Here is a 144179-nt window from a genome sequence, read left to right on the forward strand (position 1 = left end):
ACCACATCCACTGGCTCTCCCTTATCCATTCGACTTGTTACATCCTCAAAACATTTCAGATTAGTTATGCATGATTTCCCCTTCATAAATCCATGCTGACTTTGACCGATCCTGTCATTGCTTTCCAAACGCACTGCTATAACATCTTTAATAATCGACTCAAGCATCTTCCCCACTACCGATGTAAGGCTAACTGATCTATAAATCCCCATTTTCTCTCTGCCTCCTTTCTTAAAAAGTGAAGTTACATTGGCTATCCTCCAGTCCACAGGAACTGATCCAGTCGAGAGAACTTTGGAAAATGATCACCAATGCATCCACGATTTCTAGGGCCACCTCCTTGAGAACTCTGGGATGCAAGCCATCAGAACCTGGGGATTTATCTGCCTTCAGTCCCAACAGTTTACCTAACACCATTTCTTGACCAATGTGGATTCCCTTCAGTTCCTCCCTCCCACTAGATCCTCGGTCCCCTAATATTTCTGGGAGATTGTGTCTTTCTTAGTGAAGACAGAATCTAAGTATTCGTTCAGTTTGTTTTTCCGGAGCAGTATTAAAAAGTGCAGTCTCTGCTGTGACTTTTTAACTACCGCTGTTGTATTTGCAGTCCAGGAGAGGTCCTGGGAGATGGTGGTTCCCAGGAACTTGAAGGTGGAGACCCTCTCCACTTCCTCCCCATTTATAAGAAGTGGGGTAGGAACTGCTCTATGTCTTCTAAAGTCCAGTATCATTTCTTTTGTCTTACTGTTCAGTGCTAGGTTGTTTGCCTCGCACCATTACTTTCTGATAAATTTGATCCAAAATGGAATAAGTCCTTTAATTCTTTTCCGGATGGTTCTCAATTGATAGAAAATAATTATTGTATTTTTGTGCTCATCTGCAATGTACTATATTGGCCTGCAATGTAAGATTCTGCTGCAGGTCACAAAGCATACTGTTTCTGCTGCACTTTACAAAATAATCTTGATGCTCTCTGATCAGCTCAGCTATTTAAGTATCTGGTCAATATCATAGAAGTATTCCACATCTTGCCTCCTCCTAAAACAATGGAGGAGCATTTTGCAATTTTCTATTTAAAATGTTCATAATCTGGAAAAGTTTGAGAATTATGTGTAATATATCTTCTCTTTTGTTTGTAGAGGAAACCATCTGATCTAGGGATTTGACTAACTTAGATACGTTGATTCTTTTTTTAATTGAAGAAATGTACTGTTTCCTTGTACTGCCGCCATTTTGTCTTATTACTCCAATGAGAAGTAAAATGCTTTTTTGAGGTCATTACAATTCATTCTGGTTTTGGTTGCATTTTACACGATCCAAACCTTTTCAATGATTGGATTTAGCTGATGTTTTGTAACTGGGGAAAAAAAATTAAAAATCTCCTCCAATATTCTGTGGTGCTTTTTCTTGTTTGGACAAAGGTGAATATAAAATTACATTTTACAAGTATATGACTGGTTGGATGTGATGGTATCTGCACAAGTTACCTCTTTTGCCTTGAATGTTGTTGCAGATTACATTAGCAGGTATCAAATGATTTCAAGACGCTTGTCCAGACTACACCTCGCGCAATTCCTCCTATTGCTTTCCAGTCTCGTCCACCCTCTTACAGAATCAATGGAGAGTAACATAGTTGTGGCAAAGACATTACATGGGTCAACAATTACCTGATGTGACCCAACTTGTGAAAACTGAGAAAAGTTATAGAAATGCCATATGTTGAGGGCTCACTTGCAGTGAGCCAGTGAATATGTTCATCACTGCACCTCCAATAACTTCATAAATCACTGAATATTTTGAAATAATTCGGTGTTCAGATATTTGTGGATTCAACCAGAGTTCGCAACCCTATTTACCCATTGTCTTTTGTATTATCTATATACTAAAATTCTCGTTTGTTATCTTGTTTGTGATCGAACTACAGCCAAAACAAGTGCGACAATTTTAGGCCCACCTTACTCACCGTTGTCGCTTTAATGGTAAAGCAAGTAGTTTTATTGAAATCGGTGTTATATTTTTAAAGTTATTCACTTTTTAAAGTTTAAATCTATCTGGGAGGGAGGAGGAGGGTGGATAAGGGGGGTTGAGGGGAAGGGGAAGTGGGGAGGGGGTAGGAAAGTTTAAAAGGAGTGGATGGGGAGGGGAGGGGGGGAGAAGGGAGGGTGCTGCACCAATGCAGGAGAGGTTTGGGCCCAACGGGTCCACTTTGTCTAGTTTAGTTTTAAAAGCCTTTGCACCTTCAGATGAATGCGTCAGAAATACGCATTTATCTGGACATTTTCAGAACCTGGTTTCCAGCCAATTCTGGGCAATGTACTGGTGCATGATAGGAATCTCCTCAGGATGGACCAACACCATTAGAACCACTCTTAAGAGGAGAGGTGGCAATACATTTAAAAAATATTCCCAGCTGACCTTTTAGTTTCACAATAATAGTTGTATGAAAAGACATCTTTTGTTTGTTTGTTGCAAGATCCCCTCCATGAGATTGTTCGGGCCCCTGTGTTGTCATATACAAAGTCTACAGGATAAATAACATCAAGAAACTTTGACAGAAACAAAAAAAACTCAACATTTCAAATTACAGAGCAATACAGAAATGTGTTGCATTAGAAAAGCAATGTGGGTGTGCATTATAAGTATTAGGAATTTCTCAGTTTTATGTTATTCTCTCAACTTTAAGTGCTAAATAGGGTAGATCGAAGTAATGATGACCTGAGTGTGGTGGAGAAAAATAGCTGCAAATAAAGTCTTAGACAATAGACAATAGGTGCAGGAGTAGGCCATTCGGCCCTTCGAGCAAGCACCACCATTCACTGTGATCATGGCTGATCATTCTCAATCAGTACCCCGTTCCTGCCTTCTCCCCATACCCCCTGACTCCGTTATCCTCAAGAGCTCTGTCTAGCTCTCTCTTGAATGCATTCAGAGAATTGGCCTTCAATTCCACAGATTTACAACTTTCTGACCAAAAATGTTTTTCCTCATCTCCGTTCTAAATGGCCTACCCCTTATTCTTAAACTGTGGCCCCTGGTTCTGGACTCCCCCAACATTGGGAACATGTTTCCTGCCTCTAACATGTCCAACCCCTTAATAATCTTATATGTTTCGATAAGATCCCCTCTCATCCTTCTAAATTTCAGTGTATACAAGCTTAGCCACTCCAGTCCTTCAACATATGACAGTCCCGCCATTCCGGGAATTAACCTAGTAAACCTACGCTGCACGCCCTCAATAGCAAGAATATCCTTCCTCAAATTTGGAGACCAAAACTGCACACAGTACTCCAGGTGCGGTCTCACTAGGGCTCTATACAACTGCAGAAGGACCTCTTTGCTCCTATACTCAACTCCTCTTGTTATGATGGCCAACATTCCATTGGCTTTCTTCACTGCCTGCTGTACCTGCATGCTTCCTTTCAGTGACTGATGCACTAGGACACCCAGATCTCATTGTACTTCCCCTTTTCCTAACTTGACACCATTCAGATAATAATCTGCCTTCTTATTCTTACCACCAAAGTGGATAACCTCATCCGCCCACTCACACAACCTGTCCAAGTCACCCTGCAACCTCATAGCCACTTCCTCACAGCTCACACTACCACCCAGCTTTGTAGCATCTGCAAATTTCATGTCTTCATGTTACATTGTATGGAAGAGGTTGGGAGAAGGGGGTAAACTGATGTATTGAAGGGATCCAGAGTCTGTCTCCTTCAAAGTGCTAAAAGAATACTTGCTAAATGAAATCCTAACTTTGAAAAAGAGGCAACGCAGTGATTACCACAAATCTGGATGCAGCTGTGGTGTCAAAGGAATAGGAAATTGCTATTGTGGTATCATGTTCAGAAAATCAAATGATTAAACTAAATGCAGAACATCCAGGCTTTCATTGGAGGTGGACAATTCAGAGGTTGATAATTCAGAGAGACAGCACATCAGCATTTAGTTAGTTGGAGATCAAAGGTTAATCTGCATAGATTTGTTAGGGTGAAGACTTGTCTGACAAACATTGCTGAATCTAATCATGAGGTTGCAAAGAAGATTGGAGGATACCACATTTGATGTGGTCTAGTGGATTTTTTGAAAGGGATTGGTAATGGATAGTGACATTTTGTGAATGGAAGGCTTCATGCTGTGGATTTCACAGGGATCAGTACCAGGTGCCTTTTTCTTTGAAATATATAGGATGTGAACTTGGATGTATAACCCAGAAATTATACATGCCCAGCATATCAACGTTAGCAGTGAGGAAAATATTTCAATTTTTCTGGAAAATTTCAGTATCCTGATTAAGTGGTTACAAAAATATAAACATGACTTAAATCGAGAGAAGTTTAAAATCATCCATTTGGAGAGGGCAAACAAACTGAGTTTATATGAGATTGTCTAGAAAACACTGGGACCTTTGTCTGCATTGTACAGCTGGCTTAAGTTTAAAAACACAGACTAGGTCAAAAGGGAAACCAGATATTTACAATTATTAACAAATGCATATTTAACAATATTTAACTTGTCGGTCATGCTAAAACTGAGTAAAACACTTCTTATCTCTGCTCAAGTAAAGTGCACAGTTGCCAACTAAATGGAGGGAGGATGTGACAACCGTGTAGAGGGTGCAGATACTATTTATGATGACTCATTTGGCTGAGAAGTATAATTATTAGAGCAGGGCTTGTGACAAATAAGATGTTTGTTGATAATTTCACAATGACTAATTTTTTTGCAACTCTGTTTAAATGAACTAGAGTATATCCGCATGAAGGCTCAGACAACTATCAGGTATGGATGCTAAGCAGTAAGTTACATTCATGCCAACCCTAATTAGAAAATATTATTGGCTGGCACCAGAAAAGGTGAAACCACCTATCCATGATATCCAATGGTAGACATTGTCTATTTGGACCTCAGGAGGGCCTTTGACAACATTTTGCACAGTAGGCTCTGGATGGAGATCCATATAGTCAATGTCTACGAACCACCCTCGACTTTTTAGTCACATCTTCAATAAATTCAACCAGCCTTTGGTCAATAATGACACCAAGAGAATCTGCTATGGCAATTCCCTTCAATAGGTATATCCTTCTAGATACTTTGGGGGGGGGGGGGGGGGGGGGGATGAGGACAGCATCCGTCAAATCTGTAACATCAAGCTTGACTCTGAGGCATAGCAGGCAAGGGTGAAGTCAGGCAAAGTGATAGTCATAGGAGACTCATTAGTTACAAAATTGGCTTAATGATAAGATTCAGAGGGTGGTGGTAGAGGGTTGTTTTTCGGACCAAAGACTTGTAACAAGGGATGTGCCCGAGGGATCGGTGCTGGGTCCACTGTTGTTCATTCTTTATATGAACGATTTGGATGTGAATGTAGGTGACATGGTTAGTTTATTTTGTGGATAGAATCATAAAGCATGGAAACAGACCCTTCAGTCCAACTTGCCGATGGCAACCAAGATGCCCCATCTATGCTCATCTCACCTGTGCACATTTTGCCCATATCCCTCTAATCTTTCCTGTACATGTATTCATCCAAATGTCTTTTAAATGTTATCATATCATATATATACAGCCGGAAACAGGCCTTTTCGGCCCACCAAGTCCGTGCCGCCCAGCGATCCCCGTACATTAACACTATCCTACACCCACTAGGGACAATTTTTTTTTTACATATACCCAGCCAATTAACCTACATACCTGTACGTCTTTGGAGTGTGGGAGGAAACCGAAGATCTCGGAGAAAACCCACGCAGGTCACGGGGAGAACGTGCAAACTCCTTACAGTGCAGCATCCGTAGTCAGGATCGAACCCGAGTCTCCGGCGCTGCATTCGCTGTAAAGCAGCAACTCTACCGCTGCGCCACCGTGCTATAGTACTTTCCTCAAAGACCTCCTCTAAGTATGGAGGAGGGGAGGGGGGGGGGGGGGGGGGGAGCCTGTTTAGGGCTTTGTATGTGAATAGGAGGAGCATGAAGTTGATTCAGTACTGTACTGGGAGCCAGTGGAGAGAGGCCAGAATCTCCCAGCAATTTATCAACAGAATAGCCCAGACTTGTGACTTTCACAGTGCAGGGACAAGGGAGCAGGCCAATGACAATGCCATTGCCTTCAAATCCATTCTAAGTTGCACATTATTCAGAATTGAAAATATGCCGCTGCTGCTTCAATGTCACTAGATCTCAATCTTACTTAACAAGGGAAGTCACTTCACCATGCTCATTGTTGCATTTAATTCCTCGACATAGGGTGCAAGTTGAATCAGGAGCTAAAATTGGCATGTCGCAAATGTAATGCTACGGTGGTTATGGGAGATTTCAACATGCAGGTAGACTGGGAAATCAGGTTGGTAATGGACCCCAGGAAAGAGAGTTTGTGGATTCTTAGAACAGCTTGTACTGGAACCTACCAGGGAGAAGGCAATTCTGGATTTAGTGTTGTGTAATGAACCTGATCTGATAAGGGGACTCGAGGTAAAAGAGCTGTAGGAGCCATTTATGCTTAATTCAGTTATTGTCATTGTGTTATGGCTATGTTTTAATATTTCTAGTTTATGTCTTTTTTGCCTGCTTGTGGGTGTGACTTAATGCGTAATTGGGAGTGTCTAGATGGGAGGAGGCTAGCGTGTCGACAGAGGTTGTGGGTCAGTTTAGACTCGGAGGATGGTGAGCATACAGCTCTTTACCACACACGTGCTCGTACCAGCTATATTTGTAAGAACTGTACGGTAATAACTGCAAGAATTCTGAGATATTGTTAGAAGAAGAAACAGTTGATAAAGTACGGAAGGTGATGAATTACTCTTTGATTTGTGCTATTTTAATAAAACCAATTAATTAAGAAAGGACGTTTGGAAGATTCGTTTTGTCATATCAGGGTGCGACGTGTGCGTAAGCTATAACTACATTTCATCTCCGAGAAGTAATGGCTATCGAAGTGGAATTTCGAGATGGTATAGAAACTGCCATTACAAGAGCCATTAGGATGCAGTGATCACAATATGATAAGTTTTACTCTACAAATTGAGAGGGAGAAGGGAAAATCGGAAGTGTCAGTATTACAGTATAGCAAAGGGGATTACAGAGGCATGAGATGGCCAGAATTGACTGGAAGGAGGCCCTAGCAGGGAAGATGGTGGAACAGCATTGGCAGGTATTCCTGGGAATAATGCAGAAGTTGCAGGATCAATTTATCCCAAATAGGAGGAAAGATTCCAAGGGGAGTAAGAGGCACCCGTGGCTGACAAGGGAAGTCAAGGACAGCATAAAAATAAAAGAGAAGTACCACAAAGCAAAGAAGAGTGGGAAGCCAGAGGATTGGGACTCTTTTAAAGAGCAACAGAAGATGACTAAGAAGGCAATACCGGGGAAAAAAGATGAGGTACGAGGGTAAACTAGCCAATAATATAAAGGAGGATAGTAAAAGGTTTTTTAGGTATGTAAAGAGGAAAAAAATAGTCAAGGCAAATGTGGGTCCCTTGAAGACAGAAGCGGGGGAATTTATTATGGGGAACAAGGAAATGGCAGACAAGTTGAACCGGTACTTTGGATCTGTCTTCACTAAGGAAGATACAAGCAATCTCCCAGATGTTCTAGTGGCCAGAGATCCTAGGGTGACGGAGGAACTGAAGGAAATCCACATTAGGCAGGAAATGGTGTCGGGTAGACTGATGGGACTGAAGGCTGATAAATCTCCAGGGCCTGATGGTTTGCATCCCAGAGTACTTAAGGAGGTGGTGCTAGAAATTGTGGACGCATTGGTGATCATTTTCCAATGTTCTGTAGATTCAGGATCAGTTCCTGTGGATTGGAGGGTAGCTAATGTTGTCCCACTTTTTAAGAAAGGAGGGAGAGAAAACGGGAAATTATAGACCAGTTAGTCTGACATCAGTGGTGGGGAAGATGCTGGAGTCAATTATAAAAGACGAAATTGCGGAGCATTTGGATAGTAGTAACAGGATCGTTCCGAGTCAGCATGGATTTACGAAGGGGAAATCATGCTTGGCTAATCTTCTGGAATTCTTTGAGGATGTAACCAGGAAAATTGACAGGGGAGAGCCGGTGGATGTGGTGTACCTTGACTTTCAGAAAGCCTTTGACAAGGTTCCACATAGGAGATTAGTGGGCAAAATTAGAGCACATGGTATTGGAGGTAGGGTACTGACATGGATAGAAAATTGGTTGACAGACAGAAAGCAAAGAGTGGGGATAAATGGGTCCCTTTCAGAATGGCAGGCAGTAACTAGTGGGGTACCGCAAGGCTCGGTGCTGGGACCGCAGCTATTTACAATATATATTAATGACTTGGATGAAGGGATTAAAAGTACCATTAGCAAATTTGCAGATACAAAGCTGGGTGGTAGTGTGAATTGTGAGGAAGATGCTATGAGGTTGCAGGGTGACTTGGACAGGGTGTGTGACTGGGCGGATGCATGGCAGATAGTTTAATGTGGATAAGTGTGAGGTTATCCACTTTGGTGGTAAGAATAGGAAGGCAGAGTATTATCTGAATGGTGTCAAGTTAGGAACAGGAGACGTACAACGAGATCTGGGTGTCCTAGTGCATCAGTCACTGAAAGGAAGCATGCAGGTACAGCAGGCAGTGAAGAAAGCCAATGGAATGTTGGCCTTCATAACAAGAGGAGTTGAGTATGGGAGCAAAGAGGTCCTTCTGCAGTTGTACAGGGCCCTAGTGAGACCGCACCTGGAGTACTGTGTGCAGTTTTGGTCTCCATATTTGAGGAAGGATATTCTTGCTATTGAGGGCGTGCAGCGTAGGTTTACTAGGTTAATTCCCGGAATGGCGGGACTGTCATATGTTGAAAGACTGGAGCGACTAGGCTTGTACACTGGAATTTAGAAGGATGAGAGGAGATCTTATCGAAACGTATAAGATTATTAAGGGGTTGGACACGTTAGAGGCAGGAAACATGTTCCCAATGTTGGGGGAGTCCAGAACAAGGGGCCACAGTTTAAGAATAAGGGGTAGGCCATTTAGAACTGAGACGAGAAAAAACGTTTTCAGTCAGAGAGTTGTGAATCTGTGGAATTCTCTGCCTCAGAAGGCAGTGGAGGCCAATTCTCTGAATGCATTCAAGAGAGAACTAGATAGAGCTCTTAAGGATAGCAGAGTCAGGGGGTATGGGGAGAAGGCAGGAACGGGGTACTGATTGAGAATGATCAGCCATGATCACATTGAATGGTGGCTCGAAGGGCCGAATGGCCTCCTCCTGCACCTATTGTCTATTGTAATTGAAACGGAGTCACCACCACCTCCTCAATGACAATCTGGAAGGGTAATAAACATGAGCCTTTCCAGTAAAGTCCACATCCCAATACAGTACAATAATTTCAAAAAATCTTATATTTCTCCAATTCTTATGGTTTTAATTTTAGTCAACGACTTTAGGGCAATCTTCAACCAAAAAATATAACTCTTGAATTCCTGCAAAGGAAAACTAATGATTGCTGGAAAAGAAAAGTAGAAATATAACGGGCGTTTTTTGCTTAGAGCTGTCTGGTCAAAAATACTTGGATTTACCAAAAGGAAAATAAAACCAACTTTATTGACTTACTACTAAAGGGCGCTTTTAAAAAAATTGGAGGAGGGGATCAGGTTTTGCTTTTTAATATACATAAAGTAATAAAAAATCTAAAAGAGGTTAAGATCGATAATCATTATTGTTGAATGTTGGGAATCGCCCACAGTAACACTTCCGTGACAGCACCACCAGCATTAATTATGTTTACAGCTGAGTGCTGCCAGCATTATGTTTACAATTGGGTTGCGTGGAAACACCAGGGACTAGAGAAAGCAAACTTTTTTCGCTGGGTTGACTGGATGCAGCCACATTGAGGATAGAAATCCCGAAACTCGTCGAGAATGAGTAAGAAAACAGATGTTGTCATTCTGAATGTTGGAGGGACAAAATACTCCACTTTTGTCGGCACACTCAAGCGGTACCAAGATTCAAAGTTAGCACGGGCGTTGGAAGGAGGTGATCCTAACTTCGGAATAGTCAACGGGCAGATTTTCGTTGACAGGGATGGCGGTCTTTTTCGGTATATTCTGGACTTCTTGAGAACTCGCCAGCTCGACCTTCCTGCTGCATTCTCCGATTACGACCGACTGGCGAGGGAGGCAGAATTCTACAATTTGCCTTTCTTGGTTGAACTTCTGGGCCGGGATCGGCTGAAGCAAAGGCTCGAGATCCTGGAGGTGAGATACTCCCTGCAGGAAACCTACTCCTTCTTTAGAGTTTTCTGTTCCTGTAACAACACCATTGAAACGTTAGCTGGACGTATTATGGTGTTTTCAGAGCAGCCTGGCCAGAACTGGAATAATTCTTCCTCACATCAGAGACCTTTGGTTCCAATTCCATTGCAGAGGCCTTCTCATCACGATCTCGTCTTTCAATGTGGAACGGACTATTCAGCTGGAGATGAATTCTCCACAAGGTAAATAGCCTGATTCCCAGTACCCCGAGGCGATATGCAGTGTGTGGTTAAGCTCATTCTTGACTTCCACCCCGTACACTGGAGCTCGGAATTCACGAGCCATCTGGCTCATTTAACTTCCTTCGGCTCAGCTCTGAACAGTTACTGAGCATCGGGGAACTAGATGAAGTCTCCATCGGATCTATCAATATTTTGGAATACTTAGTGAAATCTGAGATTTAACCAAGGACCCCACTTATCGAAAAAATGTGGCTGATCTTAAACGCAGATAAGATATCTTAATTGCGACATGCTGCATTTATTTCTAGTGTTTGAATATGATTGTAAATAAATGTAACTTATCTTTTTAAAGTTATATTCAAATCAATTTAAACTGTTTTTACATGCTCCTTTATCAAAGGCAGGTGGACCCCTGATTTATCAACTCAGATTAATTTTCTGTATTTTACTGTTACTCGTAGCTACATGAAATTCTTTTACATGATGCAATGACTTCACTTTTATGGCTTTCGAGGCATTTTATTGAACATGCGTTATAAAGCTGGCAAATAATTAATAACCAGAATTAATAATGAAATATATTGTCTGTAGGACAATAGTGTCCTAATATTTCACAGAACATTTCCTCTGATCTTAATGGATAGATTCGATTAAGAAGTGTGTATTCCATTAACAGTGATTATTAAATGATGTATTTCAGATATGTGTCCATTCAACCAGATGAAAGAAAACTTATCAATGGTTCTAATGTCCTTGGATTACTCATAGACACTTTACTGAGAGAAGGATTTTGTCTTGTAAGCACCAGAACAGTCTCCCCCAATGAGAAAATTGAATGCTATACATTCGAACGAAACAGGAGAACTGAGCATCTCAGCATATCCATTGGTCAGGAAGGATTAAGCACCCCTGGAGTGCATTTTCAAGGTGAAAAGTCACAGACCAGGAGGTAACTCATTTAAGAATTAATAATGAATTGAAAGATCGGATTTCAGCAGAAGACATTCTTCTTGGTCGTGATAAAATAAACTTATTTTGGCTGAGGTGGTGTACAGGAAGTCAATATTAATATGAAGAACTGTAAATGCTGGAAATCTGAAATAAGAAGAAAATGTTGGAGATACTCTGGAAGACAAGTAGACAATAGGTGCAGGAGTAGGCCATTCGGCCCTTCGAGCCAGCACCACCATTCAATGTGATCATGGCTGATCATTCTCAATCAGTACCCCGTTCCTGCCTTCTCCCCATACCCCCTGACTCCGCTATCCTTAAGAGCTCTATTTAGCTCTCTCTTGAATGCATTCATGCCTCCACTGCCTTCTGAGGCAGAGAACTCCACAGATTTACAACTCTGACTGAAAAAGTTTTTCCTCATCTCCGTTCTAAATGGCCTACCCCTTATTCCTAAGTAGAATATATCAAGAAACAGGTAATCCATCAGATTGATGAAAATCTTAGTCCTTGGCAGACACTGAGCATTTTTTAATTTCATATATTGAATTCGGCTATCACCAAGAAGCGTTAGAAATCTGGAAAATCGTGGCTTAATTAGACTACAAGAGTCTCATTGGCATGGAAGAAATAGATGGTCATATATTTCACTTTTGGCATCTCTGCACAATTCCTCCTTGCTGCATGGAAAGCAAAAAAAGAACACAATTTTGCTTGAATAATTAAATACTAAAAATCACAAATCAGTAATTTAATGGATTGTAGTATTAACGACAAAGCACTTTTTTTCATCTGTGAATACAGTATATTGAAATCAAACACGGAGTGTGTGCAAATCACACAATTTCTCTTGCACCATGCCAGAAGAAATTGAAACTACTGGCCTAAATATTGAATTATAGAAGGCCGTGAGGTTATATTTTGATGCTCACATATTCACTGTGTGAATTTTGGACCATGGGAAATCAATGACACTGCATTGCATACAAAGGCAGTGCTTCTGAGAGAAGGGGTCCAAAGAACTTGACTTTCCCCGGTGCAAAAAATGGATGTTATTAAATGGCTTACTCCTGGACATCTTACATAGAAAATAAGTGCAGGAGTAGGCCATTCGGCCCTTTGAGCCAGCACCGCCATTCAATATGATCTTGGATGATCATCCAAAATCAGTACCCCGTTCCTGCTTTTTCCTCATATCCCATAATTCCTTTAGCCCTAATAGCTAAATCTAACTCTCTCTTGAAACTATCTGTGTTTCAGAGCAGATTACCTATCAATAATATAGAGGGTCCTTATAATCATAATTACTGTGTCTGGGCCGAGCTATTTTTTACAATTCGCTGGATTGTATCTTACGTCACATGGAATTTGCCAGGAATAACATTGATAGCTGGGTTTGTCAAACTGTCCCCCTTTGTAAACTGAAAAGAAAAGCACAATAGCGTGGCACTGCTTTGGCAAGCACTCTACTATGCCAGAGAGTTTCACACTGAGAACTGTCAGGAAAATTAATATCAGAATATGTTGACCAATTATATTTTTATTGCGGAAAATCGGGCAACTCTCAGGATAACAGCCATACAGAGAAAAATACATTTGTCTTATGAATTAACAAGTCAGACCCTTTCTCTTTGAGCTGGTGGGAAGGGGGTTCAAGGTATGCTGCCAGTTTCCGTTGTATCTTGTAGGTATTAATTAAATGGAAGGTTAGCTTTTATTTTGTCATATTATTTTAGTTAGTGATATTCAAACAGCGTGTTTTATCTTCCGGCACCCTTTATTTTGGGTTTTCTCTCTTCTGTTGAAGGCAAGGGTACCTGCTGGGCTGATCTTTCCTGGGTTCCTCAACTGTCCCTTCCCTTGAGATTTCAATAATGGCGTGCATAAACAAATAGATTAGAGGGAAGGTGAACAGACTTAATTTTTAACTGTGTAGGAAGGAACTGCAGATGCAGGTTTAAACCAAAGATAGACACAACATGCTGGAGTGACTCAGCGGGACAGGCACATCTCTGGAGAGAAGGAATGGGTGACGTTTCAGCTTCAGCCATTATTGAAATCTGTGTTCCAAATGCAGGGAGCACAGGGATCTTGATGTTGTTCACATCATTAAATTTTAAAGGTTCAAAGATAGAAGCAGTAAAGGTCAATCCATGAATATTTACAAAAATAGTAGAGCGACAACGAGGGCGTGGCCGTATTGTGAATAACCAAACAAACATGGAAAATGTCGAGGGATGGAGGCATGTCTGAAGGCCGCATTCTGTGCAAACACGGAGAATCGCTGATGGGATCGGAGATGTCAGCATATTGTTAGACACACAACTGCTTTAAGTTTCAGATGGCTAGTGGAACCACATTGGGACTGGACATTCAGTGGACTGAAAATCCCCATATGGCTCAGACTAATACGAACACCCAGATTACAAGTGTGTCTTTGGTTGTCAGCTCACAGCTCTCAGAAAACGCAGTCTGCTCCCGGCCGACATCATGCCCGAGCTCCAACTAGAATTGCTTGAATACGAGAGCATAGGATTTTTGATGGCCTCCATGGAAGCAGAAACCTGTGCATAACTAATTACAACATGTGAACGGCTATGCTGGTCAGCACTGGGCTACAATAGTGGGAAGAATGGCTCTGTGAAAGCCTCCTGGGCCCTACTCATGCTCTTTCACAGCTCTTGCATGCAGTGAGGCAAGCATTTCCTCATGTATCTGAATTGGCCTTGTTTTTAACATTTCCCAACTGCATTCCATGGTGCAGAACCCATTATGACAAATCCTGGAAGATTGAGTTTCATACCCAAATTGCAATAGATCATTTATGTAATTTGACAGCTCTCCAAAAGATGGACACACAGCCATCCAGTATTTAGCTGAACTTACCAATTGCTAACTAGGTATTGCCACATTGCCAATACATGTTTAGGGTGGATGGAGGGGACAGTTCTGATGGGGAGAGGGATGCTCTTTCCACCCTCCCTCCCCCCTCCCGGTTACAATGGAAACCCTACGGGGACGGGCCCCCTCCCTCCCCCCTTCCCTCCCTCCCCCTCCCCTCCTCCCTCCACACCTCCCTCCCTCCCCCTTCCCTCCCTCCCGTCCTCCCGGTTACAAAGGAAACCCTACTAGGACAGGCCCAACGGGGAAAGAGGGGTACTGGGAAAAGGGGAGGTCCCCCTCCCTCCCCCCACACCTCCCTCCTCCATTCCTTCCCTCCCTCCCCTCCTCCCGGTTACAATGGAAACCATACGAGGACGGGCCCAACGGGGAAAGAGGGGTACTGGGAAAAGGGGAGGTCCCCCTCCCTCCCCTCCTACCTACCCCCTCCCTCACCCCTCTTCCCCCCTCCCCTCCCCCCTCCCTCCACGTCCTCTCCTCCCTCCACACCTCCCTCCCTCCCCCTTCCCTCCCTCCCCTCCTCCCGGTGACAAAGGAAACCCTACGAGGACGGGCCCAACGGGGAAAGAGGGGTACTGGGAAAAGGGGAGGTCCCCCTCCTCCCCCCTTCCCCCCTCCCTACCCCTCTCCATCCTCTCTTCCCCCTCCCCTCCCCCTCCCCTCCCCCCTCTCTCCCCCCCCCTCCCCTCCTCCCTCCCTCCCCCTTCCCTCCCTCCCGTCCTCCCGGTGACAAAGGAAACCCTACGAGGACGGGCCCAACGGGGAAAGAGGGGTACTGGGAAAAGGGGAGGTCCCCCTCCCTCCCCCCCTACCCACCTCCCTCCCCTCTCCCTCCCCCCTTCCCCCCTCCTCTCCCCCCCTCCCTCCACCTCCCCTCCTCCCTCCACACCTCCCTCCACCCCTCCCTCCACCCTTCCTCCCAATTCCCTCCCTCCCCTCCTCCCGGTTACAATGGAAACCCTACGAGGACGGGCCCAACGGGGAAAGAGGGGTACTGGGAAAAGGGGAGGTCCCCCTCCTTCCCCCCTCTCCCCCCCTCCCTCCCCGTCCTCTCCTCCCTCCACACCTCCCTCCCTCCCCCTTCCCTCCCTCCCTCCCTCCCCTCCTCCCGGTTACAATGGAAACCCTATGAGGACGGGCCCAACGGGGAAAGAGGGGTACTGGGAAAAGGGGAGGTCCCCCTCCCTCCCTCCCCCCTCCCCCTACTCCTCTCCCTCCCCTCTCTCTCCCTCCCCTCTCTCCCTCCCCTCCCCCTCCCCCTCCCTCCCCCCTTCCCTCCCCCTCCCCTCCACACCTCCCTCCACACCTCCCTCCCTCCCCCTTCCCTCCCGGTTACAATGGAAACCCTACGAGGACGGGCCCAACGGGCACACTTGTGCTAGTATATATATATATATGTGTGTGTGTGTATATATGTGTGTATATACATGGAGCAGGATGGGAATCATTATTTTGCTCTCACCTAATCCTTTTAATTTATCAATTGATCTGTTCTTCTCCATGTCCATCTCTACCACCATAGGTTTTTCTCCCTCTTTTCTGTCTTTCTTTCTCTACATCTGGTCTCCCAACACAGTCATTTACCCAGCATTCACTCCCTTTACATCTCAAACATTTTATTTCACCTTTGCATTCTTTTGCTCAATAATTTGCTCTATATCTCACGTATGCATAAATTCTCTCAATCGCCCTCTTGCGTTTTGCCAAATTTCTTTCTCTTCTTGCGTCTGCGTGCACAACTTTCCGAATTTCTAATTTCTTGTTTTTCTGCTTGCAATTCTATTTCCCTCTCTGCCCTGCCCTTATCCAAGTGAATGTGTATGAAATTATGTTTCCACGCAGTATCTTTCTCCATCTTTCTTTTTGAATGAGCTCAGTCACTATCGTTGTTTCTTTGTTTTTCTCTCTTCCCTTTTTCTTCACATCTTCCCGCCTTTAATAACCTTAATACCCTTCTCCTTCACGGTCCCATACTTTTTACTGCCCTCTCCCCACCCCGACTGCTTTTCTCCCTCAACACCTTTGCTCATCTCTTCCCTTTCCTCTCTCCTTCCTTCTTCCAAACAACCCCCCTCCCTCGCGATCCAACTTTCTAGCTTCATCATCTCACTCCAGAATTCCATGTGTCTCGCTACCACTCCCTCTATTCAGTGCTTCGACTACCTGTACAAACGCTGTCAAATACTTAAATACACAATTCATAATTAAAGTACATTATTTTGGGATGATACACCATGGGGCACATAGTGCAACCATGTATAACATGTAAAAAGCTAGATTGCAGAGACATGGTAGGAGACAGAGACGGCAGGAAAAGTATTATTGTTAAGACTGGCCGTATTTTGAACATGTACGATGGGCCAGAACTGACGGAGAGAAAATAGAGAATAAGATTTAAAAACCTCATGTAAAATGTAGGCATTAACAATATAAATGAGGAACTTGATGAAATTAAGGTTCTTGAAGCATAAAAAAACATAACGAATGAGGTAAAAAATTGATACATCTACTGGATTCGACAGTATCTTCATTGCCTCAGGTGTTGTAACGAAGATTGGAGCATAAGCAAATGTCAATTGTAGGTTTTCGATAACTTGCCAACCAAGAGGTACTAATTCAAAAGTTGGACCTTGGTTGGGACAGAGCATTATATTGACATATATTGAGGATTAAATAATCAATAGTAGACAGTGTGGAATAAAAGAGAATTTTAGATGTTCCTTAAGGAAATTTGATGATTTGCTTGTTACAATTAAAATAGAAACTAGACATGTTTTTTCTTTCAATATTGGAGTAAACATGTAGCATCCAATTACTTTTGGTTAGAATAAACCATGTTTCAAAAGTGATTGCAGCAGTGATTCCATCTGTCAATTTGTCACTGCCCCTCAAAAAAAATGCAGGGTACCATTTGCTTGGATGAAAATTCTCCAAATAACTAGCTTCATGGGTTCTTGGTTGAAATCAATTTAATAAATCCAAAAGATCAAAGACCTGCAGCAAATATCTGCAACCAGTTTGCCATTAAAAAGATCTGACTTAAACATGTAACTGGTTGGTTTACACTAGCAATGGAACCATGCCACACTGATGTTATAGAGGCAAAGCAAGCTTCTTTGGGATTTAACTGTAAACTAATACCATGGTGCCCAAAATCCAATGCAATCTAACATGAACGCTGATGTCAACATTTATAAAAACATCAAACATGCACGTTGTTTCTTTCATACCACACAAATAGAAAATGGCTTCATTACATATTAGTGCATAGAAGTGACATTTGTAATCTCCTCATTGCAATCTAATAGAGAATTCATGGCTATGAAAATAACTTATTTTCATTAAAGGTCTGAGATCAGGTGCCTAACAGGTTTCCTTTGCAAATTTCAGGTATTAATAGAAGATGTGCTTAATGAAGCCAGAGAGTTTTACAATTGTTTATTCATGGATAAAGCCATGCTTCTTATTGTTCTACACTTGTGATAATATTTCAAACATCATAAAATGAAAACATAAAATCACATTCTTTAAAGGTGGATGTTCAGGTTTGTTTTTGTGAAATATTGGGTTCTTTTCTTTAGTCAAGGTATATGAAAGTAGAAAGGTTCTGCTTCAATTGCATGGAACATGATGCATTTTGGAAAGTAAAACCAGACCACATGGCAGGATCCTGGGGAGTGTTGTCAAACAGAGACACTCAGGAATTCAAGTATATAACTTATATAACTATATGCAAGTATATAGTTCCCTGAAGGGGATGACACAAGGTGGTGAAGGCAGCATGTTACAGTTGCACATATTGGTTAGACCACACTTGGAACATTAAACACATTTCTGGATACCATGCCATAGGAAGGATATGTTAAGCTAGAGATAGGGCAGAAAAGTTTAAGGATGTTGCCTGGACTCTAGGGTTTGTATTAGACTCCTACAGCATGGAAACAGGCCCTTCGGCCTGACTTGTCCATGCTGACCAAGATGCCCTAACTAGGCTAGTTGCATTTGCCCCATATCTTTTTAAACCTTTCCTACACATGTGCCTGTTCAAATGTCTTTTAAATATTGTTATTGTAACTGGCTTTTCAACTTCCCCTGGCGGATCATTCCATATACCACTGCCCTTTGAGTGAAAGTCATCCCTCAGTTCCTATTAAATATATTCCCTCACCTTAAACATATGCCCCATAGTTCTTGATACCACTTCCCTGGGAAAACTACTGTGCATTCACCCTATTCCCATCAGAATTTTATACACCTCTATAAAATCACCCCTCAGTTTCCTACGCTCCAAGAAATCAAGTCCTACCTTGCCCAATCTCTACCAGTAGCTCAGGCGCTTGACACCTGGCAACATCTCTTCAAATCTTCTCTGCATTCTTTCCAGCTTAATGGCATATTTCCTCTAGCAGAGTGACAAAAACTGAACACTCCAAGTGCAGCCTCTCCAGTGTCTTGTCCAACTGCAACATAATCTCCCAACTTCTATACTCAATTCTATAACTGATGAAAGCCAAAATGTCAAAAGCCATCTTCACCATTCTACCTACTTCCAATGCCACTTTTAGGGAACTATGAATTTTTACTTCTAGATCCCTCTGCTCTACAACACTCCTCAGGGGTCTCCTGTTCATTGTGTCCTGCTCACACTAATCCAAATTAAACTGCATTTGCCATTCCTCAGCCCACTTGCCCATCTGATCAAGATTCAGCTAATTCTTGATAACCATCTTCACATCTACGATACCACCTATTTTAGGTGTCACCTGCAATCTTAGATCATGCCATGCACATTTTCATCCACATCATTCATATAGATGACAAACAGCAATGGGCCCAGCACCAATTGCTGAGGCACACCACTCGTCACAGGTTGAGCAAAACAAAATTTTAGAGTAACTTAGCAGGTCAGGCAGAATGGATAGGCGTCTTTTGGATCGGGACACTTCTTTAGATGAAATGCAGTGGATGGGAAGAAAGCTGGAAAAGAAGTGGGGATGGGGCAAAGCATGGCATGTAGTGGGTGGTTGCACGTGAGGGGGTTTGATTGGCAGATACGTGGAGTAAGTAACAAATGGTAGAGATGGAAAGGAGACTAAATGGTGTCAGATAAGGCGAAGGTGACAGAGGGGGTGGATTCAGGAAGAGGGGGGGGGGGGTATTCTTGAGTACACTACTCACTCCTCTACATTTCTCTAGGATACACTTGATCCCAACGGCATATACCTGACCCATGCCTCCAATTTCCTGACAGGAGCTTCAATTTCTCTTGTCATCCAGGGTTTCTTACTTCCACCTTGCCCTTCACACCAACAGGAACCTGCATACCTTGAACTCTCACTATGACCTTTTTGAAAGCATCCCACTTTGCAGACATCCGTTTGCGTGCACACAAGATACTCTAATCAGCTTTTGACAGGTTCCTGTCTATTATTAAAGTTGGCCTGCCCAATTTGGAACTTTAACTTGAGCACCATCCATGTCCTAATTCATAACCATTTTAAAGCTAATGGAAATGTGGTTGTTGGCCCCAAGGCTCATCCACCGACACTTAAATCACTGGGGGCTGTATTGGGAAAGTTAAAATCCCTTACTATAACAACTTTACTAGTCTTGCAGCTGTCTGCAATCTCCCATCATATTTGTTCCTCCAATTCCTGTTTAGTTTAACTTGGCATCATGTTCTGTACAGACATTGTGGGCCAATGGATATGTTCCCATACTGTACTGTACTGTTCTATGACTATTTGGGGTCTTACAATATAATCTCAAGAAGGTAATCATCATCCTTATATTTATTAGATCCCCACAAAGAACCTCAATGGATGATCCTTCCGTAATGTCGTCCCAAACTACTGCCGTGATGTTCGCCATAATAAAGCAACTCCTCCTCCCATTTCACTCCCACCTCTATCGTGCATGTACCAGAGAACATTAAACTGGCAGTTCTGGCCCTCCCTTAGCCAAGTTTTTGTCATGGCCACAACGTCCTAGTCAGGCCTCTAGCATTGAAATAAATGCAATTTAATCTAACCAGCTTTCCTCATTCCTTACCATGCTCCAGTCTATGAGGAGTTATAGGAGAGATTGGTGGTACTGTTTCCCCCTGGATCAAAGGAGACATAGGGATGACTAAAGGTTATTAAAAAATCATGAGGGGCAGATAGGGTGAGAGTCACAATCTTTTCCCCCAGGGCAGGGAGTCTAAAACTGGAAAGCATATGTTTAATACCAGAAGGGTAAGCTTTAAAAGAGATCTGATTTTTTCTCTTTTTTTTTTCTCTTTTTCTCTTTTAAAAAATATAATTATAGATAAAAGGTTAAAAGAGAACTTATATATATATAAGTTCTCTTTTAACCTTTTATCTATAATTACATAGAGACTGGGAGGTCTATACCTTATATGTATTTTGAAACTGGATTTATATTAAGGCTACATTTGTTGTTAATGTTATCCTGATCCCTATGTATCAATATCACTGTTATGCTTATCATTTTTTTTGAAATTTAATAAAAAGATTTGAAAGGAAAAAAAAAAAAGATCTGATTAGAAACATAGAAAATAGGTGCAGGAGTAGGCCATTCAGCCCTTCGAGCCTGCACCGCCATTCAATATGATCATGGCTGATCATCCAGTTCAGTAGCCTGTACCTGCCTTCTCTCCATACCCCCTGATCCCTTTAGCAAAAAGGGCCACATCTAACTCCCTCTTAAATATAGCCAATGAACTGGCCTCAACTACCTTCTGTGGCAGAGAATTCTACAGACTCACCACTCTCTGTGTGAAGAAATGTTTTCTCATCTCGGTCCTAAAAGACTTCCCCCTTATCCTTAAGCTGTGACCCCTGGTTCTGGACTCCCCCAACATCGGGAACAATCTTCCCGCATCTAGCCTCTCTAACCCCTTAAGAATTTTATATGTTTCTATAAGATCCCCCCTCAGTCTTCTAAATTCCAGCGAGTACAAGCCCAGTCTATCCAATCTTTCCTCATATGAAAGTCCCGCCATCCCAGGGATCAATCTGGTGAACCTTCTCTGTACTCCCTCTAAGGCAAGAACGTCTTTCCTCAGGTTAGGAGACCAAAACTGCACACAATACTCCAGGTGCGGTCTCACCAAGGCCCTGTACAACTGCAGCAGAACCTCCCTGCTCCTAAACTCAAATCCTCTTGCTATGAATGCCAACATACCATTCGCTTTCTTCACTGCCTGCTGCACCTGCATGCTTGCTTTCAATGACTGGTGCACCATGACACCCAGGTCACGTTGCATCTCCCCTTCTCCCAATCGGTCACCATTCAGGTAATACTCTGCTTTCCTGTTCTTGCCGCCAAAGTGGATAACCTCACATTTATCCACATTATATTGCATCTGCCATGCATGATGTTTATTCACACAGAGAGTGATGCACATATAGAATGAGGTGCCAGAGGAAGTGATAAAGGCAAGTGCAACAACAAAGGTTAAAAGTCATTTGGACAGGTATATCAATCAATAGGGAAGGTTAAAAGGGATACGGCCAAACACAGGCACATAACTAGATAGGCATCTTGGTCAAACTATTGAGTTGGGCAGAAGAGTGCTGTAGAGCTGTAATATCTGGACAAACATGTAGCACGGCATATAGTTCTGTTTGCATTTCAGCAAAATAGTAGCGGTCAGAAAAGAGATTTAAGAGGTGACCAAAATTATAGCTATATGGTTGGATAAACAAAAATGGCTCTCTTTGGAACAGAGAGGAGGCATATTAAATGATGAAAATCCTAGGTAGAGCAATTAGAAAGGTCCCATTTCCCTTTGCTTTATATTGAAAAAGAGGTTGGTGGGAAAAACAGAGATCTAAAGTAATTAAAAAACATCTTAAAGGGAGCGGAGGAGAAAATATATAACTCAGAGGGTGGTAGATATGCTAGGATAGGAAAAGTGAAACCCTTAAAAAGGAATTAAGGATAGGATGATGTGGATTTGAAAAGCAGTGGCCTGCAGTGGTGCAGACAATGCAAGAATAGTAACAGGAGGAGAGTGGGCAGAAATATTTTGCCCAGCAGACACCATTGGCTAAATAGCTGCCTTTGTGTCTAATTTACTGATTCTATTAAGTTACGTATTCTACTGAGTACTGATAATTGAGTTAAATGCAAGGAAATATTCTTGTAAGAGAAAAATATAAATGAACTGATTATTATATCTGTTTGGCAAACTGTCTGCCATGTTTGTCAAGTATCAAAGTGAGTATACTGTACTTAAAAAGTACTTATTGACAAGGAAATTTTGGATGTTTCACAGACATTAAAAAGCTTTAAGTAAAAACATAAACAGGAGCATAAAAAACAGCTTTGTAGAAGCGGATGAGTACACATCAAAATTTGCATATAGTAAATATTTTAATGGCATCTTATGAAAAATGTCACAATTACACAGAGCTATTTTGGGCACTGCAGCAGGTTTAGTGCACGACAAACAAACTTTTGTTCAATAACATGTTCAAAAGCATCCTAATATTGAAACCACGTGGTAAAACATGTTTATCATCACCAAAATTATAAAGGATCTAATATAAGTAACAAACTCTCTTTTCAAATAGGGCAAGGACAATTGATTATGGCAATTATTTAAGTTATGTGGATTCAGAAATTTGCATTTTATAGTGTTACCACATGTTATCCACCACATCCTGTTTAAGAGTTTTGGAAAATTGGCAAATAGGTTACATTTCTCTTCATTAGATTTCTGAAACATGAAGGTAGAATTATAATGCAAGCCTTCCTGTTCAATACATCCAAAATTCAAAAGCTCACATATTTAGTGTTCCCATCCAAAATGGGTCATGGGTTTCTGGAGGTCTCTGGTTTTATGTGCTATGAAATCCAGCAGTTTAAATGCATAAAATGAGCATGCAAAAAGCTGTTAAATATTGACAAATATCCATCTAATACATATATACTTGTTCTTAAAATATGGCTTGATCCAAAGAATTCAGAATAGAAATTTTGCAGAGTAGTAATATTAAGCAGCTTTAATATGTATTAGTTTAGAGATACAGAGCGGAAACAGGCCCTTTCGGCCCACTGGTTCCGCGCCGACCAGCGATCCCCACTCATTAACACTATCCTATACCCACTAGGGACATTTAAAAAAAAACATTTACTGTAGATCAGTGCATGTTCCTTTAACATAATGACCTCACCACTACTAACCACTCCCCATTGTCTCTGGTATAATTGTAGCTTCCCCACCTCCAGCTCGCTCTCTAGTTCCAGTGATGACCACGGACAGCTAGGGCATAACTTGTGTAGTGAAATTAATAAACAATATCCAGTAAAAGACTCTGTGTGCAAAGGACGTCTCTTTACATGGTGTCAGAGCGGTAGACTTGCGTCTCCTGTTTATCGGGTTTTTATTTTTAGCGTTTGTTCGTCCCAGTTGTGTCCCATCCTTCCACTTTGCCATGGCTCCCTCGTGTCGTCGTACGGACACGCTTGTTTTTGATGAGGACATAGTGCGCCGCTGGACTGTCTTCCAGCGGGACTACGAGCACTATATAGCGATTGCCCATCCTGATGCAACTGCTGCGATAAAAGCTCACCTGCTCCTCAACCTGGCTGGTCCGGAGGCAATGGAACGCCATGCGTCGTTCGAATTCGTCCCTCCGGAGGACCGCAACGACCCGGTATGTCTCATGGCTAAGTTCACTGCCCTCTGCGATATACCCACCAATAACATTATCGAACGTTTCAACTTTTTCTCGCGGCGTCAGACTCCAGGGGAGCATGTTGACGCCTTCATTGCATCTTTAAGACATATGGCTCGGCGGTGCCGCCTTCAAACGATTACACCCGACGAGATGATCAGGGACGTCCTGGTCAACGGTCTCCTAAACTCTAAGCTGCGGGATGAGCTCCTGATGAAGCCTGACCTGTCGCTAACGGACGCCATACATGCCGCACGCATGGCCTCTGCTGTTGGCTCGGTATCTCGGCCGGCGCCCCAGGACATAAATTTCACCGGCCGCCGGCGATTGAATGACCCGCAGACCAGGGTCACCCCCTCCGCGCCCACTATGGTCACCCCTCGCAGATGCCCAAACTGCAACTTCTCGTCACACAGGTATAACGTTTGCCCAGCGCAGGGCAAAACTTGTAATTCCTGCGGGAGGCAGAACCATTTTTCTGCAGCTTGTCGTTCTCGTGGGAGACCTGTCCCTGCTCCTAGAGGGAGTCTAAACAACCTTGCGACCGATGATAGCGCAACCGGTTCCCGGTACCAACATGAGGAACTCCATGGCTCAGATACGACTTCCTCCCATGGAGACTCTATGCTGTTTTCGCTTTTGGGTGCACCTGCATTGATAACGGATCCATCCGTGCATGTTACAGTCAATGGACACTCCTTCCCTGCCAAGGTCGATACTGGGGCTTTTGCAAATGTTATGTCTGTGGGCCTCTTCGAGCAGATAAGCTCGGGGGAGAGGGTTACTCCTGACAACTCCCGCCTCCATGCCTATGGGGGAGGCGTTCTGATTGCCGTGGGAAAGGCAACGGTTATCTGTACTGTTCTGGAGACCTCTCGGCCCCTCACGTTCCTCCTGCTAGCATCTGACAACGTCACCCTGCTGGGCGCCCGTGCATGCCAGGACTTTGGTTTGGTCTCATTCCACCGCGACATCCACCTGGTGCAGGCCCCCATGGACCCCCTGATCGAGTACCCTGACCGATTTGATGACGTCCTGGGGAAGCTGCCCTGTGCCTACAAGATCGTTGTGGACCCGGGGGTCGACCCAGTGGTCAGACCGGCCCACCGTGTGTCTTTTGCCATGAAGGGCCGCGTGGAGTCCACACTACGTGGCATGGTGGACATGGGCATCCTCAAGGAGGTGAGTGCCCCCACCCAGTGGGTCTCCACCATGGTGGTCGCTGCCAAGAAGGACGCGAGCGAGATCAGGATCTGCATCAACCCCAAGGACCTGAACCTGGCTATTAAACGCCCGCACTACCCCATGCGGACGGTGGAGGACGTCGCGGCACAGGTCGGTCCAGCCACAGTTTTCTCGGTCCTGGATGCCAAGAGCTCCTTTTGGCAGATCCCGCTGGATGCACGTTCCTCCTTCCTGACCACCTTCAGCACACCGTTCGGCAGGTTCCGTTTCCTCCGCATGCCGTTTGGGATCAACTCGGCAAGCGAGGTTTTTCAGCGTACGATGGAGCAGCTGTTTGCTGGGTTGCCGTGCGCCATCATTGTGGATGACAGCCTGGTGTACGGGAGGGACGTCGCTGAGCATGACCGACACCTCCGCCAAGTCCTGGACAAGGCTCGTGAGATCAATCTCAAGCTTAATCGAAGGAAGTGTCGGTTCCGCGTTGAGGAAGTCACCTACGTCGGCCACGTTTTCACGGCGGGGGGCCTGAAGCCAGACCCCGAGAAGACGGCGGCGATCACCGAAATGCCCGCTCCCACTGACGTGCCCGGCCTGCAGCGCTTCCTGGGCATGGTCAACTACTTGGGTAAGTTCATACCCGACCTCAGCGAACTGAGTGCCCCCCTGAGGGAGCTGACCAAGAAGGACAATGCCTGGGTCTGGCTCCCGCACCACCAATCGGCCTTCGTGGCCCTGAGGTCCAGACTCGCACGGACCCCCACTTTGCAGTTCTTCGACCTGAACAGGCCAATCGTCCTCACCTGCGATGCATCTCGGTTCGGCCTTGGTGCTGCCTGCCTGCAGCTCTACGACGACCGACAGCTGCCCGTCTCCTATGCCTCTCGCACAATGACCCCTGGTGAACAGCGCTACGCACAGATTGAAAAGGAGCTCCTTGCCGTGGTGTTCGCGTGCTCCAAATTCAGAGACTACGTTCTGGGAAAAACTTTCACCATCGAAACTGACCACCAGCCGCTGGTCTCTATTTTAAACAAGCCCATCCACGCAGCCTCGTCCCGCTTGCAGCGAATGATGCTGCAGCTGCAGCGTTTTACATTCGAAATCGTGTACCGCAAAGGCAAGGAGATGTTCGTGGCAGACACTTTGTCCCGTGCCCCACTACCTTCCATTTCCCGCCATCCGTACGAATCGGCTGACCTGATGGTGTTGAACGTCAACATCGTTCCATCTTGGCAGATGCAGTCCCTGGTCACACACACTGCCGCTGATCCGAACCTTCAACAGCTTGCGGGCGTCATCCGCCGTGGCTGGCCTGAACGACGGTCTTCCCTGCCGGCTGGTGCCGTGCCCTACTTCCTGGTTCGGGATGAACTGGTGCTGCACGCGGGCGTGGTGGTGAAGGGTCACAAGGTTGTGGTGCCGGCTGCGCTGCGAGATCACTACTTCCAGACTGCCCACAACGGACACCCAGGGGTGGAGGCCACGTTATCCCAGGCCCAAGCACAGTTTTACTGGCCTGGCATGGTCAAGGACATCCGGGACAGGGTCTCCGCCTGCGCTGCCTGCAACAGCCTATTACCTCATCAGCAGCGCCAGCCTCTCCTGCAGCAGCCGGCTCCCGAGTTGCCGTGGATGGCTGTTGCCGCCGATATTTTCGAGTGGCGTGGCAAACACTACCTGGTCCTGGTGGACTCCTACTCCAGCTGGTTCGAGGTGGACCTGCTGCCGTCCCTCACGTCTGCTGCCGTCATCGGGAAGCTTCGCCGCCACTTCTCTACCTTTGGTTCCCCGGCATCCCTCCAGTCCGACAACGGCAGCCAGTTTACCAGCGCGGAGTTTGCTGCTTTCGCCACCCGGTGGAACTTTCGCCACATCACCAGCAGCCCCGAGTACCCGCAAAGCAATGGACTTGCAGAGCGCGCTGTCCGCAGCGCTAAGGAACTGATGGAACGTTGCCGGCTTGACAGTTCGGACTTGTACCTTGCCCTCCTCAACCTCCGCAACATCTCCCGGGACCCCGCGCTCGGTTCCCCTGCCCAGCGCCTCATGTCCCGCACCACTAGACCCCCTATCCCCGTCTCCCAGCAATCCCTGCAACCCACGGCTCGGAGCCCTGCCGCTGTCAGGGAGCGCTTCACTGAAAAGCAGCTCATTCAGAAGCGCTCCTTTGACAAATCGTCCCGTCCCCTTCCACCTCTGTTCGCTGGCCAGGTTGTCCGGATGGAGTCCACCTCCGGTCACCACCGGCTGGCCGTGGTCGTCGGCAATGCTGACTCTCCACGGTCGTACCTGGTCAACTACGAGGGCACCGTGTACCGTCGTACCCGCCAGCACCTGATGCTGGTAAACGAGCCTGCACCGCCTCCCGCGGTCCCGTATTCACCTCCCGTCCAGTCCCCGGTGCCTGATGTGCCTCCTGCTCCGGTACATCCGCAGTCGCCCCAGCCCCCTTCCCCTCCCTCGCCTGCGCGTGTATCGCTTCCCAGTCCTCCTCCTTCCCCTGGTTCCCCAGCCTCTGTACCCGCACCCGTCCATGCTGTTCCTTCGACCGGAGGGGATGGTGGGTTGCGCACCCGCTCTGGGAGAGTGGTCAGGCCGCCTGTCCGGTACGGTGTGTACGAGTAGTCTGTGTTGTGCTGCATTCTATCTGCTCCCTGCTTGTAGTTTGAGCCTAGCGCATGAGCCGTGGTCACTTTTGTTTCCAAGAGGAAGGATGTAGATCAGTGCATGTTCCTTTAACATAATGACCTCACCACTACTAACCACTCCCCATTGTCTCTGGTATAATTGTAGCTTCCCCACCTCCAGCTCGCTCTCTAGTTCCAGTGATGACCACGGACAGCTAGGGCATAACTTGTGTAGTGAAATTAATAAACAATATCCAGTAAAAGACTCTGTGTGCAAAGGACGTCTCTTTACATTTACCAAGCCAATTAACCTACATACCTGTATGTCTTTGGAGTGTGGGAGGAAACCAAAGATCTCGGAGAAAACCCACGAAGGTCACGGGGAGAACATACAAACTCCGTACAAACAGCACCCGCAGACAGGATCAAACCCGGGTCTCCGGCGCTGCATTCACTGTAAGGCAGCAACTCTACCACTGCGTCGCCCAAAATTTATATCAGAATTAAATTTATGAACAGTATTTGAAATGTAGATAACTTATCCAAAGTACTGACAGATTTAAGCTTGAACAGACTACTTCACAATTAAATAACTATTACCTTTCCTATTGGATGAGAACATCAATGTTTCCTTTGGAATGTATGGCACCAGTAGAAGCAATCAGCCTTGCTCCAGCAGCACAATTAATATTGGGGACCGTCACAAGAATTGAACTCCAATATTTACATGCTGCTAAGGCATTACTGACATCAGAAAGTTGTGTTCCATTTCAATGAACAGTGCATGAAGGAATCCAAAGATGATATTTTAGTGAACTCAATAGATTATTCTCCCATGTTCATGCGGCAGCACAATATGGCCTGCATCTCCGTACAACTCACAAACCATTATGTGCTGCTAGATCATCACAGGATCCCCACAAAAACTAAACAAAATAAATCTTATTTTATACTCTATTACATAGAGTTGGAAATGGGATCTATTAAAACATTGTACAATATTACAAATTTAAAGTGAGTAAACTATCTCAATAGATCATAAATATCCAGTCCAATTATAAAAACAAGTTAAATTTTTTTTTCCACATATGTAATGCTCAATACATTTTTTAGTGAAGCTAAATTACTTCACTCATGAGGCCCACATCCATTAATTTGCAAAATTTTACATGCAATGTGTCACTTTAGATTAAATATTGTTTAACTTAATAAAAAAGAGGACAAAATATCTTAACTGGATACATTTACATAAGGGAAATATGCTGAATATCCAAGGCAGTTAATATCAGAAAAAAACAGATTAACCTGCCCTAACAGAAATCATCTGCTCTTTTCTGGGATTTAGTTTTATTACAAATTGTTTTGCCCCTTTCTTGAAAAAACCCCAGCATAGAACTGAAAGCAAACGACCAGGTGCTTAAGGTGGTTGCTAAGAGCATAGCCACTGCCATCAGTAGCAGCAAACACCACCATGCCCCGAAGAAATCAATCACCTTTGTCAAAGCTGGAGAGAAGCCTCGACCACAACCAAAAACAAGGGCGGGCCTCCTCTACACGGCCACTGACTGGCAGCTGCACGTCGATCTGGGCAAACAGCTGAAATTTCTGCAGCACATCACAGCAACATCACTCCGGCCAGACATGATCATCACCTCTGAAGTGACAAAACAGCTGGAGCTGACAATGCCCTGGGAAGAGCGTATGGAAGAAGCAAATGAGAGGAAACGCGCAAAGTACCAGGAGCTGGTGGTGATGTGCCGGCACAGAGGCTGGAAGACATGCTATGAACCCATAGAGGTGGGCTGCAGAGGCTTTGCAGGACGCTCACTCTGCAAAGTCCTCAACCAATTGGGCATTACGGGGCTGGCAAAGAAGAGGGCCATTCAATCCGCAAGCGAAGCCGCAGAGAAAGCCACTAGATGGCTTTGGATTAAGAGGGCTGATCCGTGGGCAGTTGCTGCTGGGACGCAAGTCAGGGCCTGATCAACCACGGCAGGGTCGCCTGGGCGAGGGTGTCTGATGTTGTGAGACCTGAAACACCCGATGACCCCAGTTCACATCACTGAGGATGCGTCCCAGTCCATCCAGAAGATGTATCTTGCACATCGAAAAAACCCCAGTATAGAACTGAAAGCAAAGGAACCCAGTTTAAATACAAAGTATCTTTACATTCAAAACAATAAAGCAGTGTGATACAATGTAATATCTATACTTTAAAATAAGAGACTGATTTAATCCAAACGTACATTGTTTGCTATTTCACGTTTAGAAAGACGCAACCCAAATTTATGTGGACATAATCTGGAGAAATATTCAAATTAGTACAAAGTTGGTAAATCTACTCACAGACCAAAACAAAACATTGCACTCTCGTGAACCTATCATTTCGCAAAGCAATGTTAAGCTGTGTAAATGCATATATAAGAGGGATAGAAAGAGGGGCCACATTATGTGTCTTTCAGCTCAGTCCCATTTTCCTGCACTAACTCCACATCCCTTGATTCTCCTCATATCAATAGTTACTGATCTATCTTGAATACACTGAGCAACTGAGCCTCTAAAGCCATCTTGACTATTGAATTTCAAAAATTTACTACCAACTGGTGAAGATAATTTTTCCATAATTTCAAAAAACAGTGTAATTTCAATAACATGAATAGACAATAGGTGCAGGAGGAGGCCATTCGGCCCTTCGAGCCAGCACCGCAATTCAAAGTGATCATGGCTGATCATTCTCAATCAGTACCCCGTTCCTGCCTTCTCCCCATACCCCCTGACTCCGCTATCCTTAAGAGCTCTATCCAGCTCTCTCTTGAATGCATTCAGAGAATTAGCCTCCACTGCCTTCTGAGGCAGAGAATTCCACAGATTCACAACTCTCTGACTGAAAAAGTTTTTCCTCATCTCAGGTTCTAAATGGCCTACCCCTTATTCTTAAACTGTGGCCCCTAGTTCTGGACTCCCCCAACATTGGGAACATATTTCCTGCCTCTAACGTGTCCAACCCCTTAATAATCTTATACGTTTCGATAAGATCTCCTCTCATCCTTCTAAATTCCAGTGTATACAAGCCTAGTCGCTCCAGTCTTTCAACATATGACAGTCCCGCCATTCCGGGAATTAACCTAGTAAACCTACGCTGCACGCCCTCAATAGCAAGAATATCCTTCCCCAAATTTGGAGACCAAAACTGCACACAGTACTCCAGGTGCGGTCTCACTAAGGCCCTGTACAACTGCAGAAGGACCTCTTTGCTCCTATACTCAACTCCTCTTGTTATGAAGGCCAACATTCCATTGGCTTTCTTCACTGCCTGCTGTACCTGCATGCATCCTTTCAGTGACTGATGCACTAGGACACCCAGATCTCGTTGTACGTCCCCTGTTCCTAACTTGACACCATTCAGATAATACTCTGCCTTCCTATTCTTACCACCAAAGTGGATAACCTCACACTTATCCACATTAAACTGCATCTGCCATGCATCCGCCCACTCACACACCCTGTCCAAGTCACCCTGCAACCTCATAGCATCTTCCTCACAGTTCACACTACCACCCAGCTTTGTATCATCTGCAAATTTGCTAATGGTACTTTTAATCCCTTCATCCAAGTCATTAATGTATATTGTAAATAGCTGCGGTCCCAGCACCTAGCCTTGCGGTACCCCACTAGTTACTGCCTGCCATTCTGAAAGGGACCCATTTATCCCCACTCTTTGCTTTCTGTCTGTCAACCAATTTTCTATCCATGTCAGTACCCTACCTCCAATACCATGTGCTCTAATTTTGCCCACTAATCTCCTATGTGGAACCTTGTCAAAGTATTTCTGAAAGTCAAGGTACACCACATCCACCGGCTCTCCCCTGTCAATTTTCCTGGTTACATCCTCAAAGAATTCCAGAAGATTAGTCAAGCATGATTTCCCCATCGTAAACCCATGCTGACTCGGAACGATCCTGTTACTGCTATCCAAATGCTCCGCAATTTCGTCTTTTATGATTGACTCCAGCATCTTCCCCACCACTGATGTCAGACTAACTGGTCTATAATTTCCCGTTTTCTCTCCCTCCTTTCTTAAAAAGTGGGACAACATTAGCTACCCTCCAATCCACAGGAACTGATCCTGAATCTATAGAACATTGGAAAATGATCACCAATGCGTCCACAATTTCTAGCGCCACCTCCTTAAGTACTCTGGGATGCAGACCATCAGGCCCTGGGGATTTATCAGCCTTCAATCTCATCAGTCTACCCAACACCATTTCCTGCCTAATGTGGATTTCCTTAAGTTCCTCCGTCACCCTCGGGTCTCTGGCCACTAGAACATCTTGGAGATTGCTTGTATCTTCCTTAGTGAAGACAGATCCAAAGTACCGGTTCAACTCGTCTGCCATTTCCTTGTTTCCCATAATAAATTCCCCCGCTTCTGTCTTCAAGGGACCCACATTTGCCTTGACTATTTTTTTCCTCTTTACATACCTAAAAAAACTCTTACTATCCTCCTTTATATTATTGGCTAGTTTACCCTCGTACCTCATCTTTTCTCCCCGTATTGCCTTCTTCGTCATCTTCTGTTGCTCTTTAAGAGTCCCAATCCTCTGGCTTCCCACTCTTCTTTGTTTTGTTGTACTTCTGCTCTTTTATTTTTATGCTGTCCTTGACTTCCCTTGTCAGCCACGGGTGTCTCTTACTCCCCTTGGAATCTTTCCTCCTCTTTGGGATAAATTGATCCTGCAACTTCTGCATTATTCCCAGGAATACCTGCCATTGCTGTTCCACCGTCTTCCCTGCGAGGGTCTCATTCCAGTCAATTCTGGCCAGCTCCTGCCTCTGTAATCCCCTTTGCTATACTGTAATACTGACACTTCCGATTTTCCCATCTCCCTCTCAATTTGTAGAGTAAAACTTATCATATTGTGATCACTGCATCCTAATGGCTCTTTTACCTCGAGTCCCCTTATCAGATCAGGTTCATTACACAACACTAAATCCAGAATTGCCTTCTCCCTAGTAGGCTCCAGTACAAGCTGTTCTAAGAATCCATCTCGGAGACACTCCACAAACTCTCTTTCCTGGGGTCCATTACCAACCTGATTTTCCCAGTCTACCTGCATGTTGAAATCTCCCATAACCACCGTAGCATTACATTTGCGACATGCCAATTTTAGCTCCTCATTCAACTTGCACCCTATGTCGAGGCTACTGTTTGGGGGCCTGTAGATAACTCCCATTAGGGTCTTTTTACCCTTACAATTCCTCATTTCTACCCATGCTGATTCTACATCTCCTGATTCTATGTCACCCATTGCAAGGGAGTGAATATCATTCCTCACCAACAGAGCGACCCCACCCCCTCTGCCCACCTGTCTGTCTTTTCTATATGTTGTGTATCCCTGAATATTCAGTTCCCAGCCCTGGTCCTCTTGTAGCCATGTCTCAGTGATTCCTACAACATCATACTTGCCAATGTCTAACTGAGCCTCAAGCTCATCCACTTTATTTCTTATACTTCGTGCATTTAAATACAACACTTTAATTTCCGTATTCACCTCCCCTCTCACACCGGTCACAATTGGCCCTGACCTTACTCTCTTATCCCGTCTAGGGAACTCTCATTCTAAACTCCAGAACAAAAAGATCCAGTTTGCTTAACCTACATGTTTCAATCTCTCATCATTTAAAACGTAATCTGCCTTTATATATTCTTTATCAAACAGACACCATCACATTATATTCCATCTGAAAATATTCAGTTCAAAGGTACTCTTGTATTAGCAGTGGAAGGGCATTTTATTTAAAGTTCATTTTACACCATATTATAAAACTGGTCTTTACTGATAAATGTTAATGATGGACAGATGTTTAAGTGGAAGAGAATCTCAGTGAATCAGTGTACCAGGAAGCCAAAATGATGGTTTGTAGTACAGGTTCAACACAAGGGGAGCGGCTTTGTCAGTTGATGCCCAGGTGCAAAGACAAAGATGCAGTTGTACTGATGCATGAACACATGGCCTGGGAGAAAGCCCGCCTGTGCAACGCTTTATCCAGCTGATTCTGCAATGATAATTTTCACATTTTATTAAATGATGTGGCCATACTGCAGACTTATTCCTTACTTCTGGCCCCTAGTCCGACTTGCAACTGTAGTCATATTGCAGCCGTGATGAGAGAGTTCTTACTTCCAACTGTGCTGGGCCCATTCTTTACATGATGTGGCTTCCCCGCAAACTAAAATCAGAATAAAGAAATTCAGTGTTAACTAAAGTGGGAAATGAATATTTTCAAAGAGAAGAACATTCATACTTCATTAACTCTGCCTATCATGGTCATTGCAAACACATTGCCTTAAAGGTATTTCTGCATTTCTCCAAGAATCCCAAAACTGAAACATCTATGCATTACAAAAGACTTTCCAGAGAGGGGGGGGGGGAGAGAGAGGGGAGGGGAGGAGAGATGGGGGGGGGAGAGAGAGGGGGGGGGGAGAGAGGGGGGGGGGGGAGAGAGGGGGGGGGGGAGAGAGAGGGGGGGGGGGAGAGGGGGGGGGAGAGAGAGGGGGGGGGAGAGAGGGGGGGGGAGAGAGGGGGGGGAGAGAGGGGGGGGGAGAGAGGGGGGGGGAGAGAGGGGGGGGAGAGAGGGGGGGGGAGAGAGGGGGGGGGAGAGAGGGGGGGGGAGAGAGGGGGGGGGAGAGAGGGGGGGGGAGAGAGAGGGGGGGAGAGAGAGGGGGGGAGAGAGAGGGGGGGGAGAGAGGGGGGGGGAGAGAGGGGGGGGGAGAGAGGGGGGGGAAGAGAGGGGGGGGGAGAGAGAGGGGGGGGAGAGAGAGGGGGGGGAGAGGGGGGGGGAGAGAGGGGGGGGGAGAGAGGGGGGGGAGAGAGAGGGGGGGAGAGAGGGGGGGGGAGAGGGGGGGGAGAGAGGGGGGGAGAGAGGGGGGGAGAGAGGGGGGGGAGAGAGGGGGGGGAGAGAGGGGGGGGGGAGAGAGGGGGGGGGGAGAGAGGGGGGGGGGGAGAGAGGGGGGGGAGAGAGGGGGAGGGGGGGGGGGAGGGAGAGAGGGGGGGGGGGGGGAGAGAAAGAAAGAGAAAAAGAGAGGAGAAAAGGAGAAAGAAAATTTCTACCTCCACAGATAAGTAGAAAAACTGTCAGCAGAATTAACCAAAGATTTAAAGCAAAAACCAACAATGGCAGAAACATCGTCTAAATTATAAACATTTGCAACATAGTAAGACAGAACATGACCTAATTTGTATGAACCAAGAACTACTGGATTGTAAAAAGGTTTACAAAGGAGGGCCTTTCATTCCCCTGACGGATAAACTCAGGGTCTAGTGCAATCTCACCCTCGGATGAGGGGAAAATCTTATTGACCCAAAAATTCAGTAAGAAATGGGGAAAAGTACTGGTCAATACAAAATAATCTAAACAAGTTATTAATGGTTTAGTTTAGTTTGGAGATACAGTGTGGAAACAGACCTTTCGACCCCTCCAAATCCATGCTGGCCAGTGATCACCTGTGCACTAGTTCTATGCTGCACAATTGGGACAATTTACAAAAGCCAATTAATCTGCAAACCTGCACGTCTTTGGAATGTAGCAGGAAACCAGAGAACCCGGAAAAAACCCCACGCAGATCAAATGGAGATCATACAAACTCCGTACGGACAGCACCCTTGGTCAGAGTTGACCCCAGGTCTCTGGTGCTGTCAGGCAGCAAATCCACACTTCTAGGCCATTGAGTGACCTTAAAAATTAAATTACAATGACAAATACCGTGCCTATATTTACATTAAGGAGCGTCTTATTTGCTTGATTGGGATTCCCATGCTACAAAGATGATCCATTCTCAACAGCAGAAGATTCTATGAATCCAACATGAAATTATTTATATTGGAGAAAATATTGCCAAGTGATTGAATACTGTATTGTTACAGTACTTTATTTCTGCCACTAGAGGTTCTAACTAACCGACATAAGCCATTAGCAGGATAACTAACATGCAACTAAAACAAACTTGTAACACAACCACAGATTAAAACCCACAGTATATCATGTGAACCAAATATTCAAGTTTAAACAAGAAAAATATTTGTAAAAATCACCAGTAAAATTAGAGCTTTATCAATCAAGCTAATTATTTGAAATTTGGCTAAGGGAGGATTTTGCTCAGATCAATTGTTAGGGGTGACACAGTAGTGTAACTAAGAGAGTTGCTGTCTCATAGCGCCAGTGACCCAGGTTCGATCCCAATCCTGTCCGTGTGAAGTTTGCATGTTCTCTGTGACCGCATGGATTTCCTCAGGGTGCTCCAGTTTCCTCTTACAACCCCAAAATGTGGGTTTGTAGTTAATTGGCCTTTAAATTTCCACTAGTACGTAGAGAGTGGGATAACATAGAACTAGTGTGAATGGCTGATTGATGGTTGGCATGGACTCAGTGTGCTGAAAGCCTTTTTCCATGCTTTACCTTTCTTGTGTTTAATTGTCATGAGCACTGGGAAAAGAACAATAAAGTTCTTACTTGCTGCAGCATTACAAGGCTATTAACACAACAACAAATATACAATAATACAATAGATTAACAGTAATACTCGGCAACTAGATCGTAACAGTGCAAACTGAAGTTCGTGGAGAAAATTAAAGGTGCATAGTAGATTGTTGCCAAGGTAGAGTTATGGTTAGAGTTACGTAGTGTGGTTCAAGAGCCTGATGGTAATAGTTTTGCACTGGGTGGCCACAATTCCCAGGCTCCAATACCATCCCGATGGTGGCAGCGAGATGATAGCACAGCCAGAGTAATGTTAGTCTTTTGATGATGTCAGTTGGCTGTTCGAGGCAGCAACTGCATTTGATGATGGGTAGATGTGAACGATTGGGCAACATACACCACTTTGTCCAGCCTCCTCATTCTTTTGGGTTCAATTGAAGTCAATATGCTTTCCTACACCTGGAAAGTCAAGTCAAGTCAAGTTTATTTGTCCACATACACATACAAGATGTGCAGTGAAATGAAAGGTCACCCACAGTCCAGCAATAGAGCAATAAAAATAAGCAATTTCACACACAATCACAACCAACACAAAAAAAAAAAAAAGAAACATCCATCACAGTGAGTCTCCTCCAGTCACCTCCCCACTGTGATGGAAGGCCAGAATGTCTTTTCTCTTCCCCTGCCGTCTTCTCCCGCGGTCAGATGTTGAAGTTGCTACGTTCCAGGCTGCGCCGGACGGTGAAAGGTCCGCAGCGGGCCAATAGACAATAGGTGCAGGAGGAGGCCATTCGGCCCTTCGAGCCAGCACCGCCATTCAATGTGATCATGGCTGATCATTCTCAATCAGTACCCCGTTCCTGCCTTCTCCCCATACCCCCTGACTCTGCTATCCTTAAGAGTTCTATCTAGCTCTCTCTTGAATGTATTCAGAGAATTGGCCTCCACTGTCTTCTGAGGCAGAGAATTCCACAGATTCACAACTCTCTGACTGAAAAAGTTTTTCCTCATCTCAGTTCTAAATGGCCTACCCCTTATTCTTCAACTGTGGCCCTTTGTTCTGGACTCCCCCAACATTGGGAACATGTTTCCTGCCTCTAACGTGTCCAACCCCTTAATAATCTTATACGTTTCGATAAGATCTCCTCCCATCCTTCTAAATTCCAGTGTATACAAGCCTAGTCGCTCCAGTCTTTCAACATATGATAGTTCCGGCATTCCGGGAATTAACCTAGTAAACCTACGCTGCACGCCCTCAATAGCAAGAATATCCTTCCTCAAATTTGGAGACCAAAACTGCACACAGTACTCCAGGTGCGGTCTCACTAGGGCCCTGTACAACTGCAGAAGGACCTCTTTGCTCCTATACTCCTATGCTTCTATACAGGGCCGAAGGACCTCTTTGCTCCTATACTCCTATACAGGGCCAACCCAAGCCCTGCGATCCAGGGCGGGCGAAGTTGCTGCCGCTGCACGTCGGTTCGGTCGTGGCTGTAGAAGTTCGATAATTCAGCGACGTGCCGAAGCTGCTTAAACTTCTAAGGAAGTAAAGGCGTTGATGAGCTTTGTGATTGTATTAATGGGCTGGAACCAGAATAGATTTCCAGAGATTTGCAAGCCCAGGAACTCGAAGCCATCAACTCTCTCCACCCCAGTCCCATCGATGAAGACAGGTTCACGCTACTCGACTTTCTCTTTGAGGTCACAATCAGCTCCTTGGTCTTGCTAATGTTGAGAGTAAGACTGTTATTCTGGCACCATTAAATCAGATAACCGATGTCTCTCCTGTATTCTGACTCATCGTTACCCATTATTCATCTAAAAATCATGTTATTGTTTGCAAATTTAAATGAGGCATTGGAGATGCATCTGGCCAGATAATCATGGGTATGGAAAGAGTAGAGCTGGGGACTGAACACACAACCTTGGAGGTACCCATGTGCTAATGGTCATCAAGGAGGAACAGCGATGTTAATTCATTCTGGGTTGAGGTCAGCCGATGAGAACGTTGGGGATCCAATTGCACAGGGCTGAGCAGGCACCGGTTCCCAGAGTTAAACAATAGGTTTAGAGGGGATGATGGTGTTGAATGTTCAATTGTAATCAATAAATTGCTGCTTAGATTAGAAATTGTATACTCCCAGTTATTTTCAGAAGGCAGACATATTGAGCCAAAGCCAACAGAACTGTTGGATAGGGTTCTCCATAGTTTTCCATAATGACAATGAAGGATATATTTAGACGTAGGGTGAGAAATATGCAAATAGAAGTGTTCTTATTGAAGAAAAAGTTAATGGTTGTTGAAGGCTGACCATCCAAGTTCTGGGATATGGCTACAAAAGTGCCTCAGTAGTCCTGGACCGAGACACCACAGCTGCTTTATAACAGTGTTTGATTATTTCTTCCTACTGGCAAAGGCAGTTATAATACCAATGACTGTTATTTACCAGTAAAAGCGTGCCATGCAATTAGTCACCAAACTGATATATCTTTATAGATACCTGGAAAGACTCAGGAGCAGAATGCAATTTCTTCTCCAGCTTCCCAGTGTTCTTCAATATGTCTGATCATGCCCAGGAGATTTATCTACCTTCATAAGTCTTGGGGTATTCTGCACAGCCTCGACTGTAATACAGACTGTCCTTAAGATAGCTTCATTTACTTTTCCAAAGTTCCCTAGTCTTCATGTCATTCTCCATGGTTTAAAAAAAGGGAGAAATATTCATTGAGTCATTTAACTGGAGACAAGCTCAGCACTCCCAAGTGAAGGTAGAAGTCTTATGTTTGGCTAATCATTGGTAATCGCACTATTAGTCTCATGGAGTTTACTGGAGAAGACAAGTTTCCATAAATTATGCTTGCTGGTCCTTAGTTTTAATAGGCTCATCGATTTCACTGGAAAGTAAGGGTAGGCCAAATCCAAAGCATTGCAGGTTAAAGTCCGTTTAAAAAGAACGCCAAAGGGACGCTAGCAGTCAGTCAGTAAAGGCCGGGAGAGCAGGAGCAAGAAAGAAAGGCTAGAAAGAAAGCAAGGCTTAAAGAAAGTAAGTGTTAATTGCAGGTTAAAGTCAGTTTAAAAAGAGCGCCAAAGGGACGCTAGCAGGCAATAGGTGAAGCGCATACCTCCAAGCTCGTCAGAGGAAGGCAGGATAGGCGTACGTGGATTGGCCGATCAATTAAATTAGAAGTTTGGTAAATTGGCCGATATAAACAAGGCTTGCAAAAAAGTGCCCCGTGAGAGAGGACAGTGCCCTGTGAGTAAAGTGCCCCGTGAGAAAAGTGCGAGTCTTTGGCTGTGAATCTTCAGGGAGGAGGCTGAGGTGAGGAGGATATGCTTCTTTTTAAGCCTGATTTGATTTTAGACACTAAAGCAATGGCAGATAAGTTGGTGCAGTGTGTTTCCTGCAGGATGTGGGAAGGTAGGGACACTGCTAGAGCTTCTTGGAGATACACCTGCAAGAATTGTGTCCAGGTGCAGCTCCTGATTGGACGTGTGGTGGAGTTGGAAAAGCAGCTGGATGACCTCAGGGCCATCCGGGAATGCGAGAGTTTCCTGGACAGGACCTACTGTGAGGCTGTCACGCCAAGGGTCCAAGGCGAGCGAAGGTGGGAGACCGTTTCAAAAGGGAGTGAACGTGGACTACAGAACACCCCTGTGGCTGTGCCTATTGCAAACAGGTACACTCTCTTGGGAGCTGTCGGGGTAGAAGACACTTCCAGTCCGAGCAGCGGACAGGTTGGTGGCTCTAATCCATGCAAGGAGACTCGACCGGGGAGACCGAAGTCAGGAAGAGCCATGGTAGTGGGTGACTCCATTGTCCGAGGTACGGACAGTAGATTTCTGTGGCGGCAGGCGGGACTTGAGGATGGTTTGTCCCTCCCTGGTGCCAGGTTTCAAGACATATCGGACCGGCTTCAGAACATCCTAGCGAGGGAAGGCAATCAACCGGAAGTAGTTGTGCACGTGGGCATGGACGACGTCGGGAGGAAGAGGAAGGAGATACTGCAACGCGAGTTTAGAGTTAGGAAGAAGACTGAGAAGTTGGTCGTCGAGGGTGGTTATCTCTGGACTGCTGCCTGTACCTCGTGCTGGTGAGGGCAGGAACAGAGAGATCGGGGATATGAATGTATGGCTGAGGGGCTGATGCAGGGAGCAGGGATTTAGATTTCTTGACCACTGGGATCTCTTCTGGGGTAGGGGTGACCTGTACAAAAGGGACGGGTTACACCTTAACAGCAGGGGGACCAACATTCTGGCAGGCAGGTTTGCTAGTGCTACATGTGAGGGTTTAAACTAAGTAGTGGGGGGGAGGGGTTGACAAATTGGGAATATGAAGATGGAGTTAAAGTGGAAGCAAATACAGGAGAAATTGCAAAGAACTCGAATAAATGGGAAGGGGAGTTCTAGATGGGATAAGAGAGTACGGTCAGGGCCAATTGTGACCGGTGTGAGAGGGGAGGTGAATACCGAAATTAAAGAGATTGAGGCTCAGTTAAACATTGGCAAGTATGATGTTGTGGGAATTACAGAGACATGGCTACAAGAGGACCAGGGCTGGGAACTGAATATTCAGGGGTACACAACGAATAGAAAAGATAGACAGGTGGGCAGAGGGGGTGGGGTCGCTCTGTTGGTAAGGAATGATATTCACTCCCTTGCAAGGGGTGACATAGAATCAGGAGATTTAGAATCAGTATGAATAGAAATGAGGAATTGTAAGGGTAAAAAGACCCTAATGGGAGTTGTCTACAGGCCTCCAAACAATAGTCAATAGTCAATTTATTTGTCACATACACATAAATGTGCAGTGACATGAAAGATTACCCACAGTCCAACAATAAGACCAATAAAAATAAGCAATACAATTATGCAATAACACATATAATCATAAACCAACACCAAACAAAATAAACATCCATCCTCGACTTAGGGTGCAAGTTGAATAAGAGCTAAAATTGGCATGTCGCAAATGTAATGCTACGGTGGTTATGGGAGATTTCAACATGCAGGTAGACTGGGAAAATCAGGTTGGTAATGGACCCCAGGAAAGGGAGTTTGTGGAGTGCCTCCGAGATTCTTAGAACAGCTTGTACTGGAGCCTACCAGGGAGAAGGCAATTCTGGATTTAGTATTGTGTAATGAACCTGATCTGATAAGGGAACTCAAGATAAAAGAGCCATTAGGGGAGTAAGAGGCATCTGTGGCTGACAAGGGAAGTCAAGGACAGCATAAAAATAAAAGAGAAGTATAACATAGCAAAGAAGAGTGGGAAGCCAGAGGATTGGGACTCTTTTAAAGAGCAACAGAAGATAACTAAAAAGGCAATACGGGGAGAAAAGATGAGGTACGAGGGTAAGCTAGCCAATAATATAAAGGAGGATAGTAAAAGCTTTTTTAGGTATGTGAAGAGGGAAAAATCTTCATAACAAGAGGAATTGAGTATAGGAGCAAAGAGGTCCTTCTGCAGTTGTAAATGGCCCTGGTAAGACCGCACCTGGAGTACTGTGTGCAGTTTTGGTCTCCAAATTTGAGGAAGGATATTTTTGCTATTGAGGGCGTGCAGCGTTGGTTTACTAGGTTAATTCCCGAAATGGCGGGACAGTCATATGTTGAAAGACAGGAGCGACTAGGCTTGTATACACCGGAATTTAGATGGATGAGAGATCTTATCGAAACATATAAGATTATTAAGGGGTTGGACACATTAGAGGCAGGAAACATGTTCCCAATGTTGGGGGAGTCAAGAACCAGGGGCCACAGTTTAAGAATAAGGGTAGGCCATTTAGAACGGAGATGAGAAAAAAACTTTTTCAGTCAGAGAGTTGTGAATCTGTGGAATTCTCTGCCTCATAAGGCAGTGGAGGCCAATACTCTGAATGCATTCAATGGAATTCTCTGCCTCAGAAGGCAGTGGAGACCAATACTCTGAATGCATTCAATGGAATTCTCTGCCTCAGAAGGCAGTGGAGGCCAATTCCCTGAATGCATTCAAGAGAGAGCTAGATAGAGCTCTTAAGGATAGCGGAGTCAGGGGGTATGGGGAGAAGGCAGGAACGGGGTACTGATTGAGAATGATCAGCCATGATCACATTGAATGGTGGTGCTGGCTCGAAGGGCTGAATGGCCTACTCCTGCACCTATTGTCTATTGTCTGATATATTTGTGTATTTTAACATTTTCCCTATTGTGTTTAAATTTGTCATTTTTAATTTCATTTGCATTTTTACTAGTTTCCGATTAGTAGTAAAGGTTGGTTGGGTATTCCATCTTTCTGATGCCCTGAAACCCCGATAGTTTAATTGGCTCAAACGAAATCTGAAGGTGAACCTACCAGTTTCACTTGGAACCCAGGTTGATCCAGGTACAGATGTTCTTGCCGAATGCCGCAAAATTACCTAATTAATTGTGAAAATAGAGCTTTAACATCACAAAAAATCCATTTAAGTTGCTGTCTTTATTCCGCTGCCCATACAAGATGATTTTTACACCCAAAATATTAGACTGTGTAAGTAATGTTTAACTCTTTACAATTGTCCAAAATGCAAGTGACTACCCAGAAATGTATAATTTAATGACTCTCCTCTCTCCAGTGGCTCAAAGAAACATTTAAAATTCATTGTGTTTTTACTCAAGTAGTTTTAAGTGGCTCATACAGCTTATTACACTATTTGGAAATAGTATTCAGAGTCATAACGTCTTTATAAATAAAAGTAATGCAAAACTAGAAGGCAACCAACAGCTAAGTTGAATGGCCTCAAATCATTTTGTGTCAGCATAAATCAGTTTGCAAGTTGCTCTTAAAATAGCTTCCTTTTTAATTTCTTTGTAATGTAATTTGTTATCATTAGTATTCTTCTGTAATAATGGGACATATTGTACAAATCAGATTCGCTGACATTTGTACCCAGCTCTGTAATGCTTAGTTTAAGTTATTTACTTTTCTCCTAATCAATCTTGGTGCTTTTTAAGAAACAATAAAATAAAACTCTGACGTTGCTCCAAGGAAACTATAGATGGATCCTACAACTGGTTTGGAAACACAAGAAAATCAACTTAATTAGTCTGAAATTGTTTTCTAAATTGGGTTCATGAACAAGATTTCCACCTAATCTGATCTGCTGTTCTCTGTTCAGTATAACAATATTTGCCTTTAATTTGTTTCACTCTTCTGAAGTTAACCTGAAGTACTGGAATTAAGATAGCAATCGTGACTCTGGAAATTCCCAAGATGCTTCATTATCAGTAAAGTACTTCTGCAGAGCAGCCCATTGTTGCAATGTAGAGAATTGTAGCAGTCTATTTAATGTATAGAAAGGACACACCATCAAAAGTCCAATCACTTGGCCACTGCTCCAGATCCAAAGATACGAATGAAAATCAGCAGTAGGCCATTTGGCTACTCTGCCAGTCACAAAGACAGCAGATCTAATTGTAACCTCAGCTCTACATTCCTACCCTATCCTGGTAACTTTTCACCTCCTTGCTTAAATATTGCATCCACTGCCCTTTGAATTCCAAAGATACATAATTCTCTGACATAAAAATTTCTCACCTCAGTTGATTTAAATGAGCGACCCTTATTTGAACAGTGTCTACTAGTTCTGGATTCCCTTCAGGATAAGTCCTCTCTAGAACCACCCAGTCATGATCCTTCAGGATTTTAAGTCATCTGTCCGGCGGCATAAGACAGCATTTCACATAAAACAACCTACTCATTTCAGGTATTAGTCACTATCCAAACTACTTCCCACACATTTACATTTTCTCTAAATAAAGAGTACTCCTACACACAATGCACCAAATATTGTCTCGACATCAGTCAGGGAAAGGAGTATTGATGTTAGGACGTTATGTTACAGCTGTTCAAGACGTTGGTGTAGCTGGAAGGTTGTGCTCAGTTTTGGTCACCCTGCTATAGGAAAGATGCCATTAAGCTGGAAAGAGTCAGACAAGATGTATGGGGATGTTACCAGGACTTGAGGATCCAAGCTATTGGGAGAGGTTGGGCAGGCTAGGACTTTATGACTTGGAGCATAGGAGACTGAGGGTTGACATAGAAATATAGAAAATTATGAGGGGAATAGATAGGGTGAATGCAGTCTTTTTCCTAGGGTTGGAGAATCAAGAAACAAAGGGTGCAGGTTAAAGGTAAGAGCAGAAAGATTGAATAGGAACCAGAGAGGCAACTTTTTCTACACAGAGGGGATAGAAACATGGAAACATAGAAACTAGGTGCAGGAGTAGGCCATTCGGCCCTTTGAGCCAGCACCGCCATTTAATATGATCATGGCTGATCATCCAAAATCAGTATCCTGATCATGCTTTTTCCCCATATCCCTTGATTCCATTAGCCCTGAGAGCTAAATCTCTCTTGAAAACATCCAGTGAATTGGCCTCCACTGCCTTCTGTGGCAGAGAATTCCAGATTCACAACTCTCTGGGTGAAAAATTTTCCTCATCTCAGTCTTAAATGGCCTACACTTTATTCTTGAACTGGGACCTTGAGTTCTGGACTCCCCCAACATGGGGAATATTTTTCCTGCATCTTGCCTGTCTAATCCCTTAAGAATTTTATATGTTTCTATAATAATCCCCTCTCATCCTTCTAAACTCCAGTGAATAGAAGCCCAGTCGACCTATTCTTTCTTCATACGTCAGTCCCGCCATCCTGGAAATTAACCTGGAGAACATACACTGCACTCCCTCAATAGCAAGAATGTCCTTCCTCAAATTAGGAGACCAAAACTGCACACAATATTCCAGGTGCGGTCTCACTAGGGCCCTGTACAACTGCAGTATGACCTCCTTGCACCTAAATCCTCTCGCAATGAAATCCAACATGCCATTAGCTTTCTTCACTGCCTGCTGCACCTGCATGCTTACTTTCAGCGACTGATGTACAAGCACACCTAGGTCTCATTGCACCTCCCCTTTTCCTAATCTGACACCATTCAGATAATAATCTGCCTTCTTGTTCTTGCCACCAAAGTGGATAACCTCACATTTATCCACATTATACTGCATCTGCCATGCATCTGCCCACTCACCCAAATTGTCCAAGTCACCCTGCAGCCTCATAGCATTCTTCTCGCAGCTCACACTGCCACCCAGCTTTGTGATATTCGCAAACTTGGAGATGTTACATTTAATTCACTCGTCTAAATCGTTAACATATATTGTGAAAGACTGGGGTCCCAGTACTGAGCACCCCACTAGTCACTGGTGACTATGATGGTAGTCATCAGTATCAGAGGAAGTAGTTGAGGCATGCACACTTACAACAATTAAAAGACATTTGGACAGATACAAAGATAAGAGCTGTTTTGAGGGATATTGACCAGCTTGAGCAAATAGGAATAGCTTGGATAGGGCATCTTGATCAGCATGGACGAGCTGAGCCGAAGGGCCTATTTCTGTGCTGTCAGTTTATTAACGTTGACAGCTTTAATGAATTAAAAACTGTTCTTCATCTTGTAAGGAATAAAATATGATGGCCGGTAAACTCCTCTGCAAAAAAAATGCTGTGGGATATTTTACACCCACCAAATGAAGTAGGCAAATAGACCATTACTTTAACTTTTCTTCTCAAAGGCGGCACTTCTGACAATGCAATTTTCTCAGAGCACTGCAATTCACTGTCAGGCTAGATTAACTGCTCAAGTTTTTGGAAAGATGTCTGACCACATCAGTCAAAAGCATGACTGCTACAGTGATACATTGCTGACAGCTTAGTCTCAGCTTACGTATCATGCTTTACATAGAAACATAGAAAATAGGTGCAGGAGTAGGCCATTCGGCCCTTCGAGCCTGCACCGCCATTCAAAATGATCATGGCTGATCATCCAACTCAGTATCCTGTACCTGCCTTCTCTCCATACCCCCTGATCCCATTAGCCACAAGGGCCACATCTAACTCCCTCTTAAATATAGCCAATGAACTGGCCTCAACTACCTTCTGTGGCAGAGAATTCCACAGATTCACCACTCTCTGTGTGAAAAAAAACTTTCTCATCTCAGTCCTAAAAGACTTCCCCCTTATCCTTAAAGTGGGACCCCTTGATCTGGACTTCCCCAACATCGGGAACAATCTTCCTGCATCTAGCCTGTTCAACCCCTTAAGAATTTTGTATGTTTCTATAAGATCCCCCCTCAATCTTCTAAATTCCAGCGAGTACAAGCCGAGTCTATCCAGTCTTTCTTCATATGAAAGTCCTGCCATCCCAGGAATCAATCTGGTGAACCTTCTCTGTACTCCCTCTATGGCAAGAATGTCTTTCCTCAGATTAGGAGACCAAAACTGTACGCAATACTCCAGGTGTGGTCTCACCAATGCCTTGTACAACTGCAGCAGAACCTCCCTGCTCCTATACTCAAATCCCCTCGCTATGAATGCCAACATGTCATTCGCTTTCTTCACTGCCTGCTGCACCTGCATGCCTACTTTCAATGACTGGTGTACCACGACACCCAGGTCTCGTTGCATCTCCCCTTTTCCTAATCGGTCACCATTCAAATAATAGTCTGCTTTCCTGGATAACCTCACATTTATCCACATTATACTGCATCTGCCATGCATTTGCCCACTCACATAGCCTATCCAGGTCACCTTGCAGCCTCCTAGCATCCTCCTCACAGCTAACACTGCCCCCCAGCTTCGTGTCATCCGCAAACTTGGAGATGTTGCATTCAATTCCCTCGTCCAAATCATTAATATATATTGTAAATAGCTGGGGTCCCAGCACTGAGCCTTGCGTCCCTGCCTGTCATTCTGAAAAGGACCCGTTTATTCCTACTCTTTGCTTCCTGTCTGCCAGCCAGTTCTCTATCCACATCAATACTGAACCCACAATACCGTGTGCTTTAAGTTTGCATGCTAATCTCTTATGTGGGACTTTGTCGAAAGCCTTCTGGAAGTCCAGATATAACAGAAATGGCACAAACTTTGATGAAACAAATGGTATAAAAGCTACAATACTAAAATTTACACCATTAAGAAAGATAATACACATATATGACTAATCCTTTTGTCATGGTGTGTGGGAAAGAACTGTAGATGCTGGTTCAAATCGAAGGTAGACACAAAATGCTGGAGTAACTCAGCAGGACTGGCAGCAGGACAGGTCAAAGGGTCTCAACCCGAAACATCACCTATTCCTTCCCTCCAGAGATGCTGCCTGTCCCACTGAGTTACTCTAGCATTTTGTGTAATTATTTTGTCATGTTAGCTTTCATGCATCACTGAAATACAACATATCTCAAGTGATTAGTACAACTTTGATAATATGTCATCTTCTAGTTCTACAAAATAATGATGATTTGCATTCAGAAGTCATCAAATGGAAACAAATACAAATTAAAATGATTGAGAGAAAAAAAAATTCTTGGCTGTTTAAAGTAAAATGAAACTTCAAAATAACACACAGTATGACAAATTTAGGGCTAGTAAAGTCGGGTGGCTTGAAATTGAACTGCACGTTTTTAATATGCTAAATCATTACCGCTTTTAATACTAATAGGTCAACTGCGAAAGAAACAGTGAAAATTACCAAAATCCAGTTTGAAACAGTCAAGGGCATTTAGGCATAGAAAGAAGGACAAGCACAAAATGATTCCCCTTGGGATCAAACCAAATTAAGCACAGTTGTTATCATTCTACTGCAGAGCAATCACAAAAAATGGCAACTCTTAAAGATACTTCCCAACAACAACATAAATTGTGGATGCCATAGACGAGAGTGGCTGTAGAGTTGACAGCGGAAGCTTCATGCTTTCCTGTGAAATGTAGGCGTAATAAGGCACGAGTTTCTCTTAAGTCACCAAGGACTCTGAATAAGGACAGCCTGCCAGTGGCGACAAGTGGGACATTGTAAAGTAGCACGAGAACATTGCAGGCCCCAGGGTGTGTAGTTTTAATGGAAAATAAATCAGTAATGGCTGTGTCAAATTACAAGACATGAGCACTGTTGAATGTGTCACATTAGTGAAAATAACATACCTGTGTAGAAGCAAGTCACACTGGTATGACAGCTGCTTGCAATGCTGCATAAGCTACTATTCCTCACCTAGAAAGGTTCCTAATGTCAACCAAACTATGTGAATCAGTCTGAAGTTGGGTCTCGACCCGAAACGTCACCCATTCCTTCTCTCCTGAGATGCTGCCTGACCTGCTGAGTTACTCCAGCATTTTGTGAATAAATAAACTATGTGGATGTATTTGAGCTAAACCACTCGAATCTAAATGGTGCTTTTTCTTTTTTAAATATATCATTTCGTATAAGTAATGATTCTATGTGATCCCAATGGATATTTGGGGCAGAACAAGTAGGAACTAAGAATCACTCACAAGTTATTATGGTCATCTTGGAGGCAGAAGGTAAAACATAGAGATTAGTCAAATGCTGATACAAAGCCTCTGCTCAATGTATCTTCTCTTGGATGTCTTTATCGAGGTTTAGCTAGAATTGTCAGCTTGTGCAGGAATGAACCATCAGATCACATCCAACTGTTGCTCGTTAAGTGAAAGGTGGTGATTCTTCAATTGTTATAGCTTTTTGTAAGCCATCTTATTAAATGCAATTTGGAAATCCTCATGCATCAGATTAACCATATTTCTTTCATTGCTTTATCAAAAAAATCAAATATGATTCACATTTTTTAAAAATCCATGACGGATTTTTAAAATGTATCCCCATTTGGGGTAGCACGGTGGCGTAGCAGTAGTGCTGCTGCCTTGCAATGCCAGAGATGCCAGTTCGATCCTGACTATGGGTGCTGTCTATATGGAGTTTGTACATTCTCCCATGACCGCGTGGGTTTTCTTTGGGTGCTCCAGTTTCTTCCCACACTCCAAAGACTTACAGGTTTGTAGGTTAATTGGCATTGGTAAAAAAATGTAAAATGTTCCTAGTTTAGTTTAGAGACACAGCAGGAAATAGGCCCTTCGGCTCACCAAGTCTGCACTGACCAGCAATCTCTGCACATTAACACAACCCCATACACACTAGGGACAATTTTACATTTATACTAAGCCAATTAACCTACAAACCTGTAAGTCTTAGGAGTGTGGGAGCAAACCGATTTATAGGATAGTGCTAGTATATGGGATAGCTGGTCAACATGGACTTGATGGGTCGAAAGGCCTGTTTCCGTGCTGTTTCTCTAAACTAATTTGTCTAGTGGCTGATAATTCCAAACAGAATTGTTTCTAGAATTTCTCATTACTGTGATCCAAGCAATTGGTCTGGAGTTGCTGGGTTATTTTAAACAAGCTACACACTTAATAGAATTTATGATTTTCTAGTTCTTTCATGGGATTTTGCAACTTCTCCCTTACTTCATTCAGCATCAAAAGATACATCCAATCCACTACAAGTTCACCTGGCCCTTCCATTGTTTATCATTTTTTAAGCCCATCCAAAATCCCCAATTTTTCTTTTCCAGAACTTCACATTAATAACTTTACCATGCTGAACTACCACAATCATGTCCAGACAGTACTTTGATCATAACTTTCCCTTTACTTGCCGGATGGAGAAAATGACCTGCATAGGCACCGACTCAGACATAGCAGCTGACGTTTCTTCCAGTCCTAAAGGCCCCAAAGGCTCACCAGATTGGTGTGGAATTACATTCACTTCCACACCTGCTGCAGGTGAAGATGGTAAAAGGCATGCATGCATAAGACTTTAAAGGTACCTTTATCCCTCATAGCATTGACTATTATTCAGTGCATTCAGAAAGTATTCAGACCCCTTCACTTGGTCAGGGACGTGACCAAGAACCCGACGGTCACTCTGACAGAGCTCCAAAGTTCCTCTGTGAAGATGGGAGAACCTTCCAGAAGGACAACTATATCTGTTGCACTCCACCAATCAGGCCTTTATGGTAGAGTGGCCAGATGGAAGCCACTCCTCAGTAAAAGGCACATGACAGCCCGCTTGGAGTTTGCCAAAAGGCACCTAAAGGACTCTGAGACCTTGAGAAACAGGATTCTCTGGTCTGATGAAACCAAGATTGAACTCTTTGGCCTGAATGCCAAGCGTCACATCTGGAGGAAACCAGGCACCGCTCATCACCTGGCCAATACCATACCTACGGTTCATGAAGCATGGTGGTGGCAGCATCATGCTGTGGGGATGCTTTTCAGTGGCAGGAACTGGGAGACTAGTCAGGATCGAGGAAAAGATGAACGGAGCAAAGTACAGAGATCCTTGATAAAAACCTGTTCCAGAGCGTTCTGGACTTCAGACTGGGGCGAAGGTTCACTTCCCAACAGGACAACGACCCTAAGCACACAGCCAAGACAACGCAGGAATGGCTTTGTGACAAGTCTGTGAATGTCCTTGAGTGGCCCAGCCAGAGCACAGACTTGAACCCGATCGAACATCTCTGGAGGGACCTGAAAATAGCTGTGCATCGACGCTCCCCATCCAACCTAACAGAGCTTGAGAGGATCTGCAGAGAAGAATAGGAGAAATTACCCAAATACAGGCGTGCCAAGCTTGTAGCGTCATACCCAAGAAGACTTGAGGCTGTAATCGCTGCCAAAAGTGCCTCAAAGTACTGAGTAAAAGGTCTGAATACTTATGTAAATGTGATATTTCAGTTATTTCTTTTTAATTACTTTTCAAAAATGTCTAAACACCTGTCTTCACGTTTTTACTATGGGTATTGTGTGTAGACTGACGATTAAAAAAGAATTTAATCCATTTAAAAATAAGGCTGTAACGTAACAATGTGGAAAAAGTGAAGGGGTCTCAATACTTTCTGAATGCACTACATGTACAAAGCCAATTCATTGGAGTCTTCCTTCTGAGTATCATACAATCATCACCACTACCACAGTTTCCTTTTGGTCGTTATTAATGTAAAATCTTAGCAGTGGCCTTGAAACGTACGGGCAGAGGGGTAGATGGTTGGAGGTCTGATTGGAGGTGGTCATTCATTAGTCGCTAATGATGTGAAGAAAAACATTCCTCTAGAATACTAATTCTCTTTCTTGGGTTCCCAGACAGTGAAGTCTTACAAAGACATAGTTCTCCAAGAAACCACTAAAAATGTTTTAAAGATTGAAAGATGCTTGATCTTAACTGTAAAATGTTGAATGGACATGGAAGAATTTATGAATCACGAAGATTCACCCCCCACAAAAATATCTCTTTCTCCCTCTCTCTTCCCCCTCCCACCACCCCCCTCCCCAGTAACACTCTCCCTCCCACCCCCACTATTTGCTCCTCCCACCCTCCCCCTGCCCCCCCCCACTCTCTCTCCCCCACCCCCCTTTCCCACCACCCCCTTTTCCCCACTATCTCCTCCTCCAGCCCCACTTTCTCCTCCCCCAGCCCCACTCTCACTCTCCCCCACCCCCCTTTCCCCACCACCGCCTCTCTCTCCTCCCCCACCCCCCGCCTCCCCCATTCTCTCCTCCCCCCACCCCCACCCTCACCCACCTCCTACCCCCACCCATCCCTCCACCCACTCGGCCCCCACGTCCACTACCCTCCGTGGAGCCGTTGGCCCCCCCACTCTCTCTCCCCCACCCCCCTTTCCCACCACCCCCTTTTCCCCACTATCTCCTTCCCCCACCCCCCATTCTCTCCTCCCCCAGCCCCACTCTCACTCTCCCCCACCCCCCTTTCCCCACCACCGCCTCTCCCTCCTCCCCCACCCCCCGCCTCCCCCATTCTCTCCTCCCCCCACCCTCACCCACCTCCTACCCCTACCCATCCCTCCACCCACTCGGCCCCCACGTCCACTTCCCTCCGTGGAGCCGTTGGCGGAGAAAGGCACTTAACGGGCATGCAGGGAGGAGGGGGGAGCGCCGGACTACTTGAGTCGGGCAACGGAGGTGGGACTACTCGAGGCGGGCGGCGGCGGGTCTGGGAGAGTGGGGCGGCGCGCACAACATGGCGGAGCGTGAGGAGGATGAGAGTGGCCGCCTTCTTTCGGAAGTCGTGACGGGGCCGTCGGTGGCAGTGGCCCTCGTCGACTCCGCCATCGGTGGAAGCGGCCGCTGAAGGAGGAGGGGAAGAAGCTTCCCGCTTGTGTGCTGTAACGGTTCGGGGCGCTGGGCCCGGGTAGGGGGGGACTCGAGGACGCCGTGGGTTGAAGGGACGGAAGGGAAGGATAAGTGGACCATCAGTCCGACCATCTCCCTCCTGCTCGGGTGTGTCCGCCGGGTTTGAGAAAGCGGGGAGAGTGAGGGGAGAGAGAAGAGAAGCGAGGGGAGAGCCTGATTGCGGGGGGGCGGCTCCGCTAACGGCATCCATCTTGTTTGTGTGAGTGAGGAGAGAGGCCGTGCGTGCCCTCTGGTGACGTCATACGCACAGCACTTTAAAAAAATGTGTTTAGAAATGAGATTTTTAAACTTTAAAATGTCTCTAACTTAAAAGATACACGGCCAATTTAAATAAAACATAAACAGTCGGCAGGACATTGGTGATTAAGGTGGCGGTAAAATTGTGGCGCTATGGTTTACCGTTTTGGCTGCAGGTCCACGTCTCAGAGAGATATACATATATGCATGAATTGTACAGGGGGGGGGGGGGGTTCGAGCTCATCTCACAGTCGCACGGGTCCCATTGTGACGTCACAGGCTGAAGACCTTCAAGAAATCGGTTAGAAATGAAATGTTTTAACTTTAAAACTCTCTAACTTAAAAACTAAGACCAATTTAAATAAAACTTGTTAGAAACAGTCGCCGCGAGGGTGGTGATTAAGGTGGCGCAAAAATTGTGGCGCTATGGTTTACCGTTTTGGCAAAATCACAGAAAAACATATATACGGATATATACATATACATACATATAAGATCTGAGTTTTAGTAATATAAGAAAATAACTGCAGATGCTGGTACGAATCGAAGGTATTTATTCACAAAATGCTGGAGTAACTCAGCAGGTCAGGCAGCATCTCGGGAGAGAAGGAATGGGTGACGTTTCGGGTCGAGACCCTTCTTCAGAGTTTTAGTAGTATACTAGCGAAGAGGGCCCGTTGGGCCCATTCCCACACCCCCCATTCTCTCCTCCCACAACCCCAATCTTACTCTCCCCTCACCCCCCCTTTCCCCACGACCTCCCCTTTTCCCAGTACCCCTATTTCCCCCACCACCAAGCCCCCTCCGGACGACCCCTGTTGTCCCCCTCCCCAGTCCCCATTCTCAGACCCCGCCACCATTCTCTCTCCCCCAGACACACTCTTACTATCCCCCACCCCCCCTTTCCCCAGCACACCCCTTTCCCCTACTCTCTCTTGCCCCCAGCACCAACAGGTCCGGGGGGGGGTGCGCATCAGTGAAAGGTCCGGGGGGAGCACATCAGTGAAAGGTCCGGGGGGGGGGGGCGATAGCGGGGAGAGGGTCTCCCGGGTGTGGAAGAGAGGAGAGAAGCAAGGGGAGAGAGGAGAGGGGAGCCCATACGCACCACGCTGAAAGCCTTCAATAAATCAGTAGGAGGGGGGTTGCGCGAGCTCTTGTCACATGGGCATTTTGACGTCACACGCTGAAGGCCATGGAAAAAACGGCTGGAATTTTTTTAAAAAACTAAACCCTCTGTAACTTAAAAAATACATGACCGAATCAAATAAAAATATCATTTTCCAGCAGCGTTCAGCGTCGTGATTAAGGCGGTGCAAAAATCGTGGCGCTATGGTTCACCGTTTTTGCCAAAATCAGCCGAAATAACAGAGAATTTTAAAAAAAACTTTTAAACCTCTGTAACTTAATAAATATATGACCGAATTAAATTAAAAAATCATTTTCGGCAAGCGTCCAGCGGTGTGATTAGGCGGTGCAAAAATTGTGGCGCTACGGTTCACCGTTTTGCCGAAATCAGCCGAAATCACTGTTACAAACATATATACTCTTCTGAGTTTTAGTATATTAAGATAGATAGATATATCGATAGATAGATAGGCCAAACATTGGTAGGTGAGACTAGTGTAGCCGAAACATACTGGACGACAAGGGCAAGTTGGGCCGAAGACCCTGCTTCCATGCTGTGTGACTATCACTTCAACTCTCAGAATTCGTAAAGGACGGTTTGGTTTTTGACTATTCTGTCATCTAGCAACCACCATCACTCTTCTTTTCACAAAACCTTCCCATGCAATACCCACCCACAGCCTTTCCATGCAATACTGACCCATTTACCTCCTGTATTATACCATCAAGGGACCCAAACAATCCTTCCAGGTATAGAAGCTAATTGCTCATACTTCTTCCATTTCTGTGCTCATGAGGTCGTCTCTTAAAGTGGAGAAACCAAAAACAGATTGCAGATAGGCCGGTGGATCACCCAGTTCAGTCTGCAAGAGTGATGCTGAGCTTTTATTTGCCCAGAACTTTAATTCTCCTTCCCACTCTTACCTTAGACTTTGTTGGAACAGTACATGCTTGAGAAAAAGCATCTGTTCTTCAACTGAACAGTTTCTGAAAACTGATCCTTTCAGTTTGCATCAGGGCAGTTATGAAAGGTCATTGATCTGCAACTTTAACTGGGTATCTCAGATTTCCAGTAACTGGAGTGGTACATCTCTGTTTCAGCAATTTTTTGTTGCTCTTCCCTTTATTCACATCTCCTCCAGACAGATCTGCAATTAACTCATTTTCACTACGCTCTCAGCTATTTGCATTAATTTCTCCGTCTAGACACTATTGTGGACATTGTCTTACTTCTCTCGACCCTTTCCCATCTCTGCAATATAAAACAAGCCCATTTACTAGTTTTGCTTCGTTCTAATGAAGTCATCAACCGGAAATAACGATTTCCGTCCATAAACGATAACTGAATATTTCCAGTTTGTTATGATTTTTACAGTTTCTCTATCTCATTAATTTAATTTGTAAACATTTATTGACTGTCACTAGTCTGAAGGGTCTCAATCAAAATGTCATCCAGCATCTCCAGAGATGCTGCCTGTCCTGCAAAAATACACCAGTATTTTGTGTCTATCTTCGGTTTAAACCAACATCTGCTGTTACTTCCTACACTAAAAATATCTGTGTATTTTGAGGATTTATGACCTTCAGCTGAGACACCAGCACCTGAGCATTGAAATGTTATATTGCTTCCACTTGTTTTGCCCAAATTCAGCAACGATTACAAATACAAAAAGATTGTGGGAAGATTTAGTTTTATAAAGTCATTCTGAAACTGTGGCAGAATTCAGAAATATACATTTTGATTTCATCCCAATCCGATATTAATCTCAGCATTTTTTTTTTTTTAAATCACGGACTTGTTTTTCTCTGTGAAAGGCTTCCAATGAATAAAGTCCATCACCGTTAAATGGCTTTTTTTCAAATTAAAGACATTTTGCCATGCACATTAAGCTAAAAAAATACTGCAACCAAAGTTTTGGGTGTAATTTGCAGCAGTTCCTAAATAGCAACTACCAAACGCATTTGTACCATTCAATGGATTTTTTTTTCCTATGGCCTTCAATCATAACAAATTAATTACAGCATAAACAAGGAAAACTATAAAGCAAATGTAATGAGAATAAAATCAAGACAATGATACAAAAAATTATACACCAAGTTTTTAAAATTAGAGATTAAATATATACACTGTAAAGATATAAAGCGAGTCAACTATGCATAAAGGTTTTGTGATAATTTGGCGATTTCATTGAAGGTATCACAAAATGCTGGAGTAAATCATCAGGTCAGGCAACATCTAGGAGAAAAGGAATGGGTGACGTTTCGGGTCGAGACCCTTCCTCAGTCTGAGGAAGGGTCTCGTCCCGAAACGTCACCCATTCCTTCTCTCCTAGATGCTGCCTGACCTACTGAGTTACTCCAGCATTTTGTGATACCTTCGATTTGTACCAGCGTCTGCAGTTATTTTCCTACACAACTTGGCAATTTCATTTATCAATAAAACAAATAATTATTTACACAAACTGAATGTTCAACAAAAGAAAATGACAAGATTTCATAAATTATCTAATGCTGTTTACTTTCAAGTTTGCAGAAAATGTTGTACCCAAATTATTTTGTTTAATTAGCAACTTCTTCAAATGCTAATTCAGACACATGTAGCCAAAGTTACAAAATCTTACATAAAATCCTATTTTGTAAATAATATAAAACCAGAAATCTCTTCAATTCCAGGTATCCAGAAGTTTATAGATTATATTTCAAGTAATATTCGAGAATTTATGGATGATGCTACAGGTAAATGAAAAATAGAAAAACAATTGGAAAACATGAAAGTAATAAGAGTTCCTCATTTGAATAAATATTGCTTTAGTTATAAAACTCCATGAAATAAAATGCAGAATTAGTCTATTTTATGTCAGAGTCCATGTTAATTCCATATATAAACACCTACTGAAAGGCCTTAGAAAAGTTGCATTACCATTTTCACCTTTCAGGAACATCTTGCTTTAATTAAATACAAATAGACCAGTTGCCAAACTTATCTGACCAGGCCACGTCTATTGAAATATCCTGTATTCATACTATTTTCACCTTATTCTTAAAACAGGGCACATTGCCTTCCTAAAGTGACAACATGATAGTAGAAATAAACATTGCTTTGTGACAAAAGTTGCAAAACCAAAAATTCAAAGGAGATTCTTATATGGCAGAATGCCAAGAAGCATACACGGTAGCGCAGCGGTAGAGTTGCTGCTTTACAGCGAATGCAGCGCCGGAGACACAGGTTCGATCCTGACTACGGGTGCTGCACTGTAAGGAGTTTGTACGTTCTCCCCGTGACCTGCGTGGGTTTTCTCCGAGATCTTCGGTTTCCTCCCACACTCCAAAGACGTACAGGTATGTAGGTTAATTGGCTGGGTAAATGTAAAAATTGTCCCTAGTGGGTGTAGGATAGTGTTAATGTACGGGGATCACTGGGCGGCACGGACTTGGAGGGCCGAAAAGGCCTGTTTCCGGCTGTAGATATATGATATGATATGATATGATATGTTTCTTATTATTAATGCTGTGTGAGTGCGAGGGTGTTTTCATACTTAGCTCATGTTCAAATGCATCAAAGTATAAAATGTACCTTTTTGCTGAGAGGGAAATATATCTACTCAATGGACCCAACTAATATTGTCAATTGTAAACTAGAATTTCAAATATTATCCTTTGCAGCTTTTCCTGAAATCAAAATCTCATCCTCAATCCCCAAAACAATCAACTTTGTAAAAAATACATTCCATTTTATTCTAATACAAACAGCATGAGGCATCTTTGCAAATGACAATGATACTTCAGTCGGGGGTGAAATGTGGATTTTATACGCAAAAGAATATAATCTGACAGATTCAAAAACATAAGAATCATATTCGCTTTCCAATATGACAATTTAAACATAGTACGGTATGCACAACTTATTACACAATCCATCATAAATACAAATACTCATTGTATTTTATACAAGTATCTAGCTAATTCAAATATGTCAAAGCAAAACATTCAACAAGAAAGAAACAACCTTAACATGCAACATTTTACTTCAAGCTTCTGAACATTTAGAAATAGCCAAATTACATATTCAATAACTACACCTGCCGTAAAACTGTCCAACTTTGGAATGGACATTTAAAGATCACATTAAAACAAAAGACCGTTAAAGTCAGTATTAATTGATGCTAACGGATTTTTGTTAGCTTCCCTTTTAAATAGCCATAACCATCAGTTATGACTGATAGTCACCAAACTGAAACATTAATTTCACATCCTATGAGAGCAAAGCAAAACAGTAATACATTAATGCTGCCAATTCCAGGAGTGGATTTCTTTCACTCACAATAGCAGAATGCAAGAGGGCTCATTTACATATGATATTAAATATAATTTAACCTCAGTACATTTATAATGAGGTGAAAAATCATACAGAATGTAAATGTTTAAAAACAACTATCCAAGCAATTAAGACAAATCTGAAATAATTCTCATAATTGGCATTTCAAAGAAAATGATAATAGGTCTTTCTGAAGAAGTGATGGTGATTGTTTTCATCCACCAGTTTTGGGAGTTTGTGAACTGCAGCTGAAGAATGACTGCAAATCATTTAAAACAATATCTACTGAAAATACAGTAAACAATGACTAACTGATGTAGTGACAGATAAGGAAAAAACTGAAATATATCTACCCACATACATTAAAGTGTGTAAAATTGATACCATTATCTTGAGATTGACAGAAATCTTTACTTCAAGTTGCCCTGGTGATTTTGGGATGGGGGTGCAAATACTTCAATCAAAATGACAATTACAATCACAAAAGAAACTGCAATAACACTTTTGTATATTCTATTATAATTAGAGAGGAGTAAATATAAACAGATGGAAAAGATCAGTCCCAACTTGGTGATCAATATTAATCAACATTCAAATGTCCCTTTTCCATACACAATAAACTAGTGTTATTTATTTTCATTAAGACAATTTAAAAGCAAACTTTCTGATTTCTATACAATTTTCATCATACGATGGGAAACAAATTATGTCAAAGGCCACAACTTCAACTAAAAGTTGTTCTGCAACAATCAGAATACTAAGCTTCCTGAATGTTTAAACCAAAGTATTCAATGTTTAAGATGTCCATAATCCAGCTAAACCAGACACGTATTTGAGGAAAGAACTCTCCAATTCAGTCCTAAGATTTGCACATTTATAAACTGGAGATATTCTCCAGCATTAACCAAAATATTATTTCCAGTGCTTTTAACCACCAAATGTTATTAAATTACAAAGTAATCGTTCTAACCAAAAACTGTGTACCTAAATAAATTGTTCAAAGCGACAATTAAAAATAAAAGATCCTAAAAAGATGTGAAGAGTTTGAAAATTTAACTTGTCTAAATTTCAACAGCAATTGTAAAGATGATTTTTTTTTACTAAACTTGTTCACTTTCAATACTAAAATCAAATTAATGTGATGCAGAAAGTAATTTTGTTCTAATGAAAATCTGAATAGATAATTTCAATTGATTGATACTGAGATTATTTAATTCTAACTTTAACATGCACATCTACCTAGATAATTTTGCATTAAATATTTTAGTATTACATGGTGTGTTCGTTTATGCTTTTAGCCTCAAGTCTGCTTAAAAGTAATCCTTCAATTGTGATTGTAATATTTCAGTAATGCTAGCTAAATTTATTTTAAATACTCAAGTGGGAAGGGAGGGGGTGGGAGGGAAGGGGGTGAGTGGAGGGGGGGGGGGGGAAAGCTGCACCAATGCAGGAGAGGTTTGGGCCCAACAGGTTTACTTGGTCTAGTTATGTATAAAAGGCAAGATATGGCATATTTCTACAAACATGGGTCTGTAATGCATTGAATGTCACTTGCAGGTATTTCAGCAAGCTCATTTAGATCTTACGGTTTCAGTGATTCAGCAAGTCTAAAGTTTAATTTGAGAATTGCTAGATGGAGCTTTTTTCATTGGAAAATTATTGAATCGATTCTCAAAAACTCATTCCAGCAACTTCAAAAGTAACTTTGATTTAAAGAGGTAAATCAGAGTATGAAACAATTCAAAGCTAACACAACGACAAAAGTATGTACAATTCTTCGTAAACGGTCCTCTGCTTGCCACGGCTAGACAATCACTCTTGGACAGCTTCTCATACCTACCAACATTGTCATTGGCCATCAACATTGGCCATTGTCTCCCAAACTTCCACAGATCTCATCGCTACCTGCAATCTCTTCTCCTTAGCCCCAACCAGATATTTCTCCTACCCCGTAATGCCAGTTTTATCTCTATCCAAAATCCAAACAGGACTGTCCTGGTCACCCGTTGTTTTTGCCTCCCTTTGCTCCACTGAACCCATCTTCTCATACGTTGACAATCTAACCTCAAGCCTTCCACCCCCCCCCCCCCCCCCCTCACCAAGCTGGGACACTTCACACACTCTCATCATTTCAATTTCCAATTACTTGTCCTCATCGCTTGATCTTTAGCATTGTTGTCCAATCCCTTTACAATTCCGTTTGAGCTGAGACCTAACAAGTTCCCCTCAACCAGCCAACACTCTCCTCACACTCTACAACTTCTCTTTTGATTCCTCGCAAACCAAAAGGTGCAGCCATTTGCTATGTCTCTCTTTTTATTGGCTATGCTGAACACTCTTTGTTCCAAACATTGCACGGTACCACCCCTAAACTCTTTCTCTGCTATATCCACAACTGCATTGGGGCTACATCCTGTACCCTTGCAGAACTTATCAAATTTATGAACTTCACCACCAACGTTTACCCTACCCTCAAATTTACCTGGACCATCTCAGCCACCTTTCTCCTCTTTATTGATCTCTCTGCCTCCACCTCAGGGGACAGACATTTTTTACCAACCAGACTTCCATTGCCACCCTGTCGCTGGCAAGGATGCCATCCTTTTCTTGCAGTTTCTCCATTACTGCTGAGTCTGCTCTCATGATGAGGCTTTCCACTTGAGGACAAATCTGATGTTCTCTTTCTGCAATAAACATTCCTTTCCTCCCCAAAGTTGTGGCAGGGGTCCTCACCTGCGTATCCTCTCTTTCCCGCAGTTTTGCTGTCTACCTCTTTCCCCTCAACAGCATGGGGATGGAGTTGCCCTACTCTTTACAATTTTTTCGACCAGCCTCCACATCCAAAGCATAATTTGCTAACATATCTGTCACCTTCAGTGTAATCCCACCACATCTTCCCTTCCCCACCACTCTCTCTACCTTCAAACAAAACCACTACCTCTGCGACGCCATGGTTCATCATTCCCTCCACACCCATCCCCCCCACTCCCCAAGCACATTTCCCGATTACACAGGAAGTACAACACCTGCCCACACCTCCTCCCTCACCTCTATTCATGGTGAGAGGTTTACGTACACCCCCTTCAACTATGCCTATTGCATTCCGTGCTCTCAATGTGGCTTCTCTACATCAGTTAGATCAATTATAGTATTCGCCAAACACTTGCTTTCAGTCCACCAGGGCCAGCACCAGCTCCCAGTTGCTGGCCACTTCAATTCCCCTTCCCATATGAACCTGTCCATCTTCTCAACCGTCTTCTCCACTGCCAGAAGTCACATGTAAACAGGAAGAATAGCACCTAACCCAATGGCATAAAGACAAAATGTTCCTCCTAACCCCACCCTTGCCTCATCCTAAAGATTCTGCTCCTCACCCCCACAGCTTTCCACTCACCCAGTTCCTTTCCCATCCGCTCCTCACCCACCCCTCCCTATTCTGGCCGCCCTATTTTTCTCTTCCATCTACCATCCTCTACTTCTAGTTCTACATTTCACTCTTCATTTTTCTCTCATTTTCACCCTTTTGTCTTCTCCACCTCCACCCATCTCTCCCTCAACTGACTCTTCTGCCAATCAACCACTCCACTTGTATTCAACCAGCACTTTCCTGCTCTTGCCCCATCCCTTTCCCTCACCTGTTTCTACCAGCCATCTCCCCTCTGCTCAGAGGGGAGTCGATCCAAAATGTCACCTGTGCATTCCCTTCCACAGATGCTGCCTGACCTTCTATACTCCACCAGCTATCTATTTTTTACTCAAGATTCATGCATCCGCAGTCTTTCGTGACACCATAAAGATTCTCAGAATGAGAGTCAGAGGACATTTATTATCTCCACATACCATACTTAATTTGAAACTTGGTGAAATACAATCTGTTAACATACACATTTTAATTAAAAGAATTTTATCCAGACCCATAATTGTTTCATACATTAACTATATTTTTCAATTCAAATATTCCTGTCAGACACAAAGTTCTTAGATAATACTTAACCAAAATAAGTTGAACCTTAGTATTCTAAATTAAGGAAATATTTATTCTCCAAAAAAAAGATATCTTCCTCTGCCACCCAACTTAAACAAGCTGAATTTAAAAAGAGAACTCAAACACAATGTGACAAAATAAGGGGTTCTAAAAAGGCTAAATATTTAAACATTGCTAATTGGAAATTGCTAAATCTGTTACAATGGAACACCTATTCATAAATAATTAATAGATTGTATGCAAACAGCTCAAATACTTGTTTATTTTAAGTAGATTGTATGACTAATCTTCAATGAAGTTATAAATGCTTGCCGCAGCTAAAAAAAAGCAAAATAAAGAATGAAAGAGCTAAAAATACAAGTATAAGTCTGTTTGTCTTTTATATAACTAACAATATCACTAACAATATTAAAAATTCAGAAGCCTAAACTATGAGATCCCAGCTCCTTCTTATGGAGACACGTGCTGTACCATGCACTCTACTTAGTGTTATGGTGGAAAAAGCACTGCAAGAATAGCAATTTGGAGTAAGATGCTTTTCAAATAAAGTAATTCCCCAATTTAGACATTTACAACATTTTTGCTACGACAGTGACTCAAGTACAGATTTTCATCAATCCGTTTTTTCCTATGATAAATGGCACACTATTTTGCATCGCAAACCATTGTTTTCTCACAGCAATCACAATACTTTGATTGTCTTCGATTTTTTTTGAGCACCTTTCAAAATTCCCCAGTACATTCATTCTTTAGAACTACTAAAAATTTCCCAGTACAAGTTCATTCTTTAGAATTACTAAGAAAGCATAGCAATCTATAACCATTAATACCAGTAGAAAGTAGTATTAGTATTATCTTCCATAAGTAAACATGGTTTTCTCTATGCTGATTATGGATTAAGCCCACATCATGTTTCCCAGTGTCCTGTAGTTCTGCTTTTGCTTCCACCACCCAGGATACAAGTGGCACCGTAACATGGAGACGCATTGCGTGCTCATCCGGAGGAGAATCTACGATCATCCAAACCTTCACCTTTCACCCCACCAGTCTCTGCATCCGATACATAATTCTCTTGACATTTCCACCACCTTCAACATGATCCCATCATCAGTTACATCTTCTCATCCCCTCCCTCTCTGTAGAGACTACTCCCTCTGCAATTCCTTGGTTCACTCATGCCATCCCACATAACCCACTCCCTCCCCAGGCACTTTCTCTGGCATGTGCAGGAAATGTAACACTTGTCCCGACATCTAATTTCCATCCAAAGATCTGAACTTCATATATTGCATTAGGTGCTTATTTACATTGATGGAACCAAGTGAAAACTGAGTGACTATTTTGCCGAACACTGCCAAAGCCTGCTGGTGCATCCGGTCACTCACGATGTTAACTGCCCTTTCCAAAGTCATTCTGTCCTCTGTCTTCCACACTGCCAGAGTGAGAGGGCCACACACAAACTAGAAGGACAGCGTCCTACATTTTGTTTGGGTAGCCTATAACCCGACCTGTATGAACATTGAATTTTCCAATTTGAACTAGTACCTCCTTGACCATGCTCTCTTTCACCTGCTCTTTCTCCCCAGCCTGTTCGCATACATTTCTCCCTACATCCTGCCCTTTCCCTTCCTCTGTACACTCATCTCCCATCCGAGCCCTACATTAGCTCTTCATACCTCTTTTCCCTCTACTCTCCCTTCTCGTTCCACCCATATCTCTCTCTATGGCTTTACATTTCACTCCTCATCGTATTTCCTTATGTAACACCATTTACTTCCTTTCGCCTCTAGCCTTACTCCATCATCGATGACCACTCGAGAAGTATGATTGTCCTCCTGGTGGGTCCTTTCTTTGGGTGTTGAGATGGCAGAAGCAGATCCTGGAACCACAGATTTAATTGCAGGGATAAGCAGGTGTTACATCCCTCCAAGGTGGACACCTGTGTGCGACGCCTTTTAACGTGCAGAGACTGGTACATGACTAAACAAAAGATTCTTGTCAGAGGTAGAGCTAGGACTCCACAACAGTTGGAAGTTTCTCCCTGCTGCAGCCTTCCTTCACCTCACACCGTTATGTGTGCTCCACTTGCTGGCCAGCCACCATCCTCTACCAGTTTCATTGTTGAGGTCTTCTTTTTGGGCTGCACCTTATCAGGAACCGCCCCCTCAACCAGCCCACAATGACCCTGCCAGGACCTTAACTCCAGAATGTTTAGCTTTCAGGATCTAAGGCACACACAAGCTTCTCCACAACAAGGTGGTGACCCTCGGAGAAGAAATCCACCCATCTGCCAACCAAACCCCCCCCCCCCCCCTCACCCGAATCTACTTGTCAGGTTTTGCCTCACCACCAACTCTCTTTTTCCGCTTTCTCCTCCCTACTCCATCAGTCTGAAGAAGGGTCCCGACCAAAAACATCATCTGTCTATCCCTTCCACAGATGCTGTCTGACACACAGAGTTCCTCCTATATATATATAAACATAGCACAAAAAGTAAGGAAATTTGTGTTTGGTAGATTATTTCTTTGTTGTAACAATGCTTCTTGGCAATAAATCTTATACCGTTGGAAAGCCTGTTTATTTCCCTTTTAAATGGTGCCACATTTGTAAGGAACATGCATTTGTGGGATGAGCAGCAGAGCTGAGTATATGGGTTGCGCCCATGAAAAATTTGCCAAATCTTCTCTGCCAATGCCAAACAGCTTATTCTGCTGTTGATATTGACTCTTGTTTTGAGCTTCTGGTACCCCCAGGTGCTGACAAGAATGGGATGCCATCCCACAACAGTGTGTGACCAGGCTGGTGACCAGCATGAGGAGGAGGTGCCAGGCTGTTATGGCTGTGTATGGTTCTTCCACACGCTACTGTGGCTCCTGTTTATTAAATGAATAAATTGTTAAATTGCCAATATGTCTCGTTTCTTCAGACTTCAATCATCCAATCCACCAAACAACACCGAACAAGAGTCAATGGCAGAATAAGCTGTTTGGCATTGGCAGAGATTTGGCAAATTTTTCATGGGCGCAACCCATATACTCAGCTCTGCTGCTCATCCCACAAATGCATGTTCCTTACAAATGTGGCACCATTTAAAAGGGAAATAAACAGGCTTTCCAACGGTATAAGATTTATTGCCAAGAAGCATTGTTACAACAAAGAAATAATCTACCAAACACAAATTTCCTTACTTTTTGTGCTATGTTTATATATACCAGCATCTGCATTGCTTGCGTCACCATAAAAGACTGGGAGATAGCACTGCTCTCCCAAGATTATTTTACTTTGTTTCCTTCCCCTTTCATTGAACAAAGAATGACCTGGACCACAAAACCTTGCTCTACATCAACAACATCCTAAAGCATTCATTGATGACATGGCTGACGTTTCTTCCTTTGGACCAGGGTATTATTACTTTTGAGGATATTTACCCACAGCATTCAATGAGGCATGTCATTTAGAGTCAAATAGCAATGACAAACTCACCGTTTCATGAAATAGCCAAATATCAAGGAAGCCATAGAATGTATTAATGCCTCTTGGGATTATGTAACTTGTAAAACAATGAATGATGTAGAAAGTTTGAGCCAGAAAAATCTGGTGAAGAGAATCTGTAAAAAAAAAGTCCAACGTCTGGTATACAAATGACGCTGGGCTTGACAAAGCAGCTCAGTATGAATAATAAGAGTTCAGGGTATCCTATGCTGAATAGTTTACAGACGAGGATCTGTAAACAGTATCAAAAGTATCACAAGCAACAAAAAGTCACCAAAATAGTACAATCATATAAAGGTGTACCTCCACATCAAAAAGGTGATAGTCATCTTCAAAGACAACTATCCCACTGTGTTAGAATGGCAATATGATACAAAATGCTACACTACGCAATAAGGAACTTCCAATTAAAACTGTCCAGATTTCTAATGATATTTTCTTTAAGCCTCATTCATCGACCACCCAGTAAAAGTCACAAGGAACCTCAGCATAAACATTACAAACTACATCAAGCCGGGACCACCAGAATCAACCAATAACCGGTATTACTACTCTTTCTCTCCCCACCTCTAACATCACCACATGGAAAGCCACTGTGAGGTTATTCCTCGAAAGGGTACGATCAACATTTTTATCCAAAGTTTCATAAAATTGACCTTAATTAAATATCAGATAATTAATTCTTGAGCTCAGGAATACCGACTAAATGTTTAGTTTTACTAAATGTGAAAAGCCCTTTTATTTTTGAAATTCTATTTGAGGAAAACACGTGCTAGGAATGCCTCGATCGTAAATCAAGGAATTACTGTATACAACTATTCTGTTGACATTGTTTATCTTCTTATTTTCCCCAGTCTATCTTAAATTAATTGAGAAACACAAAATGCTGGAAAACCCCAGCTCAGTCTGCATTGATGAAAAGAGAAATAGTTCAATGTTGTAGGTCAAAGGTCCTTTGACCTACAACATTGAAAACTGAGAAAGCAAGTTTGTCTAGGAATCCATTCGACTAAAATTTATGAAGTTGTTTCATTGGCGATTTTGAGCAGTTAAATGAAACATAATACATTATATCATTAATCTACTTTTTAAGGAATGATTTGGTCAATTGGTTAATTGCAATGAATGAATAAGCAAAACAAAAAAGCCACATTGAATAGTATTTCAGATTATCCATAATTCATTATTAGATTTCAAGTTAAACTTTGGGTTGCATTTTAAAACGCCGATCATAACGCACCCATACATTAGAAATGTTGTATGCAAGAATATATCATGGTTATTTTCCAAAAAGTAAATAGTTCCATAGTATTTTGTCTAAATAAATTCTTCAGTTTCTACACCCTTGGGAAAGAAGATCAATGCATAACTGGTTTTGTTACTGATGCTAGTTTTGTGAACTGTGTAGATCAGTTTCATATATAATCCTGACATCAAATAAAAGTGATCTCAGAAAATAATTTACCCATATGTTAGTTACTGCTTTTAGCTTTGAGACTTGTTCTAATGCTAGTTTGCCAAACCAAAACTTCTACAGCTATAACTGTAGAGAGATCAACAAATGTACAGTAGCTACATGAATGATAAGCATTACGCCCAATTCATTTTTTCTGGGAGCTTCGCCTGCATAGCGATTCTATACAATTATGCACCATTTCTCAGCTTCTAACTAGCTGAAATTTTGTTTTAATACTACTATTCAAAGTTGAGATAAAAATGCAGAGGAATTAGCATAATACTAAAGGAGGGATTTCATTGGATCCTCAAACTTATTAAACGTGTGATTAGTCTCAAGGAGTCGTCCCCACCCCCCCCCCCCCCCCGAAAATAATTGAAAGTACATCAATGACAAGACTGTGTTCTAAACTTGCGGTCTTGACCCCGATTTCTTCCTGTTTCATACTTTATCATTACGTACAACTATATGCATTCACTTACAAATTTTATTTTTTTAAACCATAGTAAAGCATAATTTCCACATGAATATTTGAGATCATGGAAGAAATTTGCTTTTGCTGTTTCTTAGGTGTTGTAGGCAGTGTTACAAATAGCTAGAACTAGCAAAATGTTAGAATTGAGCCACAACTATTTTTCTTAAAAACTAAGTTTTCTTAAAAAACAATTTGCTCAGTTGCTAAGTTGGAAAATAATCCAAATGCCCTTTCCACATCTAATGTTTTTTAAAATAAATTTTAAATTAATACAATTTCTCAGCTGACCAAAAATATTCTAACCAGCTCTTAGTACCACTTGTCTGTCAGCAATGACGTGTGAAATGAGTGCAGTAGTATCAACATCAGTAACAGGGAAAATAACACATAAAAGGTTAAAAATCCAAAATAAGGCCAAATATAGCTGAAAAGCAGAAAAAAAAGGAATGACAATCAGCGGAAAATGTACATTAGCATAAGTGATATAATTCACAATATACATCCTTGGTTTATTGTGTTAAATGTGCAGGATAAATTAAAAGCTGTTCATAAGATTAAAAATTAGTTTTGCCACTTTAGATACTTTTCATTTTCACCATAGTGGTTGCATTATATTTGGCTTTAGTGAACAATGACAGAAAAGGGAAGAAAGAAATATGAACAAGCCATTGCTGATAGTTATAATTATGAATGGAGGTACTGCACTTGCATTCAGAGGTGGATTTGAAAAAATGATTGTCAAATTATAACCAAACACAATGCAAAGCCTGGAAAATGGAAGAAAATGCTCCAACAACAACCTGCTTCCTATTTATCAAATTAAAATACATTTTCCATGTTATTCATGCTTGCAGGTTTTGTCACAAGAATATTTTCACCTTTTCAAAAATATGCAACCATAAACTTCAAAGCAATAGCTTTCAAGTCATACAGTAGTTGAGATTTGAAAAGGCATGAAAGGTTTCCCCTGGACCACCACTTGCAAAAGTTGAAACATTAAATTACTCACTCCCATCATTAAATTACATAATTAAGATCTGGTCGATCTGAATTAATCAAAATATTACTTCTGCTGGTAATCTCAATTTATATCACCGTCAGGTGCATTTTAAAAAGAATGTAATAGCATAACTTAATCCAGTTGACCTTACCTTTTCTCAGTCATTTCAAGGTCAGATGTAATGGCAGACTATCACTTCAGCTGTCAGACATGTTGCATGGCAAATGAAGTCACATTACAGGTGAATGATAATTGCCACTATATTAAAATTTTAAAGCAGCATGACTACAATTTCAAGAATGAACCAGGAAATATCTAGTTACAATACACTTCATTCATTTTGTGACTTGCCACTACCACCAAAAGTCAAATCGGATCTTTAATTTTCACATTATATTGAATGAAATCCTTTGTGATGAATAAAGCAACTATCTCCCAATTTCACCTATGTTTCTATCTAGTCCAAATTATCTGAATAGGAATCTGAGCTCATTGGCAGCTACTTAACATTCAGAGACTCAATTCTGAAACCTCAGATCCTATTCTCACCTCTGGCAAATTCAGAGTATAAAATCTAGTACATAGAAGTAATTGAAAAACTAATTCAAAACACAGTAAAGATTACCTCTGCAGCCAATGTATTCACTTAATAGCTGTGAATACATTTTCTCTGCATTTAACTATTATGCACAATTTTAGGAATACTCTGATATTAACTCCAACAATGAATCCTGTTCAAATCACAAGAGTGCAAGTTCATCTGCACTCCTTAAGGGAAATTTTAAAAACCCATTGGTTTCTAATTCTCAAATTTAGAAACTACTTTTAAAAGCGGTCTAAAAAGAAATTCATGAAAATGTATTGACATGTAAAACTAGATTTGAAAGTGGTCTGAAAAGTACAATCCTTTCAGTGGTCAAAGGGTTAAAAATCTATTTTTCATGCCCTTTTCTGAAAATAACAAGACAAATTCTCAGTTTCAGTTCAATTTATCTCTTCTGTCATTCCCTCATGGATATATCAATGTTCTTCATTTACCAATGATATGCAAAACCTCTGCAGTTTGTTAGACGATCACAAAGTTAAAGAAATGTACAATAGAACAGTAAAAGTCTAGGCTTGATTTAGGCCTAACTAGAAAATCATGGTAATACAGGGAAAGGATTTTCCATGGTCCTAGTGCTTTGAGTGTAATCTATCTATCTATATTACTAGATCTCAGATCTTGTATATATATATTTAATATATTTGTATGTATTTCTGAGATTGTGATGGAACTACAGCCAAAACGGTTAAGGATAGCGCCACAATTTTAGCACCACCTTCATCACCATTATCCTGGTGACTGTTAATGAAACGTTTTATTTAAATTGGTCTTATATTTTTAAAGTTAGAGAGATTTTAAAGTTTAAAAATTACCTTTCTAACCGATTTCTTAAAGGTCTTCAGCGTGTGACATCACAATGGGACCCGTACAACTTTAAGAGATGAGTTTGCGCCCCCTCCACACCGGTCTTTAGCGTGTGACATATGGGCCCGAGCCGGCGGATCACCAACGGGTCCGTGCCTCCGCAGTTGTTGAGATGGGATAGGGTGTGTGAGTGGGGAGATCAATTGCCATTTTAAAAAAAACATTTAAAAAAAACACATGCTTCACAGATTAGACTTTTAAAAAAGTCTTGTTTTCAGGGAGGGAGAGAGCACGTATCCCACTCTGGGGTAATTATATATTTGAAAAAATGAGGGTAAGAACAAATGTGAAAATTGGATGTGTGACTGTTATAGGGGTCAATTTATGGAATAGTTGCAACAATGAATTAAAAGAGTGTAGTAATATGTGTAAATTCAAGAAAATGTTCAAAAATATTGTATTTGAAAGATACAAAATATGTGATCAGCACTGAGAAATAATTGACATGATAGAAATGATGGTTCTTGACTATATTTGTGTTTCTTTCTATGTTCTGTTTATCTGCTTCTGACTTATGATGTTGGGGTTTTTTTTAAATTATATTTTGTTAAGTATTAAGGGTAGGCACAATAAGCTTTGGCTTCTGAGTACACCTTTTTCTTTTGGTTAGAAAATATCAAGTGTGATTATATTGTTTTTATTTTTGATACAATGATTTTGAACTATTTAACTTTCACAACTGTATGGTCAATCTGATGTATTGTACTGACCGGAAAATAAATAAATAAATATATATGTTTTTAAAGCTGTTAAAAAAGTTAACAAACACGAAGAAGACATTTCCATTTTTTAAAAAAAGTTCAAAAGACACGTGCGCAGCTCGGAGACGTTTCAATTTCAAGAAAATGGTGGGGGAGGAAGAGGAGGGCGGGGGGGTTGGAGAGGGTGAGTGAGGAGGGGGGGATGAAGTGGGTGAGCGGGTGGGGATGCAGTGGGTGATGGGGTGGGGGGAGGAGGAGGGGGATGGAGTGGGTGAGGGGGGGTGGGGGAGGAGGTGTCGGAGTGGGTGAGAGGGGATGGGGGTGGGGGGAGGAGGGAGGGATGGAGTGGGTGAAAGGGGATGGGAGTGGGGGGGGGAGAGGGAGGGATGGAGTGGGTGAGGGGGGGGTGGAGTGGGTGAGGGGGGGGTGGAGTGGGTGAGGGGGGTGGAGTGGGTGAGGGGGGGTGGAGTGGGTGAGGGGGGGTGGAGTGGGTGAGGGGGGGTGGAGTGGGTGAGGGGGGGTGGAGTGGGTCAGTGGGGGGGAGTGGGTGAGGGAGGGTGGGATGGAGTGGGTGAGTGCGGGAGAGTGGGCGAGTGGTGTGGGAGGGGTTGGAGTGGGTGAGGGAAGGGGGATGGAGTGGATGAGTGGGGAAGATGGAGTGGTTGAGGGGCGATGAAGTGGGTGGGGGTGGAATGGGTGAGATGGAGTGGGGAGGGGGTGTGGAGTGGGTAAGTGGGGATGGGATGACGAGAGTATCAGGGGAGGGGGGTGGAGTGGGTGAGGGGGGAGGAGGAGGGAGGGAGGGAGGTGGGGGAGGGAGGGAGGTGGGGGAGGGATGGAGTGGGTAAACTCCGACGCGTGCTCAGTTGGGGAGGGTTGCCATGCTGTCTTCAGCTCTGGCGTGTGTGCAGTAGGGAGAGGGTTGCCATGTTGTGTTTAGCTCCAACCACATGCCCGATTGGTCCAGGTCCCACGTTGGGTGAGCGCCGGCTCTCCCCGCTCTGATTGGTCGCCGGCGCCTACAAATTTGCTCCTGCCGCTCACCCCCACTTGGAGTCCATTGATTGGCTACAAACTCCCGCTCAAAGCCCCATTGGCCCGCGTCCCCACGTCGGGTCGAATGATTGGCTCCGACCTCCCGCTCAATCCCCGATACCCATCCCTGTCCTCCCTCGCCTGCCCATGGCCCTGGGAGACACTCCCCGCCTGGCCGCCCATTTTTGGAAAAAACCTCGGATCCATCTCGGCCTCTTTATTTCACATAGGATCTTTATTTTGTTGAGATTCTTTAAAAAAAAAATATTTTAAAGATAAATACGATTTCCCCAGGTCACAATGGAAACCCTACGAGGAATGGGCCCAACGGGTCCGCATGGAAACATAGAAAATAGGTGTAGGAGGAGGCCATTCGGCCCTTCGAGCCAGCACCACCATTCATTGTGATCATGGCTGATCGTCCACAATCAATAACCCGTGCCTGCCTTCTCCCCATATTCCATGATTCCACTAGCCCTTAGAGCTCTATCTAACTCTCTCTTAAATCCATCCAATGATTTGGCTTCCACTGCCCTCTGTGGCAGAAAATGCCACAAATTCACAACTCTGGGTGAAAAAGTTTTTTCTCGTCTCAGTTTTAAATGGCCCCCCCTTTATTCTAAGACTGTGGCCCCTGGTTCTGGACTCGCCCAACATTGGGAACATTTTTCCTGCATCCAGCTTGTCCAGTCCTTTTATAATTTTATATGTTTCTAGAAGATCCCCTCTCATCCTTCTAAACTCCAGTGAATACAAGCCTAGTCTTTTCAATCTTGCCTTATATGACAGTCCCGCCATCCCAGGGATCAATCTCGTGAACCTACGCTGCACTGCCTCAATTACAAGGATGTCCTTCTTCAAATTAGGAGACCAAAACTGTACACAGTTGGTCTAGTTTGTTATAAAAGCAACAAAACACCAGTTTAAAAAAATTAACTGTGAGCCACTGCAATGAAGTAGCAGTAAATATAAATATTTCTGAAACAAAAGTATACACAAGATTATCATCTAGGGAACTGTAACATTCTCTTTAGAATTAAAACATGTTTGACCATTACTCTACACCGCTAACAATATTTTAATATCCATTAGAACGCAAGTCAGGGTACACATTTTAAACTCAACTTCATTTCATCTATTATGTGTTTTGCTGCAATAGGTCAACTTCAATCTATTAATTATTGCAACCAATATTTCTTTCATCCATGAACATTAAAATGCAATAGTTGGAAATCGTAGTTCAAAAATTATAATCTGATGCAGATTGATAATCCAAGGCATCATCCCAATATAAACTCGAAAAAAACCTAATTGGTATTAATAGCTACAAATTTTGTTTTAATTTTAAATAATACTAAAATGTACATTTAGGGCTTTTGAAATTGTTAAAGTCAGTTTTAAAGTCACTCAAACAATATTCTCTCCACTTATTCTTAACTACCACACCCCCCCCCCCCCCCCACCCCACCCCCCGCCCCACCACCACCACCTAAACAGCTCGTTATGGTCAATACAACGACACCAATTTTTTTTTTAAACAGAAAAGCAGATTTGAAGCATCCTTCCATGGGAAGAATATAGTGTAGTGATAGGGGAGGCAGGGAAGTGGGGACACCAATTGCTTTAAGCTACCTGAACATTAAAAGATCATGTGAGATAGTCTGAAATAAATTGTAATTTCTATTTCAGAAACATTCTATTTCAGAACAGCTTTATGTTCCTGGACTAATTTGCAACAAATTAGATATTTATATGACAAGTGAATAATATGAAAACTTGGTTCGGCATCACTTTTCAAACAACATGTTTAGTATAAATTGCATTCAAATCTGTGTTGTTAATAACACTGCATATCCAAGACATTTTCATCATTTCTATGCAACTTATTTACATGATCATTTTGGTAAACTACATCCAATGACATTATTCAAACTATTGATTGCAATCATAATAACTTTTACACTTGAATGAATTAAAGTGCATAAATAACATTATTCATGCAAAATATAAGAAAAAATGATTTAAATGAACATTAAAACGTATACACATTTTTCTAAAGAAGCCATATATTTTCAAGCTTGAAAACATGCTTGTGAAATTTTGTGACATGCCTGGTGCAAACATAGCAAAAGTTGAACATTAAAAGATGTATGGACATTTTTACTATCAATTACTACATTTTTCATTTTATTAGACTATCAAAATGTGGCAAAATATTAAGGTACTGCAACCTACATCATTAAAGCTAAATTTATAATTTTAATACGAGTAGGGGACAAGCCTTCCATATCACTCCTGTTATTATGAAAGTTCTTTCTCAGAATTTTAATTCCTTTAAACATATTCTAATCCTTCTCCAACATCAGCTCTTTTTTTTTTTTAAACTTTCAAAACATTTCTTTTTTTACATGCACTCATCATTTGCACCAAGGCATTGAGGTGAAAAGGTTTGATGAAATTGCATTAAAATACTGGTAACATCTAAATATTGTTATTGCCAAAAACAAATCAAAATTATTTGTGCTAAAAATGTTCCTTAAATGTACTGCTTTGTTTTCTATTAACAACGTGGAAACATTTTGATTTTTTTTCCAGATAATCTGCATGTTGCATCTTCAACCAAAGTCGGGAACTGGGGGAGGGGTGGGTCTGCAGGAAGGGTGGGGGGGAGATAATAAACTCGAAAATAATTATAGCAACTTGCATTCAACAAATATCGGGGGGTATAATATTTAATGTTTAAATATCTAGAAAATTTAGTCATCCACGAGGTTGGAATCCCCGCCGATTTTATTTATTTAATTTAGGTAAACGTTAACATATTTCTACTGTACACATATATTTTTCAGAATATGGAATTAAATTGCCAGATGAAAAAAATCAAGAACAATCCCCAAATGTCCCATTCACGATACAAAATAATACATAGCAATTTCAATAGATTTAACATATATAAAGCTATATTTGCACAGCATTGATATGACTGCGCCATCAGCTTTCAATATCACTTCATTATATCACAAGTTACATTATTTTCTCCCGAATTTAATTTTCTTAAACGCACCCTAAATAAATCTCCGATATCAGCCGATAACGGTTTTGAAAAAATATCTAAGATTTCATGCAATCACTTGCGCCCACGCCATTGAGGGGGAAAAGTTTAATCAAACACCATTATTATCTCAATCACAATATTCCAAAAAGTTCGAAATTCGATTTAAAAGGGGAAATTTCTAACTGCCTACTTAAGAAAATCCGACAAGATATTTGAAAGAAATTTAGTTTGCAAGGGAAAGGGAAAAAAACTGCCATTTGCTCACCGAGATGGTTGTGAAATGGGATGGATGGGGTGGCAACAGATTTCTGAAATTGGCCTGCGGCATTGACATTTACAGTAATATTGAAAATAAGTGTAGGTCAATTCAGTAGGCACCTCGAATCGCGAACGCCGCCCTCGGTCAGGGAAAGAGTCACGATGTTACATGTTGTTTCAATTCTCGGAATGAATCACTTTTCAAATGTTGGTAAATGTAAAAAGATGCAAACTGGAACAAGTGGCCGAGAGTAGTCCGACTTGTGACCGTGTCTGTTGACCAGTCCGGGGACTTTTACTGCAGTTACTGTAGCCGGGACAGCAGCAAATTAGTGTCAAAATTAATTAGACTTCAGATACAGTTTGCACGAATGGAGATAGAGATGCGCATATCAGCCTTGAACTTGCGCTTAATTATAAAACGGAGGTAAGCCCCTTCGTCTTGTCCGCCGAACAAGACGAAGGGGCTACCGAGCGAAACCGCAACTGGGGGAGGGGGCTCGACCACATCGAGGGCGAGTGGATGTCAAAGAAAGTCACTGACACTCAGTTAAACCCCTTCATCCACCTTCGCGCTGCTCTCCCCCTACATTTTGTCTTCTCCACCCCCCCAAACATATAAAAGAAAAATTATCGACTCACATATCCTAGTATTGCCGCAAGACAATGTCACTTAATACCATTCAAAAGTTCAGGTTTACTTCACCACATTTTTTTGTTGGAGGGGGCAAGCAGTTTTAGGAGACAAATACTGAAGTAAAACACGAAAACGCAGGAGGGAGGGGGGAGCCTCCTCCCGCGCAAAAATAAAATTATACTAAACCTTTTTTTAAACCAGCGGTATAAATTGGGAGGGGTTATAAAAGAGAAATATCCAAACCTGTTTCTTCCGCACTGTTCTGCTCCTTTCCTTCAACTTTGCAGCTGGTTCGGGCGAATTATTTGGGGAGCGAGTTCCTGGTCAACGGACGAGTTATTTGAACAGGATTTCCAGCTCAACCGGTTTACCTGTCTCGGACCATAAATGTTTGTCGTGACTTAAAAGTCCGAACCTACTACTCCTTCCTCTATTCCTCTCCCGCGGTTTTCCCCCCTTTTCGTTTTGTCTCCCCCCGCCCTCCTACGTGCCATTTTCACTTTCATCCTGTCTCCTTCTCCGCCGTGCGCTGTTCTACTGTGGGTCTTTTTTTTTGCTGTAAGTCGAAAATGGCGCCGAAAGCCGAGATTCGACTCAAATTCGTTAGTCGCGGGAGGAGGAGGGAAGGATATGCGCGCGGCATGCCGGGTAAGCAGCAACTTCGCGTTGACAGTTTGAAATTGGGCTCCAACGGTAGCGGCGCGAGAAGCTGCTGGGCTAACGGTTAGGCAGGGGGCTCCTCGGACAAACCGAGCTGCGCCACCTCAGCACCACACCGGTTCCCAACCTCCCGTCCTTCACCGCACCCTGCCACAACCCGCGCTTCAGTTAGGAACACTACACGGTGCCTCACCAAAATGTCATTGGCTTCGACTGACACCGACGGGCATTGGGACTTAACACGCCGAATTTGCGTACCTGGCCCACTACTTCACAGGTCTGTTGGCACTTGTCATTTTTTTTTAAAAGAACAGAACTGTCGGTTTTCTGATACATCGACGTATGCCGCCTCAATTCCTATACCTTTCTAATAATTAATCAAGAACGTTAAATAGCTGATGATGAGCTTTGATTTTATTTTAAATAACACCCTACATTTGAGAATTTCTTTTGGTGGTAGGTGTCTCCAAGCCTGCATGTGGTTTCAATAACCTTTTAAAAATCTGTGCCTAAAATTGATATCAATGGGCACCACATTAATTTTGAATCCCAAACATATGTTTAAAAAAAAATTAAGTGCATGCAATTGTTGCACCAAAGATGTGGTGGGTCTGAATGAACTGGATTGCTAGGCTACAGCAGGTATATAAAGCCCTGCCAACACTGAATTTATTATTGTCTGGGTCTCCAACACCAACATAATGCCTCATCAGTCAATTGATTTGAGAAGATCTGGTAAAATTAAGAGGCTTATGGTCATCCCAGTAATAAGACAATAAGGCTTCAAGCTTAAAATGCAAATAATTTCAAAATGATTGCCAGGACTCGAGTTGTCTTCTGACAGTCACTAGAAAACTAGCAAGCTCTCACTTGTATTCTGCTCATCACTTTGTTGCTTTAGTGTCGTGCAAAGGGAGAAACTCAACACTTGTATCAACAGTTTTGCTAGCTATTTCATTTTCCTTACATTGGCTACTTGGATGTGAACATTTAAAGAACATGGAAGATTTAAAAAAACTAAATTCTTGTTAATTTTCATCATCATTAGGTTGCAAATAATAATGGATGTTGATGCACAACTTTGGAACAACCAGCCTAAGAATGCATTTCCCTCAAATGCAAATCGAAGGGACCAAAGGTGAATGAATAACTGCACTCAATTGCACAAGCATCCCACAAGATTGTACAAGGTCTTGATTGTACTTGATCCATATGTTGCAGTTTGAACATTTGGGTCTCGGGTAGACTGTCACATCACCCAAACCAATTCTGAATTTGAAGGTTAAAAAAAACCTAGATACTGGAAATCTGAAACAAAAACAGAAAATACAGGAAACACCCCAGCAGGCCAGATTGCATCTGTGGAAAGAGAAACAGAATTAACATTTCAGGTGGAAGACTGAAATGTTAACTTTTCTAACAAATTCAGGAGTGACGATTCTTCAGTTAATAAATTTAACCCCATGAACTTTAAATCCTAATTCCATTCCGGGGTGATTTTCCCGATTGCAATTACAAAACTGGCCCTTTTCTCTCGATATTTTCACTCAGAATCAAATAGTCATACAGCATGGAAAAACTTTGGTTCAACTTGCCCATGCTGACCAATGTGCCCCATTTCTGCTAGTCCCACCAGCCTGTGTTTGGCCCATATCACTAACCTTTTCCTATCCATGTGCCTGTTCAAATGTCTTAAATGTTGTTACAACACTTCTTTGTAGGTTTTCCACCCAATGTGTCCACTTTGGCAAGGGTTTGGTGGTAAAACAAAGTTATAATCCTGTTATTTTCCCAATTGCAATGAAGATATCAGGAAGGATTGGCTACATATTGAAATCGTGGCACATGGAAATGCAGAACTATTCAAGCTGGGACATTGTTGCAAACTTAGGTGACCAGAATTTGATCTGCATTACCAGAGGTTTAACAGCAGCAAACCCCCCTTTCCTCTCAGGTCAGGTAATTAGTAAATGCATGAGAAAAATCTAAAAAGTTTATTTGTTTCAAAAATTTAAAGAAACCAAGAACATTTCCTCATATAACAGTGATCTGAATACATAGTTTGATGGGTGTATTAGCAAGAAGAATCGACAACAACGTGGATAGAAGAGTGACTCATTCTGCTTATAATCCACCAGAAGCAACCCGAGCTAATAATCCCGACGGTTCTGCTCTTAAAACAACTAACAGTAGCTGCTGCTCACAGAACAAAATCTATTCTAAAAAAGTTTTACCCAATTTATACAAAGTAGATTAAAACTATGGTTACAAACATTATTTGATTAATTGTGCACTGATTAAACCAATCAATGTTATTCTGTATCACTGTGATTACTATTATAATCATTTTAAATACATTGCTCAAGATAATGTTAGCAGATGTTGTTTGTGTACCGCAACAGGTTTCTCGGACAAGAATGTGAAGTAGTGAAAGTATTTACAGGCAGGCTTTTTGATAATCTTAATCCACCAAAATGAGTGCACTTATCTAGCCAGAAAGTGGTTAACCATCCTGACACAGGGCATTAGTAGTAATGGTAGAAGTTGACGGTTACAATTTTCCACAATACACAAATTGTGAGGAGGAACTTCTTTCTACACCCAGTAGGCAAAGGTTTCTAACTGGATGCTGAGCACCACATCTACTTGCTTCAGTTATTTGAGCAGAGGTTTGTATCCTCCGTGTATCTTCCAATTCAAGTGTAAATGTTTCAGTAGGCCAAAGGCAAATTGTATTAGCAGTGATGAAACACGATTTTAAAAATGCCTTATTGTTATAATTGGTATGCTAATCATTTCTACAGATAGTAGCTTCAACTGTATTAAAACTACAGGCTGAACTTTCCATTAAGTTTTAAAAAATGGCAGAATCCAAACTTCTGACGTGTTTCAGTCAGAGGGTGGTGAAGGTGTGGAATTCTCTGCCTCAGAAGGCAGTGGAGGCCAGTTCGTTGGATGCTTTCAAGAGAGAGCTGGATAGAGCTCTTAAGGATAGCGGAGTGAGGGGGTATGGGAAGAAGGCAGGAACGGGGTACTGATTGAGAGTGATCAGCCATGATCGCATTGAATGGCGGTGCTGGCTCGAAGGGCTGAATGGCCTACTCCTGCACCTATTGTCTATTGTCTATTGTTTCCAATTTTTCTTTGATATTTAAAGGAACAAGACTAGCAAAGATCATTTGGGAAAAAAAAGGAAAAGGCACTAAACAGAAACTGTCCCGCCCTTACTAATTTCTATAGATATGTAATACCCAATTTTTATATCAGCTATATTTGGTTAACAGAATGTTAAGCATTCAATGTGAGAGGCAGCAGGCAGGTGTTGGAATGGAGTGTGACTGCATTCGGTCCAATAATTGTACTTCCTTCAAATAAAATATTATGCAGTGCCAAGCACATCTTTTTCATTCTTCACCAATGTCTTAAACCGTCAAGTAAATATATATACACTAGAACATTGAAAGGGGCTAAAAAGAAAAGACATGGAGCTATTAAAACGCTAATTTAAATATAAAAGTGGGGCGCAATGTTCTAAATTAAGCCATGACTTCAATTCAAGGAAGTAAATATAATGTGACAAAGTTGAAAACAGAATAAGAAAATATTTTCATACAGTGTATGAACAATACATACCTTCAGAGTCATTTCTAGTGGCATAAATGAAAGGACCAAGGCAAGAAGAATGAACATGAATTCAGCATTAATTTACGACAACAATCCAAACTGATGAAGTCAAACATTTACCTTGTGGTGTAGTTTATGTTTTGACACAAGTTATCTGGTGGTGCCTGTCCTAAAATAAAGACAACATTTTACAAAAATACTGTTATTTATTTCTTAGACACAAAGATGATGTTGGCAATCAGGTTACACTAAATAAATTAAAGCTATGGATTATTGCCTCTTATGAGTAATAATCACAGTATAGTACTTTTTGGTTTCATATATTTGGAAGACTACACCAGTGATTAAGACATAAATTTCTATTTTTCTAACTCTCGGAATAAATAAAACAAATGGTCCAAATTTTTAAAGTAAGATGGGTACTGACACATTTGAATCCGTAACTCAAAAAATTCTGAGCTTGTGCTGAGAGGTGTTCTTTTTTAAACAGACCAATAGGAGGTGGGATTCCAGTTCCACAAGAACGATCCGCTTTTAGAAAGGAAAGTTGTGAAGCAATTCATTGCAAAGAGCGTGAATATTCGCCATCAAATGTTTATGTTAAAGCGGGACCCTGGGGATATTTAAATATTAACTATCCAAATTAGAGAATCGGATTGTTGCATTGTTCCTGTCAGTTAAGATGCTGCACGATATCGATACATGCCCGTAAAATAAATAGACAAGCAGAACCGTAGAAGACAGTCGCACACGTTTCTCCAAAATATACTCCATATATTAGACCTGGTTGCATTATTTTTTTAAAAGGCCGATAATTGTTAACGGACAAAGTAAACAGCAAAAATATATTTTAATACTATACACAGCCTTTTACAGTATTTTCTCAAGTTATGTATCTTGCGCTTGTCTTAAACTTCCATCCGAACACACACACTTGCCGAGCATTGAAGACTGCGTCTCAGTAATACTTTAAATTGTAACCTATCTATCACGGTACCATATTAAAGATCTTAATTTGGGGTGCCGGTGTTTAGAAGAAGAACTGTACAGTAGTGTGAAGACATTACCCACTTTTAATAAAAATAGACAAGGCGATAAAAAGACTGGTCTGCAATTTCAAATTTGAATTGAAGCATTTTAATTCTATTTATTTTCCCATGCTTCGGCGAATTTCCCAAAGTCTACTTTGAATCATTACTCTCCAATCAGCAATATTGTAAACGGCTTATTGTTTGTAACAAAGTACTCCGCAACAGCGGAAGTACCACCCTCCTTGCTATGTCATACGTCAATTGGCTGTGTGACGCTGTCACTGGTCTAATTTGGCATTTTCCTGATTGTAGGTCAACTATTGTTTGGTAGTCTGAACTGTCAATCTGCTAATGCCGGAAGACTACGATGTATAGTAGTATTCCTTCCATGCAATATTTTCTGAGTTGCATTTTGTTACCTTAGTCAAGGTGTGATGGCTGTTTACGCAAGCAGCATTATTTTGAGATGAAAGATTAATAAACGGAGAAAGGTCGCACTTCTATTCTCTCTTTTATCATTCGGTTAAGTTGTAACGCAACCTCAAATAAATAATCGCAACTAAACAACATACCATGTTTCTTTCTGCAATCTTTACGGACATCCTGACATCGAATGCCCACTTTTCTCGACGGTTTACCATATACGGAACAAGAATAAGCAAAATATCTGGAGGAAAATAAACAAACCCGTCGAATCATATGGGACTACCTTGTTTTCATATCATCAATTTAAAAATTAGATCTGGAATTGCGTCATCCCATCGCTTGGTATCGGTACAATTAGTATCAGTCAAATTGATGCCCGCCAAAGTACAATTTAATGTACTCCGAAATATTTTCGACTCTGCGCTATTTAGTTGTACGGTACATATAAGCCACATTAGTTTAAAGACTCCACAAGCTACGTTATTGTGTCCTTAAATAACGTAACGAACAAAAGAAACCGTAAACGTGTTTGATGAAATTAACGCAGGTACATCACGGAACACTTTTATGTACTTTAAATAGCAGGAAACAATGTGGGACACTTACAGATTCTCGTAAACCGATACCTTCATGTGATCCGAAAGTAACTGAATGTATGCTCTTTGGTATAATGAATCTTCATAAACATCGACGTTACATTTACCCCACTACAAAGCTTACCCTTTTATGCAGTTTCAGCAAGCTTCAAGGAAGTTGTCCTTTTGTTCTACTATTTATAGATTGCGTCAACATTGCGAAAAGGGTAGGCGGAGCGGTTCCTGCAGGAAAGCGCGCAATACACGCGACCTACCATCTCGTCGTAGTAAACTAGCAGGTCAAATTATCCCACGTGTTATAGCCTATGCAATTGGAATTTATATATCAGAGCCGATCAATTTGTGTAATATGATGGGGTAATTTAAAAATATACATCTTTAACTTACCGATTGGTGTGTACTCGAAGTGAAAAGGTCGGATGAAACATAATGTACATGCTTATTTAAACTTAGTTTTGAGACCTATGAGTTATGCCGTTGCTGCTTCAAACACTATTTACTAATGCTCATCAGTGTTAGTGGTCTTAAATATTTGTTTGCAAGGACAGGGAAGTGATAATACGTGGAATGTTTATATTTAGTAACAAGGCGTTGTTGCTTTGTGTAGGCATAAATTAAATACGAAAGTCACGATTTACTGCCGCTAGTTTACAAAAAGTATCTGCATTGCTGTGTGCTGATCCAAGACGATCTACATGCTACAAGATGAGCTAGAGAGCTTGATAGCATGGTGTCAAGCCAACCACCCCTCCCTCAATGTCAGTAAAAGGAAGGAGCTGGTCATCGACTTCAGGAGGTGGGGTGGAGAATAAGCCTTAGTCTGCATCAGTAATGATTAAGTGGAGATGGTCTAGAACTTCAAGTTCCGACGCATAAATATCACCAACAATTTGGCCTGGTTCGACCCCATTGACACCACAGTCAAGAAAGCACACCAACATCTCTACTCCCTCACAAGTCTCACGAAATTCAGCATGTCTTCAATGACATTTACGAATTTCTAAAGTTGCACCATAGAGAGCATCCTATTCATATGCATCACAGCTTGATATGGCTCTGCCCAAGACAGGTAAATTTGAAGAGTTGTGAACGCTGCCCAGTCCATCATGTAAACAGGCATCTCCAACTTCTACCCCCTCCCTCATTGACTCCATCATACTGCCTTGGGAAAGCAGCCAGCATAACCAAGAACCACTTACACCCCTGCCATTGTCTCTTCTTCCATCGGGCAGAAGATAAAAAGCTTAAAAGCACATACCACCAGATTCAGGAACATCTTCTTCCCTGCTATTATCAGACCCCTGAATGCACCTTTCATGTGCTAAGGATGAATTCCTGATCTCCCAATCTATGTCATTGCTGCCCTTGCATGATTTTTCAATCTGTACTTTCTCCAACTGTAACACTATATTCTGCACTCTACTTTCTGTTTCGCACTTCCTGATGTACTCATGTATGGTTTGGTTTGCCTGGATTGCATGCAAAACAAAGTTGTTCATGGTACCTTGGTACAAGTGACAATAATATACCAATACCAACATTACACAATTAATGGAAAGTTATTCATTAGATGATTTCTATTAAATGTACAGTTTACAGTTTAGTTTATTGTCACAAGTACTGAGGTACAATGAAAAGCGTTTGCTGTGTGCTATCCAGTCAGCAGAAAGACAATACATGATTACGATCGAGCCATTTACAGTGTATATATACATGATAAGGGAATAACGTTTAGAGCAAGGTAAAGCCAGCAAAGTTCGACCAAGAGTTGGCTGAGGGTCACCAAAGAGGTAGATAGTAGTTCAGCACTGCTCTCTGGTTGTGGTAGGATGATTCAGTTGCCTGATAACAGCTAGGAAGAAACTGTCTCTGAATCAGGAAGTGTGCGTTTTCACACTGCTATACCTTTTGCCTGATGGGAGAGGGGAGAAGAGGGAGTGGCCAGGGTGCGACTCGTCCTTGATTATGCTGCTGGCCGTGCCGAAGCAGTGTGAGATATAAATTGAGTCAACTGAAGGGAGGTTGGTTTGTGTGATGATCTGGGCTGCGTCCACAATTCGCTGCAATTTCTTGTGGTCTTGGATGGAGCTGTTCCCAAACCAAGCTGTGATGCATCCTGATTAAATGCTTTCTATGGTGCATCTGTAGAAGTTGGCGAGAGTTGTAGGCGACATGCCAAACTTCCTAAGCCTTCTAAGGAAATAGAGGTTTTGGTGTGCTTTCTTGATCATTGCTTCAATATGGGTGGTCCAGCAGAAATTTTTGCTGATATTAACTCCTAGGAATTTGAAGTTTTCAACCCTCTCTACATCGGCACAGTCAATGCAAACTGGGATATGTGTACTGCTTCACTTCCTGAAGTCATTCACTATCTCCTTTGTCTTGCTGACATTGAGATAAATATTGTTGGCTTGACACCAGGATACGAGGTTCTCGATCTCCTTCCTTTACTCTGTCTCATCATTATTTGATATCCGGCCCACAATCGTGGGGTCGTCTGTGAATTTGAACATTGAATTAGATTGTACATGGCTGCACAGTCATGGATGTACAAGAAGTAAAGAAGGAGGCTGAGAACGCATCCTTGCAGAGCCCCCATGTTGAGGATTATCTTAGAGGATGATTTGTCCCCTATCCTCACTGATTGGGGTCTGTTGGTCATGAAGTTGAGGATCCAGTTGTAGAGATGAGTGCTGACACCAAGTCCAGTGAGTTAGGTGATAAGCTTGGATGATATAATGGTATTAAAGGCAGAGCTGTAGTCTATGACTACCTGTCGTCTATGACGTAGGTATCTCTCTTATCCAGGTGTTCTGGGGATGATTGTTGGGCTAGGGCGATGGGGTCTTCCGTGGACCTGTTGTGCCAGTAGGCAAACTGTACAAAATAACAATTCTTGGCACAATTTTTAATTGTATTTCAGATATGCAGTAGAAAACCTACCAGCAGCCCTATATAAGACTGCTTTTGTAGCACATTGGTGTACATCATGAGGTTTGGAATTTAGTTTGCATTTTTTCTTTAATCTGCAAAAATCACAATTCTTGAAAGAGATCTGAAAGAGATATTTATTTTCATATCATCAAATGAACATCTTTCCATTAATGGTGTAATATTGATATTGGTATTGGTTTATTATTGTCATGTATACCAAGGTACCGTGAAAAACTTTGTTTTGCATGCAATCCATCAGGAAGTGTAAAACAGAAAATAAAAAATAAAGAAAACATATACAAATTAATGATAGATTGCTATTACTGCGGATGTGCTTGGGAAGCTGAAAGGCCTAGAGGTGGACTACACCTCAGGGTTCTGAAAGAAGTAACCTTAGAGATTATGGAGGCATTAATGATGATCTTTCAAGAATCGCTAGAGTCAGGAGTGGTCCCAGAGGACTGGAAAATTGTAAAATGTTACTCCGCTGTTCAAGGAGGGAGCGAAGCAAAAGAGGAAACTTTTGGCCAGTTAGCCTTACTTTAGTGGTTGGGAAGATTTTAGTGACATTATAAAGGATGAGGTTTCCAAATAGTTAGAAGCACATGATAAAATATGCCGTAGTCAGCATGGTTTTGTGCAGGGGAGATCTTGCCTGATGAATCTGTTGGAATTCTTTGAGGAAGTAAATTACTGGATAGACAAAGGAGAGTCACTGGATGTTGTATACCTAGATTTTCAGAAGGTTTTTGATCAGGTGACACACTTGAGCCTGCTAAAGAAAATGAGAGCCCGTGGTATTAGAGGACAGTTGCTGGCCTGGATAGATCTTGGCTGGTTGGCAGAAGGCAAAAATTGAGAATAAAGGGTGCTATTTCCGGTTGGCTGCCAGTGACGTGGTGTTCCGCAAGGATCTGTGTTGAGACTGTTACTCTTCATGTTGTATGTCAATGATTTGGACGAGGGAATTGAGGGCTTTGTGGCCAATTCGCAGATGATATAAAGATAGGTGGAGGGGTAGGTAGTGTTAAGGAAGCAGGGACTCTGCAGAAGGACCTGGACAGATTGGGAGAGGGGCAAAGAAGTAGCAGAGGGAATACAGAATAACAAAGCGTGCACTCATGCACTTTTGTAGTAGGAATAAAACCATAGATTAATTTCTAAATGGGGAGAGGATTCAGAAATCGGAGGTGCAAAGGAACTTGGGGATGCTGGTCCTTTCCACTCATCAATTAATTTGCAAGTTGAATCGGTAGTAAGCAAGGCAAATGCAACGTTGGCATTTGCACTGTGCCTGTTCTCACTTGAGTTTAGAAGGATGAGAGGAGACCTCATTGAAACTTACTGAATAGTGAAAGGCCTGGGTAGAGTGGATGTGGAGAGGATGTTTGCACTAATGGAAGAGTCTAGGACCAGCGGGCACAGCCTCAGAACAAAAGGACATACCTGTAGAAAGGAGATGAGGAGGAATTTCTGTAGCCAGAGAGTAGTGAATCTGTGGAATTCATTGCCAAAGACGACTATGCAGGCTGTCATTTGGGTATTTTAAAAAAGATTGACAGGTACTTGATTAGTAAGGGTGTCAAAGGTTACGGGGAGAATGCAGGAGAATAGTGTTGAGAGGGAAAGATACATCTGCCACGATTAAAAAATGGAGTAGACTTGATGGTCCGAATTGTCTAATTCTGCTCCAATGACATGAACATGAATTTATAAACAGTGCAGAATATAGTATTATAGTTACACAATGCTGCAATGAGATAGATTGGGAGATCAGGAGTTCATCCTTAGCACATGAAAGGTGCATAGACACACTGGTCAACCTGAGGAGTACCTTCAGCAACAGACTGGTTCCACCAAAATGCAGTACAGAACGGCAAAGGAGATTCTTCTTCCCTATGGCTATCAAACTGTACAACTCCTCCCCCTTCTGTCGTGGGGTAGACTGATGATCCTCCTCTCTCCCCCCCCCCCCCCCCCATGCCCCCCAATCTTTTCATATCCCCAATCCTTTCCACTCATCACTTTAATTTCATGTTTCATGTATTTTATATTTTATGACTGTTGGCAGATCAATTTCCCTCCTGGGATAAATAAAGTTCTATTGTGTCATATTCAAGAGTCTGATAACAGCAAGAAAGAAGATGTTCTTGAATCTGGTGGTGTGTATTTTCAAGCTTTTTTATCTTATGCCAAATGGGAGAAGTTGAATAATAGGGGTATGAGTGGTTCTTTTTATTTAGTACTCGTGCTCACTAAAAGCATGGCGCATTCCCAGAAAAAAGCAAAATGTTTACCATTTTCAATCTTTATATGCTACGAGGAAATTTTTACCTCTGACGTTTTGTCATGAGTTTTATTAGCCTTAGATTAATGCTTCTAGAGTGAAACTTGAACCAATAACGAAAACACTGCAAATCTTTTATCCTCGGTGGCATCAGGAAATAAACTTTTTAGTTCTTCACAGAATACCTAGCTTTTATGAAAGCTGTTTCCCTTGAAATCTGACTACTTACATAACAAATTACACTCAAACTACATTTGTCATGTTGCTTTATTGTATTGCTTGTCACACCTTTTAATTCTAGACACTGTTCATACTTAATGCAAAGTGTCTCTTGGACAACTATTGTACTTTTGCACTCAGTTTATTTTTTACACACCAAACCCCTTGTTGAATGAGTTATAAATAGAAAATGGGAATCAGTGGCTTTTCAGGCATCCATATGCATTATGTAAAGAGGTAGAGAAGAACTTGCATTAAAGACCTTACCCACTTCAAGCTAATAAGGGCTCACCATACCACCCTCTCCTATCTAAGCACAATTTTAGGCTTCTCTGAAAAAAGGCTATACCCAACAAGATAGTCTGCAACCTCAAAAACATAATCACACATGTGACTGAATGGCTTTCACATTTGAAGTCAAGGTTGCCTTCTTGCTCAGCTTCCTCTCCCTAGAATCATTCCAGGCCAAGGTTGCCGGTCTGTGCTGCATCTCACAATCTACTGCTCATTGGCATTAGGTCGCTCGTACAAATTCTGCATTCAAGGAGGACAACATTTATTTATTTTTCCTTTGGATCAAGGAATAACACAATTGAGTATGAAGATTTACTCACATATCAAACTTTCCAAAACTACTGGCACTTGCATCTGTAGACTAGTTACTGGGAGTTTTGTTCCTGGCAGAAATCTCCCGAGCAGGATTGCCTGAGTATAGGTTAGGAGAGTCTCAGCATTCCCTTTGCATACAACATGTCACTCTTACATTCAGGGAGTGCCACACGATGGCTGCCTCACCTACAGTCTGTCTATCCTTTTGAAACGTTTTTTGTTGTTTTTGGTAAGTTTTAAAAGTCTGTGTTAATGTTCTTTGGTTTGTTTTATGTTGGGGAAGGGGCCGGGGGAAACTTTTTTTCAATCTCTTAACTTGCCGGAGATGCGATTGTTTTGCGGGTCATATCTCTGGTCACTCTGCGGTCTAACATCGTGGAGCTGGAGGCCTTGCCTGGGAGTGACTTTGAGCCCCCCCGGGGCGTGGACTTACCATCTGGGCATGCGATCCCTTGCCTGGGATCGACCCTCCATGGACTTTAACATCGCGGAGCTCGCAGTCTCGGTTTGAGACCGGTCGGGAGCTCCAAAGGCCGCATGACGTTCGACTAGTCCCGACCTGAAACACACTTAACTAAGGATTTATTTAACTAATTAAACCAATAACCAAATGCATTGAAAATTATATACTTGCAAAATTAAAGCACCAGTAGGGACTCAGTTGCCTGAGCAATTCTGGGACTATCATCACCTGTTGGACTTGCAATATGGCATAATTGTTCAGTATAAACAAAGAACACTAAGAGAATTGGCAGTGTTAAGAGCTTTGATATTTTCAACAAACAAATACAAAATCTCTAGGTGTGCAGTTTTCAATAACAATTCCACTCCTTTTCAGAGCTTTGGAGCCAACAATATGCAATTTTAAATCTTGATTGCTGATCAGTATCAGATAATCAGTGCAATATCATGTAGAATCAGTTTGCACACTGCTATATAGTGCTGCAATGTTACATTCTCAGATGCTGAGCATGTAGAGACACTGTCGAAATGTGCTTGAAAGTGCTTTTATGGGAATATATTTTGAAAGCAAAACGCCTTTCTCTGGGAGTTACTTCCTTACTGTCAAGCCAATTTTTTTTCTGTGGAGGAATTTCCAAAATTAAAAAAATAACCTGCAATGTTTTGTCTATAATTCTCCCGCATGCTGCTTCACTGGTAACTGAAATAGTAGTTTAATGTAAGGTTTCATTTTTGTGAAATAAACCTAGCAAAGCATTGCAGTTTGTTTAGTATATACAGGATGCACAGCAGGACTCAGTCGTTTGCCAAAATACAGGCATGTGACCTACATAATCCTAATTCACTGGTGGCTTGTTTTTTTGTGAAAACCACTGAGTCCTGTCATTTTTATACTATTCATTTTGTGCTGCTAAGATACAATCAAACATTTATTGTTTGAAACAGTATTTAGTTTATATGTGACTGCTTTATTGAGCAGAATTGGTCTTATCGCCAGAATTACAAATTTGGAAATGTGGTTGCTGAAATTTGTTCTGTAGCTAGTGGTATAAAATATGATGAGAATCAGGCAGAAAAGAAGATCTAATAATATGTCATTATAAAAGACAATAGTGGAAAATGAAATAACGGATGGCGTAAAATAATCTTTGAGAGGAATGAAGGAAGGCAGGGAGGAGTGTGGGACACAGTGCAGTAGGGGCATAAAAGAAAAGGCACTAAGAAAAATAATAGGGTGAGAAGGAAAGGAAATACATAATTTATAGGAAACATTGTAAGTGTTGTTATGATTGGCCTATAGTTTTAATGAGATAGAACAAATATAAAGAATTAACGCCTGCCACTTTTGCCTCAAATTAATGTCATTATTCTAATAGTTCAAAGTTAACTTTACCTAAATTGCTCACTAAGTTTTAACAGGTCTCATTTCTGAAGTGAACCTTTAGTTGTAACTTTAGAAATCTGGTAAAAATACATTGCATGTTTTTTAGTTACTGTACAGACATTTAATTAGCAATAAAATTAATCATCTAAATGTTTCTAAATTGCCAAGAAATTTGATTGCGTGGAAAGCATTCACTAAAGTGGAAATGTATAGGCCTATGTCATATAGCACCTCTACTTGAAATTTGTGCATGTAGTTTGTGCTTTGGATAGTGCTAAACATGATAATAAAGGGTAATTTCAGAGGCCCACCGCATCACCAGGATATAACTGAGGCTGAATGAAGTCATGCCTGCATCTTTTAACGGAGGATGTTCCCCAAGTATGAGATGAAGACCTTTGGGAAGGTGTTATCAGGGAGGATTGCCTGAACCGATGCTTCAAGAATCCAATTGCATTTGTTAGAAGACATTTAATGATCTCAAGTGCTTGATCAACTTCAGTGAATATATCATCAAATCCCATCCCACAAAATCTGCCAGTGTACACTTGCATGCAACTTCTGTCTTCACAACTCCATCAATTGGCTAGCAATGTTCTATATCAATTACCTAATGTTTATATGTCTCATTGTACATTCAGAAACTTATTACTTCTCCAATATTCATGCACATCTCATAACTACAGAAGGAAAGACCCAAAATCCTGGAGTAACTCAGCGGGTCATACAGCATCTCTGGAGAACATGGAAAGGTGACATTTCGGGTCGGGACGCTTCTTCAGATGGAATAGAATTATCTGTCTAATTGTCAAACTACAGAATTAATACAGTACATTGATAGATTTTTGGCTGGTAGATGAATCGGGGGATAGGCAGTTAGTACCTCAAAGTGGCGCTAAAATATCAATCATGTTTTTATTGAATGGTGGAGGTGACACAAAGGACCAATTAGACTTTCCTGCTCCTATTTCTTGTGCCCTTGGATGCATTCCATGCTATTCAACCATGGCACGTTATAGCTCATTGATACTTTTCCTCTCTCCTTTGCGGGAGAAGCTGCACACAACATCTGCAAACAGAAACAAACTGTCAGGGGATGTACTCGTGAAATACTCTGTTACAAGAGAAATTATAGATAAGCATAGAATTGGCTGCCGCAACTGTACGTAGAGATTGTGGAAGTTGACAGTCCGCTTATATCTTGAAACAGACTGCAGATGTTGGAATCTTGAACAAGCTGCTGGAGAAACCCAACGAGTCAGGCAGCATCTACAGAGTGAAAAGGACAGACAAAGTTTTGACATGAGACCAGAAACATTGCTTGTCCATCTCCCTCCATTGATGCTGCCTCACCTGCTGAGTTTCTCCAGCAGTTAGTTTCATGTTTAAATCTGCATTTATTTCTTGGGTCCTATTTCCCCTTTTCTTGGATTTTTTTCTTTTGGTTTACTGCTCAAATGTCTTAATTATGCCTCTTTTAGAGTTGTAGAAATTCAGGAGGAAATAGTAAGTGTTGAGACCAATATGTTACCTCTAAAAAGGATAGGATTAATTAGATTTCCCATGGACTACACCGGATGCTTTATGTATATTTGCAGAAGAGGAAGTTGATGTCAGATACTGAGCATGCAATATTCATAAAAGTTTGAAAAAATATAGTGAGTGCGGGCAAGAAATTAAAAATGAAATCAGGAAACAAAAGAGACTCCCTGAATAAATATTGGACTGTAAAGTTACTTTCTTACATTTTAATAGTTCGAAAACAGCACAGTGCGTCATCTCTTTATAAAATTGCCATCAAAATTGTATTTTCAATCCCAAGATTCCTAAAATAACATTGTTTGGTTTCTTCATGCACTGTCAGTTTCAGAATATGCCACTTTATTGACCCATGTTGCAAGATTTTTCAGCTGTTGGCATTTGGCCTCACAGCTGCAATTTAAGCAGCCTTAAAAGGGAAACCACAATACAAAGAGCATCCTTCCGGTTGCACGAAAATATTGCTGTTTAAAGAATTAATGCACTAATCTTGGAGTGGATGGGAGAGTGCTCATCGGGTTCAGGGGACCTGGATAAGCAGGTGATGAACAGTACCTGCAGGATGCCTTTTTTGTGCAAGGGGGGAGGGGTGCAGAAACCCTTCAGGGTACAACCAGGTAATTCTACCAGGACAACCCTTACAAGGAACACAGGGATACAATTAATGAATGCTTGCACTTGAGGAATCCTACAACGCAGTAAAATCCCTGTATTCACTCCAAGATCTACTGGAAAAGTAGATGAAATCTGCTGTGCTTGAATGTTTTGCACGGATATCCTCCCTAATGCAGAAATGAGCAGAAAATTGAAAATGTGACAGAGATTAGTGGCAACAGCCTAGATTGGGCCTGAGACTAGGAAACTGAGAAAATAATTTATTGGCCAAGATGTTTTGAAAATACAGAAAGTAAGTCATATGGTTCCAATGGAGGCAAGCAGTGTATGCACACAGATAATAATCAATGCAGTTAATGTGTTGCTCCTTTAAATAGCACAGTTTTGGGGAAATAATGCTAGTAAAAGCCGATTGTAATTTCTCCTTTTTATCCCTGCTGCTTGCTTGATAACCTTTTATAACCCTCTGTAGGTGTAAAACAGCTACTTTTGACTGAGGAAAGTGCCCTGCTTCAAGATTCTCAATATAAGTATTGTAATGCGCAAAGAGATTCGGTTAGAAATTGGATCTCGTAGTGTGATGTGTTTTGTACCGCACAATTCAATTTTGATTAAAGTTCAATGGTAGGGAAAAATTTGCATGAAGTACACAAATTTTCTTCTGGCACCATGTATTCAGTATGCTAATAAACATGTTCAGATGTATCAAGCAAAATAAAATTATGTTGTTGCAAATCATCTCGTAAGAGTGGCTGGCCATACCTATGTTAATGAGGCTGAAAACAGTGCTGGCACTGAGCAGTTTGTGACATATTGCAGGATATGAACAGATTGGTAGAATGGAAATTACAAGTATATAATAGAGAAGTTTGGGACTTTTTTTTGAGAAAGATAGCTGTAGGAAGATTTGATTGAAACATATAAAATGGCGACCAGTTTAGACAATTGTAACCTTCAAAAAGGAATTGTATAAGTATAGTAGAGAAAAATAAATTGCAAGGCTGTGGAATAGGTATCAATGGGAGAAAGTTCAGAGTTGTTTTTGTGGAGAATTGGTGTGGACATAATGAATTGAAAGGTTTACTCCTCTGCTGTAATTGATCTCTGATTCTATGAGATTGTAATTCCCCTTTCCGTCATGTTTTGACAGAACCAAACTTTAAAAAAATTCTTAATGTGGGTTGTGAGAAACAGATGGCTATGTAACATTAAGGATTCCACAAGTCTGACCACCTGAGGACCTTATTTATTAAAAGTGATGGCCTCTATTTTACAGTAGTTTGTGTGGGCTTTTTATGTCTGATTTTCTCTCAAGAAGCTTTTAAAAACATTAACATTCATGAGATGAGCTAGGAACAGCTAAACTGGTTATTCTCAAGAAGTCATTTTCCATGGGATCATTTGTGGATTGACTACTGAAGTTACTGTGAGTATAATGCAAGGTTTAGCTTATAGCAGTAAGGGATAGCGAGTCAGGAAAGGTACTTTAGTGCCAGTTGTTACATGAAGATTATTGTAATTTCAATCTGGAGCAAAGGTAATTCACTACAAAAGAAGGAATTCTGCTCTGTTGTTATTTACAAAAATAAACTCCCCAGTCAGATGTTCTGCACAGCCAGCAGTAATTGCATTACCAGCCCTTTGTATATGCAGGGGGCTGAAGACTCCAGTCCTACAGTGTGCATTGTGAGACTAAACTAATTTCTGGGCATTCTACCCAATTGCAACCTCTCCCACTCCAATGTATTCCAACCTCTGTCCACCCTGCATCCACACCTTCTACCCACCTTATTCACAATCTTCTGATTTTAAAATCATAACCCTATCCCTATGGACTACCCCAGTCTAACAGTTGCCAGCCGTACTACACTTTCAACCTCCTTCCTCTGTGGTGCTTCTGTCAAATTCTGCTGTAACTCCATTTACTGTAGTGGGCTGGATCTCCGACAATGATGAGACAGAGCCCAGAAAGGAAATAGACAACATAGTAGCATGGTGTCAAGACAACAATCTCTTCCGTAATAGCAGCTAGAGGAAGGAGCTAATTATTGACTTCAGGAAGTGAGGTGGTGGACATGCCCCAGTCAGCATCAATGGTGCCGAAATGAAGATGGTCAAGAGCTTCAAGTTGCTAGATGTATCACTAACAATTTGTCCTGGACCAACCACATTGAAGATATGGCAAAGAAAGTTCATCAACGCCTTCCTCAGAAGAGGAATTCTGGCTTGTCTCCAATTACTCTTAATAACTTCTACAGAATTTCTACTAATTCCCACCAGTAGTAATATCTTCCTATTTCCACCTCTTTCAGTCTTCTGCAGAGATGGCTCCCTCTGCAATTCCTTGGTTCACTCATGCCTTTCCACCCAAAGCTGCTTTCCCTGCAACAATAGGAGATGAGGCATCTGCCCCTATACCTCCTTGCTTGCTTCTATTCAGGGACCCCCACAGTTCTTTGAGGTGAGACAGACGTTCATGTGCACCACCTCTAACCTAATTTATTGCAACCGGTATTCCTGATGCGGCCTCCTGTACATTGGCGAGACCAAGCGTAACCTCGGTGATCGTTTCACTGCACTTGCACTTAGTCTGCCAAGGCCTACTGGACCTTCCAGTTGCTAACCATTTTAACTCCCCTACCCATTCCCACACTGACCTTTTTTTTTTCCTGGGTCTCCTTCATTGCTAGAGTGAGCCCACATGCAAACTGGAGGGATAGCACTTCATATTCCGCTTGGGTAGTTTACAACCCAACAGTATGAACAATGAATTCTCCAATTTTATGTGACCCCCAACCAACAACCATCAACCAACAACCAACAACCAACAACCAACAACCAACAACCAACAACCAACAACCAACAACCCCCAACCCCCAACCCCCAACCCCCAACCCCCAACCCCCAACCCCCAACCCCCAACCCCCAACCCCCAACCCCCAACCCCCAACCCCCTCTCCCTTCCCTTCCCTCCCCTGAGCCACACCTGGATTCCCACCTATTTATCAAACTCCACCCCCATGCTACTTTCTTCCCTCTGGCTTCATAATCCACAATTGTTCAAACCTGTCTCACACTTTCTGTTCTTATCTCTGGCCTATGTTCCAACCATCTGCCTATCAACCCCTCCCCTTGCCTATGTCAACCTATTACCTAGAGTCATAGAGTGATATAGCGTGGAAACAGGGCCTTCAGCCCAACTTGCCCACACCTGCCAACATGTCCCAGCTACACTAGTCCCACCTGCCCACATTTGGTCCATCTCTCTCCAAACCTATCCTATCCATGTACTTGTTGAACTGTTTCTAAAACGTTGGGATGGTCCCAGCCTCAACTACCTCCTCTGGCAGCTGGTTCCATACACCCACTCCTCAGATTCCTATTAAATCTTTTCCCCTTCACTTTAAACCTATGTCCTCTGGTTCTCGATTCACCTACTCTGGGCAAGAGACTCTGTGCATCTACCCGATCTATTCCTCTCATGATTTTATACACCTCTATAAGATCATCCCTCATCCTCCTGTGCTCCAAGGAATAGAGTTCCAGCCTACTCAACCTCTCCCTATAGCTCAGACCCTCTAGTCCAGGCAACATCCTTGTAAATTTCACTGCTCCCCGTCATTCAGTTGAGGTCGGGGAGCAGCAGCAGCAAGGACGACCGTTAGCTGAAAGTAAGTAAGTGTGTGTGAGTCACAGGTCCGTTTAAAAAAGAGCGCCAAAGGGCCGTTAGCAGTCATTCAGTGAAGGTCGGGCGGCAGCGGCAGCAGCAAGGACGATCGTTGGCTGAAAGTAAGTAAGTAAGTGTGAGTCACAGGTAAAGTTCGTTTCAAAAGAGCGCCAAAGGGCAGTTAGCAGTCATTCAGTGAAGCACATACCTTCAAGCTCGTCAGAGGAAGGCAGGATAGGAGTGAGTGCAGGGATTGGCTGAGCAATTAAATTAGAAGTTTGGTAAATTGGCCAATTAAGTCAATTTAGCAACTGATATAAGCAAGGCTTGCGCAAGGGGTGCGGCCCTGTTGAGGGAAGTACCTTGTGAGAAAAGCGCGAGTCTTTTGCTGCGAGTGCCCTGCGAGAAAAGTGCGAGTCATTGGTTGCGAGTCTTCAGCGAGGAGGCTGAGGTGAGGAGGATACGCTTGTTTTTAAACTTGATTTATGTTTTTTGACACTAAAGTAATGGCAGACAAGTTGGTGCAGTGTGTTTCCTGCAGGATGTGGGCAGGTAGGGACACACTGGAGCTTCTGGGAACTACACCTGCAAGAATTGTGTCCAGGTGCAGCTCCTGAATGGACGTGGTGTGGAGTTGGAGAAGCAACGGGATGACCTCAGGGCCATCTGGAAATATGATAGTTTCTTGGACAGGACCTACTGTGAGGCTGTCACGCCAAGGATCCAGGTCGAGCGGAGGTGGGAGACCGTGACAAAGGGGAGTAAACATGGACTCCAGGAGACCCCGGTGGCTGTGCCTAATGCAAACAGGTACACCCTCTTGGGAGCTGTCAGGGCAGGAGACGCTTCCAGTCTGAGCAGTGGACAGGTCGTTGGCTCCAATCCTGGCAAGGAGACTCGACCGAGGAGATCAATGTCGGGCAGAGCCATAGTAGTGGGTGACTCCATTGTCCAAGGTGCGGACAGTAGATTCTGTGGTGGCAGGCAGGACTTGAGGATGGTCTGTTGCCTCCCTGGTGCCAGGGTTCAAGATGTCACGGACTGGCTTCCGAACATCCTAGTGAGGGAAGGCGATCAGCCGGAAGTAGTTGTGCACGTGGGCATGAACAACGTCGGGAGGAAGAGGAAGGAGGTACTGCAACGTGAGTTTAAAGAGTTAGGAAGAAGACCGAGAAGTAGGTCTTCGAGGGTGGTTATCTCTGGATTGCTTCCTGTACCTCGTGCTAGTGAGGGCAGGAACAGGGAGATAGGGGATATGAATGTATGGCTGTGGGGCTGGTGCAGGGAGCAGGGATTTAGATTTCTAGACCACTTGGATCTCTTCTGGGATAGGGGTGACCTGCACAAAAGGGACGGGTTACACCTTAACAGCAGGGGGACCAACGTTCTGGCAGGCAAGTTTGTTAGTGCTACACGTGTGGGTTCATACTAAGTAGTGGGGGGGAGGGGTTGACAAATTGGGAGTATAAAGATGGAGTTAAAGGGGAAGCGAATACAGGAAAAATTGCAAAAGACTCTCGAATAAGTGGGAAGGAAAGTTCAAAATGGGATAAGAGAGTAAGGTCAGGGCCAATGGTGACCGGTGTGAGAAGGGAGGTGAAAACCGAAGATAAAGTGTTGTATTTGAATGAGCGAAGTATAAAAAATAAAGTGGATGAGCTTGAGGCTCCGTTAGACATTGGCAAGTATGATGTTGTGGGAATTACAGAGACATGGCTACAAGAGGACCAGGGCTGGGAACTGAATATTCAGGGGTATATGACCTATTGAAAAGACAGACAGGTGGGCAGAGGGGGTGGGGTCGCTCTGTTGGTAAGGAATGATATTCAGTCCCTTGCAAGGGGTGACATAGAATCAGATGTACAATCAGTAACAATGGAACTGAGGAATTGTAATGGTAAAAAGACCCTAATGGGAGTTATCTACAGGCCCCCAAACAGTAGCCTGGACATAGGGTGCAAGTTGAATTAGAGTTAAAATTGGCATGTCGCAAATGTAATGCTACGGTGGTTATGGGAGATTTCAACATGCAGGTAGACTGGGAAAATCAGGTTGGTAGTAGATCTCAGGAAAGAGAGTTTGTGGAGGGTTGACGGTGGAACAGCAATGGCAGGTATTCCTGAGAATAATGCAGAAGGTGCAGGATCAATTCATCCCAAAGGGGAGGAAAGATTCTAAGGGGAGTAAGAGGCACCCGTGGCTGACAAAGGGAGTCAAGGACAGCATAAAAATAGAAGAGAAGAAGTATTACATAGCAAAGAAGAGCAGGAAGCCAGAGGATTGGGACTCTTTTAAAGAGGTACAAAGGTAAGCTAGCCAATAATATAAAGGAGGATAGTAAAGGCTTCTTTAGGTACGTGAAGAGGAAAAAAATAGTTTGTGGGTCCCTTGAAGACAGAAGCAGGTGAATATATTATGGGGAACAAGGAAATAGCAGACGAGTTGAACCGGTACTTTGGATCTGTCTTCACTAAGGAAGATACAAACAATTCTCCCAGATGTTCTAGTGGCCAGAGATCCTAGGGTGAAGGAGGAACTGAAGGAAATTCACATTAGGCAGGAAATGGTGTTGGGTAGACTGAAGGCTGATAAATCCCCAGGGCCTGATCGTCTGCATCCTAGGGTACTTAATAGGTGGCTCTAGAAATCGTGGACGCATTGGTGATCATTTTCCAATGTTCTATAGATTCATGATCAGTTCCTGTGGATTGGAGGGTAGCTAATGGTATCCCACTTTTTAAGAAAGGAGGGAGAGAGAAAACAGGAAATTATAGACCAGTTAGTCTGACATCAGTGGTGGGGAAGATGCTGGAGTCAATTATAAAAGACGAAATTGCGGAGCATTTGGATGGCAGTAACAGGATTGTTCCGAGTCAACATGGATTTTTACGATGGGGAAATCATGCTTGACCAATCTTCTGGAATTTTTTGAGGATGTAACAACTAGGAAAATGGACAGGGGAGAGCCGGTGGATGTGGTGTCCCTTGACTTTCAGAAAGCCCTCGACAAGGTCCCACATAGGAGATTAGTGGGCAAAATTAGAGCACATGGTATTGGGGGTAGGGTACTGACGTGGATAGAAAATTGGTTGGCAGACAGAAAGCAAAGAGTGGGGATAAATGGGTCCCTTTCAGAATGGCAGGCTGTGACTAGTGGGGTATCGCAAGGCTCGGTGCTGGGACCGCAGCTATTTATAATATACATTAATGACTTGGATGAAGGGATTAAAAGTAACAATTTGCTGGGTGGCAGTGTGAACTGTGAGGAAGATACTATGAGGTTGCAGGGTGACTTGGACAGGTTGTGTGAGTGGGCAGATGCATGGCAGATGCAGTTTAATGTGGATAAATGTGAGGTTATCCACTTTGGTGGTAAGAATAGGAAGGCAGATTATTATCTGAATGGTGTCAAGTTAAGAAAAGTGTTACAACGAGATCTGGGTGTCCTAGTGCATCAGTCACTGAAAGGAAGCATGCAGGTACAGCCGGCAGTCAAGAAAGCCAATGGAATGTTGGCCTTCATAACAAGAGGAGTTGAGTATAGGAGCAAAGAGGTCCTTCTGCAGTTGTACAGGGCCCTAGTGAGACTGCACCTGGAGTACTGTGTGCAGTTTTGGTCTCCAAATTTGAGGGAGGATATTCTTGCTATTGAGGGCGTGCAGCGTAGGTTTACTAGGTTAATTCCTGGAATGGCGGGACTGTCGTATGTTGAAGGACTGGAGCGACTAGGCTTGCATACACTGGAATTTAGAAGGATGAAAGGGGATCTTTTTGAAACATATAAGATTATTAAGGGATTGGACACGTTAGAGGCAGGAAACATGTTCCCAATGTTGGAGTCCAGAACCAGGAGCTACAGTTTAAGAATAAGGGGTAGGTCATTTAGAACGGAGATGAGGAAAAACATTTCAGTCATAGAGTTGTAAATCTGTGGAATTCTTTGCCTCAGAAGGCAGTGGAGGCCAATTCTCTGGATGCTTTCAAGAGAGAGCTACATAGAGCTCTTAAGTATAGCGGAGCCAGGGGGTATGGGGAGAAGGCAGGAACGGGGTACTGATTGTAAATGATCAGCCATGATCACATTGAATGGTGGTGCTGGCTGGAAGGGCCGAATGGCCTTCTCCTGCACCTATTGTCTATTGTCTATAAATCTTCTCTGTGCCCTTTCCAGCTTGACAACATTTTTCCTATAACATGGTGCCCAGAACTGAACACAGCACTCTAAATGCAACCTCACCAATGTCTTATACAACTGCAACATGATCTCCCATCTTCTATACGCAATACTCTAACTGATGAACGCCAATGTGCCATGTTTTGGCCTGACTCTCCCTTATTCCAGCATTCTTCTCCCTTCTACAATCAGTCTGAACAAGGATCTTGACCCGAAACATTACTTACTTATCCATATTCTTCAGATATGTGTGACCTGCTGATTTATTGCAGCACTTTGTGTCCTTTTCCATAGTTGGTTTAATTGTACTCGTATATAGTATGATTTGATTGGCTAACATGCAAACATAAGCTTTTCACTGTATCTCTGTACACGTCTACCCTATCTATGTCTCTCATAATTTTATATACTTCTATTAACTCTTCCCTCGAGCTCCAACATTTCCAGAAAAAAACAATTCGTCTATCCAGCCTCTCTCTGTAGCTGAAACCCTCTAATCCAGGCAACATTCTGATAACAGGCCAACCAGACCTGCAGTCAATACTCCAAATGCGGCTGAAACAAAGTCCTTTGGAGCTGCATTATGACTACCTGATGTTTATTTTCAATGCCCCTAGCAATGAAGGCAAGCATACCAAATGCTTCCTTCATCACCCTATCTATTTGTGCTGCCACCTTAAGTGAGTTATGAACTTGGACTCCAAGATCCCTCTGCACGTCAATGCTGTTAAGGGTTTTGCCATTAACTGTATTCTCTCTCCTTACGTTCAACCTCCCATCGTACAACACCACACATTTGCTTGGGTTAAACTTCATCTGCCATTTCTCTGTCCATTTCTGCAGCTGATCTATATCCTGCGGTGTCTTCTGATAGCATTCCTCACTGTCTGCAGCTGGGGTCATCGGCAAACTTACTCACCAACCCATTTACATTTACATCTAGGTAATTTATATATATCACAAACATCAGAGATCCCTGTAAAACTCCACTGGTTACAGTCCTCCAGCCAGAATAACTATCTTCCATCACAACCCTCTGATTTCTATGAATAAATCAGTTCTGAATCCATCTGACCAAGTTAAAATGAATCGCGTGCACCTTAATCTTCTGGATCAGCCTACCATGAGGGAGCTTATAAAAGCCTTACTAAAATCCATGTTTACAACATCCACCACCCTGCCATACATTCATCAATCTCCTTTGTCACCTCCTCAAAAAATGTGTACAAAGCAGTTCTGGCTATCCCTAATTAGCCCATTCTCTTCCAAATGAGAGTAAATCCTATCTCGAAGAATTCTCTCCCTACTACTGACATGAGGCTCACCAGCCTATAGTTCCCTGTATTCTCTCTACTTCCTTTCGTGAACAAAGGAACAACAATGGCCACTCTTCATTCCTCCGGGACCTCGCCTGTGGCTAGAGACGAAATAAAGATCCTCATCAAGGCCCCTGCAATCTCCTCTCTCTTGTCTTCTTCAATAACCTGGGATCGATCTCATGCCCTAGAGACTTATCCAACTTAATGTTCTTCAATGATCTCGCTGACGTCCAAGTCCTTCTCCTTGGTGAATCCAGATTCAAATGACCTGTTTATTATCTTACCTACATTGTCTGACTCAAAGCATAGATTTCCTTCTTTGTCTAGGAGCAATTCTAGCTTCTGCCTGGTCACCCACTTATTTTCAACGTATGTATAAAAGCCTTAGGATTTTCCTTAATCGATTTGCTAATGACATTTCATGGCTCTTTCTGGTCCTAATCACCCACGTGAATTTTTCTGTTTGTCATAGAAACATAGAAAATAGGTGCAGGAGGAGGCCATTCGGCACTTCGAACCAGCACCGCCATTCATTGTGATCATGGCTGATCATCCACAATCAGTAACCTGTGTCCAACCTCTCCCCATATCCCCTGATTCCACTAGCCCCCAGAACTCTCTCTTAAATTCATCTAGTGATTTGGCCTCCACTGCCCTCTATGGCAGAGAATTCCACAAATTCACGACTCTCTGGGTGAAAACGTTCCTTCGCAACTCAGTTTTAAATGGCCTCCCCTTTATTCTTAGACTGTGGCCCCTGGTTCTGGACTCCCCCAACATTGGGAACATTTTTCCTGTATCTAGCTTGTCCAGTCCTTTTATAATTTTATACGTCTCTATAAAATCCCCTATCATCCTTCTAAACTCAAGTGAATAGAAGCCTAGTCTTTTCAATCTTTCCTCATATGACAGTCCCGCCATCCCAGGGATCAATCTCGCGAACCTACGCTGCATTGCCTCAATTACAAGGATGTCCTTCCTCAAATTAGGAGACCAAAACTGTATACAATACTCCAGATGTGGTCTTACAAGGGCCCTATACAACTGCAGAAGAACCTCTTTTGCTCGTATACTGAAATCCTCTCGTTATGAAGGCCAACATGCCATTAGCTTTCTTCACTGCCTGCTGTACCTGCATGCCAACTTTCAGTGACTGGTGTACAAGAACACCCAGGTCTCGCTATCAGTAGAACAAACCTTCATTCTAAGATGAAATTCCTACTTATTACAAATATTAAGGAAGATGTTTCTGATGAGAATTAGTTCTCCTGAGTGCAGCATCTCGTTCTATGCAATGAGGCTTTTGTAAACTGGAAGCCACGATTGATAAAAATGAATGAATTCCAATACCAACAAACAAATCTATAGGGCTTGGGAGGATTGCAGCTGGAAATACCATGTGGTTGGTGGCAACATAAGAGCTTCATTCCTGGAATACAATTTGGAAAACAACCAGGACAGATCTGGTTGGCATTAGGAACTGTGAGCACTGAGGTATGATGAAAGCACTGTAGAAGACTTATAATTTTTAGTCAGAGCTTTCCAGAATGGAAACAGGCCCTGTGGCCCAACTTGGTTGGCATTTTGGGCTAGTTCTATTTGCCTGCAGTTACCCCATTTCCCTCCAAAAAAAGTGTAGGATATGCTAATCATACAGTTATGGCAAACATTTACCTTTTTTTCTTTAGAGGAATCCTCTTACGCAAACGTGCAATAGTAAAAGAGGAAATTGAGAAATATATGCAAATATGATAAATGCAAAATAGAGAAAAACATTTGAATAGCAAACTGGAGAGACAGAGAATATATACACTAAATAGGAAATAGATTCAACTGAATTGTTCTCATAAATAAGAGGCAAAAATACTATAATTTATAATTTGACCTAGTTGTCTATTAAAAAGAACAAACATAATTTGTTTTATTAAAAAATCATGGTCAAATGGTTAATATATATTAAATAGTCTTGGATTCTATTTTCTGATTGTAATTAAATTGCAGAATATGTGGCTATTCAAAGCAAGTTCATTAAGAACAATAACTTTTATCATTTTTTGTAAAAAAAGGTTGGTCAGTCAAAGGGTCACCAGAAATGTAAAATACCTGTTATTGGAAGCATAATAATTTTACAACTTCAATTGGCTGCATAAAAAGTATTTAAGAGACAGTTATTGTTCAGAACTGGAATGTGGAGTTGCATATGTAAAATAGATTGTAGTTTTCCATTAGGAAAAAGATAGATGTTTCCCTCAGTTACTGGATGGGACTATTGTTTGTACATGGTTTAAAGAGCGAAAATTATGCAGATGAGATGGTAAAACGGTTGTTGTTTTAATGCATCAACATTTATTGCATACTAGACCAAGTTGGGCCCAAACCTCTCATGCATTGGTGCAGCACCTTCTCCTCCCTCCCCCCTCCCCGGGGTGTTGTTGGAGGTTTGATGTGTAGGGCAGTGCAGGAGACCGACTTTCTGTACACTTTGGAGATTGGAGGTCGGTCCGATTAGGGTCCGGAGGGTAATCCGATGGTTTTACATGTGGGCGGGGGATCAGGAACTTTACGTTAGGGAGGGGTAACCAGAATCTCAACTGTATCTGAGGAAGAAATGAAACGGCATAGTAGTGGATGGGGAAGCGGGTGACGGGCGGCAGCCTGCAGTCGAGATTGGTTTAAAGGAAGAGGGGAGGAGGGGAGGCGATATGATGAAGCCCAAGAATGCAGGTAACTGCCCTTGCAGCCTCGCAAATTGGTGCTAAGAAGGTAAAAAATATGTTGTCACGAGAGTGTTCAACGGATGCCTCACGACAAAATCCAAATTTCTCATAATGCTCCAAATTAAGTGTTTCACGGCAAATTACATTAACGGGTGCAGCCCTGACGCGCAAATTATGTCAGAGTAACAAGAGTGTCTATAGAAGAGACATATGTCTATATCTGTCGTGGTATAAAACAGAAAAGCTTATAACAATCGTGTACTGAGGAAATGTGAAATAAAAAAATATTTATAATTGATGACAAAAGCGATTGGTTTTTCTTCCTGGACCAAAACCTTTGTAGATTTAAATCCAGTTTAATAACTACGTTTCGCCCATATTGCTAAGAGTTTGGAATGAAATACTGCAAATAGCTTTTGATGGAAAAGATTACTCCAATGTAAGGCTTGAGTAAAACAAGTATAGAAGTATGTCAGTGATTCTAATGGCAATTCCTCTAAAGGTCTGGCTAAAAAACGTTTTTACAATAGTAGAGAAAATATGAAGAGCAGTGTTGTTAAAAGATATATGTAAAACCATAACAAATGTGATTGATGATTAAAAAATAAACAAAAGAATTGAGATGAAAGAGTGACTTAGGGCATGTAAAACCAGGAGAGAGAAAGGAGCAAATATTGTATACGAGTGAAAATGAGACTAGAAAGAAAAGTCAGAATAAAATGTATAAAAAATGAAAATTATGTTCATGAATTTAATTAGTTTTAATAATAATCATTACATTATTAAATTAATGGTTATACTGTTAATTACTAGACTTAATTTTCTGCGACATTTAATTGGCAACAATATGTATATACAGCTAGTTCATTAAAAATCTGATGTAGTTTTGTGTGGGATGTCCTTTTGAAACTGAGTAATGAAGTGGCATTAACCATCAACAGCTTGTCACAGTCCATCCTTTTTACTTATTGTCTGTTGTTGAATAATTTACACATTAATAATAGCCTGCATTATTTTGGCCTCCACTTATTTTTCAGCAGCCTGGGCCATAGTATGTTGGTATATGCAATGACAGAAGAATAGACATATGATGAAAGAATGGATTGAATGGGGTTATATTCACTGGAATTTAGAAGGATGAGAGAGGATCTTATAGAAACATATAAAATTCTTAAGGGATTGGACAGGCTAGATGCAGGAAAAATGTTCTCGATGTTGGGCGAAGTCCAGAACCAGGTGTCACAGTTTAAGAATAAGGGGTAGGCCATTTAGGACTGAGATGAGGAAAAGCTTTTTAAACCAGAGAGTTGTGAATCTGTGGAATTCTCTGCCACGGAAGGCAGTGGAGGCAAATTCACTGGATGTAGTCAAGAGAGAGTTAGATATAGCTCTTAGGGCTAACGGAATCAAGGGATATGGGGAGAAAGTAGGAACAGAGTACTGATTCTGGATGATCAGCCATAATTATATTGAATGGCGGTGCTGGCTCGGGCTGAATGGCCTACTCCTGCACCTATTTTCTATGTTTCTATGTTTCTATCCACGTGGTAGTTTATGCATTTGTTTTGTTTTTCATACCACAGACTATAGAGAAATAATTATCGCAGTTTACTAACCTGATACATTCATAGGCAAAAGTTTCTATCCTGTAATGCAATGTTTACGTGGACTATGCTTTAGAATTTTATCAAAAACCTGATCACCAAATAATCCAGGTACTTAATTTGCTAGCCATCCAATTTAGTAATTTTTGTTCCATATCATCTCTGCATTTGGTAAATGTGTGCACTAAGTTACCCAGGGATAAGCAGTGACAAAGGATGCTTTGACATGAGTGCGCACAAAATGTTTGCACATTGAGTAAGATATAATTAGAAGGTTAAGGCTTGAGGAGCTGAGTCCCAATCTATCTCCACTCCCCCTTATCCCACAGTCATCTTACTTGACCGACCCTGACTGTCAACATAAGCCAATTGCTTCCCTGGCCCACCTTCTCTATCGGCTTTACAGACTGATTCCAGAGATCATCCCAACAACCTATGTTTTCCCAAAATTAAGTCCAGATCCTCTCCCCAGCTCTATCATCTCCCTGACCCTAACTTACCAGGTTCCCAACTAGCACTGTATCTGTGTTCTTTCCTCTCAAAACTCAACAGACTTGCTCTGAGCTCTACAAAGGCTGGTGTTTGTTAAGGAAAACTTTTGTCCATGCTAATGCATAAAATACTTTTTTTGTTCATTAATCTTACAGAAGAAATGGTCACTTCAGATACAAATAGAAAAAGGCCACTTACCTAAAGGTGTTGAATTTGGTATTGAGTTTTTCTGGGCAAGGCTGCATCATGCCCAGAAAAACAATGGGATGCTATTCTTTTATATTATGTCGGTCTTCTTTGAAACAGTGTAGGATGTCATCGACAGATAGGTCAGAGTGGGTTTGGAATGGAGAATTAAACTAGCAGGCACCTGGAAGCTCATGGCTGCACCAGAGGACTGAACAGTAGTGCTCTGCAAAGTGGTCACCCACTCTGTTTCGTTTCTCCGGTATAGAGCAGTGAAAAGCCTGGGGAATGATCAGTTATTTCAGTATTGAACTAAATAGATTTTATGCCACCGACATTGGCATGTTTCTAGATGGTGTTCTTACAAGATCTATTTGTATGTGGTCTTGTCAAGTAATATATTTAGATATCATTGGAAAGGCATCAGAGCTAACATTTAAAAAGTTGTGTGATGTTGCTACAGCTTTGGAAATAGAATCGGAAAACTTGAAGAAAGTCTGTCTGGCCGAGAGGTAGATATGCAGTAGCATATGGTGACCATTATGATGTGTATGTGATTCATTGGACCTGGGCCACAAGGGAAGGATTTGTTAAGAAAATGTGGTATTGTCAAGGAAACCATCCAGTTCAATTGTACCCATTCATATATTAATGTCAGGGCAATAGTATACACTCAGGTCAGCTTAATGTTTTCACCACAGTAAACCAGGACACATAGCGCTGTTCTGCAAAATACGAACAACCGTAATCCATAAGAATTGAGATGCAAAGGAAGCATTTTTATAAAGCAAGCTTGGATGGGTGCCTGACAATGCATTGAGGTAAAGTGCACTTAATTCTAATTTCTCAATGTGTAGTGTGCCTGTTTTTCTTCTATCCATCTACCATGGCGACCACCATAGTAGCCAACCACTAAAGATCATTGTGCATATTTGGTGTTTATGACACATTTCACTAACAAAAGGCAAACTAGCGATTGCTAGTTTAAGATTAAGATTGCTATATAGATGAGTGACAATGAGCTGGAAAAGAGCATAGATACTGCTAAGTTTGGTCATGTGATGGAGCATGTACATTGTTAAATTTAGCTGTATCCTCTCAACTGTAGACACAATGATGTGCACTTTGTTTGGAAAAAAAATTAAATTGCCAATTAATGTGCCTGATAAGTGCCCGATTAATAACACTGATCTATGCTGTTAGCCAAATACTGACTTGGGGCTCTCAGGCTGAACTGGTCACGAATCTCCAGTATATTAGTGTGACCCGTTTAGAGTTGGACAAGCTTTTCTAATTAGGTACATGGATTTATTTACAGACTCCTACAGTATCACTGAAGGACACAGCTATACTTGTATTTAGCAAGAACCAAAACCCATATAATCGCAGAATGATACCAGTTTCTTATATTCGCAAAACCCAGTAGAAAATGGACTTCAAAAGTTGGAACAACATAACTGATGATAATGGTTGGGCTAGCACTAGTAAGATCCAAAATTCAATAAGACTATTCAACTTTGTGATGACCATAACATTGCTCTGAATGAATTCATAAATGACCATCCAAATGTTGTATTAGCTAATTAATTTGTAACTTGCAGCCTATTTGGGGACATGTAATGCAAAGACAACAAGATCTTCAGCAAACTAGATTTATTGCATGTGGTCCAGGTAATTTGATGAGACTTGATGGTTAAAGCCCCCAAAGCCAAGTTACAATGCAAAATCCCCCCATAGGTTTATGAAGCATTTGTAGATCAGAAGCTGCAGGGTATTCCTCACTTCTTTGTAATCAGAACGACATATTGGTACTGCAGTGATTGAGGATGAGCACTTTTGTGTATTTTAAGTATTAAGAAATGTTCAAAAGGCACAATGTCAAATTAAAGCTGAATAAGAAGAATGCAAATATGAAACTAACCAAAAATAGTAGTAGCATTACTGAATGCCAGAGGGCCAATGTCATGGAACATTATCCCTTTCTGGAATGCTATTGTACTATAACTGTTTCCTCATAGGTCTTGTTTCAACACCTATTTCCCACCAGCTTTAATAATAATAATATATTCCTTTATTTGTCCCACACTGGAGAAATTTACAGTGTTACAGCAGCAAGAGAGCAAGAGATCATTCATTATAAATAAAAGATACATAAATTGTCATCAGTTTTCTGTGTGTTCTTAGCTGTTATTGTTGACTCGTCTGCTGGGAGCAGTGCTGGTTGTGCAGTCTCACAGCAGCGGGAATGAAGGACCTCCTATATCTCTCCTTCACGCACTTGGGGTGAAGGAGTCTGTCACTGAAGGAGCTACTCAGTGCAGTGACAGTGTCCTGCATGGGGTGGGAGTCGTTGTCCAGCAGCAATGTTTGCTTTGCCATCATCCTCCTCTCTCCCACCACCTGCACTGAGTCGAGGGGGCAACCCAGGACAGAGCTGGCCTTCCTGACCAGCTTGTCGAGTCTCTTCCCTTCTGCCGCTGAGATGCTGCTGCTCCAGCAGACCACTCCATAGAAAATGGCCGATGCAACCACCGTGTTGTAGAAGGTCCTAGTAGTGCCCCCTGCACTCCAAAGGACCTGAGTCTCCTTAGCAGATAAAGTCTGTTCTGGCCCTTTCTGTAAAGCGCATCTGTGTTTTCAGTCCAGTCCAGTTTATTGTTGAGGTAGACACTCGGGTACTTGTAAGAATCCACCCTCTCGATGTCCATTCCCTGGATGTTCACTGGTGTCGGGGGGACCTGGCTGCGCCTGCGAACATCTACCACCATCTCCCTGGTTTTCCCCGTGTTGATCCGGAGGCAGTTCTGCTGGCACCAGTCCACAAACTCCTTGATCAGTTCTCTGTACGCCCTGTCCTCGTCGCTCGTGATGAGGCCGACAATGGCAGAGTGGTCAGAGAACTTCTGTAGATAGGAGTCTGCAGAGCTGTGCCTGAAGTCCGCAGTGTACAGGGTGAACAAGAATGGCGCTAGCACTGTTCCCTGCGGAACCCCAGTGCTGCAGACCACCCTGTCCGAGACCAGGTCCTTTGTCCCCACATGCTGTGGTCGGTTGGTGAGGTAGTCCAGAATCCAGGATGTGAGGTAGTGATCCACTCCTGTGCACTCCAGCTTGCCCCCCAGAAGCCCCTGCTGGATGGTGTTGAATGCACTGGAGAAATCAAAGAACATGATTCCCACAGTGCTATCCGGCTGCTCCAGGTGTGAAAGAGCTCTGTTCCATAGGTAAATGTTGGCGTCCTCCACCCCGATGCGAGTCTGGTAGGCGAACTGCAGCGGATCGATTGATGGTCTCACCAGGGGGCGGAGATGGGCGAGGACCAGACACTCCAGTGTCTTCATCAGGTGTGATGTCAGTGCCACCGGCCTGTAGCTGTTGAGTTCCTTCGGGAGCTGTGTGTTTGGTACCGGTACCACGCAGGATGTTTTCCACAGCTGTGGAACTCTCCCCAGTTTCAGGCTCAGATTGTAGACATGCTCCACTATTCCGCACAGCTGGTCTGCACAGGACTTGAGGAGCCTCGAGCTGATGCCGTCCGGACCAGCCGCCTTCCTCGCATTGATCTTCCTGAGCGCATTTCTCACCTGGTCTGTGGACCACCAACTATTGAAAAATTATGAATCGTGATAGTGAGTAAAGATTGGTGCATAAGAAATATAAGGTAAACTTTAGCTGCAAACCATTCCTGGTACATTATAACACAAAAATAGTTTGAGATACCTATAATGGTACCTCCAACTACAATATTTGAACTCATTCCTCACGTTATTGGTACAGATCAGCATGGGTTTTCTCCAGTTTCTCTGGTTTCCTCAAACTCCAAAGATGTACAGGTTTGTAGGGTAATTGGCTTGGTAAAATTGGAAATTTGTGTAGAAGAGTAAGTGCTGGCCTGTTTCCGCGCTGTATCTCTAAAGTAAATCACAAGACTAATTACACAGGTGTATCGTATGCTGTGAGCAAGTGAAATATAACCATGGGCAAAGCAAAATATTCGCATCTACAAACCTTAAATGTTGACTTGTGCTTGAGGCAGAGGAAATTATCCTCAAACCCATTCACCATGGAAAACAAGAACTGTCCACAAATCAAGGTTATCACGAGAGTAATCCACTATATTTTGGGCAAGTTTCATGTCCAGCATTTGAGCATTACACGTGCAAAGACAGTGGCCTGTAGCTTTGTTTACTGTCCAAGTTTAATCTAGGACATGTGCAACTTGTCAAGATTGTAGGTTCTGCTGTCATGGACACCCATTCAATTATGGAAATGGTTTACAGCTCCCTTGCAGATGGTTCTTTATGGCAGTAGTCAAAAGTGAAATAAAAGATATTTAGATTTCGGTGGATAGCTGCTTAAAGTGGCTGATAGTATGACTGATAAAATCTTTGCTACGATAGGGCCATCATAGGAGAATTAATGTCAGTTTTTTTACATGGTGTATTGTCAGACAATTAACCATAATTTCAATCTGTTCAATTTTGAATGTTTTAATGCACAGCAACAGCATAAAACATAGATTTACTTCCCCAAGTCATCCTACCACAAATGGAGAAGTGGAACACTATGTACTATCAAGGAAGCTCTTATGAAGCAACTGATCAAAAGGGTAGATGGATCAAACCATCTATATACTAAAAATCTTGTTTGTTTGTTCCTGAACTACAGCCAAAATGGTACACGAAAGCGCGACAATTTTAGGCCCACCTAACTCATTGTCGTCCCTTTGGTGCTAATGGAAGAAGTTTCATTGAAATTGGTGTTATATTTTTAAAGTTATTCACATTTTAAAGTTTCAATCTATCTCCTAGGGGGGGAGGGGGGAGGAGGGAGGATAAGGGGGGTTGAGGGGGATGGAGTGGGGGGGAGGGGAAGGGGGGATGGGGGAGGGGGAGGAGGAGAGGCAGAGGGTGGGGGAGAGGGTGGGGGGAGGAGAAGGGGGAGAAGGAAGGGTGGAGGAGGAAGGGTGGAGAGGGGAGGGTGCTGCACCAATGCAGGAGAGGTTTGGGCCCAATGGGCATTATAATCTTCCTCCTGACATTCAGGATTACACCCACTCTGACACTAATTATGCTCCAGGTAAAATGCTAATAAATCACAGGCTCAAGGTGAAACTAGATTTGGTGCAATCTTATGTGGATGGGGAATGAGCCAGAAAGGACATGTCTTGATGAGACAGAAAGGCAGATAATATTCAGTAGGTGAGAAGGTATGCCAATCTAAATCTCCTGGCCATGCAGCATCACCCCAATGGGATTTGCGAGGTTATTGGTGAAAACAAAACAGAGAATTATTTGATAAATGCAGATAGGGAATTCAATATGGTTCATGTAGACCATTTGCTGGCCACTAATAATTCAAAAGAGGCAAAATAAGAAATTAAAATTTGGGGTGCATGATACATTCAGAAAGGATGCAATAGAGTAAATCAAGAAATAGACAAAGTTGAGATATAAATCCAAAGAGAAATTCCAGTAAATCTGGAACATGATGTCCAAGAGGGACACATGAGATGACCATCACATTAGTAACACATTAGAAGTATGTGAAGACCCATGGGAGGGTCACAGTGTGTGTCTCATTTTCATTATTTTAGTACCTGGGCATTACTGTCAGAGATTCATTTAGCACCGGAGGAGCTACATGCTGTGGTCAACAATCATTGGCTGGAGTACCCTAATGCCTTTCCTATCATAGCCGGGGAATTCAACATGGACAGTTTGAAGTAGTCACTTCCAAATTACCACTGCACATGTCCTGCAGCACCAGAATATCAAACACTCTTGACCACTGCTATTTCACCATTTTGATTTTCAGAAGGCTTTCACAAGATATCGCACGTGAAGCTGCTAAACAAGATGCGAGCCCAAGGCAAGATAAGAGCTGATGGTATTAGAGCTGGTGTGTTAGCAAGGATTGAAGACTGGGTATCGAAAAAAGAACAAAGTCAGAATAAATGGATTTTTCTCAAGTTCGAAGGATGTAACTATTAAGGTGTCCCAAGATTCAAAAGACAAACTGGTATCTTCATGAACAGAGGTTAAAAATAAGTGAAGTACTGATTGCATGAATCAAAAATTATTAAGCAGATACAACAAATAAGAACAGCGACAGCACATTGATCTTTATTGCAAGAGGGCTGGTGCATTGTTACAGATTTACAAGGTGTTGGTGAGGCCATGCCTGAAATACTGTGCATGGTATTGCTCCCTTTGTTTAAAAATGGATAGAGTAGTATTGGAGACAACTCAAAAGATATCCACTAGACTGATTCTAGGGCGGTTGGAGCGGCTGGTGCAGCGTCCGGGCGGTAGGTTTAAAAACGTTCCATCACACTTCAAAAGAAGTGGTCTGGAGATGCCGCTGATTGGTGGAAGCGGACTAGAGGAAACAGCTGATTGGGAGTAACCCCAGGTTTGTATTTCTGCTTTCTGTTCGTACTTTTAGTTAAGGGTTCAGTGAGTTAAGGGTTCAGTGAGTTAACGGTTCAGTGCTTTTTAGTAAAGGTACAGTTTAAAGGATTAAGATTTTAAAAGTGGGAGTGAGTTGATTTAATTTGGGGGTAAGACATGTCAGTTGAGATCGGCCCCGTGGAGTGCTCATCCTGCAACATGTGGAAGATCAGGGATATTGTCGGTGCCCCTGATGACTACGTGTGCAGGAAGTGTGTCCAGCTGCAGCTCCTGGCAGACCGCATTGAACGGTTGGAGCTGCGGTTGGATTCATACTGGAGCATCCACGATGCTGAGAAGGTCGTGAATAGCACTACAGTGAGTTGGCCACACCGCAGGTGAAAGATAAGCGGACAGAAAGGGAACGGGTGGCCACTAGCCAGCGTAGCAGTAGGCAGGTAGTGCTGGAGTCCCCTGCAGTCATCTCCCTCCTAAACAGATATACCATTTTGGATACTGTTGGGGGAGATGGCTCATCATGGGAAGGCAGCAGCAGCCAAGTTCGTGGCTCTCCAGCAAAGGAGGGGAGGAAAAAGAGTGGAAGGGCTATAGTAATAGGGGATTCAATTGTAAGGGGAATAGATAGGCGTTTCTGCGGCCGCAAACGAGACTCCAGGATGGTATGTTGCCTCCCTGATGCAAGGGTCAGGGATGTCTCTGAGCGGCTGCAGAACATTCTGGAGGGGGAGGGTGAACAGCCAGTTGTTGTGGTGCACATTGGCACCAACGATATAGGTAAAATACGGGATGAGGTCCTACAAGGTGAATTTAGGGAGCTAGGAGATAAACTTAAAAGTAGGACCTCAAAGGTAATAATCTCTGGATTACTACCAGTGCCACGTGCTAGTCAGAGTAGAAATAGGATATTTCAGATGAATACGTGGCTTGCAAAATGGTGCAAGGGGGAGGGATTCAAATTTCTAGGACATTGGAACCAGTTCTGGGGGAGGTGGGATCAGTACAAACAGGACGGTCTGCACCTGAGCTGGAATGGAACCAATGTCCTTGGGGAAGTGTTTGCTAGTGCTGTCGGGGAGGATTTAAACTAATGTGGCAGGGGGATGGGAGCATGAGCAGAGAGACAGAGGGGTGTAAAATGAGGGTAGAAGCAATAGGTAGCAAGGTGAAAAGTAACAGTGGCAGGCAGACAAATCCAGGGCAAAAATCAAAAAGGGCCACTTTTCAACATAATTGTATAAGGGGTAAGAGTGTTGTAAAAACAAGCCTTTGTGTCTCAATGCAAGGAGCATTCGTAATAAGGTGGATGAGTTGAATGTGCAGATATAGTTGGGATTACGGAGACATGGCTCCAGGGTGACCAAGGCTGGGAGCTGAACATCCAAGGATATTCAATATTCAGGAGGGATAGACAGAAAGGAAAAGGAGGTGGGGTAGCGTTGCTGGTTAGAGAGGAGATTAACGCAATAAAAAGGAAGGACATTAGCTTGGAGGATGTGGAATCGATATGGGTAGAGCTGCGAAACACTAAGGGGCAGAAAACGCTAGTGGAAGTTGTGTACAGGCCACCTAACAGTAGTAGTAGAGTTGGGGATGGCATCAAACAGGAAATTAGAAATGCGTGCAACAAAGGTAAAACAGTTATAATGGGTGACTTCAATCTACATATAGATTGGATGAATCAAATTGGCAGAGGTGCTGAGGAAGAGGATTTCTTGGAATGTATACGGGATAGTTTTCTAAGCCAACATGTAGAGGAACCAACGAGAGAGCAGGCTATTCTAGACTGGGTATTGAGTAATGAGGAAGGGTTAGTTAGCAGTCTTGATGTGCGTGGCCCCTTGGGCAAGAGTGACCATAATATGGTTGAGTTCTTCATTAGGATGGAGAGTGACTTAGTTAATTCAGAAACAACGGTTCTGAACTTAAAGAAAGGTAACTTTGAGGGCATGAGACGTGAATTGGCCAAGATAGACTGGCAATTGATTCTTAAAGGGTTGACGGTGGATATGCAATGGAAGGCATTTAAAGACCGCATGGATGAACTACAACAATTGTTCATCCCAGTTTGGCAAAATAATAAATCAGGGAAGGTAATGCATCCGTGGCTAACAAGGGAGATTAGGGATAGTATCTAAACAAAAGATGAAGCATACAAATTAGCAAGAAAAAGCAGCCTACCAGAGGACTGGGAGAAATTCAGAGTCCAGCAGAGGAGGACAAAGGGCTTAATTAGGAAAGGGAAAATAGATTATGAAAGAAAACTGGCAGGGAACATAAAAACTGACTGCAAAAGCTTTTATAGATATGTGAAGAGAAAAAGATTAGTTAAAACAAATGTAGGTCCCTTGCAGTCAGAAACAGGTGAATTGATCATGGGGAACAAGGACATGGCAGACCAATTGAATAACTACTTTGGTTCTGTCTTCACTAAGGAAGACATAAATAATCTGCCGGAAATAGCAGGGGACCGGGGGTCAAATGAGATGGAGGAACTGAGTGAAATCCAGGTTAGTCGGGAAGTGGTGTTAGGTAAATTGAATGGATTAAAGGCCGATAAATCCCCAGGGCCAGATAGGCTGCATCCCAGAGTGCTTAAGGAGGTAGCCCCAGAAATACTGGATGCATTAGTGATAATTTTTCAAAACTCTTTAGATTCTGGAGTAGTTCCTGAGGATTGGAGGGTAGCTAATGTAACCCCACTTTTCAAAAAGGGAGGGAGAGAGAAAACGGGGAATTACAGACCAGTTAGTCTAACATCGGTAGTGGGGAAAATGCTAGAGTCAGTTATTAAAGATGGGATAGCAGCACATTTGGTAATTGGTGAAATCATTGGACAAAGTCAGCATGGATTTATGAAAGGTAAATCATGTCTGACGAATCTTATAGAATTTTTTGAGGATGTAACTAGTAGAGTGGATAAGGGAGAACCAGTGGATGTGTTATATCTGGACTTCCAGAAGGCTTTTGACAAGGTCCCACATAAGAGATTAGTATGCAAACTTAAAGCACACGGTATTGTGGGTTCAGTATTGATGTGGATAGAGAACTGGCTGGCAGACAGGAAGCAAAGAGGAGGAATAAACGGGTCCTTTTCAGAATGGCAGGCAGTGACTAATGGGGTACCGCAAGGCTCAGTGCTGGGACCCCAGCTATTTACAATATATATTAATGATTTGGACGAGGGAATTGAATGCAACATCTTTAAGTTTGCAGATGACACGAAGCTGGGGGGCAGTGTTACCTGTGAGGAGGATGCTAGGAGGCTGCAACGTGACTTGGATAGGTTAGGTGAGTGGGCAAATGCATGGCAGATGCAGTATAATGTGGATAAATGTGAGGTTATCCACTTTGGTGGCAAGAACAGGAAAGCAGACTATTATCTAAATGGTGGCCGATTAGGAGAAGGGGAGATGCAACGAGACCTGGATGTTGTGGTACACCAGTCATTGAAAGTAGGCATGCAGGTGCAGCAGGCAGTGAAGAAAGCGAATGGTATGTTCGCATTCATAGCGAGGGGATTTGAATATAGGAGCAGGGAGGTTCTGCTGCAGTTGTACAGGGCATTGGTGAGACCACACCTGGAGTATTGCGTACAGTTTTGGTCTCCTAATCTGAGGAAAGACATTCTTGCCATAGAGGGAGTACAGAGAAGGTTCACCAGATTGATTCCTGGGATGGCAGGACTTTCATATGAAGAAAGACTGGATAGACTCGGCTTGTACTCGCTGGAATTTAGAAGATTGAGGGGGGATCTTATAGAAACGTACAAAATTCTTAAGGGGTTGGACAGGCTAGATGCAGGAAGATTGTTCCCGATGTTGGGGAAGTCCAGAACAAGGGGTCACAGTTTAAGGATAAGGGGGAAGTCTTTTAGGACCGAGATGAGAACTTTTTTTTTCACACAGAGAGTGGTGAATCTGTGGAATTCTCTGCCACAGAAGGTAGTTGAGGCCAGTTCATTGGCTATATTTAAGAGGGCCCTTGTGGCTAAAGGGATCAGGGGGTATGGAGAGAAGGCAGGTACGGGATACTGAGTTGGATGATCAGCCATGATCATATTGAATGGCGGTGCAGGCTCGAAGGGCCGAATGGCCTACTCCTGCACCTATTTTCTGTTTCTATGTTTCTATAAAAGGACTGTCCAGTCACAAGAGTCCAAAGAAATTGTATCTGCATTGTTTGAATCTTAGCGAGTCAGAACCATTTCCCCCATGGTGGAAATATCAAATATCAAAGACTAGAGGGTATAGCTTTAAGGTGAGAAGTTTAAAGGAGATGTGTAAGCCAGGTTATTTACATAGAGGGTGGTGTCTGCCTGAAACATGCTACCATGGTGGTGGTGGAGATAGATACAATAGTGACATTTGCAAGGCTTTTAGATAGGCACATGGATATGCAGGGTATGGAGAGATATGGATATGGAGATATGGATCATGTGCAGGCAGATGAGATTAGTTTAACTCGTCATCATGTTTGGCACAGCCGAGGGCCTTTTCCTGTGCTGTACTATTCTACGTTGTATGGATAAAGAGTGATGTATTGAAACATGTGTTTAGTGTATTCTAGCATGGAAACAGGTCCTTTGGCCCAATTCGTCCATGCTGACCAAGCTGCTTCATCACAAATAATCCCATTTTCCCACATTTGACCTATATCCATATCAACCTTTCCTATCCATGTAACTGTTTATGGTCTTTTAATTGTCGTTATTAATGAAGACTAAGTGGATATGTATGATTAAACTTGGCCCTCACATTTCCTTTAAACTTTGCCCCTCTTGCTGAAAAAGGGAACATCCATGGACTCCATGTCCTTGACTTATGACATTGCTATGTAAGTCCAGAACATAGTTAACTGCCAAAAGTTGACCACCACCAGTTCTTTTCAGAAGCTAATTCAATTCAGCATTATGTCCATAAAATTGAGAGCAGTAACACAAATTGTTGTGATACATATGTGGAGGATGAATAATTATAGTAACTCAGTGGGACAGGCAGCATCTCTGGGGAGAAGGAATGGGTGATATTTCGGGTTGAGACTCTTCTTCAGACTGGTTAGGAATAAGGGAAACGAGAGATATCGATGGTGATGTGGAGAGATAAAGAACAATGAATGAAAGATATGCAAAAAAGTAATGATGATAAAGGAACAGGCCATTATAATCTGTTTGTCGGGTGAAAATGAGAAGCTAGTGTGACTTGGGTGGGGGAGCGATAGAGAGAGAGGGAATGCCAGGGCTACCTGAAGTGAGAGAAATCAATATTCATACCACTGGGCTGTAGTAAGGAGAATGGAAAAGTTGAGACAGTTGATGTCACGCCGGCAATTAGAAATAAAGATGGCTGGAGAGGGTAGAAGGCCGTTCTGGGGAGTCCAAGAGGAGGGAGACCGGTGGAGATGGGAGAAGTGGGTGGAGAGGACTCCTTCCCATAGAAAAAGGCATGGAGGCGGAGGCGACGGAAGAAAAGCTCTACGTTGTGGCGGACCCAGAACTCATTGAGGTGGGGGTGGAGGGGAACAAAGGTGAGGCCTCTGTGGACAGACTGTTCCATATCGGAAAGGGTGGGTCAGGAGGGATGGTGAAGACACAACAAGCGTGGGGGTTGGGGTCAGAGGAGGGCCGGTGGGTGGACAACGGCCGAGGCGAGGTCTGGTGGGGTGATGGTGGGTGTTCAGAGAGGAGGGGGGTATGAGGACTATTGTATGGGTGGGGTGTGGTCAGGGTAACCTGGTTAAAGGAGGGGGCCTGCGGGTGGTCAAGTCGAGGAGAGTCGGCGGAGGAACCGGTCTGGAGGCGGGCAAGCTTGTGATCCTTGGTAGAGTCCAGGTAGGTGTCCAGGTAGGCGTGGAAGCATTTGTTGAGGGTGTGGATCTGGCGTTGAATGAAGTACAGTTGGGGTCCATTACAGGTCTGGGTGAGTGAGGCCCAGAGCTGTGGGAGAGTCAGAGTAGAATGCAGCCACGGTAGAATGCAGGGCATGGAATGAGAACTGTTGCAAAAAGTGGCAGATCGACTGTCGGTTCCATTGGTTTGCTTTCTTTAATGGCTTTCATAATCATTAGCACTGCATTGTGATTGTGTATATTTACTTGAGATACATCACCTGGACTCGCACCTTCCAAGTAATGTGATCTCCCTACTCTTCATACCAAATAGTGTAGCTCATATTTATCTGTGGTGAGCCTAATCTACCAATTGCTTGCCTTTTCTGCAAATTTATTCATGTCCTCTTTTAATTGTTACAATCCTTCTCAGCATTGCCTCTCCTATCCAATTTGGTATCATTCACAAATTTTGAAAATGCATTCTTGATTACACAGTACAAAGTGTTAACATAAACTGAGAAAAGCAATGGTTCCTATAGAGATCCTTATGGAACACCACATCCATTTTCTTCCTTTGCAAATAACTACCCTTTACTTGCTCAAACTGCTTTCTGTCTTGAAGCCAGCTAACAATCTTTGTGCAGGCAAAGGGATAGTCGGTGTTTTAGGTTGAGATGCTGAATCTGGACTGAGTAAGTGCTAGTAGAGCTGCTGCCTCACAGCACCAGAGACCTGGATTCAATCCAAATCTTGGGTGCTGTCTGTGTGGATTTTTCAAGTTCTCTCACTCTCCTGTGATCCTTTCCCACTCGAATTAGTTTACCCAAGTCCTCTCTTCCTTTGTTCATCTTTTCCAACCCTTCCAACTTTGTTGCCTAGACTCATCGCCCTCCCCCACCTGGTTACACCTACCCAAAATCCATCCCTTATCTAATTCCACCCAGTGTAGCCTGTCTCTATGCTTAATCCTCGCTGCACCACCCGACTCCATTTGCCTATTTTTTTCCTTGTTTTTACCAATACCTTCCAGCGTCTGTCTCAACACTCCCCTTTATGCAGCGGTAATTTACTATTTTAATAAAAGGGTGAAATCCTTTTCGGACATAGATCTTTTAAACTTTTTGAAAAACCCAAAAATGCATATTCTGGCCAAACTGTTCAGTTCAGTTTACTTTATTGTCACATGTACCGATGTACTGTGAAAGGATTTTGTTTGGTGCCATCCAGTCAGCGGAAAAACAATACATGATTACATTCGAGCCATTCACAGTGCACAGATAGAAACATGATAAGGGGATGTTTAGTGCTAGATAAAGCCAGTGAAGTCCGATCAAAGATAGTACGAGGGTCAGCAATGAGGTAGATAGTAGTTCAGGACCGCTCTCTAGTTGTGGTAGGATGGTTCAACTGCCTGATAATAGCTGAGAAGAAACAGTCCGTGAATCTGGAGCTGTGCGTTTTCACACTTTTATACCGTTTGCCCGATGGGAGAGGGAAGAAGAGGGAATGGCTAGGGCACGACTTGTCCTTGATTATGCTGTTGACCTTCCTGAGTCAGCGTGAGGTACAAATGGAATCAATGGAAGGGTGGTGGTTTGTGTGATAGTCTGGGCTGCATCCACAATTCGCTGCAATTTCTTGCGGTCTTCGCTGTAGCTGTAGCTACAGCTAATTCCCGAACCAAGCTGTGATGCATCCCGATAAAATGCTTTTGACGGCGCATCTGTAGATGTTGGTGAGAGTTATTGGGGACATGCTGAACTTCCTAAGCCTTCTAAGGAATTAGAAGCGTTGGTGTGCTTTCTTGGTTGATGCTTCAATGTGGGTGGTCCAAGAGAATTTGCAAACTGGGGTACCGCTTCGTTTCCTGAATTCAATCACTATCTCCTTTGTCTTGCATCGAGAGAAAGGTTGTTGTCTCGACACCAGGACACGAGGTTCTCAATCTCCTTCCTGTACTCTGTCTCATCATTATTTAATGGCCCACAATGGTGTCGTCTGTGAATTTGTAAAATGAATTAGATTTGTACATGGCTGCACAGCCGTGGGTGTACATGGAATAAAGACGGGGCTGAGAACGCATCCTTGGGGAGCACCAGTGTTGAGGATTATCGTAGAGAATGACTTATCCCCTATCCTCACTGATTGGGGTATGTTGGACAGGAAGTCAAAGATCCAGTTGCAGAGATGAATGCTGACTTCCCATGGGTTTGGTGATGAGCTTGGATGGTATAATGATGTTAAGGCAGAGCTGCAGTCTGCGAACAGGAGTCTGACAGTAAACAATAGGTGCAGGAGTAGACCATTTGGCCCTTCACGCCAGCACCACCATTCACTGTGACCATGGCTGGTCATCCACAATCAGTACCCCGTCTTCTCCCCATATCCTTTGACTCTGCTATCTTTAAGAGCTCTATCTAACTCTCTCTTGAAAGCATTTAGAAAATTGGCCTCCACTGCCTTCTGAGGCAGAGAATTCCATAGATTCACAACTCTCTGGGTGAAAAAGTTCTTCCTCATCTCCGTTCTAAATGGCCTACCCCTTATTCTTAAACTGTGGCCCCTGGTTCTCGACTCCTCCAACATCAGGAACATGTTTCCAGTCTCCAGTGTGTCCAATCCCTTAATAATCTTATGTTTCAATAAGATCTCCTCTCATCCTTCTAAATTCCAGTGTATACAAGCCCAGTCGCTCCATTCTTTCAACATATGACAGTCCCGCCATCGCGGGAATTAACGTTGTGAACCTACGCTGCACTCCCTCAATAGCAAGAATGTCCTTCCTCAAATTTGGAGACCAAAACTGCACACAATAATCCAGGTGTGGTCTCACTAGGGCCCTGCACAACTGCAGAAAGACCTCTTTGCTCCTATACTCAACTCCTCTTGTCATGAAGGCCAACATGCCATCAGCTTTCTTCACTGCCTGCTGTACCTGCATGCTTGCTTTCAGTGACTGATGAACAAGGACACCCAGATCTCGTTGTACTTTCCTTTTTCCTAACGACATCATTCAGATAATCTGCCTTCCTGTTCTTGCCATCAAAGTGAATAAACTCTCATTTATCCACATTAAACTGCATCTGCCAACACACCCAACCTGTCCAAATCACCCTGCATCCTCATAGCATCCTCCTCACAGTTCACACTGCCACCCAGCTTTATGTCATCTGCAAATTTGTTAATGTTACTTTTAATCCCTTCATCTAAGTCATTAATAGATATTGTAAATAGCTGCGGACCCAGCACAGAGCCTTGCGGTACCCCACTAGTCACTGCCTGCCATTCTGAAAGGGACCGGTTCATCCCTACTCTTTGTTTCCTGTCTGCCAACCAATTTTCTATCCATGTCAGTACCCTACCCTCAATATCATATTGCTCTAATTTTGCCCACTAATCTCCTATGTGGAACCTTATCAAACCTTATCAAAGGTTTTCTGAAAGTCCAGGTACACTACATCCACTGGCTCTCCCTTGTCTATTTTCCTAGTTACATCCTCAAAAAATTCCAGAAGATTAGTCAAGCATGATTACCCCTTCGTAAATCCATGCCAATCCTGTTACTGCTATCCAAATGTGCCGATATTTCATCTTTTATAATTGACTCCAGCATCTTCCCAACCACCAATGTCAGGCTAACTGGACTATAAATCCCTGTTTTCTCTCTCCCTCCTTTAATAAAAAACGGGATAACATTAGCTACCCTCCAATTCACAGGAACTGATCCTGAATCTATAGAACATTGGAAAATGATCACCAATGCGTCCACAATTTCTAGAGCCACTTCCTTAAGTACCCTGGGACCATCAGGCCCGAGGGATTTATCAGCCTTCAGTCCGATCAGTCTACCCAACACCATTTCCTGCCTAATGTGAATTTCTTTCAGTTCCTCCGTCACACTAGGTCCTCTGGCCACTAGTACATCTGGGAGACTGTTTGTGTCTTCCTTAGTGAAGACAGATCTAAAGTACCTGTTGAACTCGTCTGCCATTTCCTTGTTACTCATAATAAATTCACCTGTTTCTGTCTTCAAGGGACCCACATTTGCTTTAACTATTTTTTCTCTTCACATACCTAAAGAAGCTTTTACTATCCTTCTTTATATTGTTGGCTAGCTTACCTTCGTACCTCATCTTTTCTTCCCATATTACTTTTTTAGTTATCTTCTGTTGCTCTTTAAAAGTTTCCCAATCCTCTGGCTTCCCGCTCATCTTTGCTATCTTATACTTCTCTTTTATTTTTATACTGTCCTTGACTTCCCTTGTCAGCCATGGTCACCTCTTACTCCCCTTAGAATCTTTCTTCCTCTTTGGAATGAACTGATCCTGCACCTTCTGTATTATTCTCAGTAGGTCTCTCTTATCCGGATGTTCCAGGAATGAACTGAATGATCAACATTTATCTAATGTTAGTGAATCTTCACCAACTTTTAACAACCAAGGAAAATATTTATTATTTATTTTTCAGGCACCAGCCAACAATTCTCACTTTTTCTGAAATATTTTTGTTTCTCTCCTGTAGTCCATTTCTATTGGCTGCTACAGTAAAATGGCACCTTGAGGTTCATTGATCACTACAACCATGTGATGTGGTTTTAATTTATAACATAGTTTGAACTGTGAATGCTGAGTTCTACTGAGGACAGATTGGCATAATAAACACTTGTGCTAACTTGATGTTCCATGTCTAAATGAGTGAATGAGTGACAGCAATGCTCTGCTTTGCAGACTAGTTTAGAAGAACCCAGAATACACAACACTGACAATGAAGACTAGATGTTTGAAAGCCCCAGGCTGTCAAAAGTAAGAATGGATAAATTTGAAAATTTGCAAAAGCATAACAAAATAGAAGGCAATCTCGATATTAAAATAAACACATGTGGGAAGAAGTTCAGAATGATAGAGAAGAACAGCATTCTTTGGGAAAAATCAGGAGAAACAATAAAGCACAAGGAAAGCTTTGTACTTGCTTGGACGTGCTCTTTAAGGCCAATAAGACCATAGAGGTCATGGGTACAATATGAAGGAAAGTGTCTTAGTGAGCAGAAAATAGTCAAATTATTAATAAATGTGGACATGGTAATTTTCTTGATACCCGTTAATTTATTGGTAACATGGAGTGCAATATGCAATACTATTATAATCTAGTATCCTTGGTACTTTGGTGGTATCATATGAGCAGATTTTTATGATTATTGTATGTTACTCCTATTACTATCCAAACACACTTTTATTTCACGACTAAAATTGTTGAATTCGATATTGAGATCCAGAGGCTGAAATGTATCCAGATGGAAGGTGAAGTGCTGTTTTTCGTCTTTATTGGAGCAAGCGTGGGTGATTACTGATAGGTAGGTCAAATTAAAAGTGGAACGGAGAAATAAAGTGATAGATTAGAGTTACTCCTACCGACATAATGGACATATTCCACAAAGCTGTCATCCAATGTGTGTTTGGTTTCTTCAATGTAGTGGAGACCACAGCATCAGTACTTAAAGAAAGACTTCAGATTGGAAGTAGAGCAGATGAATTGTTACTTTATTTGAAATGACTGGTCCTTGGATAATGGGACAAATCAGGATGAAAGGCCTCATGTTGCATCTTTTGTGGTTGCATGGGAAAGTAATGTATGAGACAGGGTGGTTGATGGAGGGAGAAGAGCAGAGCTGGAAATCAGAAAGGAAATGATCTGTGTAGAATACTAACAGAGGTAAAGAAGATAGTTGGAAGTGCACAGGATGATCTTTTGAACGGTGGTTATATCTTTTTTTTCTATTATTCTTGCAATTCAGTTCAAAACCAATTGCCACAATAATCATTTATAATTTCTTAATGTGTAGGATAAAAACTGCAGATGCTGGTTTAAATCGAAGGTAGACACATCGAAGATACTACATCCCATCTTTGTCCCGCCCCCTCCCCTGAAATCAGTCTGAGGAAGGGTCTCGACCCGAAACGTCACCCATTCCTTCTCTCCTGAGGCTGCCTGACCCGCTGAGTTACTCCAGCATTTTGTGTCTACCTGTAATTTCTTAATACTCCATATTGAAATAAATAGATTAATGGCAAAAATATAATAGCAGAACAAAAATAATAGCAGAACTGTTCTCTACATTACATCTTCCCTTCCTTCATACCTGTAAGAAAAATCTATAAGAAAAACAAAAATTGGTGGAAATACTCTGGGTGCGGCACCATCTGTGGAATGAGAAACAGAGCTAACATTGAAGGTCAATGACCTTTCATCAAAACTGGTTCCCCCATGTTCAAAAATCCTATAAATCTGACCATGCAATCTCTCTATTTGATGTTGGGGTGTTAGCCAATTTCACACCAATTAGTTTATCTGCTTTTGGAGGGTTGCTTATAAGGGCCTGTCCCACAGGCAATTTTTTAGGCGACTGCCAGCGACTGTCATAGTTGTAGCAGGTCACTGAAAAAACGCCAACTGGACCCCCCTACGACAATGTCTACGACAAGCTACCACCTAGTCGACGTCAAGCTACGGCAAGCTACCGACAACCGGCGACCCAATCGTCGCAAGTAGGACGTCCACCTACGACAACCTACGACGACACCTACGACAACCTACCACCACAGAGGCGACAACCGAAGTCAACCTACGTCCGCCCGCGACAAGCTACGGCACTGAAGAAAACTGAAGCCAATTCATGTTTCACCCAGTTTCCCGATAAAAGGGGGTGTACGGTAGGGTTTCCAATCATTCTGCATCATGACTATTTGAAAGTGATAACATGAGAAACTATTCTGAAATACAATAACTTCATGTATCAATTTTCCATCAAAATGTCAAGAATTTCCTTTATTGATATTTAAACAAACAAAATGTTTTAAAAGGTTGATAAGAACATACAACAGTACATACAAAAATATTGTAATAAACCAATAAATTTCAATAAACTTCAAACTTCAAACTTTAAAATTCAAACTTTAAACAGAATACAAGTACAGAAACATACAAAACCTAACATCATTTATGGACACATTACACTGATGGGTGATTAGATCAAGTCCACACTTGGAATTCACCGAAGTCAGCATCGGCGACAACCTACGTCACCTGGCGGCAACCTGACGACATCCTACGACAGCACCTACATCAGGAGACGTCAAGCTATGATCATTGGCGTCAAAGCAACAGTCGCCAAAATGTTTTAATATTTCAATATCCAGCGGCAACCAGAAAAACACTACGACTCTTTGGAGACTACTCACGACCATACAGGCAGCACCCCGGCGACCGTGTGGTGATAGCCTAGTCACCTATAGTCGTCTAAAAAATTGCCTAAGTGGGACAGGGGTTTAAGGATAAAAATTGTTCTTGCTATTCATTGAATAATGGCTTGGTACCTCTTAAATGGTTTATACAGATGGGTAGATTAATCTCTCATTTGAAAGATAGGGTTTCTGATAATTAACCAGTCCCTCAGCTGTTTATTACACTCTCATTACCCCACAAATGTACAGTTGGCTTCTGCACTGCAAACTGCATTATTGGCATTGGTTTTGGTATTGGTTTATTATTGTCACGTACTAAGATACAATGAAAGGTATTGCGTGCATGCTCTCCAGCCAAATCATACTCTCCATGAGTACAATCAAGCAATGCAGGCATACAACAGGTAGTGTGAACAAAAATGAATGCGAATCTTCAATGATTATAATATGAAGAAATGAAATACAAAGAGTAAGTTAAAGTACACAGGGTTATGCTTTGTTATCCATACTCCTAATGTGAATACTTTGCATATACTATACTTGATTAGACAAGCCCTTACTTTATTTGTCATGTTACATGGTTACCTATCTTGTAAATAACTTAAATTAATGCTGTTCGAAGCACGTGAATGTTGAATCTCCTGGCAATATGACATAATATTGCAGTGCCTGAAGGAGATTAATTTGGACAGCAACTCTGATTGCTGCATTTTAACTGCCTTTGGGCTGATGCCAAAAGCTGCTGTATGATTTACTTCAAAATTGATATGTAATTTATGTCTGATCAAGGTAATATTTAGTATTTTGTTGAATACTTTGTTCTTCATTTGTCTATTACCAAATTTACTGACACCCAATTCAAACTGATTGTGCAGCATTATAAGACTATGTTTACTCCTGTCAGCAAATTCTAACCAATAGTGAACATTCATGAAAATGCAGCCACTAGATAATACAGGGCAGAATATATCCTGGCAAAATGAAGGGGACTGCTTATCGATTTCAGGAAGTGGGGTGCAATACATGCCCCAGTCTGTATCAATGGTGCTCAAGTGGAGATAATCGAGAGCTTCAAAATCAAAAGTCAAGAGTGCTTTATTGTCATGTGTTCCGAAAATGAAACAATAAAAGTCTTACTTACAGCAGCACAACAGAAATGTAACATAGCACTCTGTAAACACCATTTTAAAAAAAAGGAAAAAAAAGTTCCCAATATATGAAGACACAAACAATAAATGTGCAAAGACAAAAACAATGTCCCCAAGATTTTGTAGTTCGGAACTTAGTTGGAGGTTGTATTGTTTAATAGCATGATGGTTGTTGGGAAGAAGCTGCTCCTGAACTTGGACATACAGTTTTCAGGCTCCTATACCTTCTTCCCAATGGCAGGAGTGAAGTGATCGCATGACTAGGGTGATGTGGGTCTCTGATAATGCTGGCTGCCTTTTTGAGGCAGCATCTCCTGTAGGTCAGTACACATGAAGGACGAGGCAGTGTTTACCACTTTGTATGATCTTCTTCATTTCTGGGCATTCGAATTGCCAAACCAGGCTGCGATGCAACCGGTCAATATGCTCTGTGCTGTACACCAGTAGAAGTTCAAGAGAGTATTCATCGACACGCCTGCCTCTTCTAAAGTCAACAATCAGTTCCTTGGTTTTACTGACATTGAGAGCAAGGTTGTTGTTCTGGCACCATTTGGTCAATCGATCAATCCTCCTCCTTTACTCTGACTAGTTATCATCCATAATTGGTCCAACAACGGTGGTGTCATTGGTGATTTTAAAGATAGTTGGAACCGGATTTGGCTACGCAGTCATGGGTATAGAGTGAGTAGAACAGGGGGCTGAGTACACAGCCTTGAGGTACTCCTGCGCTGGTAGTTATCTAGCAGGAAGTGCTACTGCCAATTCATACTGATTGTGTTCTGTTTTTGAGAAAGTTGAGCATCCATTTGCAGAGGGGTGTGCAGACACTCAGTTCCCTGAGCTTGCTAATCAATTTGGAGGGGATGATGATGTTGAACGCTGAGCAGTAGTCTATGAACAACAGCCTGAGGTATGTGTTTTTATTGTCCAAGTGGTCCAGTGCAGAGTGCAGAATATCGCATCTTCCACTGTCCTGTGGTGACGGGAGGCAAATTGTAGTGGGTCCAGGATCTTGTTGAGGTAGGAGTTAATAAGCGCTATAACCAACCCCGCAAAGCACTTTATAGCTGCAGACATTAGTGCCACTGGTTGGTAGTTATTGAAATATGTCCCTTACTCTTCTTGGGCATCGGTATTATTGCTGCCCGTTTAAAGCAGTTGGGGACCTCAGTAATGAGAGGTTGAAGATGTCTACTAAAACTCCAGTCAGTTGGTCTGCACAGGTTTTGAGGATGCGACAAGGTAGACCATCAGGTCCAGATGCTTTCCGAGAATTCAACCTCTTGCAGGAGCTTCTGACGTCGGCCTCTGTGACTGATATTGTAATATCATCGGGGGCTGTGTGGGCCAAGGAAGGCATATCGTGTTCTCCTAATCTAATTCCCAGGTGTAAATATCACCAACAAATTATCATGGTTCAACCACATTGACACTGGTCAGGAAAGTATATGCATGCCATTATTTTGTCAGAAGACTATTGAAATTTGGCATGTTGCCAATGACTCTTACAATTTCTACAGATGCACCATGGAAAGCGTCCTATCCAGAAACATATATGCTTCCCATGGCAACAGTCTGCTCAATGCCACAAGAAACTGCAGAGAGTTGTGAAAGTAGCCCAATTGATCATGTAAACCACCATCCGCCCTTTCCCCTTCCATTCCATTGACTCCATTACACTTCATGCTGCCACTCACACCCTGGTCATTCTCTCTTCTCTCCTGTTGGCAGAAGGTACAAAAGCTTGAAAGCACCTACCACCAGATTCAAGAACAGTTTCTTCCCTGCTGTTATCTGACTCTTGTATGACCTCTCATATGCTAAGAATGAATTCCCGATTTTCCTGTCTCCCTCGTTTTGACTTGTGCTTTTTAAAATCTGCTCTTTCTCTTCAGCACTGTATTCTGCATTTTGTTTATCTTCTTTTTTGCAGTGCAGTAAACCTTCATTATTACAGACCTTTTTATAATGAATTTTGTTTATGGCGGAAGGACCTACTAACTTTCACTGCCAGGCCGGGCTGCTGACACCATCCCCAGCCCGCAATGCCTCCCTGGCTGCTTCCAGGCTGGACCTACTGCTAACAACACCGGCCCACAAAGCTTCCTCAGCCGCACATGCACCGCTATCGCCACCGCCACCGCCAACCACCACTGACCCTTACCTGTATTCCGGCTGCCCACGGGCTGCAATCAATGAATCCACCGATCCTCGTCTCTCCCTCAGCTGTCAGTTTACCAGGGTCGTCAACTCACATGGATTCCAGGCCCAGTTCCAGAACTAGAATCCGAAGAAGGGTCTCGACCCAAAATGTCACCTATCCATGTTACTCCAGCATTTTATGTCCTTTTATGTTTTACCCAACATCTGCAATTGTTTGTTTCTACTACTTATACAATGATAGTTCCTTACTCGGTTATAGTGGGCAATCGGCAACAACGGACATCATTTGCTCGCCTATGGTCCATTATAACAAAGGTTTACTGTACGTGATGTTCTCATGTACGGTATGATTTGCCTAGATAATAAACAAAACAAAGTTTTCCACTGTATCTCAGTATATGTGATAATGACATACCTATACCAAAATGTAGCTATCCTGGCCAAATAAAAGTCAATGGTTCTTTAAAACATGGTTTATCTATTGTCTGAGAGGAGTCCTCATACTGTGAGATGCTTCCCTCCAGTCAGGCCCGGGCATGTCCAGGCATGTAGAACTAAATTGCTGTAATGTTTGTTGGAGCATTTAATGTGAATAGACACATTGAAATATTATTTATTTTCTAGTGACAATATTTCTTGTATAGAGTCTCATAACAAAACTCAAATGAACTCTTTGCTCAAACTGAACAATTTGCAATGCTTAGATTTCAGTATTATAAAGAGCAGAAATCCACATTCCCTCTATTTTGGAAACCATGTGAATTATTTTATAGATAGAAGAACTGCAGATTCTGGTTTACCAAAAAAAGACACAAAGTGCTGGAGTATCTCAGTGGGTCAGGGAGCATTTCTGTAGAACATGGATAGGAGACCTTTCTGGGCAGGACCCCTTTTCAGGCCTATTGTAGTGTTGGTTGGGGGAGGGGTGGTGGGAAAAAGCTGGGAGGTGGGGACGGAAGTCTGGCAAGTGATAGGTGAATAAAGGTAATGAAGGTATGGAGGTGTTTTGCTTGGTAGAAAGTTGGACGAAGGCCAGAGATGAAAAGAACAAAAAATGTGAGATAAGGATAAAAGAGGCATGAAATGTACAGCCAGCAAAAAAGTGAATGAAGAAGGGGGAAATGGGTGTGCATTCAGGTGGGGCACTGGGAGGAGAGAAGGAAATAAAAGGGAGAAAAGGGGGGATTTGTTCACCTAAAATTGGAGAATTCAATGTTCATACCATTAGGTAGTAAGCTACCAGAGTGCAATATGGGGTGCTGTTTCTCCAGTTTATGTGGCCTCACTCTGGCATTGGAGGAGGCCCAAGAGAGAAATTTTAGTATGGGAATGGGAAGGTGAGCTAAATGGTTAGCAACCGGGAGATCCACTAGGCCTTGGCGCACTGAGCGCAAGTGCTTGCCGAAATGGTCACCTGATCTTCGCTTGGTCTCTCAGATATTAAGAAGACCACATCGGGACCACCGAATGCCGTAGATAAAGTTAGAGGAGGTGCACATGAACCTCTGTCTCCCCCTGAAAGGACTACTGTGGATTCTGGATGGATGTGAGGGGGGATGTGTAGGGACAGCTGTTATATCTCCAGTGATTGGAGGGGAAAGTACCTCCATCACAACCATCCAGGGATTTCAGCAGTCCTTCCAGTTAAGACAGAAGTTCACGTGCATCTACTCAGACCTCATCTACTGCATTTAGTGCTCCTAATGTAGCCTCCTTTACATCACCGAACCTTGTGCTTCTCTCTCACCTCTTCTATCCTTTTCTCACACTTTTTGTCTTTTCATATCTGGCTTTTGGCTAACCATCTGACAATCAAAAGTTCCCCTCACCTGTATCCACCTATCACTTGCCAAGCTTTATCCTGTCCATACCTCCATTCCAACCTTTTCCCCTTGCTACAATCACTGAAGAAAGTTTCTGACCCGAATGTCACCTGTCCATATTCTCCAGAAGTGCTGCCTGACCCACTGAGTTACACCAACACTTTGTGTCTTCTGTACATATTATCTTGTGAGACATCTTGTTTTGAATGTTAGCTTCAAAGGGGAAGAAGAAATGGCTGCAATAGTTGACTTTTGCTGTGGAATTGTTTAGTATAATTTTGTACCCTAGCAGAAACTTCGGTCATCTTCAAATGAGAAAGATGGATATGACTAATTTTTATTACGGAGCCCTGTACATCGTAATAACTCTAATAACTAGTTAGAATGAATTAGAAAAGAACACAAAAATACTTGAAATATTTCCTTCAAAGATTACAAGATTATTCATATTCCCCCAAAGTACTAAAATAAAGCTATTTATCCTGCTTGTCATCTTCCTTCAAAGCACACAAAATCTATCATAATTATTCCCCTGGGCTGCTCCAACAACACCTCCCCAAACCCATGACTTCTGTTGCAAAAAAGTGCTGAAAACAACCAGTAAATCAAATGGCATCTATGGAAAGTTCTTCAGGTCAGAGAATAACATGCACCTCACTGAGAGAGAACAATTCTGATGAAGAGTCTCCAATCTGAGACTTTGACTTTGTTTCTCTTTCCACGGATGCTGCATGATCTATGAGTATTTCCACCATTCTTTATTTTATTTCACATTTCCTGCATATAAAGATTTTTGATTTTCGTTAAAACTGTTATTTTTTGTTTGGCCACTAAGGCTTAGCTTAATATTCTGCTGGATTCTCAGGAAATAGAAATTAGAAAGGAAAACATTTTTTTTAATCAATATTAGTTTGGAATTTTATCAAAATACCCTTGTAAAAGATCCACAGTTAGCAGCAAATAAGATTCCTCCTAGTTGACACGTAAAACTACTGCATTGCTTGATCAACATTTTAGGCAGGTTAAAATGATGGTAGTAAACCACACGATATTTGAACAATCAAATAAACATGGTGCAAGTTAGGGTTTGAGAACCAAGGGATATTGAGATTGATTAGAAACATAAAAACAAAAAATACCTGCAGAAGTCACCACACAAATCTTCAAATCTTCTCTGCTCATTGACTAAAACTATGGCTGATACTATTTTCACACCGTCTTCACATTTGCAACAATACCATTGTCGATGGATGGATGTCTGGTGATGACGAGTTAGAGTACAGGAGAGAGATCAATAATCTGGTTAAATGATGTCAGCACAATAATCTTAGTCTTAACATTGGCAAAACCAAAGAGCTGATTGTCAGGCAGCGAATGCCAAGGGACCATGCACCTATCTTCATCGGTGAGACGGGAGTGGAGCCAACAAAGCAGCTAGAAGGCAGCTAATATCATCAAAGACCCACACCATGGCCATGCTTTCATCTCACATCTACCATATGGAAGAACATCCATAAACCTGAAAACCCGTTACCTCCAGTTTCTCTATTTAAGTTAAGTTGTAGATATTATCCAGTCATTTATTCACAAAATGCTGGAGTAACTCAGCAGGTCAGGCAGCATCTCAGGAGAGAAGGAATGGGTGACAGTTCAGGTCGAGACCCTTCTTCAGACTGATGTCAGGGGGGCGGGACAAAGGAAGGATATAGGTGGAGACAGGAAGACAGTGGGAGATCTGGGAAGGGGGAGGGGAAGAGAGGGACAGAGGAACTATCTAAAGTATTATCCAGTCAATTGATTCATATGAATAGTTAGAGCATGAGAATACAGAGGAGTATGAAAAGTTGAGGGGGCAATCAATAGATTTTCAGACATCAAGGGAATCAGAGAAATAAGAAATGTGGGAAATAGATGAGACTCAAGAGTCAAGAGTGTTTAATTCTCATATGCATCAGGACTGGGACAATGAAATTCTTACATGCTGCAACTTTACAGGCACATTGAATGCAACAACACCACAAATAAATATACAATAAATTAGCAGTTATGCTAAGTAAACTTAACCATAATGGAGCAGTCCAGGCGAATAATTATAATAGATTTTTCATAATTATTCTGGGCTGCTCCAACAACACCTCCCCAAACCCATGACTTCCATCAGCAAGAAGTATAAGTGCAGCAGGTACAAAGGAACACAACCTACAGGTTCCATTCCAAGTCATGCACCATTATGATATGGAAATATATCACTCATCCTTTGTCATTCTTGTCTCTAAATCCTGAACACTCTGCCCAGCAGAAGTGTGGGAGAACCTTCACCTGAAGGACTGCAGCAGTTCAAGAAGGTGGCTCACCATCTTCTCAAGAACAATTGCAAATGGGTACTAAATGCTGATTTCCTAGCAATAGTAAACCATTGATATGCATTGGTGGTGGAGGGAATGAATGTTTAGGATGATGGATGGAATGCTTATCAAGTAGTATAAGAAAATAACTGCAGATGCTGGTACAAATCGATTTATTCACAAAATTCAGTCTGAAGAAGGGTCTCGACCCGAAACGTCACCCATTCCTTCTCTCCCGAGATGCTGCCTGACCTGCTGAGTTACTCCAGCATTTTGTGAATAAATGCTTATCAAGTAGGCTGCTTTGTCCTGGAGAGTGTCCTTGGCACTGCACTGATCCAGGCAAGGGGTTTTGTGACTTACTGTATACATGGTAAAAAGATCCTGAACACTCACCACAGGATGTCCAACCTTTGCTCTTTTCACCACAATTTTTATGAAGCTGGTTCAGATGAGTTTCAGGTCAGGATGTTAGCGGTAGAGGACTTGCCGATTAAAGCCATTGACTGTCAAGGTCAAATGTTTGAACCTTGGGGTATGAATGTTTGAATGCAACCTGGGTCTTGATGCATGCTGGTGAAGAAGGTAATGTGGAATTGAACTTCTACTTATAAAATTAAGATCAGGTTAGACCAGGAATTGAAGCAATGCACCACAACGTATTTGCAGGGTTTTTTTTTGTCGTGCAGTATATTACAGGTATTGAAACTCTAAGACTATTATTTTTTACTAATTACTCATTTTGTGTGAGAATATCTTTGACAGTTTCCATTCGATAACTTCACTTAAAGAATTGAGGCAATATTTTATTTGAAACCTAAACTTGATAAAATTTAACTGCAAATTCCCCATACCTTGTTAATGTCCACACTGTTTTGTTAACAACCAATTTTAATCAGAAGATAGACACAAAAAGCAGGAGTAACTCATTCACTCTTTCATTTTTAGAAAATGTTTTGAAAGGGCTCGCCTGTAACTATTTTCTGTCTGTTTTACATACGACATATCATTAAGCACTGTTCTGTTCTGATGAGTCTCGGACCTGACGCAGTAACTGTTTCTCTCTCCACAGAAGGTAGACACAAAATGCTGGAGTAACTCAGGGACAGGCAGCATCTCTGGAGAGAAGGAATGGGTGACGTTTCGGGTTCTGTCTGACTTACCGAGTGTTTCCAGCAGGGTGTAATTTTATTTCAGAATTCCGACAGTTGCTATTTTTTGTTTCGCCCGGTTATAATGTGTCAATTAATATTACATGAAATACGTATTTCCATTTACACCGGAGCATTGGCAGATATGCGAATTGAATTGTAAGAAAACTGTGCTCAAATTATTTATAGGCAGTTGAGTTTATTTTATGGGATTCTCTGCATGCACAGGTCCAATACACAGGGGACACTAGAGATTGCAGATGTTGGAATCTTGAGTTAAAAAAAACAACAAACTGCTGGGGGAAACTCAGCAAGACAAGCAGCCGCTGTGGAGGGAAATGGAGAGGCCACATTTCGGCTCAGGACCCTTTTTCAGTCTGAGGAAGGGTCCCGACCATGTGTCCGTTTCCTTCCACTAATGGTGCCTGCAGTTTGTTGGGATAAATACACAGTTCCTCTAGCTTTCCAGTTACCTGGTGTGGAATAGAGGTTAGATGTAGTTTTTACTATGATTCCCATTGACGGATTGTTTCATGGTTTCATGTCGTTTCAATTTCTGTTAGGAAATATGATCTTGATCAACAACACGGCATTATTTTCAGGCGTGGGGGCCTGAGCTTAACGCGAACATTTATATGACCAATATTACCCTCGAACTTTAATATTATTATTCGCTTGGGTGTCCTTCACTTGGGTGTGTGCGAGGATTATTTCAAGAACGTTCTTTCAAGATATACAAAGCGATGTGAAGCAGAAACAAAAATATTTGATATTTTCATACGTTGACGAGGTTGCCATTAACTTCCAAAGATTGAAACGTCGGTGACGTTGCAGCATTTTATATAAGATAAATATATTTTAAAAATATAATGACTGAATGGCTTTGCTTGGGCGAGATGGCAACATGAAATGTCTCGTATCACCAACCCGTCAGCAGGAAACTTATCGAAGGTGAAAACTTCTCCCAAAGGTTTAGTGCACATTTCCCGAGCCTTCCTCTGCCGAACGCCTTGAGGAGCAGGTTCAGAGGGTTCACTATCAAAGGGGAAAAGCGCAAAGGAAAAAAAAAGGACAAATCAGAGTCAATCTGCATATTTTCTCGTGTCCAATCTAAACACGTTGACACAATCTCTCCCGGCCATCGCTACGATAGCAGCAGCAATTCGCGTGGTTAACATCTCTCTCTTGCTGACTTGTAGGCTGTTCTTTCGCTTGTCGATAAACTGCAACCACAGCGAAACTCTCGTTGCTGCCGACTTGTGCTCGGGTGGGTGAACGAAGCACAGACCGCACTGCAAAGCGACCTGCACGGCATCCACACGCTTTATAAACTTTCGTTTCAATGAAGCCCTGCAGCCATTCGCGTTTTGGAATTCAAACTCACGGATGGTTGGAAGGTGGTGATATCAAAGAGGAAGCACAAACATAATAAAAATAGGAATTTGTCCATTGATGGACGATAGATTTTTAACCTTTTGCCAAAATGAAAACATTCTCATTCAATTCTTGATATCAGCTGTAATAACAATTCTACACAATGTCTACGCAGTTTCTACTTTCAAACTTTCAATCTCCCTGACGACCTGCAACCCACCGTCCAATAAACTCAGTCAGAAATCAGCGTCAGTTTCTCAAAAAATGTAAGATTTTATAATTTTATTTTTGCCTTTTCTTTTACTCCCGCGATTGCTGAGAAGCCGATCGCCTCGTCATGAAGAACTTGGAATGATTACGGTTGTTTTTGATGATATACTTAAATTACTTCTAAGAGTGTCGAATATGCAGGAAACAGCTGCGTCTGAACGAGCTCAGCGCAAGGGGTTTACGTGACACCAGATAGACTGCACAGCGAAATTACCAACCTTCAAATCGCCACAAGCTTGAAGGCGTCATGGACTTGTGCTCCTATTTGGTGTCATTCGTTGAAACTAAGCTGAAAACATATAATTGTGAAAATTTCTCTCTCACTACCAACCCCCGCCCAAGGCGGAGGAATAAAGGCACTAGATTGAGGAATTTGAGAAGTAGAAATAGTATACTGGTTTACACAAAAAGACACAACGTGTAAATCAGCGGGTCTGGTTGTATCTCTGGAGAACATGGATAGGTGATGTTTCGAGTCGAGACCCTTCGGTTCTCTAGAGATGCTGCCTGACCAGTCGAATTACTCCAGCACTTTGTGTCCTTTTAAGAGGACGTTGGCGCGTTTCCCATAACTGACTTGTTGAAGCTGTCAGTGGAAAACTCTTTGGAATACCGAATAAGGAGCATAATCTGAAAACGCGAGCTAGAAGTAATGGCAGGAAGAGAAGGGGGTTACGATTAGCCAGAGTATGTTACACTGCTCCTCGGGCTTTCGCCACCATTCAATAAGACCGGAGTTGATCGCTGCCCAACCTTGGTAGAATTCTGGTAGAATTACACTGGGCAAGAGTTTTAATGATTATCGAGCACAATTGAGCGAATTGAGTTAAGTAGAGGAAAGGTTGGCAAACATTGCGGAGCTCAATGGACTGAAAAACCCCATTTGTTCTTAAACTTCATCAAAGTGGGAATATAATTGGGACGACAGGACGTGGCGACATTTGAAGAATATAGTTTAAAAGTGAGGATATAGGCAGTTTCGGTCGGAAGAGTTTTTGAACTGTTCTTGTTTTGTATATATATATATATTTATTCTGCATAAAGTTTATTTTTGGGAAAAAAAGTTTCCCAGGGCCGGAGGCGTTTGGTGTTTGGGAAAAAGGCACGAGACGATGAATTGATTGCTCCTTTCTGCTGTTCTCTTCGTGAGTCCGCTTGGAAAAAAATCGAACTCCATGCAGTTCGAAATATATATATATAAGGATAAACTACTCTGACAGAGAGTCAGTGCTGGAAAAAGAAACGCGACCATGTCACCATTGGTAATAATGTAGTTTATCACTACATCTACCCGAACCGACTCAGCTGTAATTGCAGAGACACTAAATAAATATAAATAAATTAAAATACCACTGCACTGGCTTCTAGTACAAACGCGGAATCATATTTTGTGGAACAATTTAATCTAAATGACGTTGAATAATCCAAATGAAAACGCCTGACTGGCCGTGAACAGAATATGACAAGGTAGAAGAATGGATGTATTTTTTAAATATTGAAATGCAAATTAGCCGCACAACTAGTTAGAAATAGTTAAAATTATATAATCGGGAAGAATATTGAGAACTGTGACCTTCAAGTTCAACAACTTCTTCCCAGCAACTATCAGGCTCTTGAACACTGAACAACACCATTCACAACCTACCTCAGCAATTATGATTAATGCGGGCTTTGTTTTGATTGCACTGCCGACTTTGGTTTTGTACTGTTATAGTCTGGCATTACTAATTATTAAATTATTGCAGTACTGATTTTATTTCTTATTGTGTTTTGCGTTAATAGGCCTGTAAAGCTGCAGCAAGTTAGAATTTCATTATTCCATTGCCGATACGTATGACAATTAAACACTGAACTCTGAACAGATTTAAGGATGCGACTATTCTACCTTTGCTCGTGCTTGCAAGAGACTTCTCGACCCTAGTTAAAATTAATTCGATATTTCAAAATTTGTCTTTTTGAGAATTGATGAATAATTCGAATTAACATCGTGTTTTGCGAACTAGTTTAGTGAAATAGATCATTATTGTTTCCCCCATGTCCTCCCCCTTTTTATGGACTGCTAATTCGCTTGAAATGCAATAAACGAGATTGGATAGCTTTTATTTTAAAAACAATCGACGGCAAATGAAAACACATGTCTTGAAATACAATAAAACTACTTGGTTGTGTGTTGTCTGCTTTGAACGAGAACATTGCTCTGTCTGTGTAATATCAGAACTTCTTAGAAATGCGTCAGGTGTATACAAAAGCAACGGAGAGAATGGGACTGAGCATGCAATCTAGGAATGCAAAATGAAAGGCAGATGGAAAATAAATTTCCTCGTAGCGGTGACGCGAGTCTCGAGTTTACTGAAATCTTATTTCAGTCGATCTGTTTGAGTGGCTTTCAGTGCGTTCCGCACCCAAGAATGCTCTTTGCTGGGCACGACCAGAGCGAATCTAATCATTTTAACGATACTTTTCGTTTTTATTATCATCTGCTTGGTGATTTTAATGTCTCCTTCTTTGCTTCCACTCCTCCTTCATCTGTAACCTCTCAGTTTTATTCACATTTGCAATTTTATCGGATTGTATTTTTCAAAATAAATCATTTCATGGGAACAGCCTTATTTTGACCGATAAATATCGTTCATTATTTGACATTCGTTATCAAAGGCTGGTGCAGGATACCCTGACTGGAATTATTTTTGGGGGAAAGAAACTGTCATATCAGCAATTCTGAACGTTTCTCCAAAGAGCTTTCAGAATGGAATTTATAGCTGTTTATTTAATTACTTCTGGATGGTAACGAGAAATAGTTACTCATATGAGTTAGACCGTAATGTTGTATCCTTATTGTTTTGATGTGGTTATGCTTTATTATCATATCATATCATATATATACAGCCGGAAACAGGCCTTTTCGGCCCTCCAAGTCCGTGCCGCCCAATGATCCCCGTACATTAACACTATCCTACACCCACTAGGGACAATTTTTACATTTACCCAGCCAATTAACCTACATACCTGTACGTCTTTGGAGTGTGGGAGGAAACCGAAGATCTCGGAGAAAACCCACGCAGGTCACGGGGAGAACGTACAAACTCCTTACAGTGCAGCATCCGTAGTCAGGATCGAACCTGAGTCTCCGGCGCTGCATTCGCTGTAAAGCAGCAACTCTACCGCTGCGCTACCGTGCAGTTAATTGTTAACTGTATGTTTGTGTTGTCATTTGTGAGCGGAGCACCAAGGCACATTCCTTGTGTATGCACATACTTGGCCAATAAATTCATTCATTCATTCATTCATTCATTCATTCATTCATTCATTCATTCATTCATTCATTATGACAGTGATAATAAATAATTGCTGAATCTCGATTGCCCAATTAATTTCGCGTTACTGTTCATAATATTCTGTCCAAATCCGTTAAATTAACATACCTGGCACAGATATGCAGATGTTTGATTTTTTTCTCGCAAAGTATTGTGACAGGCGTAAAAAAATGCTGCACACGGCAGGTGTGGCAGCTACTGTGGAGAGATACTGAATTATGTTTTAGCTCCAAGATTCCTCTGAAACTAGGAAAAAGAGAAGGCAAGGTAGTTTTAAGTTGCAGAGAGGGTGGAGGTGGTTCGGATAGGACGTAGAGAATAACTCTGACTTGTTAATGAATAACCTGGTTGGTTGACCAATGAGGGAAGTTAGAGAGAAATAACACCAGGAAAGGAAATTCCTCCTCTCTCTTTAGCATTACACAGGGATTGTTAACTTTGCAACGCCCTGGTCCTCCTTATCCACCAACTACTCTTCTCGTGAAACCTTCACGTGCAACTGCAGAAGATACAACATATATGCAATATTCCTTTTCCCCTTTCACCATGCGGGGACACAGTTTTTTTCCAGTTGAAACAGCGATTCATGTGCACTTCTCCCAATCTAGTGTACTGCATTAGGTGCCCACAATGGGGTGTCCCTACAAAGGAGAAACCAAAGCAGGTTGGGTGACTGCTTTGCAAAGCACCTGCAGTTAGTCAGCGGGGTGCCCTGAACTTTCCGTTGTCTGTCACATTAATTCCCCCATCCCACTCCCCTGACCGAAGTTAAAGTGTTGTATTTGAATGCGCGAAGTATAAAAAATAAAGTGGATGAGCTTGATGCTCAGTAGATATTGGCAAGTATGATGTTGTGGAAATTACAGAGACATGGCTGCAAGAGGACCAGGGCCGGGAACTGAATATTTAGGGGTGTACGTCCTATCGAAAAGACAGACAGGTGGGCAGAGGGGGTGCGGTAGCTCTGTTGGTAAGAAATGAAATTCAGAACCCTTGCGAGGGGTGACATAGATTCAGGAGATGTGGAATCAGTATGGATAGAACTGAGGAATTATAAGAGTAAAAAGATCCTAATGGGAGTTATCTACAGGCCCCCAAAGAGTAGCCTGGATATAGGGTGAATCAAGAGTTAAAATTGGCATGTCGCAAATGTAATGCTACGGTGGTTATGAGAGATTTCAACATGCAGGTAGACTGGGAAAATCAGGTTGGTACTGGACCCCAAGAAAGGGAGTTTGTGGAGTGCCTCCGAGATGGATTCTTAAAGCAGCTTGTACTGGAGCCGACCAGGGAGAAGACAATTCTGGATTTAGTGTTGTGTAATGAACTGGATTTGATAAGGGAACTCAAGGTAAAGGAGCCATTAGGAGGTAGTGACCATAATATGGTACGTTTTAAAGTGGATGAAGACACAAGAGACTGCCAATGTCAACATCTGGATTGAAAATTAAATTGCAGGAAGCACACGATGTGTCGCAGCATCTGTGGATGCAAAGGAATGGTGAATATTTTGGGTTGGGATGCAGGGTCTTGACAAGAAATATTGACCATCCCTTTGTCTCCACATATGCTGCTTGTTCTTCCAGTAGGTTGTTTTAGTGTGCTGCATTGGAAGTAAAGCCATGATGATTTGAAGGGTTGAGTTGGCCTGAAAAGTAGAAAGACTTACACCTGCTTCTATTTCCTACAGTTCCGAGGCTAGGATCCTTTTTCACCCCATGGATTGGTCTTGGCCAGTTTCCTTCTTCAATCTCCAGCAGGGTAAGAAGGCAAGGTTCCATCTTCACAGCCTGTTGTCGCAGGCCATGAGGTTCCCGCCCTAGCAGCTGCGGCTCACCTGCAGTCCGTCTGTCTTTGTGTTTATGTTGTTTTTTTGTCTTGAATGTAGTGTTTAGATGTGATGTAGTTTTTTGTGGTTGTGTACTATGTGGGGTGGGGGCAACTATAAAATTGTCTCTTCCCAACAGAGTCGCGACTTTTTTTCTGGGTGGTGTCTCTGTTCCCGCTGCGGCCTGCCATCGGCCAAACACCTGGAGCTGGCGGCCTCCAGCTGGGACCACCTGGGGCTCTGGTTTGCAGAGCCCACGGACTGGACTTACCATCTGCAGAGCTTGCTGCCTTTGGAGGCTGTGGTGGCGCTGCGAGAGCGGCTGCGACTCGCCTTCAGAGGCTCCGGAGGCTTTGGCGCGGGCCGCGTGGAAGTCGGAAGCTCGCAGCCCCCTGGGTGGGAGCCGACATCGAGAGCTCCGGCAGCAGCTTTGCCCGCCCCGAATCGCAGGGCTTGGGTCGGCCCACCGTGGACCTTTCACCATCCGGTGCGGCCTAAAATAGGCCGCGGGATTTTCTCTGCCCGGCGGGGGCTTCAATGTCGGGAGCCCCGACTGCCGCGAATCACGGGGCTTGGGTCGGCCGGCCACGGACCTTTCACCGTCTGGCGCGGCCTGGGACGTGGCAACTTCAACAGCCTGACCGCGGGAGAAGACGGCAGGGGAAGAGAAAAGACATTCTGGCCTTCCATCACAGAGAGGAGGTGACTGGAGGAGACTCACTGTGATGGATGTTTCTTTTTTTGTTTTGTTTGTGTTGGTTGTGATTGTGTGTGAAATTGTTTATTTTTATTGCTATATTGCTGGACTGTGGGTGACCTTTCATTTCACTGCACATCTTGTATGTGTATGTGACAAATAAACTTGACTTGACTTGAAAAGACTAGTTCAATTTTTTACTCTCTAACATTGGAAAACATTGTCTATTCTCTTTGTCTAATGGGTATAAGGCTAGTCTCCTCTTCCCTGTCACAACAAGTCAAGGTGAGTTGAGTTATTGTCAATATGCTGTGTACAGATTCAATGCAAATCTTGCTTACAGCAGAATCACAGGCACATGGACTCAGACAACACATTATACATGAATTGCACATAATTGACATGAGGCATGACATGATTTGAGTTTCCTCTTTGTTATAATAAAAATGGGATTTGCTGGAAGTGTTCGATAGGTCAGACAACATCTGTGGAGAGACAAACAAAGTTAATGGTTCAGCTTGATGACCTCCGATCACTTGGAAACTCATCATCCAGAAATCTGAAGAAGGGTCTCGACTTGAAACATCACCCCTTCCTTCTCTCCAGAGATACTGCCTGTCCCACTGAGTTACTCCAGCATTTTGTGTCTATCCAGAAATGTGAACACTGTTTCTCTCTCTCCTGATGCAGCCTGATTTGATGAGTACTTTCATCATTTTGTTTTTATTTTAGATTTCCAATGGTAATATAAAATGTGTTTGCCACTTCCACATCTGATATGATAGTAGATTAGTTTCCATGCTCACAGTCTGGTAAGGCGTGAGCATGGAATTTTCCCTCTTTGTCACTCTTCTTTGGCTACGTCTATGGGAGTGGGTTAATTTATTCTATACAGCGTGATCAGCTTTGCTGCTGGTTTTCCTCTTTGTCTTCTGTTATGGCACCAGGCTAGATTCCTTCTTTGCTGCTTGTAACGCTTTTGGTAAGAGCAAAGTTTCCCCTTTGCTGTCTGTTTATGACATGAGGATGGTCGTTGCCTTGTCACTCATTCCAATTACTCTGCATTCACTGCCAGACCTGCTGAGGACTTCCAGGCATTTTGTTTTTATTTCAGATTGTCAGTACCTGCAGTTTTTCTGCTATTCAGTATAAATGTAAATCCCTTTAATGTAAACAGAAAGCGACCAGTATGAACCTGCAACCAAAAGACGAGGTAGTAAATGGCATGATCCATTATATAGTTCAATGTATTTAGGCTGTGCAAAAATGTGTTTGCCAGACAAGTAATAATTAGAGACCCAGTCCATATTGAGTCTACAGCCTCAATCCCTTAATTTTGGACCATGAGCTGTGCCTGTTCATGCTTGCCACTCGGGTTCAAAGAGGTTTATTATATTTTGCAGTGCAACCTATATCTTACTGCATTTCCTCATGTTCTGAGCTGTTTTGTTCTACAGAGACAATGAGAATTGGTGAGGGACTTCTATCATTTCCCTCATCTGGTATGGCTTCTGAATAGCTTCCCTCTTGTTTGTTCAGGCTACATTTTTTTCCACCAGTGATCTTCATTCATTCTAGTAATTATTTAACACAGAGAGCATGTTAAACTTTGAAACATGGCAAAATCATAGTCCAATTCTACATTTTCAATGGAATCATAATGTAATGTAGTATATAACATAACTTTGGAAGTAATGCTGTAAAAGTCTAAAGAACACCCCAGGAAAGCTTCAGAAAAACGTTGGCATGAATTATATAGAGCCAAACTAGTTGCTAAAGTTATAAGATAATGAATTTGCGAAAGACCAGATGCTGTAAATTGTGGTAAATCTTAATGTGATTATTTCTGGCTCAATTCTTAACCAGATATGAGTTAATTATGTTTCATTTCACGATTATAAAGAACGAGACTCGGTTGATTTCACTGATATTTTAATCTAAAAAAGAACTTCCATTTTCTTTTTCAAAGTAAACATGCCCTGTTGTATTTATTTAAGTGAACAGGACAATTTTTAGTTTGGAATTCTGCTTGGGGCCCCAAATTATATGTTCATAGCAGCACTGGAAGACAACTTTACAGACTATTAAATTGTACATATGAGGCTGCACCAGAATCTCCTGACCAGACGGAGGCTACACATTATCAATTACTTACACCGATGAGCCAAAACATTATGACCACTGACAGGTGAAGTGAATAACATTGATTATCTTGTTACAATGGCACCTATCAAGGGGTGGGATATATTAGGCAGCAAGTGAACAGTCAGTTCTTGAAGTTGATGTGTTGGATGCAGGAGAAATGGGCAGGAGTAGAGATCTGAGCGACTTTGACAAGGGCTAAATTGTTGTGACCAGACGACTGGGTCAGAGCATCTCTGAAACGGCAAGGCCTGTGAGGTGCTCCCGGTCAGCAGTGGTGAGTACCTACCGACAGTGGT

The 144179-nt window shown here is 42.4% G+C and overlaps 1 protein-coding gene and 1 long non-coding RNA gene across 7 annotated transcripts; one reads left to right on the forward strand and one right to left on the reverse strand.

The window, feature by feature from the left end:
* Nucleotides 1-9864: 9864 nt before the first annotated feature.
* Nucleotides 9865-11503, forward strand: LOC144598551 (putative potassium channel regulatory protein). Its single transcript, XM_078408729.1, has 2 exons — nt 9865-10451; nt 11152-11503. The coding sequence occupies exons 1-2, from the start codon at nt 9877-9879 to the stop codon at nt 11402-11404; spliced, it is 828 nt and encodes a 275-aa protein (XP_078264855.1). The 5' UTR covers nt 9865-9876; the 3' UTR covers nt 11405-11503.
* Nucleotides 11504-29877: 18374 nt separating this feature from the next.
* LOC144598552 (uncharacterized) lies at nt 29878-82060 on the reverse strand. Of its 6 annotated transcripts, none has more exons than XR_013547877.1 (7): nt 81951-82060; nt 81491-81585; nt 80008-80056; nt 75847-75978; nt 42615-42678; nt 33987-34035; nt 29878-29931 (listed from the first exon to the last, which is right to left on the reverse strand). It is a non-coding gene; the product is annotated as an uncharacterized LOC144598552 (long non-coding RNA). The 6 variants fall into 6 exon arrangements; XR_013547876.1 differs by lacking the exon at nt 29878-29931 and adding an exon at nt 33642-33861; XR_013547879.1 differs by lacking the exon at nt 29878-29931 and having other exon boundaries at nt 33642-34035; nt 75847-75974.
* Between the last annotated feature and the right edge of the window lie 62119 nt (nt 82061-144179).

Source organism: Rhinoraja longicauda, chromosome 12, assembly GCF_053455715.1.
Source record: "Rhinoraja longicauda isolate Sanriku21f chromosome 12, sRhiLon1.1, whole genome shotgun sequence".
Lineage (NCBI taxonomy): Eukaryota > Metazoa > Chordata > Chondrichthyes > Rajiformes > Arhynchobatidae > Rhinoraja > Rhinoraja longicauda.

What these genes read in the sequence shown, in the direction of transcription:
- LOC144598551 (XM_078408729.1), top strand. Translation starts at nt 9,877, where the DNA reads ATGAGTAAGAAAACAGATGTTGTCATTCTGAATGTTGGAGGGACAAAA. An exon ending in GGAGATGAATTCTCCACAAG is followed by an intron (nt 10,452 to 11,151) that starts GTAAATAGCCTG and finishes GATGTATTTCAG; the next exon opens with ATATGTGTCCATTCAACCAG.